The 136,287-nt window shown below is 50.7% G+C and overlaps 7 protein-coding genes across 8 annotated transcripts; 4 read left to right on the top strand and 3 right to left on the bottom strand.

Moving 5' to 3' along the window:
• Positions 1 to 8,397: 8,397 nt before the first annotated feature.
• Positions 8,398 to 27,547, bottom strand: RBPJL (recombination signal binding protein for immunoglobulin kappa J region like; the record flags this gene model as incomplete). Its single annotated transcript, XM_084217995.1, has 12 exons — positions 8,398 to 8,671; positions 9,084 to 9,187; positions 9,372 to 9,527; positions 9,826 to 9,966; positions 10,314 to 10,423; positions 10,864 to 11,001; positions 11,721 to 11,895; positions 12,750 to 12,865; positions 13,107 to 13,177; positions 14,984 to 15,109; positions 21,056 to 21,131; positions 27,520 to 27,547. The coding sequence occupies 12 exons, from the start codon at positions 27,545 to 27,547 to the stop codon at positions 8,398 to 8,400; spliced, it is 1,515 nt and encodes a 504-aa protein (XP_084074121.1).
• On the top strand, positions 20,432 to 36,873 carry MATN4 (matrilin 4). Its single transcript, XM_084217994.1, has 12 exons — positions 20,432 to 21,099; positions 30,077 to 30,193; positions 31,062 to 31,204; positions 32,224 to 32,650; positions 32,950 to 33,072; positions 33,649 to 33,771; positions 33,872 to 33,994; positions 34,130 to 34,252; positions 34,700 to 35,113; positions 35,455 to 35,607; positions 36,365 to 36,469; positions 36,618 to 36,873. Exons 2-12 carry the CDS (start codon positions 30,121 to 30,123, stop codon positions 36,674 to 36,676), a joined length of 1,866 nt encoding a protein of 621 aa, XP_084074120.1. The 5' UTR covers positions 20,432 to 21,099; positions 30,077 to 30,120; the 3' UTR covers positions 36,677 to 36,873.
• Positions 36,874 to 42,172: 5,299 nt separating this feature from the next.
• LOC311160717 (waprin-Enh1-like) lies at positions 42,173 to 42,938 on the top strand. Its single transcript, XM_084217752.1, has 3 exons — positions 42,173 to 42,297; positions 42,458 to 42,619; positions 42,770 to 42,938. Exons 1-3 carry the CDS (start codon positions 42,183 to 42,185, stop codon positions 42,772 to 42,774), a joined length of 282 nt encoding a protein of 93 aa, XP_084073878.1. The 5' UTR covers positions 42,173 to 42,182; the 3' UTR covers positions 42,775 to 42,938.
• Positions 42,939 to 54,892: 11,954 nt separating this feature from the next.
• Positions 54,893 to 65,014, top strand: KCNS1 (potassium voltage-gated channel modifier subfamily S member 1; the record flags this gene model as incomplete). The annotated part of the gene is made up of 3 exons (XM_084217890.1): positions 54,893 to 54,925; positions 58,950 to 59,942; positions 64,559 to 65,014. The coding sequence occupies 3 exons, from the start codon at positions 54,893 to 54,895 to the stop codon at positions 65,012 to 65,014; spliced, it is 1,482 nt and encodes a 493-aa protein (XP_084074016.1).
• Positions 65,015 to 70,336: 5,322 nt separating this feature from the next.
• On the bottom strand, positions 70,337 to 114,599 carry STK4 (serine/threonine kinase 4). Of its 2 annotated transcripts, XM_084218141.1 has the most exons (12): positions 114,521 to 114,599; positions 111,911 to 111,991; positions 110,937 to 111,065; positions 109,003 to 109,117; positions 108,330 to 108,494; positions 107,764 to 107,931; positions 107,395 to 107,532; positions 106,591 to 106,719; positions 106,111 to 106,164; positions 104,137 to 104,323; positions 91,945 to 92,102; positions 70,337 to 73,434 (listed from the first exon to the last, which is right to left on the bottom strand). In XM_084218141.1, exons 1-12 carry the CDS (start codon positions 114,550 to 114,552, stop codon positions 73,276 to 73,278), a joined length of 1,515 nt encoding a protein of 504 aa, XP_084074267.1. In that variant the 5' UTR covers positions 114,553 to 114,599; the 3' UTR covers positions 70,337 to 73,275. The 2 variants fall into 2 exon arrangements, with proteins under 2 accessions (XP_084074267.1, XP_084074268.1); XM_084218142.1 differs by lacking the exon at positions 106,111 to 106,164.
• Positions 114,600 to 114,679: 80 nt separating this feature from the next.
• On the top strand, positions 114,680 to 119,412 carry TOMM34 (translocase of outer mitochondrial membrane 34). The gene is made up of 7 exons (XM_084218011.1): positions 114,680 to 114,825; positions 114,919 to 115,018; positions 115,159 to 115,311; positions 115,917 to 116,077; positions 116,339 to 116,483; positions 117,041 to 117,167; positions 118,357 to 119,412. The coding sequence occupies exons 1-7, from the start codon at positions 114,702 to 114,704 to the stop codon at positions 118,453 to 118,455; spliced, it is 909 nt and encodes a 302-aa protein (XP_084074137.1). The 5' UTR covers positions 114,680 to 114,701; the 3' UTR covers positions 118,456 to 119,412.
• A 3,534-nt stretch (positions 119,413 to 122,946) lies between these two features.
• Positions 122,947 to 132,747, bottom strand: PABPC1L (poly(A) binding protein cytoplasmic 1 like; the record flags this gene model as incomplete). Its single annotated transcript, XM_084218092.1, has 14 exons — positions 122,947 to 123,030; positions 123,846 to 123,976; positions 124,745 to 124,838; positions 125,123 to 125,262; positions 126,286 to 126,414; positions 126,698 to 126,788; positions 127,251 to 127,517; positions 128,358 to 128,453; positions 128,913 to 129,050; positions 129,298 to 129,392; positions 130,180 to 130,319; positions 131,083 to 131,198; positions 131,653 to 131,846; positions 132,555 to 132,747. 14 exons carry the CDS (start codon positions 132,745 to 132,747, stop codon positions 122,947 to 122,949), a joined length of 1,908 nt encoding a protein of 635 aa, XP_084074218.1.
• Between the last annotated feature and the right edge of the window lie 3,540 nt (positions 132,748 to 136,287).

Below are 136,287 nucleotides of genomic sequence, written 5' to 3'. Positions count from 1 at the left end.
AGCTGATCAGCTGCATGGCCACAGTGGCTTGATGCTGTTTGGGATTAAGCAGCTGTGCTTTCAGGCAAGCTTTGGAAGAAGCTGCTGTTTGTCCAAGCCCCCCTGCTCTGTCAGCTTGGTGCTCCAGGTGGGAGAGCAGGGGCTGTTCACTGGGAGCAGTGCTGAGGCTCCTCACAAGTGCTGTATTTAAATGGATTAACATCCTGGAGAAAATCTAATTCCCTTCTCCCTGCTGGGAATTCCTGCTCCAGGTGCTTTGGATTAGCACGGACGGACGGAGGGAACAAATTGGGACTAGCACACAGGCTCCCTCAGGGTGAGGGAGCAGCACGTGCTCTTTGCTCCTTGTTGCCTGCTCTGTGCCAGGTGTGCTCTCACAGCTCCTCTGGGAGTCTCCTGCAGTGCTAAGAAAAGCAGAGCCCTGTGCTCCCAGGGCCCTCCCGTGCCCATGGGAGCTGCTCTTTGTCAGCACACTGCTGACGTACCCTGCCAGCTCCGTGTTCTCTGACAGCTTCTGGGAAGTGCTGCTTGGAGCAACCTATGTTTGTCACTTTTTTTTTTTTTTTTGCTTTTCCCTTTCTTTCTCTCCTGGGCTTCGTCTCTTGGTTGCAAGAATGCTGTGTACTTTCCAAAACTGCCCTCACTCAGCGTAGAAGTGCCTTGTTTTTGCAAAGCAATCTGGACGGGTAGCCTGCAAATCCCCAGAGCACAAGCCTGGCTGCCTGCCTGTCCTTGCAGAGCCCCAGCTCCTGAGATGGATTTGTCACCATTCCCTCCATCTGCCTTTCTGCCCTTTCTAGCTAGCCTGCCTGTACCTGGTTGTGTGCTGAGAGGCACCAATACCTTGAGAATTCCTGGTCTTCACCTCTGACCTCACAGATGGCACTTTTTGTTTTTCTTAATGCTGCTCTGGTTTTAAAACCAGAAAGCTGAGGATCTGCTTTATCTGGCTTGAAAATAGCTGGAACCCTCCAGGTACTGATGTGATCGAGCAGCCAGGGAAGGTCTGTCATTCCCAAATGCTCCTTGAACAAGGGACATGGAGGAGCTGGAAACACAGGCGTAACCTTGCTGACCCCCTTTGCTTTATAGCTTCCAGGGGGTTTTTGAGGTGATGTTTGTGGGTGTTTGGGTCCTTGGTTTGGCAGTGTGAGCTTTGTTTTGCAGTGAGGCACTGGGCTGTGAACAGTGATGTCAGAGTCTGGGAGGGCACAATTCCTGCGCCCTGGAGATGTGGTGTTTGCCACGAGCATCCCGTGAGCCTCCCCCAACCCCTGGGTGCTGTCAGGTGCACAGCTGGGCTCCCTGTGGCTGCAGGCAGAGTCAGGGTGAGCCCAGGGGATGGAGTCCTGGGTACAGCCCTGCTCTGCCCACTGGGGCTGGAGTGGGGCATTACTGGGCTCCCAGCTAGCTGGATAAGCTGGGACTGTGTGGGAGGTAACAGAGCAGGGTGTCCTTGGGGCTGGGGTCTGCCAGGTGAAAACCTTCCTTCCACTGGTATCACTGGGTGCAGGTGATCTTTGCTGTAAGGATGTTCTGATACCTGGGACTAAAACCTGTCAGTTCCTCCTCCCCTGTCCTCTGTCCCATCTCGCTAGGTGCCAGTCCCGGTCCAGGTGGTGATGCCCAAAATTCTGGTCCCTTTGGGGGTCCAAGCCTGTTATGACTTGCTTTGAGAGGGACCTCAAAGTCTGATCCTCCACTGCCCCTGCCAGGGGCAGGACCACGTCCACTAGACCAGGTTGCTTATGGCCCCATTCAACTCGGTTCTGAACACTTCCAGGATTGGGACAACCGTAATTTCCTGGCAGAACACCGTGACATCCCTCACGCCATCCTCCCCCATCCCCACTTATCCCAGTTCTCCCCCTTATCCCGGTTCCCCACCGTTATCCCGGCTCCCCCCGTTACCCCAGCTCCTCCCCATTATCTCGGTTTCCCCTCCTCGTTATCTCTGCTCTGCCCCCGTTTTCCCGGTTCCCCCTGTTCCCCCTGTTCCCGCTCCCCCCGTTATCCCGGCTCCCCCTGTTATCCTGCTCCCCGCGTTATCCCGGTTCCCCCGTTATCCCGGTTATCCCGGTTCCGCCCCGCCCCGTTATCCCGGTTCCCCCGTTATCCCGGTTCCGCCACCCCCCCGTTATCCCGGTTCCCTCCCCGCCCGTCCCGCTCTCCGCGTGTCTGCTGCCCCCTTCTGGACACGCCCGGTACTGCAGGGCCCCGCTGCCCCCGGCTCTGCCGCGCTTCCCGCCGGCTCCCACCGCCGAGGGGATCTTTGGGGGGCTTCCCGCCGGCTCCCACCGCCGAGGACATCCTTGGGGGGCTTCCCGCCGGCTCCCACCGCCGAGGGCATCTTTTAGGGGCCGTCCCCGCTGGTTACAGGCTGCTCGACCGGCCCTGCTGCGGGTGGGAATTCTGCTATCTCAGTAATGGTAGCTAATCCTGCTGGATGTGGAGTTTGTCTTTTTTCCTTTTCTTTTTTCCCCTTTCCCCCCTTCTTCCCCCCTTTTTTTCCATCCCCCTGTCTTCCCCCCCTTCTCTGTTCCGCCCGTGGGGTTGGCCATGGGCAGGGTCCCATGGATGTCCCCATGATGTCCCCATGGCTCTGGGAAGGTCCTGGTGCAGGGGGTGTCCCCAGTGCCAAAGGCACCTCCTGACCTGCGGGCCCTGCTCTTGCTGCCACAGCGTCGCCCTGCCAGCCCTGGGTAGGGCGGTGGCTTGGCACATTTTGCCCAGTATTGGAGGGAAAAGACCTGGTTTTCACTCCCAGGCTGGTTATTTTGGGGAAGCGGGGGGTGCAGGAGCTGGTCTGGCTGCTCAAGGCACATGGAGGGGAACAATGGAGCCACTGTGCAGCCGAACGCCCCGGCTCCGTCAGAAAGGTCCAGCGAGGGGTTTTCAGCACGTTCCTATTCCGCTGCTCAGGTATAATTACACGGGGGAACAAAGAGCCCTTCAAACCCACCCGCTCCCCCGCACAGCCCGGGGCTGTGGGCACACACACACGTGTCAGTGCTCAGCGGGGTGCGAGGGGACAGCACACCCACAAAAACAGCCCAGCGGGGCTGGTGACACTGGGCAGGGGCTTGGGAACAAGCCCCGGGGGCATCCCCAGCATCCTTGGGAGCCTCAGCTGCAGTGGGGAGGCTCCTCTCCCAGAGCCACGCTCCTGGTGAGCACCCCAAGGCAGAAAGCAAAGGACAAATCTCACCCTGCCTCTTGGCACCCACCCTCCTCTTGCGATTCATTTATGAAGTGCCTTTCTCTCTGCCTCTGGCCAAATCTGCTGCAGAGGTGGGGGCACCAGTGGGGCAGCTGGGGCTTCACCCCTAAGCTGTCCCAGCCCAAACCAGCCAGGGCAGGAGCCTTGATTTAGCAGGACGTGGGGCAGGGGTCCTTGCAGGCAGCACCACCACGCAGCTGGGTGCCAGTGTGCTCCATGCATGGCACTGCACGGTCCTGCCCGCTCCTCACAGTGCTCTGGGCAAAGCCATGCCAGGCTCCTGCCAAGCCCCACAGCCTCGGGCTGTGCATGAGCACCCATGGGTGCTGCTCTGCTCGTCCATTGGCAGCTCCACCGATGGCAAACCCCCCTGGGCTCATGGGGAGGGAGCTGTGAGCAGTCCTTTCCTTCTCAGTGCTGATCTGTTACTGCCTGCCTGGTCTGCACCCTAATTACTGCAGCAGTGCATGGAAATCAGGGCCGTGTTTTCAAGCCCAGTTGTTTATTTAAGCTGTTTAAAAAGCTACTTTCCTTCCCTAGTGAATCCTGAGAAAACTATGCATGTGTTTCTTTGGAGAGCAGAATGAAAGGAGATTGCCAGTGCCCTCCCTCCCTCAGTGGGTCCCCAAAGGCCCCAGCAGTGCTGCAGCGTGGGGCTGACCACAGGGAGCTGTGCCCAGCACTGACCCCCACCCCTGCTCGGCCATCAAACCCCACCTTCAGCCTTGGGGGACACTGCTGGCCCCTGGGCTTGGTCCTTCCCTGAGCTGCAGGGAGTCCAGAGCTGGACAGGAATTAGCTTGTTTTCAGCTTGCTTTTAGGAAAAATACCCAAAACCACTGACAAAAAGGAAGCCTAATTTTCCACAGGCTTTTTGGCTGCATGGGCAGGGCTGAGTGCCCAGGGCTGTGGGCACAGAAGCGTGGCAGTCTCTGCCCCTGAACCACCCATCTCAGAGCTAATAACACTCACTCCTGGCACTGCTGGTGCCACGTGCACCCATGGGTGCCTCACTCTGTTCTTGCTGCTGTTTGGGTTTATTTCAGAGCCTGGCCAGCAGTTCCCGATGCACTTGAAGCCTCTTGAGCAGGTAATTGTAATTCCTCAGCAACCCAGCTTGGCTTATTTTGGCCCCAGCATAGTTTTGCATCCTGAGGCCCAGCTGGGTAATTTATTGCTCTGTCAGAAAAAGGATAAAATCAGCACAGGGTTTCTGGGCACTGTGCAGATCTATGGCCCTGTGTGCCGGGGCTGGGAGTGCCCTTGGTGGGATGCTCAGGGACCCCACTGGGGTGTGTGGGTAGTGCTGGGACCAGGCTTGGTAGGAGAGGGATTTTATGGCTTGTGATGCAGTGACTGGCCCCTTGGCTCAGTCTGGCTGGCTGAGTCCCTTTTGTGCACTGCATCAGCCCTGGCCATCAACACCTTGGGGGCAGCTTTCAAGAAAAGGTTTCTCCCTGCTCCTTTCCCCTGGCTGATGGGCAGAGCAGCACCCCCACATCCCCAGCTCCTGAGGGCCAGGGTTGCAGATATTCACTCTGAGCCTGCTGGAGGCTGTGCCTGGGGCTGTGGGGCAGGGACAGCCCCAGGCAAAGGGCTCAGAGCAGGGCAGGCAGGCTGCTCTCAGCGGTGTCTGCTGCTCATCCCGGTGCACATTCCCTGGTGATGCTGGCCTACACTCTGTGCTTCGGCACAGGGGATGGACAGGCAGGGAGAATTGCCACACTCTGTCAGGGAGGTCACCAAGTCACAGCACAGCAGAGGGACCTGCCCTGGGGCTGTCCTTGCCGAGGCAAACACCTCACTGGTACAGGACAGCCCCACCTTTTACATCCCCTGACCGGCTCCCCCTTTACCCACCCCTTGCACCCAGGGGTTGCAAACCCCCTGCTTTAACAGAGTTTGTCTGGTTTTCCTGCGGGTGTTGTTACAAATTGCCCTACAAGACAGCCAGCCCCTCTGTCACCTCAGTGCCAGGGCACTGTCACCAGCTGGGCTGGGTGAGCAGGGAAGGGACAGTGCCCACCCTCCACGTGCTCCACAGCTGCCCTCCCCTTTCTGAAAAACACTCAGCCAACACATGGGGAAACCTGCTGTGGGATGTGGGGCAAAATGCAGCGCAGTGGCTGTTTAGAAAGCTGCCAAACCCTTTGATTTGGGCAGAAGATGTGCCCCGGCGGTGGTCAGAGGTGCCCAGCGCGTGTCCCGGGCTGTCCTGAGCCCCGGGCACGATGGGCAGCCGCTGTGATCACCGGTCTGGGGCTGGGCTGGCTTCACTAGATGGCAGCAGCTTCTTCCAAACAGCACAGTGACACAGCCCAGGCAGGGAGGAGACACCCAAAACGCGCCGAGTGCTCCTCCGCGATGCTGTGTCACGGCGGGAAAGCCAGGATTTCATTTTCTCCTTGATGTTTTTAAAGGTAATGCTCTCCTCTGGGACCCGAAGTGGCTGCTTGATGTGGTGGGGCTGCTGGCACCCTGGACAGTGGCAGCAGGGCATCCCCATCGCCTTCAGGCCTCACCAGCACCTGGAGATGCTCGTGCCACACCGCATCCTACACATGGATTTTATCCCGTGCATCCCTAAAGCATTCGATGCTTTTCCTAAATCCCCAGCTCCTGGAGCCATGTAAAGGCTTTTCCATGCCCGATTTTCTGCCCAGCCGTGTTTCGGGCTGCCCGGGGGACAGGCAGGAGCTGCAGGCAGAGCGCGGAGCAGAGCTGTCAGACGGGCAGCGCAGAGCCAGGGCCGGCGGGACGGGCCGTGTTCCCTCCCCGGACACACGCTGGGTTATTGTGGGATCCGGCACAGACATTGCCGGCTCCCGAGCGAGAACATGCAACTGGCTGGCTGGCGCCTGTCCGAGACATTTGTGTTAATCAGCGATTATGCAAATAAACAGCTCTGCCACGCTCCCGGCTCGCCGCGCGGCGTGGAGCATATGTTCCTCCGGCAGGCAAGTGTCCCCTCCAGGAGCTCACAGCCCCTCGTTCCCAGCGTGGGACCTGCTGAGAAAAGCAGATTAAAGGCAGCCCGTGGCCGGTGGGGGAAGGCAGGAGCCCCGGGAGGCTCCCCCAGCCCGCCGCTGCCACCTCTCCCCTTTCCCCATGTGGCTTGAATTACTGCGGCTGTTTGCTCAATCCATCAGGCGGCAAGAATGAGCCGCTCAGTGCTTTCTTGGCCTCTCCATCCAGCAAAGTGCTGTAAACATAACAAGGCAGGCTTGTTCCAAGCCCCTGAAGTCAAGAAGCAATGCTCCTCTTGCCCTTTGGTGCTAAATATAACCCAGGGTGCTTTCCATTCATAAAATGTGAATTATGCCCTGGCCTCTGAGGGAGGAGAGCGGGTTGAGGAGCTGAGGGCTCCAGACACGCCTGATGCAGGCAGCAAAAGGCTTCAGCCCATCCTCTCACAGCCCTCCAGCTCTTCACTGAGTAGATGGGGAGGAAATGCTTTCGGGGGAAATGTGGGGGATCCTCTGTTTGGGTTGATTAAAGTATTTTCTTGTATCTCTCCCTCAGGTGCATTAGGGCTGGGGTGGATTTGCTGGGGAGGTGAGTGCAGGGCATGGTGAGTGTGGGCTGATGGGGGGGCCCAGCAGCAGCAGCACAGGGGGAGCCCCCACTGCCCCCAGAGCTGTGTAAGATATTTGAGCATTTTTCAGAAATGGGAGCAGTAGAGTCTTGTACCGCTGCTCCCAACACCTAATGAGCACATTAGGACTTTGCCACCTGCTGGAGGAATTGCTTTTGGATCCCTTGTGGATCTCCATGTGATCACCCTTCTCTCCCCCAGCCTTCTCCTCCACCAGCCCTTGGCTGTTGGCACATGCTGTAATGTTCTCCCAGTTTTTCCACAGCAGCTCCAGATGCAGAGATGTGTCTGCCTACAGCTTTTTACCCTCAGTGAGGTTCCTGTTTTGGGGAAGAAGGAATCCTATCTCCTGGTGGAGCTTAGGGAGGTGCTGTTCCCTGGGAAGCCCTGGGTGAGGATGCTGGGGACCCAAGCTCTTGTGTTCCCATGGGAGCCAGGGACAGGTACAAGCTGCAGAGGGAGCAGGCCAAGACTGCAGGCATGCCTGAGCATCTCCCTGCTGGGTGGTGTGAGGCTGTAAGTCCTCTGCAGCCCCAAATTCAGCACCTGGAGCCACAGTGAGGCATGGAGTGCACATAACAAAGCTGAGGATGGACTGCACACAGGGCAGTGCTGCATCTGAAACATTGCAGACCACAGAGAACACGGAGGTAACCCAGGTGCTGCTCCAGGGATGCCCATGTGTGCATCCTGGGGTGCTGCAGGCATGGGGAGCTGTGCTTCCCCTGCTCTCCTGCCCACTGCCCTGAGGTCAGGGTGGGTTGACTGCCACTGTAGTCTGGCTGCTGGGTTGTTTCAAACCTCAGCTCAGGACTGCCAAACCAGAAGGTTTCCAGGTACACCATGGGCCTTTGGATGCCACAGAGATCTAAATAAAGCCTTGAACGCCCACTCTGCAAAATGCTCGTGTCCAGCTCCAGGAAAGCTGGCTGCTTTTTATGGCATCTAAATCAGCAGTTTGCTGCTGATGCCAGCAGTGTGTCTAATTGTGTAAAACAACAGAGCTTGGCAGAGCCACGCCAGCTAGGGAGGAGCTGGGTTTCACACTGAAGTTTTTTCTCTCTTTTTCCCTTTTCCTTCTTAAATAACCCCATTTGGGCCTCCAATAAAAAACCAAAACATCTGGTGCTGGGTATTTGGCTGCTGGGAAGCAGCTCCTGCTGAGCTGAAAAGCACAGCAGCGATGCAGGGATTCCTGGTATGGATCAGTAACACTTAAGGTCGCATTTGGGCATTATCCCTCCTGGACGTTGAATACATGGCCTGAGGACACTGAGGGAGCTGTGGTGCCCTATGCCAGCATGCAGGTAAGTCATGCAAGTCAGTAAAAAGGCAATTGAATCAGTGAAGAGTCCTTCAAGCCTGATTTATTGATGCTCTTATGTGAGATCTCAGCAGTGTGAGATGCTGCTGTGAGAAAGAGATAAATCAGTAGATCACAGGAGCATGGTGTGCGTTCAGTGAGTGGGGAGGGCCCTTTAGCAGGGCCACCCCAAGCCCTGGATGAGCCCCCCAGCATGGCTCAGGGCTGTTCCCCTTCCCTAGGCCGGCAGTGGGGCCAAGCCTGTTCCTGCCCAGCCTGCTAGGTCTGCATGAAGAGGTGGAAGTTGGTCCTGGTAAACTCCTGGTGGATGCTGTCGAGTAATTTGTCCGAGTCCTGGGGAACATCTGAGAGGACCTGCTGCCCTGGGATGCAGCTCTGCTCTGGGGTGTAGGTAAATGTGAAGGAGCTGGAGTAGATGAGGCCATCATCCCTGATCAGCAGGAGCGGGACCGTGATGGGATAGCGCAGCCACCTCCAGTCGCTGCCGAAGGCAGAGACATCAGGGACCACACACACAAGGGACTTGGGGCTCCTGGCAACAGTGCAGGAGAGGAAAACGTGCATTAACCAGGGAAGGGCCCATGCAGGAGCAGCCAGCAGTGAGGGACTGCACTTCTCCTCCATCCTGGAGCTCAGTGTGAAGCCTCCAGCTGGCTCCCTCTCTCCTCCCAGTCTTTCACCCCTCTGCCACGGCTGCTTGGTAGTTTGCAGTTCCCTGAAATCCCTGTTGTCCCCCACGCATGGCTATGCCCAGACTGCAGCCAGGGCAGAGAGCAGGCACCAGACTCATTCCTGCCTTTGCTTGCAGTGCTCGTGCTTGCTCCTGCAGGATGGGCAGTGCAAGTGTCCTTGTCCCCAAGCTCTGCAGCCACATCCTTCCCAGATCCACCCAGCACAGCCCACACCTGGCTCTTCCCTGCCTTCAGCTCCCCTATCCACGTTACCTGTACATGGTCTCTGCTTCCACATCTCCAAACCAGACCTTGAGGTGTGCATGGAAATACTCCCCCTGCACCTCCAGCATGGCCACGTCCCCACCACCTGTGAGCTGTGACAGTCAGAGGGCATGGCAGGGCTGGGTGGGTTATGAAGCCAGACTTCTCCCACGGGCTGCTCTGCCTGTGCATCTCATTCCCACCTGAGAATGGGAGGTGCCAGGGGGGCGCGAGGGCTCAGGAGGAGGAGGCACGAGGCAGGCAGGTGGCAGGGGGACAGCTCGAGGCTGTGCCTACCTGCAGGGCAGCGATCAGCGGCACGGGGCTGACGGGCTCGCGCACGCACGGCAGGCTCTCGCTGAAGGTGTACTCCACCGTCTCCGTGCTGATGATGGTCCAGCACGAGCCGTCGTTCAGCAGCTCCCTGTTGGCTTCCTTCGGGCAGGGAGATGCCTGTGGAGAGTGTCAGAGCTCCAAACACGCTGCAGGGGAGGCGGTGGGGAATGGGGCTGGGATGCCTGGCTTCTGCCCTCAGTGTCTCGGTTCCAGCAAGTGACTGTTTTGCTCGTGGGGAAATGGGGATCAAGATTCCTTTCCAAACACCTCACTTCCAGTGTCCCCGCTAAAGCTTTGCCATGATTCTGACCTTAGTTTGGATGCAAGACCCCTCCCAGTGACATGCTCCCCAGCTTGATGCAACACAGGAGCTTGGAGAGAGGACAGCAAGCACCCTGCTCCTGCACTGCCATACCTGGAACTGGATCACCTTGTCTGTGGAGAGACACAGGTACATGCGGTCACTGCCCTGGAGCTGGAAGGCACACTTGTGGAGCTGGGAGATGGGCTCATCCACGTCCAGCATGGCATACTGCTTCATCACCTTCCGGATGATCTGTGGGCAGCAGCATCCTCAGCATGGATCCCGGTGTGGATCCCAGCATGGATCCCGGCATGGATGTCTAGCATGGATCCCCTGCATGGATCCCCTGCATGGATCCCTGGCACGGATCCCCGGCAGGATCCCTGGCATGGCTCTCCAGCATTGATCCCCAGCACGGATCCCTACCATGGATCCCTGGCATGGATCCCAGCATGGATCTCCAGCACTGATCCCCAGCACAGATCCCCACCATGGATCCCCAGCCTGCATGCCCACCATGGATCCCCAGCACGGATGCCCGGCACGGCCCCGCCGCTCGGAGCCGTGGGGCGGCGGGTGTGTGCGGGCACGGAGCTTACCAGGGGCGGCAGGGTGACGCCGGTGGCCGTGCAGACCAGCTGGACCACGGAGCCGTAGCGGATGTACCCTTCCCGCAGGGGGAACTCGCTGTGGCTGCAGCGCTCGTCGGCTGCCCGGGAGGGAGAGAGGCAGAGTCAGCCTGGGGAGATGGTTAACCCAGCTAGGCACAGGTCTGGCCCTGCTCCCGCTGCTGTTTTACTGCTTTCACTGCTTGCAGAGAGCATCATTCCCTAAGGAGCCCAGCCCGGGAGAGCAGGATGCGGATGCAGTACCTTGCAGGGAAGGAATACTGTTGGGCTCTGGCCTCTTCTAGACAATCCCTTGCTTGGATTTGTAAATCTCCAGACCAGTACAGCCCTGGTCAAGCCCCCGTGCCCTCAAAGCCAGTGGGAAACGTCCAGAGACACACCAGGAATGCCGGACAGAGGTGAGACTGAGCCAGATTCCTGCACCCCCAGGCTAATTCCCATGCCTTTTGCCACCAGGAACTGGCTTTGCAGGGCGGGAGAGCCAGGGCTGGAGGCATCAATGCCCCTCGAGCGTCCTTACCCAGGTGGAGGGTGAAGGCTGCCCACTGCCGGGCGCTGGCGATGAAGGCTCCTCCCTCCACAGACAGGTACCGGGTGCTGACGGTCTGGGAGCGCAGGCGGTTGAAGAGGGACACTTTGGAGCCCGAGGAGATGCAGACTGTGGGGAGAGGTGGCTGGGTTAGTGCTTGCCAGGACTGAATGATGTCAAGCCCAGGGAGGACAAGCCCTGGTTCCTGAGTACCCAGCAGCCAAGACCCCCCCCACTGCCTTCCCCTCTGTGTGAGTGGGGTGAGGCCCATGGTGTGGGGACCACACTGGCATCAGGGCATTACACCTCATGCTGGGAGAACCATTTGGAAGTGAGACATCACTGTGGCAGATACATCCTCTTTTGGGAGTTCCCATGGGCTTTGGGCGTAGCCACATTTCTCCTCACAGAGAAAAGCAAGGCACAATTCTTCCCGAGAATATTTCTGGGGTTCACATTCTCTGAACCTCAAAGATGGGAAGGACAATTCTTACCATTTGCTGTGCCTGTGTTTGTGCCAAAGTAGAATGCAACATGGAGATTGTTTACCCAAAGTGATGGTGTTTTGTTTCCTTGGCCTATCAAATTCTGGGCAGTGTGAGCAGTTGTGTGCAGGGTTGAGTGCTTGGCAGATTCAGTTTTAGATGTACAGAATAACACAGTATGATAAGGTAATTAATTAGCCTTCTGATATCCACGGAGTCAGATGCATCATTCTCTCCCCTCGGCAGGACCCCCACAGCATTGCAATATTTGGGTCCTGCCTGGACCACTGCAGAGCCAAGCTGTGAGCAGAGAGCATCCCACGCCGGGCTGGCACCCACCTCCCTCCCCACAGAGCCACTCACGGTCTGTGTTCTTCAGGGACTGCTTCTTCTGCGAGGGTTTGGAGATAACCTTGATGAGTTTGCTGTGGAAGGTGCCGATCTCCTGCCCGTTGCTGAAGAAGAGCTTCAGGACCAGGCGGAAATGCTTGCGCTTGTCCGTGTCCGAGATGTACAGGGCCTTGGCACAGCTGAACCCCTGCCAGGGGCACAGAGGGGCTCCCAGCAGCTCCAGCCCAGCCCTTCTCACCCTCCTCACCCTCCTCACCACCCCACAAGGACATAATAGCGCCCTTTCAACGAGCCCCAGGTTCATTTAAAGGGAGAAACGACCAGAGATGTTATTACAGGTGGAATGAAGAGCTGGGGATCAGCAGAGGCTTTATTTACACTGGGGGCAGAGTATTCCTTATGGAAATGAATGTTCATGTGTGATTTATCCCACATAACATGAGAAATCACCCTGGGTTTATGGTTTCCCTCATCCTGGCCGATATGCTGTGCCTTAGCAGCAAGGCAAGCACTGTGGACAAAGGCTCTTTCTGTGAGGTTCCTGGCCTGCCTCAGACCCCGTGCTCTTCAGGGACCCCAGATAATGCTTCTTCTCCTTTTTTTCCTCTCCAATCAAAAGATGACAGACCTCTGCTGAAGGATTTGAACTTTGGGATCAACTGGGGCATTTTTTTAAAGCTATTTATCTATAAATGAAGGACCAGGCTTTCATTTTGTGACAAGTAGCAGCGCTGCTCATCAGGAAAAGGAACCAGGAAGAGGGAGCTGTGCAGATTTTGACAGCCACAGGGCTGTCGACCTGAAAAGATGGTTCCAGAGAAAGACAGGGATCTTTGGGCTGCCTGGATTGCTGCACATGCCACAACAGGCTGGCAGAGTGGGAGTGGGGAGTTATGGCTAGGAAGAAAGAAGTTATGGAAGGAAGAAAGGCATCCTGAGGATGGGGAGGGTGTGACATCCCAGGGTGTGGGGTGATGCTGGTGACAGCCCAGCCCCTGCACGAGAGGGATCCCCACAGCCCCAGGGAGCCACAGGCTTTACCTTTGCATCGGGCTGCTCCTCAAAGCTCAGCTTCTGGGTCTCCATCAGGCTGCTGCCCATGCTGTCCAGCCCCATGTACCCACACACCCGAAATCCAGCCTCTCCCAGGTCCCTGGCTGGAAGACACAAGGAGAAGAACCTTCCAGCCCCCTGCACAGGCTCAGCCTCTCCAGGAGCAGAGCATGACCAAGCCCCAGCCCTCCCTGGGTCGGGATTTCAGGGGGCTCAGGCTTGACCAGGAAAGGAGTTTGGGGGCCAAAACCAACATAAACAGACTCACTGTCCCCTTTGCAGAGGCAGAGGGCAGCTGTCCACGGTGCAGGAAGGGAGGGAGGAGAGGTCCAGGGCTCTGCTCACCTTTTATCTGCTCCTGCTTTAACTTCCATCCCGGCCCGCTCAGGTAAACACAAGGTGGGGGGCAGAAAAACCTGCAGAGACCAGAGGGCGTTTTCTCACCACCCTTCAGAGAAGGTGCTCAGGAGGGGCTGCATGGCTGTGCTGAGAGCAGAGACCTTCACTGGGGGCACCCCTGCACCCCGGGAGGCACGTGGAGCTCAGCCAGGGGCTGGGGACCCTCTGCCCTGCACCTCCTCCAGTGCCACCGGTGGCCACGATCCCACCAGTGACAGGATGGCCCTGGGATGGAGCACAGGGAGCCTGGCACCCCCAGCTCCCCCAGCGACAGGGAGCCATCAGAACCTGCCCCTGCCTGACTGCCATGTGGGAGTTTCAGCAGGCTGGGAACAGAGTTTGCATTCACAATCAGTTCTGGAGCCCAGTGCAAATAAATCTATAGCCAGGAGTTTGGAAGCCCATTTTCCTGTGTTTTATTTGGGTTTCCACTGTCTTTGCACTTGTGTGAATGGTGTAAATTCATCCTCCATGGAAGTAAAGCACTAGCAAAGAGAACACCAGTGCAGGGGGGCTGGATATTTTGGAGCCCTGGAGGTACAAGTTTATTTAAACAACTCATCCACAGCACAGACCCCTGACTCTCATTATTAAGGAAAATGCCAGCAGCACCTTCAAACTTTAACCTGGGAGTTCTGTGTAGGTTTTCTCTCCCTTTTCAGACCTGGCATCTGATTTTCACACTCATCCCTTGCACAGGATCAGGAGCAGAGACTGATGAGAGGTCTCCCTCCTGACTGGAAGATTCAGTCCTGAAATAACTTTTCTACCTGTGGACCAGCAGTCCCTGGCAGGAGAGTGGATGTGGTGAGAACTTTGTAGGCACAGCCAGCCCATCCCAGAGCTGTCTCCTGGGATCTGGGTGGCTCCACCTTGGAGGCTGAGCTGGTTGCCTTACAGCTGTTCCATGCTGGGTAATAACGGAGCAGTATTTATATCCCAAGCATTAATGGAGGGTTAATTACATTGCAGTGCCGCAGTCTGACGTCACTGCCAGGGAGTGGCAATTCTGGAGATTCAAGCCAGAACCTCAAGGTGTTCAGTGTGGGAAGGATTTTCAAAAATAGCAGCTTTTTTGGAGACCACTAGCATTGATGGAAACGGCCCAGTCCCTGCTGTGGCCATGCTGATTTTAAGACCAGAGTTAGAGTTAAAACACCAGCCTTTCCTTCTTGGAGGGTGAGATTTGAACAGAATATTGACTTCTTTTACTTGGTCTTTCTTTACTGCTGCATGGAAAGAACCTACCCACTGGGAATGTCTAATTGGGATGGGTGCAGGGTGGAGCTAATATCTTTCTTGTGTTATTAAATTAATAGAGACTAAATGATGGCTTTGGATGCAAAGATGTCGTGAGTGAATGCATAGGGGATAATTTGCTTCATCAGCTTAGATCAGTGAAATCCAGCAAGGCTGAAATCAAGCTTTAGGTAGCTGGGTTTAGAAGTGGCTATCAGGGAAGCTGGGACCATCTCCTGTGGCAGGAGCTCTCTGGCCACAGAGAGAAACACACAACTTTACCAGGCATCATTCTGGGAAAGGCTGTGAGAGGATCACAGAAAAGAATGAGAAACATTTTTTATCTTCACTTGCTGCACCATGGGATGTTGAACATGTGGAATGTGTTATGGAGATTTGTTTACCAAAGGGTGGTTTCTTAATTAGCCCATGGTGATGGTGTTTGGATTGGAGGGCCAGTTAGGTCAACCTGTAGTGAACTATGGTATAAAAGCATGGGTTTCTTAATAAATAACAATCAGTGATAGATGGAGATTGTGTAACTTATTGCTTGGTCCTGGCCCCTTGTGCTGCCAATCTCCCACCTTTTTTCGTTGCCATAGGACTTCTGTGCCACCTTGGCATGCAGGATCAGCACTGTCTGGTCTGCTGGCAGCTGCAGGTACCTCCTCACGCTGTCCTGGAGCAGGCTGCCTTGGCACGGCTTGGGTCTGCAAGACACAATTTCCCTGGCACTGGGGCACCAGAGCCAGCTCCTGCCCAGCCCTGCAGGGAGCAAGGAGCTCCCTCCATGCCCAGCCTGACGGGGTGGGGAAGGTGGAAAGGCATCAGAAGGAACTGCAGTTCAGATGCTCTGAGAGTGGGGATGGCATTGAAAAATAGAAAGCTTGGGCAATGGAGTAACTGCTTCATCAGTTTGCCACCAAACACACACAGAGCATTTCTAAGACTTCCAGCCCCATGCAATGGTGGCTGTGCTCTAGCTGATTATTAATTGTTTTTTCAGCCTGATGTGCTTGTTGCTGTATGGCTTTTGGGTGAGCTGGGCAGTGATGCTGCTGAGCTGTGAGTGCAGCTGGGAGCTGCCATGCAAGGTGGAGCAACTCACTGGCTTCTGCAAGGGATGTTGGGTGAAAATAGCTGCATTTTTCTCTGACACCTAGGGAGCAGGTGGTTCTGCTGATTGTTTCTGCTCTATTAACTAGAAGGAGTTTCCAGACACCTGGCATTTAACTCTGCTAACTCGGGAGGCTGGGTGTTAACCAGCTGGGGAGAGATGAGGTGGGTCTGAGATGCCCTGCTCTGCCACCTGGGACACGTGTGCAAGGGGGGAGAGCTCTGGGATGGCAGCTGTGGAGGCCTTCTGTGGTGCACCACTCACTGAACAACACCAGCTCCTGCCCTGCTGAAAGCCCCTAAACCCCCTGAGTCTGGGCCAGGAGCATTCCCCGAGTTTGGAATATTTGACTGGATAAGATGAAACCAGAGGAGAAGGAAGAGGAGATGCCTGTGCAGGAGTCCCTCCTTGGCACACCTGTCAATGTGGTCACTGGGAACAGTGCTGCTACTGAGGGGACACAGCCTGGTCAATGACTCTCCTACCAGAGACAGGCAAAGCAGTGCCCAGAGAAGGCTGGGAAGCCCCAGCCACGATGGAAAACAGAGCAGAGTAACTGTGAGAGAGCATCTAGGGGCTGAGGGCAGCACTGGGGGCAAAGGGGTGACACTAGGGCCATCAGCCACGGCCACCCAAGGAGGAACTTGCAAGAGATGTGCAGGGGAGCATTCCCTTTAAACACAGTCTCTCTTCCTCTCAAATGGGGTAGAAATGGAGAAAAGTTGAGAGCATAAATGATCAGACTTGTGAAGAGAGGTAGGTGTGATCCTGCCATCACCCCAAGGCAGGCTCCTCATGCTGAGCTCCTCTGGGCTCAGAGGCCAGAGCAGGCTCCCAGGGAGGGAAGCTGCACACAGTCACCCCAGGCAACCGGCCAGAAGAGTCTGCCTGCCAGCTCTGCCCTTCCCAGTGCGATACTTTAAAAAGGCTGTGCCCCTTACAGCTTTTAGCACCATGCTGCAATTCACTTTAAACACATTTCAGTTCCAGTTTTCCCACCTTTGGATGGAGCTGATGCCCTGCTGTTGTATGAGGAAGAAAAAACACATGTCCCATATAAACAAACACACACAGTGTCTTCTCTGGGCAGTGCCATGGGGACTGACACTTTGCACTGTGCAGATGTGCTCTGCAAGGTTACTACAGGGGCAACATAATCCTTGCCCTCCTTGTTCCCAGTTCCTTATCCTAGATGTGTTAGCTGGATCACAAGTAAACATAAATCACCAGAGCCCTGCCAGAATCAGATTTACAGGCAGGGCCAGTGTCAGTGTCACCCACAGCATTAACTGCTACTCTGTGCCTGGAAAATGAACGTTTTATGGCCATTCCTGACTGCAGAGCACAGGCTGCCACCAGCCTCTGCTCTTGTGGCAGCCCCAGAGGTGCTGCCAGCACAGGGCTCTGGGCTCAGCCCACAGCACTCATGGCAAGGCAGGAGCAGCTCCTTTGCCAAGGCTGTACCTGTTCCCTCCATCCAGGTGCTGGGAGTCTCCTGCTCCAGCACCCCAGCACACTGAAGCAGAGCTTTAGCAACCACTCCAGGGTGGGTCACTTAGTCTTGCTGAAGTTTCTCTCCCCTTTCTAGCCAATGAATAGTTTATATCTTTGCACAGCCAAAGAGATCCCATAAGAAAGTTATTTAATCTTTTTCCATAGTGGCAATCTGCAGCTGTTTCACTCCTCTGCTGCCAAGCAATGCTGTGATTTCAGCTTTGATCTGCCTTTGCTATTTTTCCTTTCATATAAAAGCACTATTTGGGAATCTCTCAGCAAAACTCTGGGTTTGGTTTTGGGTTTTTACTTTTTTTGTTGGGTGGTGTTTTTTTCCTGTTTTTTTGTTTTGTTTTGTTTTTTTTGGTTTTTTTTTTTGTTGTTGTTTGTTTGTTGTTTTTATTGGTTCCAGAACAACTGATTATGATTGGGATAACTGTGAAAATGTATCAAGGAAATTGGCCTGACCCTGGATACCCTTTTACACTAATGCAGTGTTAAATTAACTAACACAGTGTTAAATGAGTACTGAACCTTGCTGGCTCCATCCAGTAGCATTTCACCCTCAGTTTGTCAGAGACAACGGGCACACAGCAGGGAAGAACCAGGCTGGGTGTGTGAATTTTTTCCTGGTGAGTCTCATCGTTCAGTGTGCTGTGTAAAATTGGGAGTATAGCTCTGGGTCCTTGTGTCTCAGCTGCAGAGTCACATGCTCCATCCCTGTCAGTGCCACCAATGCAGCCACCAGTGCCCATCCATGCAGCGTGGGGTCTCCCTGTGGGGCTCCTCTGCCATTAACCCCTTGGCAAAGTGTGGAACAGCCTGGCACAGAGGCCAGGCAGTGGCAGGGAGTGTTCAGGAGCAAACTGCCAAAAGCTGTGGATTGAGACGTGTGCTGACAGCGTGGGCAGCAGCACTGCCTGCTCTGCAGAGCCTCCTGCAGCACTGGCCCAGGGCAGGGCCAGGCTTGTGCAGGTATCACTGCTCCCTGCCACCCCTACATAATTCCAGAGGCACGTGGGTCACTGCCTGGAGCTTATTAAAGAACCTTCTGGAACAATTACCCACATGCCACTTACTGCTTGGAGGGGGAATGTGCATGCCAAGGGCAGGTAAACAGATGGGAGCTCTTCAGATTTGATGTCCAGCTGGAGGAACAACTACCTAGAAGCTTGGCTTTCTTTTCTTTGTCCCTCTCTGCAGCCCTTGCCTTCCAAATTTTGGGGCTAGATTGTGTCAGTGACGCACTCCTGAACAGTGCTTGCCATTCTGCCCACGGAGGCGACCACCCAGCATCCATCATCTGCTATAAATTGCTCTTCAGAGAGTCAAAGGGCTATTGCTAAAGCAGCTCAGTATGCCCACTTGGCTCCTTCTGGCACCTACAGCCTCCTCAGGGTTACAGAGAATTATTCACTCCTTCTGACATTTATTATATTAAATTATTAAAATGCTTAGGTTGTAGTGCAGTGTTAGTTCAGTGTCATGTTAGCAGCACCACATGGGCTGGGCTCTCACAGCTCTCACTAAAAGCTGCCTTTTCAGAGCCTGAGGTCTTGGCTGGGGCTCAGCTGCTCTCCACACAGTTGGGCATTATGTAGAAAAAGGGAGGGGGAGCAAGGGGGAATCCACCACCTTTCTCCTACACTGGTTTCTGTAAGCCTTTCCCCTTCCCTGCTCAGCCTGGCACCGCTGACCAAGGCTTTTCCTTTGCTTTAGGTCAGGCTGTGCCTCAGGAGAGGGTGTGAGTGCATTTGTGGTGCATCTCTAGGGTGGCTCTGCCCTGCTGCTCGAGGTGGGAGAGACCCAGGGCTCCCCGGGGGATTTGCAAGCCCTGGCGGGGTTGCTGCGCCCTCTCCCATGGGGAATGAGGCAGAAAAGGAGGAGTGCTCTGTGTGCTTTCCACAGGAGACACACAGCTGGACCACCTTGCACAGAGCTGTTTCATGTGGGCACACAGGGAGCCCAGGCAGGCGCCGAGAGGCTTTGGTAGGGTTGGACCCCACAGTTCCACTGCTGATTTTAGGAGAACTGATGTTTAACACCACAGCTGAAATTTATCCCTCTCCCTTCCCAGCAGCAAGTGTTTAGGGGCATCACTCAGGGCTTTGTCCTGCCTCCAGCTGGGGAATGCTGCTGGCTGTGTGGGACATGCCCTGCTCCACACATCACCTTCTGTGCGCACACCCTCGGGCAACCGCAGCAGAGAAAAAAGCGCTTTACAGGCACTGGGAGAAGCAAACTGCCCTCTGCCCTGCTGCCTTTCAGTTCAGGGAGCTCCACCAGCTCAGTCTGCTGAGGAAGGGATCTGATATATTTGGTCCCCTGGGAACGAAAGTACCCAACTCTGGAGACCAAAATACAATCCCAGCAGCTATTGTTTAAAAACTGGGTCTTCAAATCACTTCTTTATACAAGAACTGTAACTCACAGTAACAGAGTCCCCAAGTGCAGGTAGCACTGAATTGAAGTGCAGAGACCTAATTTGCTGCTTTTGCCCCCCAAAAAAGGAGCTGTGGTTTGCCTTGCTCAGGACACAGCTGCCCTGAAGCTTGCTGGGGACTTGCTGCCACAGAGGGCAACTGTTCTTCCCTCAGTTTGGGGAAACCAAACATCCTAATAAAAAATATCCATTTTAGAGGTCTGGGTTATATTTTGTGCAGATGAGGGGAGAAAACGCCTGCAGTGCTCTTGGGTATGGAGTCAAGGCAATGTTTATGCAAAAGGAAAAGCCATTAGAAATCACAGAAATGAGAAGCCTGCAGTTTCTGGCTTCCCTCATTTTTCAATACCTCCTTTAATCCAGACCAACCCAACCCACAGCCCTTGTATATGCATGGGTATTTATAAATCCTGTATTTTCCTCACTGCACACACAAGTGAAATTCAGCCTTTTCTAGGCCTGGGGGATTCATCAACCACACCAAGGGCAAACAGTGGCCAAGAGCAGGAAGCAGGAACAGCCTGTGGCAGTGAGCTCTGCAGGGAGCAGGGGCCAGCTGGGGTGGGCACCCCAGCAGCACCAACACCCCCAAAACACTCCAGTTTGATAAAACAGTATTGGCACATCTGCTAGAAAATTCAGACAGTGGGAGTGATTTACTGGAGTCCCCTTTCTCTGTTCCTCGTGGGCAAGGAGGAAAGGAAATGCTGTTAAAGCACCACTACACAGTCCTATAAAGCGCTAAAGGTGGTTCCTGCCACCACCAGATTGATCTAAGTGCTGGGAGAGGTGGGGGACTGGGAAGATCTATTCTAGGGTTTCCAAGAGGCCTCTGCTGAAGATCTCCAATGCACATCAGTTGACCTTCTTGATGGAAGCTTAACCTGAGGCTCTACAGCCCTCCAAGCTCTGCTTTGCAGTTTCCAGGCTCAAAGTCACCTCCCCACACTGCAGCCACTACCTGCTGATGTTCCTGAACTCCCAGGACACTGTAGGTCAAATGGATATTAAGCTTAGACTCTCCTTTTTCCATGAACTTTTGAGTTTATGGGGCTCCCAGGGGCATTCCCCCAACAGGAGAAGAGACAACAAAAGGGTAAAAAAAAAAAACCTTAAAAGGAGAAAACAAAAAAACAAAAAAAAACAAAAAAAAACAAAAAAAAAACAAAGAAAAAAGCAAAAGGAGAAGAAATAGATAAAAAAATAAAAAAAATAGAGAAAAAAATTAAAAATTAAGAAGTGAAAAAAAAATTAAAAAGAGAAATAAAGGGGTAAAAAAGGAAAAACAGAGAAAAACGAAGAAAAAAATTAAAATAAACCTGCTAAAAGCAGCCGGGCCCTCCGCGCCGGCGACCCCCCGGCAGTCCCGGGCCGCGCACCCTCCGGTGCCGGCTCCACCTGCGCGCAGCTCCCGCGGGGCCGCGCTCGGCGGGCCGGGGGCGGATGGGAGCCCCCGGGTCCCCCCTCCCGGCACAGGCGGCCGGACCCCCCCGCTCCCAGCGCTGCCCCGGGGCCGGGCCGTGCCCGCCCCGCCGCCCCCCCGCTCCCCCGCCCCGTTAAAGCCGGCGGGCCCCGGCGCTGCCGCCGCCCCGCACCGCGTACCTGAGCCAGCAGCGCGGCGGGGAGCGGCTCCGCGGCCGGCACGGGTGAGTCAGGGGCTCCGCGGGCACCGCCGCTCCTGCGGGGAGGACAGGAGAGGAGGAGGGTGAGGAGGGTGCGGGTGAGTCCCGTCCCGGTGCCGGTGCCGGCCCGGCGGGGCCGTGCGCGGCGCCGAGCGCTGCCGCGGAGATCGGCACCCTCCGAGGGGGCTTTTCCTTGGAGCGGGGCTGGCAGGAAGGGGAGCGGCGATCCTGGGCGCCAGGAGCAGAAAGCAAAGCCGGGAGGAGGGGAAGAGCATATCCTTCGCCCCGAAGGGTTTTTCCTCCCGTCCGGGGCTGGAGCCTTCCCGACCCCCGGCCGTACGGGCTTGGCCCCGCGGCGGTGCCGGGGGACGTTCGGTGGGGCAGCCGGGGCACGGGATCCGCTCGGTCCCGCGGCGCTGTGTGAGCGATGTGAGCTCTTCCCGCTGCCGGGATGGCTCAGGCTGCCTGCCCCGCTCGCCTTTTGCCTACCTGTCGGGCAGGTCCCTGCTTATACAGCCGAGGATCTCTTAGCAGAGAGTAATAAGGTCTGGTACACCTGGGCAAGGCGTACTGAGCAGCAGGAAATCGAGATCCTGCAGAAAGATAAGCTCAGAAGTGTACCCTAAGTTTGTTTCTGCACGACTGGAAAATTGCATCTGTGCATACTCGTTTGCACAAGCAATCACCCACCTTCGGCTTATCATTCCAACTGTTTCACAGGATAAAATTAGCTTTGGGCACTTCTGTTCCAAGCAATTACGTGGGAAAACTTGTTTGGAAAATCAGATTATTCTGCACTCATCGTGTTTGTGTGGACATGCACTCGAGTGAGCTGAGCAGAGCTGAGCAGATAGACGCTGTGGTGGTATGTGCTCTGCTGGGGTTTCACAGGGACAGCCTTTGCTGTGGAGCAGAGCTGCTGAATGCATTCAGGAGGCAGGCTGCAGAGTGGTGAAGGAGGCTGGCAGGGAAACGGGACAGTCCTGTGTCAATGGAAGCCACCCTGAGTGCAGTGGGACTGAGGGGAGCAGGGGGCCAGGAGAGGGACCTGTTCTCAGCCCCAACTCTGAGACAAAGCCTGGGGTTTGGCCTCTTTTGCTTAATCACACTGGATTTTTGCTTCACTTGAACCCACATTATTTATAAACTTATTATGAAGTTCTCCCTTTGGGACCCCTCCCTGTGGGACCCTCTGTAGCATCTCTTGATAGTAAAGATTTTTATTTTTTCAAGGACAGGAGCAATTAATCCCAGGCTGTGAATGTGCAGGTTCTCAATAACAAGTAGAAACTGCATTTCACAAGCATATTCTTGCAATCTCTGCAGGAATTCATTAGATTGCTGTTGATATCAGCAAAAAGCTATTGGTGGGCAAATCTCTCAGGTCTCAGCCCTGATCTTTGCCACCAGAATATGGATAAATTCAGCCTCATCCAAAATGCAAACTTCCCTCTTGAAACCAGGCGACAGATCTTGGTGTTTGCAGTAAAACAACGCTGTTCATCAAAGCAGGCAGGCATTGCTGCGTCCAATGGGAAAAAGCTGTTGCTGATTTTTGTGGAAGTTGTAACTTTCATTTGTTGTTGAAGAATTAAAGAAACCATATGTGCTCAGTACAAGATGGGCTCAGGGGCTGCCCTGGTTGGTGGCTGTAGCAAACAGAGGAGCTGTGGCCAACAAGGCAGCCTGTTGTAGGAAATCTGTGGTCACAGAAGATGTTTGTGCTCCCATTGCTCATAGCATAGCGTTTCCCTTGAGGTTGGCATTAGGGGTTAAAGGTTTTCAAGAGAAGTCTTTGTTTAAACATCTTTAAAGTTTCCAATAGGGGCCCCTTTGTTCGCTCTGGAGCAGCGTGCCTGCCTTGTTAAAAACTCAGCACTCATAAAATGCCATTTACAAATGTCTGATGAATAGGGCTGAAATATGGAGGGGAGATAAATAGAGTTTGTACCTACACACACACACGGGACTTACAGACAAGCCCTACTGTGAGGGAATAAATGGGACCTAGAAAAAACACAGAAAAAAAAAATAGATGGAGTGGTGCTTATAAAGAAACTTATAAAAGTCAGCTACTCCCCCTGCACCACTTGGGCCCTTTCGTGCCAGATGTCTCCTCCAGCCGAGCCAGGAGGCTGAGTGGCTCCTGACACTTGTCATTGCCTCTCAGCAATCCTGTTTTCTCCACTTTGGGCCCAAACAGTAGCAGATTGAGCACCTGGGCTCCATCAGGAGCTCATGGAGCTGCCATAAGGGCTCTGCTGATCTGCTGGCCATGGGGATCCTGACTCAGTGCTGTCCATTGCCTGCTGTGGGCTGGTGAGCATCATCCCCTTGTAGGTACTCACAGCACAGATGTACCTTTGGGTGCCAGGTATTGTTTTCAGCTCTTAGAAGGCTTTGGTTCTTTCCTGCCTTGGATTAATAAAAAGGGTTTTAAACCAGCTCTGCTAAAGCAGGAGAGGGTAGAGGTGTGTGCTCAGGAGACTCCAGAGACTGGTTCACAGCGCTGGCAGCGTTTCCATGTGGGGTGCTCCAGACTGAGTCTTATCCTGTGCCTGAATCTCTCTTGGTTCTCACACAGCTTGTCCTTCCTGGCGTTTCTTACTGGAGTCAGAATCCATCTTCCCCACCAATATTCTGTCTTGCCTGTCTGTCTGCAAACTTCTGATCCTCTCAGTTGCCTGCTTGCACACGAGTTCATCCCTAGCCTGGTCCCTCTGGTGCCCCTCAGGGAAATCCACAGGGCTCAGCTGCTGTCCCTTGCAGAGAGGTGGCAGTACCTTGGTTTCTCTCCAGACTTCAGCTTTTCTGTCTCTGGGCTGTGTTGTGCTTTCCCAGTGTGTAAATTCAGGGTCTTTGAGTGCAGTGTGTGGACCCATAGGAGTGCATGCTCTATGGCAGGAGCCAGTGGGAGCAGAGATGACCCCCTGCACAAGAGTCCCTGTCTGGGCTGGAAAATCAGGCAAGCTCCACACATGGGAAGACACTGCCTTTGGGCATTCACAGCTCACACACCTGCAGCTGGACTTGGATGGCTTCCCCAAAGTGTCACCTGCTCTTCAGCAGGGACAGAAGGGAGGCCACAGCCGCTGTGCTGCTGGTGAAGCTCTCCTCTGGTGCATCTCCTGAGAGGTCCCAGGACAGCAGATCTCCTGCTGCCAGAGGGATGTGGAAGCTGTGAATTTGGGTGTGAGACAGTTCCTGTGCTACCTTTGAGGTTCTCCTTGTGAAAAGTATCTACACAAATTTGCTTTTCTGTTCTGAGCAGGGATAAAAAGTTCCCGTGTGCCTTTCTGCAGCTGCCAAACGCTCCTCACTTTCTGCTTTTTCAATTAAACACATAGCAGGATGGGTAGGATAAAGGGGAGAGGCACAAGAATATTCTCCTGGCGTGTTTTCTTATGCCAACACATTGAGTCACATCTCTGCAGTGAGAAATATGATATAAAGACTTCGAGAAGGAGGTCAGGCAATGAATCTATGATTGCTGGGCTGGAATAGCAGGCGGTCTCTGTGGTTGTCTGTGCCATGTAAACTTCCTGGAGGTCAGCTGGGGATAGTGGTCCTAGCAGATTTGGGAGACAGATGTCCTGCTAGTAACTATCAGTCTCATACCAGCTCTGCTGCATCAGGAGCTTAGCTGACAAACTCTGCACCAGCCCACTGGCTGATCTGGGCCATGACTTTTCCTTTGTGGTTGAACATGCATATTTCTGGGGGAAAAAAATGCTAACACCTTCCTCCCAAAACAAGAACTTGGGCAGTGGGTTGCTGCGTCAGCTTCTGGATGGCCAGGACATCCTTCTCTCCAAGGTTTGAAGTCTCTTGGCGCAGCTCAGCTCTCCTCCAAGGACCTGTTTGCAGAAGAGCATTTGCCTTTTAAAGAGAGTCAGTAAGGTGGATCTGTCCCCTGTTGATCACTCTTCAGCAAAATCGGAGTACTCCAGTTTTGTTGAAAATAGCAGTTGGGAGATGGGCTGAGTTTGCCTGTTGTGCAGCTCAGGGGTCAAGTGTAGCTTAAAGGTTTTGAGTGGGACAGAGAGGAACAGAGAAATGGCACCAGCAGTCCTGAAACAGGAGCCATCTCTGACATGATTAGTTGAACAAGGAGATTTGGCAGATGTGTTTTCCTCTTGGCTAGATCTTTAACATTTTAATTTGCAAGTGAATGTGGCTTTTATCTGTGGCAGCTGTTGCTGAAGCAGCCCAGGTACAGCTTGCTTCAGTGCAGGGCTGTCTGGGCAAGAGGCTTTCCTCTTGAAAGAGTGGCAGAGCACTGGGAGGTCTTTTAGAGATAGACTGAGGCAGAGAAAAACCCCGTGTGCTGTTGTGGAGATCACCCAGAAGGGGATGCTCTGTTCATTGCTACACCCAGCATTTCCTTCCCAAAGGGATTTCAAATGTCATGCCACAGTATAAACCTGCCAGGACTTGAGCCCATGAGCTGTGAGTCAAAGACATCTCTCACTGCTAAAGGATCTGGTCAAGAAATATCTTCCTCCTGCCCTCCCTGTGAATATACAGGAGTGAGTCCCATAAAATGGGGAAAAGGCTTTTGTGGGGAGCAAGCAGAGCAAAAGAGACGTTCCTTCTGCATCCAGCAAGGCTTTCCTGTTACAGCACTCCTGCTGATTTGCTCCTGTTGGGTTTGGAGCCTTGATGTGCTGTTGGAGAAATACAGCCTTGTTTTTCAAACAACGTGTCCTTCCAGGTGGCACTTGGCCCAGTAAAGCTGCCGTGGAGTTGTAACCAGAGAGCTCTGTGATGTCCTGGAAAGAGTCTGCTCTGCTTCTCCCACATGTGTTTGGGAAAAACCAAGGACACATCCGTCCTTAAATGGGGGGAGAAACCCCTTTTGGGCTGGAAATTCTTGCCATTTTCATGCTCTGGATGTGCTTGTGGTCCCTGAGTCTTCCTTGCTGTAAAACTGCATTGCTGTCCTCTCTGATTTGCCTTTTGTCACCCAGCTGCTGTTAGGAGCTGTGATTGAGTGTAAGGTCACTGCTGCCTGTGAAATGGTCCTGAGGGTGGATTTGGAGCTTGTGAGCAGCAGAGGTGGCACTGAGAGCTGGGCATCTGCAAGCAGAGAGCACCTTGAGGCTGGGGATTATGCTGGGAGAAACCAACCTTTGGGCAGCTCTCCAGGGGAGGGTGGATCCAGCTCCAGGCTGTCCCAGGCCTCGTTCTTTCACACTGCTTGCAGGTCTTGCAAATACAACATGCCAGCAATTCATTCATGTTTCTACAACAAATTTTGGCATCAAGAGGTGCCTCCAGGAAGATATAAGTTGCCTGCATCTCTCCAAGTAGCTCTGGTTGCTTCATTGTCCCCTGGGGCAAAGCACACTTCAGTCTTCCTCCCTTGGTCCCACATGCATTTTTGTGCAGCCTTTCTCTCAGGCATGGGCCAGAAGGATGATGGCTTGCTGTCTTGCTGAGGACATCACAATTTTTTCCCCCATCCTCCAGCTCAAGGGTGCTCTTGCTGTCTTTGTGCTGTTGTCCTGGCAGAACTCAGGTGTCCTAAGTGAAAGGACTCAGGGCTGACACTCCTGGGATTTTGATTGGGTTTTTTGAAACTTTCATCAAATAAAACTGATGGAATTGAATTTCTCAAAACTGCCTGGTTGGGTGTCTGCAAAGAAAAGCTCTGCAGAGCAAAGGAGGGTCATGGAGAGGCAGATGAGGAGGGTGAATTTCAGCAATGTCATGTCTAGGGCTGCTCTACCATTGGCCAAGGCTTCCAGCACAGAAATAGGTGCTGTTAGCGTGGGTGGCATCAGTGCCCTGCACCCTGCCATGTGTGCCTGGACCTGTGGTGTGTGCCTCCTCCTTGCATAGCCCTGCTGTATGGGACAGCCCTCTGGCTTGGCTGGTGCTTCTCAGAGGCTCCCAGCTCTTCCCCACTCCTTGCAACTCATGGTGAGCCCTTGTCTTGGCTTCTTGCAGGGGCTGGAGCCAGCATGACTCCATTGCTTTGGTCCACAACCTGCCTTCCTCCTTGGGACACTACAGTCAGGGCTTTTCCTGGGCTGGGAATGCACTGCCACCTCTCCTTTCCCATCTGCTTCATCCCCTCTGCAGCTCAGCACAGAGAGCCCCCGTCCCTGTAACAGAAGGAGGGCAGGGAGCTGGCAGCATTCCTCACCCTGCTCCCTGCTGTGCCCTGTCCTGTGGCCTTGCCCAAGGCAGGGTGCACCCAGGTCCAACCTGCCACCATCTGGGTGAAGCAGAAGAGGAATATTCAGAGTATTTCTGTTAACCTGTAGCCAGGAGAGAGCTGCCAAGGAGGCCACGCTGAAACCTGAGGCGGCTGTTTTTCCTGAGACTCAGCATTTGGCAGGGAGAGCAGACGGACAAGTGGTGGAGCAGGGAGGGATGCAATTGCCCTGGGGAGCAGCATTGCCAGTGGAGGTGCCCAGGGAAGGTGTGCTGGCTTACCTGTTTGTCTCTGGGGATCCATCTCCATGTCCTCCTTGGCTGAGATCACGTGTAGAGTGAAGAGGAGGTGACCCTTCTGTCCTTACACGTGGCTCTCCCCTCGGTCACCCTCCTTGTATCACACACTGACCATCTCCTTCAGCAGTGAAGAGCAATAACTGTTTCTCCCACTGAGAAGTGGGAGAATTTGCCCAGAAATGTCAGGAACGGTCCAAACACCCTCTCAGCTCGTCTGCAGGGTTTGGCTGAGCCAGCCCAGGCAGCAGCACTCACCTTGCCTGGATCTTTTTGCCTTTATAGCTCGCTGTTATCTCAAGGTCTCTGGCGGTGCAGGTGGTGTTTGCCTTGCCCTGCAGCACCTGCCTGCCAGCCGCTGCCTTCCCACCACGGCCCTCCCACTGCTGCAGGGCATGGAGGGGGTGCTGTGACCCTCAGGTGGGAGCAGTGCCTCTGCAGGGATGCAGGGCAGCCCAGGGAAGTGAGGGTGGAGGGGAGTTCCCAAGTGCAGGATGGTGGGAGAGATACTGGGGGGCTTTTGTCCTATCACCTTTGCTTCCCCATCCCTTTGCTGCTGGGGCAGGACTGGGCATTAAATTGAATCAGGGACCAGGACTCTGTCCCAGCCTGGTCTCTGCTGCCAGGCAGAATATGACTGAGCTGCCATGCCCTGCCCTGTCCAGGCAGCATCAGCCCTTCCAGCTGTGGGGAGAGCCAAGAATTAATCCTGAGATGAGTTAAAAATAGATCAGTTGTGAACTGGTTTTCTCCTTCTTGGTTCCTGGCCCGACAGCTCATTCCTCCCTCTGGGCTGTCTTTGAAACTCTCTGGATGCTGTGAGACACAGGCTCCATAGCAGCCTGCCACTGCAGGGAGGTGTGGAGAGAAGGGAGCTGCAGAAATGTTCTAGGTGGCACAGCTGTCCCAAAAATATTTAGTGTTTTGTGAGTGCTTTCTCCCAGGAAAGAAGCAGTGCTGGAAGAAGAATCTGCTAAATAAATGGGGAAACAAAGCTGGGGGAGGAGAACTGTTTGCCCCTTTGCTTGCATATGGTGAGGGGCACAGGTGTCTGAGCCATCCTGGCCACAAAGCTCATCTCTGCCCCCTGGGAAAGACCTGCCAGGCTGCTGTCCCTGCTCATCCCCTCAGCCAGAGCGATCCCACTGGTCCTGCACGGCTCTGCAGGAGCTCCTGGCGCTGCTGCAGATTCACCGTGTCCCGTGGTGGGCTCTCCCCTCCAGGGAAAGGCCATGTCTCTCACTTGGAGAAGGGTGTTCTGGATCCCAGTATCCTCCAGTACCCCTTTTCTGCCCTCCTAATTCTCTAATGTAGTTTTCCAGGTGTGAACACTGAGTCTCGAGACAGTTTTAAGATGCAGCTGTGAAACCTATTATCAGTGTCCCTGCTATCAAAGACATGGTGTTCAGGGCTGCACGTAACCACTGAGCAATTAAACAGCAACCCTGGTGATGAATTACAGCTGAGACCTCCTGGGGCTAAATAAATACCGGCTGATAACTACCGATAAAATGAATTTTTCTGTGTTTTTTCTTAAAAGCGCCCTTTATCCAAGCCCAGTCCTGGCACTGCACATGTCCTGGGGAGAGTCACATTATCTGTGGCATTTCCATCCTTAGCACCTTGGGTTTCCAACCAGAGCTGGAATAGAAATAAACTAAATAAATCCATGTCCCTGCAGGAGCCAGGAAAGGCAAGGCAAGACAACACAGACGTGGGCAGGGAGGGAGAGAAGTGAGAAGCTGAGGTTTTGGGTAACAAGTTTAAATATCTTTTCCCCCACTGATTCCACCCTAAAGACATGAAAAAACTGTTGAGGTGCAGAGTATCCCTTGGAAAAACCTTTAGGAGAGGGAGAGGTGCAGAGTGCTGGTGGCAGAGTGGTGGGGACCCTGAGGGGATTGAAGGAAGCAGCAGCTGGCAGTGCTTCACCCAGTTCCTGCCTGGGGGAGAGGGGTGAGCCCCCCTGCACAGGCACCCTCACACCCTCTGCCTGCAGAGCCTTCTGCTCTCCCAAGGGGGTTTGGAAACAGGCAGGGAATGGAACTTCTTGGAAAAATGATCTTTGCCTGTGACTTTGAGAGGCTTCTGAGCAGGTGTTGTCTGTGCTGGTGTTTCATCTGGGGGCTTCCAGGAGTGTCAGGAGGGCTGGTGCCCTGCATCCCTGCGTGCGGCTTTCCCACTCTCCACTGGCTGCAGAGAACAGCCACACAGTCAGGGAAAAAGCATTTGGCTGAACATCCCATCTGCCTGGTTTGCAAGTGAAAATAAGGCTTGTCCAATGGCCAGCTCCACCCAGAGCAGAAAATCAGACCCTTTGGCAGAGGGTTGCTACTGTAATGAAATTGAGATGTGCTGAGACTGCCAGTCCTTGGAACAGGAAAGATTCCATGTGGATTCAGAGAAGCTTGGGGATGGATCTGTCAAAACTGCTGCTCTTTAGGGTTTTTGGCACTGCCTGGGGACACCCACCTCAGGACAACGTTGCCCTGTTGGCTGAGCTCACCCTCAGCACTGGTTGCACCTTGTCTTCTCTCTGCAGCACATCCTTCCAGCACTGGAACTGTGTGCTCTCCCAGAGCCATCATGAAGCTCCTGCCTGCTGCCCCTCTCCTCCTGCTTCTCCTGACAACACTGGAAGCCAGACCAAAACCTGCAGGTGAGCCCTGGCTGGTGGGGAGTGCATGGAGGGGAGAGAAGTGAGGACATAGGGCACTGGAGCCCTCAGAGGACAGTTTGCTGTGTGATGTGGGGGGACATGATGCCTCTTCCTTGGGAGCATCCCCAGGAGGATGGAGGATCCTCCCAGTAGTGGGACACAAACTTCCTGGTCCCAACATGGTGGCTTTGGTGCTGCTTGCTCTGGGCACCTCCTCAGCTGTGACGCAGCCCTGCCCAGGGCTTGTCACCCTCTAGGCCATGGGCTGTGACCTTGGCAGGAGACAGCTCTAAGGAGAAGCCTCGTTCTTGCTTGACTCACCAGCTGCAGGAGGCAAAGCAAACACAGAGGTTCCAGCCACGCTCCTCCCAGGACAGAGAGATCTAAATCAATTTTAGTTTAAAAACTGTGAAGGCACCAAATGGAGAAAGGAGCAGGTATGTCTCAGAGACCTTCAGAGCAGCTGAGATTGGTATAATTTCAAAGGCACTGAAAGCATTTCCTTATGATTAGGGCCCAATTCTCCTGGCATTTCACATGCTGAACACTCTCTCAGTTTGCCCTGGAGGTGGCATCCTTATGTGCAAGAGAAGCTCTTTGACTCAATCTCCACCAAGTGTGAGCCCTTAGCTTTACTTTTGTCTCATTTTTTGCCCTTAGAAAAACCACAACCACATGAACCCCCAGCCAGTGCAGTTTTCCCCAGCCTGTTGGCCCTGCTTCCTGTTTGCCACCACCTTCTGTAGATTCACTGGGCAGTGAATTCCGGTGTTTGGTGGCTGCCCAAACCTCATCAGCAGTAGGCAGAGCCCTCTGTGCTCCCGGCAGACAGCCACAGGACTGAGCCTTCTCTTTGCCTTCCCCTCAGCCCTGAAGTGCAGGACGGGTCCCCTGGACATCGTGTTCGTGATCGACAGCTCGCGCAGCGTGCGCCCCTTCGAGTTCGAGACCATGCGGCGCTTCATGATGGACATCATCAGCAACCTGGACGTGGGCCCCAACGCCACGCGGGTGGGTGAGCTGCTCCTCTGGGGGACCCCCGGGGCATCCCCAGGTAACAGATCCCAGTCTGTTCACTGGCAGCACCAGGCTGGCAAGGAGTCTCCACACAGCTGCTGAGGGTGCTGATTAGATGGGGGTTTACTGGGGGTCCCACCCCCGGGAGCTGCATGGTTTCTGAGTGTGAAAAACGCCAATCACTTGTTTTTAAAATTTTAAAAGTTTAATAGTGATAAAATGGTTATAAAAATAAATAGTAATACAATTAGAGTAATAATAATGTGGACAATTTGAATTAGGACAATATGAGACAATAGAAACAAAGAGTTACAGGTGTCCGGGTACCTTTTCTGGGCAGCATAAACCCAAAAAAGGACACCGTTAACAGAGGACTAACCCTTAAAAACAACAGCCTGTTGCATATTCATACACCTCATCCATGATGCATAAATTCCATTCAAACACAGGATTCTGTCTGGTCATCATCAAGTTCTTCCTTGTAATCCCAATGGCATCATCCTGCCCAAGTGAGGCAGAAAGAAGTTCGTTTCTCCTGATAATGGAGCAATAAATTCTCTTTCTCTGAAAGATTTAGGTGTCCTGTGACTGCTATCTTGGTGCAAGTCCTTTCTTTAGAAAAAAGTATCCTACATAGCATAGTTTCTATTTTAATATTTTGTTATAACTATATTTAACACACTACTTACGAGAATTAACACAGCATTACTTTCTAACATAGAACATTCATTTAAATATTTGCGAAAAACCAGTCATAAAATACGCATTTTTCACATGAGGGAGAAGAGGGAGAGCCTAGGGAGCAAAGGGGCCAAGAGAGAGGAAAGGGCGAAGAGGCTTCTCGTGTCCCTCGCACAGCTTAACAGGGAGATTCAGGGTGGGTGCAGAATAAGCCTTGGGCCAGTGGGATTACAGATCCGTGATACTTCAGGGGAGGATCACAGGCTTGGAACAAACTGTACATTTTCAAGGGGTGAGACAGAGCATTTAACTGAAATGTAACCCCACGACAGGTTGGGGTGATCCAGTACTCCAGCCAGGTGCAGAACATCTTCTCCCTCAAGACCTTCTTCACGCGGGCAGACATGGAGAGGGCCATCAACAGCATCGTCCCGCTGGCCCAGGGCACCATGACGGGGCTGGCCATCCAGTACGCCATGAACGTGGCCTTCAGCACGCAGGAGGGCGCGCGCCCCCCGCACAAGAGGGTCCCCCGCATCGCCATCATCGTCACCGACGGGCGGCCCCAGGACCGCGTCACCGAGGTGGCCACGCAGGCCCGCGGCGCTGGCATCGAGATCTACGCCGTGGGCATCCAGCGGGCTGACATGAACTCCCTGCGGGCCATGGCCTCCCCGCCGCTGGAGGAGCACGTCTTCCTGGTGGAGTCCTTCGAGCTCATCCAGCAGTTTGCCAAGCAGTTCCAGGACAAGCTTTGTGGTGGGTGAGAGCTGCTGCTGCTGCTGAGTGGCAAGGGGGGCCCTGGTGTCTGCTCCTCACCCAGGCCAGACCTTCAGAGGGGTGTTTGGGGTGGCTGCCCCTGCCAGAAGCAGGGTGGATGGGGGAGCAACCTCCCCAGTGAGGTGCCAGGACAGGGCACTGCACAGTGTCTGTGTCTGTGCCCTGGAAATCAGTGGGTGAGCACTGGGGCTGTGTCACACTGGCTTCTGCTGCAGGAACAGGGTCCCCATGTGTCTGGCATGCCTGTGGGCCACTCTGATGCCTGTTCTGTCTTGCAGGGGTGGACATGTGCGTGGAGCGGGAGCACGGCTGCCAGCACAGCTGCGTCAGCACCCCTGGCTCCTTCTACTGCGAGTGCAACCCAGGCTACAGGCTCAATGTGGATGGAAAGACCTGTTCCCGTAAAAACTCTTTTTATTTTCTGAACTTTCATAGGCAGCTTGTAGTTATGGGTCCCACGGGGGGAAGCTGGCACACAGCAGAGGATTCAGGGAGGCCAGCAGCAGCCTGGGTGCTCTGTTCAGTGGGCCCACTGCCTCCCAGGTCTGTAATGCCTGCAGACATTCAGCACTGCTAAATCCTGCCCACCTCTCTGAGATGGGACACTCGTGACTTCTGTGGGCACAACCAGCTGCCTGTCAGCTGAGGGGGTCCAGGCAGTGAGTACCAGAGGGTTTCACACCCCATCACCAAAGCGCGCAGTGCTTTTCCCCTGGATTTTAGTGCAAAGCCATGTTAGTTGGTCTGACCACCACACCAGATTCTTCTTGTTTCACGGTGCTGAGGGCTGCTTGGAAGGCCTGGAGCAGCCCTGCCCTGCTGCCCCAGGGAGGCTGGGACAGGAGGGTGATGGGTGTCCCGTTGGAGGCTGGGTCAGGAGAGTGATGGGTGTCCCCTTGGAGGCTGGCTCAGGAGGGTGATGGGTGTCCCCTTGGAGGCTGGCTCAGGAGGGTGATGGGTGTCCCGTTGCCCCACAGCCATCGATGCCTGTGCAGATGGGAGGCACGGCTGCCAGCACCACTGCGTCAGCCTGCGGGGCTCCTACTCCTGCCGCTGCCGGCCGGGTTACTACCTCAGCCACAACAAGAGGAGCTGCACGAGTAAGTGGCTGTCACCCTCCCTGTCCCTTCTTTGTTTGCTTCCCCTTCTCTGTCTCTTCTTGCCTTTTCCCTTCTGCCGTCGCTCTCCTTGTCTCCGCAGTGATTGATTACTGCAGCTTTGGGAACCACAGCTGCCAGCATGAGTGTGTGAGCATCCCCAACGGGCACTACTGCCGCTGCCGCAGCGGCTTCACGCTCCAGCCCGACAGCAAGTCCTGCAGGGGTAGGTCCCTGTGTGCTGCACAGCCCAGGCTGTGTCTATAGCACGTGCCTTTATGTCCTGCTGAGCCTCCAGGGAAGGGCTGTTCCCAGACCACCCTGAATGGGGATAACCCCATGCCCTCGGCTTGTCTTCCAGCCACTGACCTCTGCAACGGGGTGGATCACGGCTGTGAGTTCAAGTGTGTGAGCACAGAGGGCTCCTACCACTGCGTGTGCCCTGAGGGCCAGCAGCTCCAGGCTGACGGCAAGACATGCAGCAGTGAGTACTGGCACACAGCCCTTGACATTCCCTTTATCTGGGCTCTGTGCTCCTGGAGAGAGCTCACCTGAAACTGGGCTGGGGGGCTCTGTCACCACTTGGGACTCTAAGCTAGGCTGGAAGAAGGTGGAGAGCTGGCTGTGGCTGGGGGAACAGCCTGGCTGCTGTGGGGATGGATGCCTGTGTCCCCAGAGACATGGCCCAGAAGATGCAACAGCTTTAAGGAAAACTTTGGGAAAAGAGAAACCTAGGAAAGACTTTCATGGGGTGTTGGGATATCAGTGGAAGTTTTTGGGCTGAGTCAGTCGGGCATAGTCTGCTCTCCTTCCCAGCTGCAGTTCCAGGGTGTTCCCACAGTGTCCTGACGCCCCAGAGCTCAGCCCCAGCCCGTCACTGTGACAGTGGCCATGGCCAGGCTGCTCCTGTCACCCTCCCCTGTGCCTGCAGAGTGTGGAGCTGGGCACGTCGACCTGGTGATGGTGATCGACGGTTCCAAGAGTGTGCGGCCCCAGAACTTTGAGCTGGTGAAGCAGTTTGTGAACCGTGTTGTGGACCTGCTGGAGGTGTCCCCCCAGGGCACCCGGGTGGGGCTGGTGCAGTACTCCAGCCGCGTGCGCACCGAGTTCCCCCTCAACAAGTACCACAGCGCCGATGAGATCAAGAAGGCGGTGATGGATGTGGAGTACATGGAGAAAGGCACCATGACAGGCCTGGCCCTCAAGCACATGGTGGAGCACAGCTTCTCTGAGCTGGAAGGTGCCAGGCCTCTCTCCCACAACATCCCCAGAATCGGGCTGGTCTTCACAGATGGACGCTCCCAGGATGACATCACTGAATGGGCCAAGAGAGCAAAGGAATCAGGTGAAGGGGGGGTTGGGAACCCCAAATTTCAGTGTTTTGGGCATCCTGGGGTGGTGTCTTGGTGTGGCTGTCTCAGTGAAAAGCTGCAGCATCCAGCCTTTTGTATTAACCCCTCCATCCCATGGCAGATGTGCTCTGTTGTGGCCACAGGGTGCTCTGAGCAGCATCCTTCATGCAGCAGCCTCCACCACCACAGCGCTGCCATGCTCCTGCCTGTCCTTCCCAAATTCCTGCTGTGTATTTGGGAAGCCCAGAGAAAATCCTGCCTCCTTGCCTTTGCTCCCACTGGGCTTGCTGCAGGGTGGCCAGCACAGTGCTCAGGATTTGTCCTTGTCACGCAGGGATTGTCATGTTTGCTGTGGGTGTTGGAAAAGCTGTGGAAGAAGAGCTGAGAGCCATCGCCTCTGAGCCAGTGGAGCAGCACTTCTCCTATTCAGCAGACTTCACCACCATGACCCACCTTGTGGAGAATTTCTCCCTGAACATGTGCCCAGGTGGGTGCTCCTGGCCCCAGCAGGGGACGTAACCCCAAGCTGGGGAAAACCCTTTTGTCCCCACAGAGCCAGCGGGGTGGTTGGTGTGTCTGTCACCCTGTGTCAAGCACCCCAAGGCTGAGCTGAGCTGGTGTGAGCCCAGACTGTCACAGGATCTCTCCAGGCTGTTGTGGGTGTAGATGTGGGTCTCTGGAGGGGATTTGGAAGAGAAGGTGGAGCTGGGGGAATTAATTAAAAAGCAGGAGGGGTTAATACAAAAGTGTTAATGTCATCAACCACCCCAGTGCCATTGCATGGGCAGAAGTTGGGAGTGGCACCCTGCCTTGTGGGATGCTCTGAAGGTGGCCTGTGCACCTTGTTCAGACCTGTGCTCCTGCTGCTGCCAGGTTACTGTGAGGGTCTCCCTGCCCTGGGACAGGCTGGGGCTCCCCAGTGCCCTTGAGACCCCCACAGGGCTGCAGAAACAGAGCCAATGTGCCCTCTGCCACTCCAGCTTGAAGACAAAGTGATGCCAGCACTAGCTGTCCTCGGCACACTGTGCCCACATGTGTGATAGCTCTGTGGGATGCCTGGCAGAGAGATTGCTGGGTCACCAGGGCAGCCTGACAGAAAGCAGAGAGGCTGAAAGAAGGAGGCAAAACGGTGGGGAGACCCTGAGCCCCAGTGGGTGGCTGCAGGGACAAGGGACCTGTCTGGGAGCAAGGGAGAGCAGGCACTGTGGGGCCATGGTGTGACAGCAGCCAAACCCCTGTGACAGAGGAGGGCAAAGGGGAGACGGAGATCCGCAGCCCGTGCGAGTGCGAGGCACTGGTGCAGTTCCAGACCAACACCGTGGCCATCCTGCAGAGCCTGACCGAGAAAAATATCCTTTGGGGTGATGCCTGGGCTTGTCAGGGGGCTGAGGACACAGCACACATGGGGAGGGAGGGATAGCTAAATGGGAGAGGGGAAATTTTAAGCCCTTTGCCCAGCAGACTGCCTGGCTCACGCTGTTTCCTTAGCACGTTCACTTGCTCAGATGACAGCCAGACTTGAAGACCTGGAAAAGCAGATTGCCAACAAGAAGTGATCCTGGCAGAGGGCTGCAGTGCTCAGCAGGGCACAGGATGGATGTACAGTAGCTACATGACATTGTTATTGCTAGGTTATTGTAAAGCATCAGTGTTTGTTCTTGTGTTGCAAAATCCCCAGGGGGCTGTATTTAAAAATCCCAAAAATCCTAAAAGCACACAAAAAGGAGCTTGAAAAAAGCCCCTGCAACAAAGCTGAGGGATTCAGTTGTCTTTCCTTGGCTGGTCAGGGATGAGGGGGAGCAACGATGTGTGCAGGCTGGTCACTGGACAGACATGACACCTGGTGTCCCCCCGAGTGACTGGGATGGCACAGTCCCCCTGGACCCTGGCAGACTGCTTTGCAAGAGGAAAAACCTGCAGTGGTGTCGCCCTGAGAGCCTCTGATATCTCAGCATCTGCTGCCAAGTGGTGGGACAAGGACAGCTGGGTGGTGCAGGCAGCACAGGGGATGCCTGATGCCCAGCTGGCTCCCAGCGTGGTGCCCAGGAGAGATCCCATGGGAAAATGGGTGGCAGGAATTCTTAGATCCCCTTGCCCCTGTTTGGCAGAATAGTTTGGAAATTGGTATTAATCTTGTTTGGTTTTGTAATCACATAGCAAATGGTAATTATTCTTTCTATCAGTATCTATGTGTGTGTGTATATATATATGTATATTTAATTCTGAGAGCAGGGTAGTGATATTTTTAAACTTTTGTTTTATATAAAGGAGGTTCTATCCTGACAATAAACACCCTGAATATTTGTATGACATGTCCTTCTCCTTTCAGCTGGGTTGCAGGATGGCAGATGTACCTCTGGGTCAGAAGTGGAGTCTCTGACTTTTGCATCAGCTCCTGTCCCCAGGATCCAGAAATCCTTTGGGGAAATCTTTGTTCTGTGGCACCCCAGGGTGCTGCAGGCTCGGCCCCAGGTGGAGGGAGCCAGTGTGGCACAGACACTGTGTCCCCATGGGCAGGGCTTGCCCTGGAGCCTCTGCTTGTAGGAGCACAGGGAGCTGAGAGCTGAGCTGGGCATGGAGCCACAGCTTGGCCAAGGTGCCCATCGAGCTGCTCTGAGGTGGGTGCTGAGGCAAAGGGACACCCAGGATCTGCTCCTGATGGATCCCTGCAGACTCACAGAGAACCACCCCTGACAGCAGGACTCTGCTCGGGGCAGGCTCCCTTCTCTTGATTTTATCCTCATTAGTGCATTTAGCTCCTTTCAGGGGGTAACACAAAATTCCCCTCTGCTCCCCATGAAGCTGCAGCCCCCCCAGAACCCATCCCTGCCTCCAGCTCTGGGGTCCTGAGCACAGGAAGCAGCTGGAGCTGTCGGAGTGAGCGCAGAGGAGGCCATGGGGGGGCTGCAAGGGCTGGAGCCCCTCTGCCCTGAGGAAAGGCTGAAGCAGTTGGGGATGCTCAGCCTGGAGAGGAGAGGGCCATGGAGGGGCCACACTGCAGCCATGAAGGACTTGAAGGGAAAGATGGGGACAGAGTGGTCAACAGGGTCTGTGCTGGGAGGAGAAGGGGGGATGGCTTTCAACGGCAAGAGGTTGATTTGGGTTAAAATGGTGTTTTTTTACACTGAGGATGTGTACAGGCTGTGCACAGAAGCTGTGTGTGCTCCAGCCCTGGGAACATCCATGGCCAGGGGGACAGGACTCTGTCTGGTCTGGTGGGAAGTAGCTCAGGTTGGAATAAGATGGTATCTTCTGGATGCATTCCAAGGCAAGTCATTCATGGACACAGAGTGAGTGAATTCTTTTCCTGCTGGCACTGCACAGGAGGAAACTGGAGTCTGAAACAGGAAATCAGAATCTTACCAGTCACTTACCAGAGTAAGTCATTTACCAGAGTAAGTCACTTACCAGAGTAAGTCACTTACCAGAGTGACTGACTTTTCGTGGTAGAACACGTGCCATATTTGCCCCAGGTGTCGCCCCACCCTCCCTGCCAATCAGCTCCCCTGCATCCCCATCACCCTGCTTGGGTGCAGTTCAGTCCCTGACCCTGTCGGAGGTCCTGAACCGTCCCTGCTGCCTGGATCCTGTCACCCATCCCTGCAGGATGCTCACTTTTGTCCCAGTGAAGGTACAGTGCCATTCTATGGAGGGGGAAACCCCCGAACTGCCTGGGTGGGCTGGAGCTCTGTGGGGTTGGTGTGGGACAGGGACCCCACTCTGAGGTTGTGCTCCCTATGCAGGCTGTCACTGACACTGAGGAGGAGATGGAAATCGATATGAAGGTTGATAGAGAAGAGAGTATGGCTAGAGATGTTGAAGAGAATAGAGATGAAGAAATGGAGGTGGATGTGGAGGAGATGGAGGAAGAGATGGAGGTGGATGTGGAGGAGGAGATGGAGGAAGAGATGGAGGTGGAAATGGAGGATTATGTTGAAGACATGGAAGTTGATGAGAAAGGTGAGGAGGAGGACATGTTCTTGGGATGAAGATGGGGCCCAGCAGCAGCACAGGCAGGCACTGGCCATGCCCTGTCCACAGGCAGGGTGAGTCCCCTGCTGCCAGGCTGGGCTGGGTGGCCCCACTCAGGGACACGGTGCCCAGGGGGCTCCCTGGGTTCTGGTGGCACAAGCACCACCCTGCCTGCCCTGTGCTTGCTTTGGGGTATGATTTGGGTCCCTCTGCCTGGGGCCCTGCCCTCAGCCCCAGCCAGGCTCCTGCTGGCAGCAGTCCTGCTCTGGCAGCGTGTCCCAGCCTGGGGACACAGGGAACAGCCCTGTGTGCCTGACTGGGGTGACTTTATCACTTGCTTTTCTTCCAGGACTGCTGGAGATGCCGGGCAGGGATGCCATCCTTCTGGATATGTACAGAGTGCTCTTCATTAGTCTTCTGTATATATGTTTTAGAGAGTGTTGTTCTCTTTTGTAAATATGTTTCCATACATAATTGTTGTACAGGTTCTTATGTAAATATGTTTTAAAGTTTGCTGTTTTTATATGGATTATTACAATATAAATACATGTTACATGTGTAACTTGTGGCTTTTCTAGGACAAAACCCACATATTTTTGGTTTGCGTTGGTCACAGGCTGATTGTCAATTCGTGGTTTCCTCTTCTCCAGGTTCCCCGGGGTGGAGGTGCCTGGTTGAGCTGGGCTGGGGGTACCTGTGCTCAGAGCAGGTCCCACACATTTGTATTCCTCTACACATACAGAGTCTGTACACGCTTTGTATGTGCAGAGGCAGCTCCCACAGGGCCCTTCCGGTGGTAATTCATCTGAGAGCAGGGACGAACCATCTGAGAACAGGCGCTGCCATCTTCCCACGATTCAGTAGATGGCACCAGACACCAGCGCTGGGAGGGTGAGGCTGGGCTGGGCTGCGGGCACCCCGAGCCGGCCCGGGGCTGAGGGGAGCTCCCTGAGCCGGGGAGGGATGGAGGGAGGGATGGAGGGAGGGAGGGAGGGAGGGAGGGAGGGAGGGAGGGATGGAGCTCATCATCAGGCTGAAAGCTTTGCATCACCTGGTGGGGCACAAGCTGTTCCTGGGGTGCTCATCCCCTTGGATTAGCTGGGGGATCAGGTCTGCTCTCCCTCCTTTCCCTTCCCAGGGAATACAGACTGCAGAGCCTTGCTCTGGCTGGGAGAAAGCAGCATCAGCCACAACACCCTCAAGCACTGCACAACTGGGGCATTGCACCTTCAGAAGGAGAGACACTAAGAGCATGAGCCATGTGGGATGGGGACTGCTCTGAGGGTGCTGGGGCAATGGGTGCTGCACAGGTAACAGAATGCAGCATGAGGACTGCAGGAAATCCTGTGTCCAGAAATGCTGGGTGCTGGTTATTTCCTGTGAGTTTGTAACAAAAAGAGCTCACACTTCCCCCCTGTTTTGAATAAAGCACTATTGAATGTTCTTCAGGTGAATTTGTTTCCCTCCCTTGTCCTTTCCATCTTCTCTGCAGCTTAATCCAAGCCTTGGTCCTTGGTATTTTCTCCTCTCTTGTAGGTAGAGGTCCAAGCACAACCTCAGCCAGATTCTGGCACCAGCTAGGAGCACAGCAATGCCCACCTCTCCAGCCCCAACAGCAGCTGAATGGCAATGGATTGCTCAAAAATTATTCCAGTGCTTGTATTCCTCATTAAAAGTGCTACATTGCTGGGGCACAGGCCAGAAAATCTTTTTGGGTTGGCTATATCATCTGCACGTTATTTAATAAATGACTTCACAAAGAGCTAAATGCAGCCACAGAGTCAACAGGGAAATTGGACAAAAATTAACAGTTACCAGGTTAGTTGAGGTCACATTAATGGGGCCTGTTGTGAGTTGGGAATGGAAGTCTGAGCAGGAGAGGGCAGAGTGAGACACCCACCATGCCCTGGATGGAAAGTGGCAGCTCCAGGGGCTGGATCAGTGCAGTTCTGGGGGGCTCAGGAGCTGCACAGAGCAGTAGAGGTGATACTGGGCTTTTGCTGCTCTTTGTCCTGGCCTGGTAAGATCAGGGCTGCCCTTTGCAGGACTGGGGGAGGTTGGCTGTGGGAGCCTTTCCCTACCCAGGCATTCCCAGAGCATGTTTCCAGGACAGCTTAGGCTCCTGCCAGCCACAGAAGTCCCACAGAAATATTTCAGGAACCTCTTACACAAGCTGAGTGGGACATTGACCAATTGGTGGGAAATGGAGTAACTTCCCATTGCCCAAGGGCACCTAAAGAAAACAGATTTACCTGGAGGCCAGGGCAGGGTTACAATTTCCTTGGAGGGAGGAATGGGTGGTGGGACCTTTGCCATCCAAACAAGGAATTCAGCCCCTAATCCCCACAGCCATCAAGAGTCAGGGCTCAGCCAAGCTGTCCTTGTGCTGCATCGTGGCTGATGACAGCTCTGTCAGGAGTGGGTTATCCTACCCCAGAGGGATCAGCCACCTCCTTCCAGCACCTACCAGCTTCCTATATGGCAGAAGCCACCAAAGAAGATACTGGGGTACAGGTGATCCCCCCCAGAGATTGAGAAAGGCTCACCTTGGGCTGAGCCAAAGCTGTGTTCCCTACACCAACTCATACTCCCAGTGGGGCAGGAGCAAGGAGGATTTGGGGCTGGGGCCAGGTACCTCTGGGAAAAAAACTGGAAGGATCATCACTGGGAAGGCACAGGCAGCCTCATGCTGGTTTGGATGATGCTGTAAGGTTTGGTTTGCAAGCAAAGTACAGAGGAAAACCCATTTAACAGAATCCCAGAGGAGAACACAGGCACCACAAGGGTTTCTCCTGAAAGAGGATACCTGGAGAAGATACCTGCCCAGGAGAAAGCAGCTCCACTGCCTGTCAGGGTGGACAATGCCCTGGCACATGTCCCCTTGGCTTGTCTCTCAGCCCCAGGTATGGCTGCAGGGGGCAGTTGTGCAATACAAAAGCTGCTTTTTGAGCAAACAATCACGTCTGAACCTTGTGCAAGAGGCTTTTCTGGAAAACACAACGCAACAGGCAGAGGGAAGGGGCACAAACCCCGGTCCGTGCCCAGCCCCGTTCCCCACCCCGTCCTCCCCAGGGTTTAAATGCGGGTTAAATGCGGGTGTCCCCCACCTCTCACGCTCGCACCTCTCGGGGACACGGCAGCATGAAGGCGGTGGCCGCCCTGCTCCTGGTGGGGATGCTCATCCTCTGGGCAGAGCTGCCAACAGGTAGGAGATGTCCGAGGGTAAGGCAGGGGAGGAAACGCTCAGGGGCTGCGGAGGAGCCAAGTTTATGTGGATCCTGTGGGAGGGGAGAGGGGTGTCTGCCGGGCAGCATCTCCCCAGTGCCCCTCGCTGCCCTGGAGCCAACCAGTGCCTCCTCCTGCAGGCAGCGCCTGGTCCTGCCCTCCCGTCCGCTTCACCTGCGCCCTGCACAACCCGCGGAACCAGTGCCTGATCGACCGGCACTGCCCCCGCGGCAAGAAGTGCTGCCGCTCCTTCTGCGGGAGGAAATGCCTCTCCAAGCCGCCCGACATCCCCATCTCCTACGGTAGGAGCTGCGGAGCCCCGGCTGCAGAGCGGGGTGTGCTGCTCGGGGGCTGTGCCCAGCTGCCAGAGCCCCCGGCAGGCCCTGGGGTGACCGGGGGGCAAACGTGGGCTGGGGTGAGCACCAACATCTTCCTTTCTCTCCCTTTCCCAGTGTGAGCTCTGGCTTCCAGGACAGACTGAGGGTCGCCTCAGCATTGCCATCCCAGCTCAGCTCCAGGATCACTCTGTCACAGCTGCTGCACTGTGCTCTGTGCCACCCCTTCCCCTCTCCTTCTGCTCCCCCACCGCTCTTTTAACAAATAAAAGAGGCTTTTCCCAAGGGTGTTTGTGATGTGTGACTCCTTTCATCACCTCCTCTCTCCATCCTGGCACACAGTCCCACTGCTGCTTTCACCCCAGAATTTCTTCTTCTGGGGAAAGAGGATGAAAACAGCCTGGCTCCACACCTGCAGTGTGGTTAGGGGCTGGCCTGGGGGAGAAAATCCATCCAGAGACACACAGCCTCCAGGAGGAGAGAGCAATGGGACTGGAACAAAACATGCCAGGCTGCTTTAGGAAGGCTGCAAGGGGCCCTGGAGAGAGCAGTGTGTTCTCCAGGCCCTCCTGCTGGACAGGGCTGAGGAAGGGCACTGACCCTGCCTGCCCAGGGGGACACAGAAGGCACAGGCTCCCCATGAACACCCTACTTGGGGCTCATCTGGAGAGCAGAGCAGGGGTTACACAGACCCAAACCCCAAATGGTGCTGAACTCCTCACTGAACCTGAGCTGGTGGGGAAAATTCAGCTGAAAAATCTTGCCTGGGAAAGCCTCAAGCCAGGGCAATACAATCATGGCTCCAAGGGGTTCCTGTAATTTTTGTACAGCTGAGTGCTGGGGACAAAAATTCAGGAACTGCCAAGAAACATCAGCAGAAGAGACTGTGCACAGCCTGAGGGAGCTGCTGGCCTCTGTGCATGGCAGAACCAGGCACTGCCACCATCCCCTGCAGGGCAGAGCATCACCCAGCCTAATGCCCAAAGGGGGCCTGCCAGCCCTGCCCAGCCCCTGCTGATGCCAGGCTGGCTGAGAACGTCCCATTCTCACAACCAGTCCAGCCCAGACTGGAGGAGGAGGCTGGTCTGCCTGCACACACCGAGGGAGCAGGGAGGAGCTGCTGCTGCTGTGAGAGCTGGGCTGACGATCCCCATGGGCAGGCAGGAGCAGAGCAATCTGCAGAGCAGCACCAGGTGGGCAGGTTTTAAAAACAGCACGGTGAAGGCTCTGGCGTGGGACTGACACTTTGCATGGTCCATGGGAGGTGCTGGGAGTTTCCTGGCCGAGACTGCAGGAGAGTCCTTCTATGGTCATATCTGTGTAGGTGGCCTCTTCTCTGTGGAGCAGCTAGAAGGCGGCAAGACTCAGAAGTTACTCGGACAGAAGGAAGAAGTCCTGTGATGAAAAAAAAACCTCAACTCTTTGCTTAGCCTGGCCACGGGAGGGCAGAGAGAGGCAGAGAGCTCATGCGGCGCTGGGGAGGCTGAGAACGCCCGGTGATCCGGCAGGGCAGGCAAAACAAGAACTGGGAGCTCATCAGCCAAACTCAGTGCAAAATCAGACATTGCTTCTGCCCAGTGCAGGGTCCTTGCAGGGAAAAACTCTCCCTGACAGCAGGCCAGCCCTCTGCGCAGGGAGAGCCGTGCCACACAAGCCGTGGGCTGGGAGAGGCTGAGCCCCAGCGCTCCCGCATCCATCCCCCGCATCCTGCATCCATCCCCCGCATCCCGCACGGGGCTGGGGCAGCCAGGGCAGAGCAGCCAGACTGCGCCTCCCGCGGCCATTAGTCACAGATCACAGCCCTCCTCCACCATCAGCACCAGCTATTATCAGCTATTAAGCAGGCATTTCCATACAGCTGGCTAATTTGATAATACCGCAATTATCTTGGTTTGTTAACAAGATTAAATTGCTAATTGGTTTGATTAAGCACAGAGCTCCAGGCGTGGGGTGCCTCTCAGCTGGCCCGGCATAACCTTATGGATGCCGTGCCCAGGGCAGCAGCTCCTCTGCAGACACGAGGAAATGGCAGGAAGGGTTCATCCTCCCAAAACCAGCTGCCTGAGGCCTCCAGATCTCCCTGTGAGAGGTGCCTCTACCTGCTCTGAGACAGCCTTGCTCATGTCATCACTGTCACCCAGCTGCCGGCCCAGAAAGGCAGGAGGAGGTGCTTTGGGCCAGGGGATGCTCTGGGGACATCAAGTCTGTCTCAGTCCTGCTGCTTTCTGTTTTGGAGCCCTGCAAGTCAGGAATCCCAGAGGCAATGCACCAACTGTGCCTCCACCTGCAGCTGTGTCAACAAATCCTCTGCCTTTCTCTTCCCAGGCACAGGTCCCTGCCTCCTGGGCACAGCATTTCCAGCTATCACCAGCTCTGCTGGGGAGCCTGGGGAGCTTCCAGCACCGGATCAGGCTCACCTGTACCCCCTCCATGCAGCAGCACCCACCAGGGAGGGGCTGGGCAGTGCACCAGAACACACACAGGTCAGGATCACGCATTGTGGCAAGTTCTGGCCGTGTGCATTGGCTGAAATCCTTTGATTCAGCTCTGGGGAGGAAGGAAATTTCCCTTTTTGCCCTAGGTATGTGCCAGCAAGACAAGGGGAAAAGCAGTGAGTGCTGTGCCAGAGACTTCTCCCACATCACCTGTTTGCCCAGGGCCAGGGCAGCCTGGGGAGGAAGGTAAGTGTTCATTTTCTCTGCCTGGGGGCTCAGGGCTCACTAATTCTCCTGGGACAGGCCCACCAGGTCTGCTGCTGGGAATGTGACAAAGGCTGCACTCAAGGGCCCAGCTTGGAGTCAGAAACATCCACCATGGCACAGCACAGCAGCACTGCAGGGCAGGCTGCAGGTCTGGCTTACTCCACCCTCTCTCAAAGCAAAGGTTTTCAGGCCAGTCACTTTTGGCCAGTTCCCAAAGGAAACATCCAACACTGCCCAGCATCCCAGGGGATGGAATCCAGAGTGTCCCCAGGGATCCATCAGCACCACAGAGCATCCTTGCTCCATGCAAAGTCCTTTGCTCCACTCTGAAATGTGCACAGGACAGAGGATGGAGAAGTCAAGTTTCACCCAGAGCACTGCAGAACATCTTCAATATTTCCTTGGAGCCTCCCCCTGCATATATTATGGTCTGGCTCAGAAGACTGGGTGGCTGGGGTCTGAATACAGAACAGTTTGGCGCTCAGTGGTGATGTGAGACCTTTTCAAGAGATGATTCAAACCAGCCTAATAAGAATTACTACAGCTTTGACAGCCTTTGAAAGGGGAGGGTTATTTAGCGAGCCTGGCCTAGGAGTGGGAATCTGTAGTCCCAGCAGGATCTCAGCAATCACATTAGTTCCAGAGGAGAAAATACCCTGGGCAGAGCAGATCCACTCAGCAGCAGCTCTGCCCGTGGTCAGGAGCTGTGCACAGCCTTCATCATTCCTGCTGAGGGGCACCAATATTCCAGGAGGGGAAAGGAGTCAATAGCACCCTGCTCCCCGCCATAAAATAAATAGATACACACCTCTGCAGGAAAACAAACTATGCTCACAGTTAAAGGACAACAAATGTATGAATTCACTCTGTGCTTTTCTCTGGGATGGTTTATTCAAACTCAGCTCTCACCTGGACCTAGGCCCTCTGCAGGGGCAGGGAGAGAGGGGACTGGGGCAGAGCTGTCTCACACCAGCTGCTGCCCTCCAGCATTCTCTTTCTGAAGGCACGGGGCTGCTTTGTCTGACACGGCCAGGACACACCAGGAACCCTTCCCAGCGCCCTCCCACCCTCACCAGGGAGCAGCAGCAGCTCCCACCGTGCTGGCAGGGCAGAGGGGAACCCTGGAAGTGTGTAGTGGAGGGAGGCAGTGTCTGCCAGCAGGGCAGGTGTGAGAGCAGGGCTGGAAGCTGTCCCTCCCGCCTGGCTCTGGCACATCACCCCAGCTGTGCACTGCCCCAGCCCCTGCAGGGTGGGAACCCCACGGGGGTGGGGGCTGGCAGGGCATGGAGCCAGGGCTGAGGGATGCCAGAGCAGCCCTCTGTTGTGATTTCTCTCCTGCCTGAAGCGCTGCCAAAGCTCACAAGCTGCTTGTGACAAAGGCCTTCAGTCTGGCAGGGAGCAGCTCTGCCTGCCCCAGCCAAGAGGCAGCAGAGCTGTGCTGAGCTGCTTGGCTCCATCCCCTTCCATCCCACCAGGAATCCTCAGCAGGCTGCTCTTTGCTGCAGCTGCACGAGGCTGTGCACACCCAGGAAGCCTTTCAGATGCTGGCAGGACTTCCCTGAGCCAGGGAGCCAAAAGGAAGGCAGAAAAAGTGAGGCACTGACAGCACCCTGTAGCTGAGGGAGATCCCTACGTGCCAGCAATCCTTTTCCCCATGCTGAAAGAGAGGAAAGGAGACATCTCCTTCCTCTGCAGCAAGCCACACTGCATGAAGACACATGGGAGAGCTCAGCAGGAGGCTGGCAGTGGCACAGGCAGGGCAGCTGGGCCTCCTTGTGTCCCATGGCAGGCAGGGCAGCTGGGCTCCATCACCCCTGCCCTCTCTGTAGCCCCATCTCTCAGCAGGGCACCCCCTCCACAGCCCCTCGGAGAGGCTGATGTCTGTGTTCAGCCAAGCAGCTGGGATGTTCCACAAATAACAGCTCTGGCAAAGGCTGGTGAGGCACTCTGAAACTCACATGAAGCAGTTTGCAGGGAGGAAAGCAGCTCCCACAGATGCCAGCCCTGCACCAGCCCCTGCTCACGCATCAAACTGCAGCACACATCCCACCTTGTGGGCCACACACGGCCAGAAACTCCCCATCACTCCCAAATCCACCAGCACAGGAAAAAAAGTACCTGCACACCCCTCCCAAACGGGGATGCTCACCTCCCAGAGCCCCTCCCAGCTGGAACCAGTGCCTCCCTGCAGCCAAGGGCTCAGGAAGAGGAGGGTGGGTGATTTATGCTGTAGGAAAACCCAGCGAGCTTCTCTCTCTCCCCAGCTCCAGCCACGGAGGGGAATCCATCTCCCAGCTCCTTCAGGTCCCACCAGCAGCGTTGCAAGGGGGAATTCCTGTCTCTTCAGGCCTGCCTGTGCCAAGGCACACACAGATGCTCCTTTCCCTGACACTATGTAGGTTAATAACATGCAATGTGATGGCAAGACGCAGGGAGCTGCAATGCAATGTCAATATTTAGCTTTTACACATTTGGTTAATTAGGAGGCAACCTGCGATTCCCTGAGAAGGAGGCAGGGCTGCTTCAGCCCCTCCCTCTCCATCCCTCCCTCCCCTGCTGTGCCTTCCCCGTTCGGATGGGATCAACGTCAGCTCCCTATTTCTGGAAAAAAGAAACGGTCGCAAACGGTCTGTCCCAAAATGCTGTTCCCAGGCAGTGGATGTCAGAAACCATTATACTAAATAAAGCTTCATGAATGATTCATGAGGCTGGATTTCACATTAATCAGGGAGAGATGGGCAGAGCAGCCGAGCATCGCAGCCCGCCCTGTCGCCTCCCTGCACAGCCAGGGGAACGGGAGGCTTCGGACCTCCGAGGCACAGATCGGAGCTGTGGTGCCAATCAGAGGAGCAGCCTGGCCCAGCACGATCAGAGCCTGACCCAGCAGAGGCTGAAAGAGGCAGCAGACTGCTGCCCAAATGCCCAAATTCCTTTCTGCTCCAGGAGCTGCAGTGACTGGATCGTGTTAATGAGCCCCAGGGCTGCTGCTCCGAGCATCCCGAGATGCACGGCTGCTTTCCGCAAGAGCTTGGGAATCCTGTCCCGACTCCCTGGCTCTGTGCACCATGGCCTCTAAAAATAGAAAAAAAGCTTTCCTGAAATGTCATCAGGAGGCTCTTTCCAGGGCTCAGGCAAATGGGGCTTCTGCCTGGATGCCATGGTGCATCCCAGCAAACCAACTGGCATCTTCTTGGGGCTCAAGTGCTACTTCCACTGCTCCAAGAGTTTGGAAAGAAGGTAGATGTGTTCTCTCCTGGTACCTGAATCTGCCTAAAGAGGCAAGCCCTGAACTCTGTCAGGATCAATGAAAGAATGAGGGGTGCCCTCAGCATTGCAGCTGGTGGAAGAAGGTAATGAAAGGTGGAATCCTGTGTGCACATTGCAGGAGCAAGTGCCCGTGTCTCCCCCAGCCATCCAGACACAGCCAGCAAGCTCTCCTCCACCTGCATCCTTGGCTTCTCCTCTGCTGCTTGCTCAAATATTCCTGGTAAAAAACCCTCAAAACTACAAAAATCCAGTGCCAAGCAGCCAGGATGGCTGTACAGCAGGGAAAAATCCATAGCCAGCATAGCAAACCTGGGCTCAGACGTGGAGACAGCAGTGATTCTCCGTGCAGCAGCAGAGGAATATCTATCAGGAGACTCAGGAGCTGTCAGACACCCTGCTCCCCCCTGCCGTGGCTCTGCAGCCTTCGAGGGCTGGCAGTGAGTCACCAGCCCTGAACCACAGAACCACAGAACCATGGCATGGCTGATCCACTGCCAAGGGCACCTGGGGGGCTTGGGAGGGTTCCCCTGCCAGTCTGGCCCCCCAGAGGCACCCTGCAGCCCTGGGTGTCACATCACCCCACTCCCCAGGGCTCCAGCATCTCCAGCCCCACATCCTCCTCCTTGGACTGAGGGTCCTGCCCATGCTGGGATGATGTCTAAAGGAGGGAGAGGCAGAGATGGGATGGAGGGAACCAGTAAATCCCTGGCATCCTTCAGAGCCTCAAGACCTGAGGACACTCTGGCAGCCCAGCTCTCTCACCACCCCAGCACTGCCTGAACCTTCTGCAGAGAGCCCAAAGACAGCGTCCTTGCAGAGACAGGAGAGCACACCCTTCCCTGCACCCAGCATCTCCAGCTGTAGTTGGCCCTGTGTGTTCATCCCTGTCAGCACAGAGGCAGCTGGAGGCAGAGCTGGAATGGGAGCAGGGCACACAAACCACGAGGACACTTCCACCTGCAAACTACCATAGTGATAATCCACCAGCAATTTATAGCTTTGAGTCTCAGCTGTGTCATCACAGCTGGGCAGAGACTGTAGAGCCCCAAACCCAGTGGCCACTCTCTGTCTCCTGCTCTGGAGTGGCCCCTGGCAGAGCCTCAGGGCAGGTCTGCTGTCCCTACTTCCACCAGTGCAAGGCCCTCACTGGGTTTGCTGCAGGTTGAAATCATCCACAGGATCAGATAAATCTCAGGGAAATCGCCCTTTAATTGACCCCCTTATTGCATGAAAAGTCTGATTTCCAATTTGCCCAAATACCAATTTATGGGATATTTCCATGTGCAGTGCAGCACAGGGGCAGGTGGAGACCTCCTTGCTCCACCCAGCCTGGCCTTGCTGGCAGGAATCAGAGGCCACCCCTGGCTCCCTCCATGGCCATGGCCTTGGCTGTGCACAGCCATCAAAAGGAAAATGCAGGGCAAGTGTCCTCACTGCACGAGCCTGTAGAGAGTCAGAGCTCTTGGTTACTTGCATCATTTGACCTGCACTATTGTAAGATTTAATTGCAGTTAAAGTTCTGCTTCCATCTTCACCTGTCTCTCTCCTGGCAGAGAACCCAAGAAGTGAGCTCATGCTGCCTGTGCAAGCATGGCCATGATGACTGGGTTTTGTGGCTTTTCTGTACTGGTAAATGAAGTGTGACCAGACTGACCCTGACACCAAAGATGGGTGTCAGGGAATAGAGCAAGTCCTGTCCTTAACCTCTCCTCTGACACTGTGCTGCCCTTCTGCCAGCATCCCTACCTGTGGCAGCTCTAGCCCTGCTGAGAATGCTCTGCAGAGGGCTTGGCCCATGGGAAGCCTTGGCCTGAGATGCTTCAGGTTAATGATGAGCCTGGGCATAGCCTTTGTTTTTGATGAATTCAGTTTTGGTAATGTGTCCTGAGTGTTGGAGGATGGAGAGACAACCTGGAGCAGAGATGCTGCACATGGAGATTGCAGGTTGCTGTAAGATGGAGGCAATCCATATACTCAAGGCATGTGGGAACTTGCCAGATAGTAAATCAGTGCTCTGAAATGCCTGACCTTACACTGCAGCATCTCCCTGCTCCCTCACCAGAGGCTCTCCATCTCTATAAAAAATAGCCACTGCATTGGTACAACTCTCCAGATTTTCTCACGTTTCCTGTTAGAGTTTCAGAGTCCAAATGCAAGTCAAGGTCTCCAGCAAGTTCAGTGAATGTCCATTAATCTTTTCTGGCTCAGGCACCCAGTCAGCTCAGTAAAACCCAAGTCCAGAAGAGTTCCAGGCTGTCAGAGGGATGGCTGTTGCAGGCCATGTCTATCCCAAGCCTGCTGTAGATCGATTCCAACAAATCACCTTTCTGCAGGGGGCTGGATAGGCAGGTGTGTCCAAGGGCTTCAGAGACTGAATGAAGCTGGTTAATTAATTTCCAGCATGGAGCAGGCTGATATCACTCTGTCAGCAGCATCTACAGACACCCTGTGGCTCTGGGAGGAAGATAGGATGGAATCCCCTGGAGTTTGTGTCCCCACTTTTATCCTCCTGCTCAGAGGATGCTGCCATCGCAGCCCTCTTTCTCTCCTGCCCCCCCATGAACTGGCTCCAGGGAGAGGCATGGAAACTGGGACAGCTGACAGCACAAGAATGGGAACAGCCAATGGCATGGGAAGGAAAAGCCCAAGCCCCTCTGGCTAGAGCAACCCCCTCCCATAGCTCGGGGAACAAACGCACCAGCGAGCACAGAAACCACCAGGAAATAACAGCATTAAGGAAAACCCATGTATTTAGTATTAAATCTTTGCCACTGAGAAACACAAGACCAGGCTTTAGCGTCTGCCCTAATTTAGCTCTTTCCCTCTGGAAAGGACTATTTGTGAAATGCTTTGTGCTCATGTCCCTGGCATTAATCAGCCCCTGTCAGCCGCCGGCTCCGCGGATCCCCCTGCACTCGCAGGTGCGCTGCTCTATCCCACCCTCCCACGTGGCAGGTACCCAGCGGCTCCAGCCTTTCACAACAGATATCCAAGGGGCTCAAAAGTGCCAGAAGATTTTTATTTTAATTAGAGGAGCTCTGGAGACATGATATATTCATATGTATTTCCTGCTATTTTTTAAAATTTATTGCTACATCAGCTATTAAAAAAAAAAAAAAGGCATAAAGAAGAAAGGAAGGGAGCTGCCACATGCTGAGCGCCTTTTGGGATGACTCACTGCACACTGAAATGGCTGCTGGCTTCAGACTCACCCTGCCTCTGCGATTTGCTTCCAGACTGCAGAAGAGATCATGGCAAGAGGTTTTGCCCCCCGTGCCCGTGTGGAGGATTTGCCGTGTGGTTATCGACACAATCCACCCCGGCCTGCGGCGGGTGGAGACTCGCCTTCCTCAAGAGAGGAAGATGGGGGAGACATGAAAGGAAGGGGTGGCATTTCCAGCTGACCTGATTTTCTGCTTGTTCCCATCTCCACATCACTGCTGGTTAGCTCAGGAGGGGCAGCGGGGGCATGGGGCCGGCCCGTGCCATGGAGAGCTGTGCTTTACCAGGGCCATCGCAAACACAGCTGTGCCAAGGAACAGCCCTTACACCTCAATTCACTGGAAAACAGCCTTAAAGTGGGAGTCTCCCTTTCCTGCCACAGCTTGCCAATGTCAGTGTGAAGGCAGGCCAACAGGCTCTGGCTGGCTCGTGGCAGAATCAGGACTTTTGCCTCTGAATTTGGGGGGAAAAGGGAAAATTCACCTCAGGTGCCATTGATGCAGCAGCCAAGTCCCCTCTGAAAGATGCTGTGAAGCCAGCACAAACCTGCACGGGGCCTCTGCAGCCTGGGAAGTGAACTTCCCTCCTCTGCAGTTGCTTCCAGCCAGAGCCTTGAGCTGCAGCAGGAGACATGGAGGTATCTCCTCTCCGTGTCTCTCCAGCTCCTTCCCAGGGGGATCCCTCCAGTCTGGGAGCAGTAAGGACAGAGCCCTGTCAACTCTTCTCCCACTCATGATTCAGCTCCTCCACACGGCCCAGGAACACTCACCAAGTACCTCCTTGAACTGGGAGAGCTGATTTTGGAGGGGACAGGGCTGAGGTCTACTCTGTAGTAGAGCATAAACAGGGCTCTGGTGAAGACACAAAGTGCCAGATGGAGTGGATGCCCTTGCAGCGCCAGGCACAGCTCCTTCCCTGAAAAATGGCTGGATGAGAACTATTTTCAGAAGGGAAAAGAAAATTCACCCTGATCACCATATGTCAGTGACAGGCAGAGAAAACCCCACGTGGGAGCCAGCCCTCCTCCTCCCCTGTGGGCTGCACCCCGCAGGGGCTCAGCACCCACCATCAGCCAGGCTCGCAGCTCCCTGGAGCAGACAAAGATGGGCATGTTTATCTTGCAGCTTCCAGGGATGCTCAGCCATCTCTAATTGCCATAAAAATAAATGCTTTTTGCTTCATATCGCAGAACAGAGGAATTTCCCTCGGTTTTTTTTTTTTCTTTTTTTCCTCTTTTCTGAGGCCTCCCTCAAAGTCATCCCTTCCCCCTCCCTCCGCTGCCTCCTTGCCATGTAAACAAGCTCAGGCACACACAGTCTGACACATCACACACATGGAGACACGCTGATGGCCCTGCAGCGGCCAGCTCTGCCTGGCACAGGGACAGGACTGGCAGCACACGCGGGAGGCGGGCGTGCGGGCAGGGGGAAGGATGCTCGCCACCAAAAGGAGCTCTCAGTCCTCCTCGTGCAAGCCTGGAGAAGGCTGAGAGCCCTCAGGCTCCAGCCCCTCGGACTATAATCAGCAAGCCGATGGAAGGGATGCTGCGAAGTCTCGCCCCGTGCGAGCCGCCTGTGTGACACAGCTGCTCTGTGCCGGCTGCCGGAGCAATGAGCCATCGCTGCGGGGACATGCAGCCCCGGCCGTCACCCTGGAAAGGTCCCTTTCCCGTCCTGTCCTTCCCACCCCTCTGCTCCAGCAGCTGATTTCCGGGGCACTTGGTGCGCTTGCAGTGCTCCCCGGGCTGTCTGGGGATGGCCCCGGGCGGCGGCGGCAGCTCGCTGACCTGAAACCAGCGTGTGCCATGCCCGGGGCTCGCTGCCTTCACCCACCTCCCAGGGAGCCTTTGAAGGGACACCGAGGAGCTCAGCCGCTTCCCCGCGGGGCTGCCCCGGTGCCCCGCGCACTCCCACTTCCAAGGAGCAAGACGGAGATGGATCGCACGGAGGGCGACTGCGAGGGCAGGGGGGCATCGTGTGCCCGGCGCAGGGCGGCAGCGCTGCCCGGGCCCTGCTCGGCCTGAACGGGCACGGCCCGGGACCGCCCGGCCCTGCCGGCTGCGGGGGCTCAGCCCCAAGGGCAGCGCTCGCCACGCGGGCAGCTCCGCAAAAACCTGGGGTAGTCCAGGGCCGGGTGAGACGGGCACCCCCAGCGCGGCTGCCACAGCCATCCTGTGAGCTCTCCCGCCTTCCAAGGCACTTCCAGCAGGTAAGACTTCAGGAAAGCCAGGGGTACCCTCGCCTGGTCCAGATTCCCGGCTCGGTTCCGTGTGACGGCTGTGGTGGTGCCTTGGCAGGGGACACCTCCAGCCTCTCACGGAGCTGTGCCGACTTGCCAGCCGGTTTCGCCAAATTCAGCTCGCTGGTCTTGTCCGGTGGGTTCTGCCCGAGCATCCTCAGCCCTGTCCCCTATACAGAGCTCGGGAGGGGCTGGCGGGAGGCAGAGGCAGCCACGAACCGAGCACGGGCGGTGTGGAACCGGGGACTGGGAACCGGGAATCGGGAGCCGGGCTCTCCCCGACTGCTCCCGCGCCGCGGCGCCGGCGGGCGGGCGGAGGGCGGCACCGGGAAGGGCGGCGGGCGGGACCCCGGCCCCGCGGAGCTCCTGCCGCCGCCGGCCCCGCAGGGCTCGCGGCTCCGCGCCGGGCGCGCTCGCTGCGGCGGGGGCGGCGCCGAGGCAGGTGAGCGGCGGCGCGGGGCCGGGCTCGCCAGCGGGGTGCTGCGGGCTCCTCCAGAGCGGGGACCGCGGCACCGGCACCCGGGGCGGGCGGGGACGAGGGCAGCGGCATCCCGGGGCGGGGTGGGGACCCGCGGCATCGGCATCCCGGGGAGCTGCAGGCACCGACATCCCGGGGACCCGCGGCGCTGGCATCCCGGGGCGCGGCGAGGACCCTAAGATCGGTAACACAGGGACCGGGGCACCAGCAACCCGGGTACCGGGGGTACCAGAACCTCCGGGCATTGCAGGGGTCAGCAGCCTGGGGCGCGTCGGGGACTCGGGGCATCGGCATCCCGGGGTGAGAGGGCAACCGGAGCAGCGGCATGCAGGGATGAGCGGGGAAGCGAGGCACCGACATCCCGGGGTAAGCGGGGAGCCGCCGTGCCAGCATCCACACCCCGGGATGCTGCTGGGTGCCGGGGCGCAGGGACACTCCTCCCCGTCCCTCTGCGGCCGGGTGTAGGGGAGTCCCTGGCCCCGGAGCCTGCCTTCCCCGGGGGCTGCATTCCCCCTCCCCGGGGAACGGAGCACGGAGGTCCCTCTGGAGAGCTGTACACGCTCAGCGTGAGACCGGGGAGTGGAGGCTGGCACAGCGCTGGGCTGTTGGTAATCACCCTCTCCTGCACCCGAGGCGAGCAGGGAGTCCCCCGTCATCTCCATCTCTAGTCCTGAGCATTTTGGTGGCCTCTCAGCATACAGCAGCAGCTTGTGCTCTGCCTGCAGGGAGCAGCCAGTAGTGGGAATCCCCCTTCCATTCTCCCCTCTGCCCGCCTGGCAAACCCCCGCACCGCCCAAGGCAGGGCTTGGTCCGGAGCATCTTCAAGCCGATGAGCACAGAGACGCTCAGCAATGGGGATGGGGCTCTGCAGGGGCAATTTTGCATGACCAGAGAGCAGATGTGTCCCCAGTCCTGTCCCAGCATATGGGGACACCACCCTGCAGGAGCTGGGACGCCACCCAGCGCCACGGGCCCCCTCAGGTGCTCAGCAGGGGACCCCCAGTCCCACCCCAGTCTCACGGATGTCTTGCACAGGATCTCCTCAGTGGTCTGCAGCCACCACCCCTGCACACCTGGGACATGCACGGCCACAAGCCTCGGGTGACAGGGCATTCAGGGTAGGCTACAGGCAAAGGATAAGAGGTTCTTCCTCCTCTACGAATTTCTAATGGCTCCTTTGAGACAAGCCACACGACTCCCTGCTGGGAAGCCTCGCTGAGCTGTAAGTACAGGGTTTTTTATTTGGACTGTTAATCTAAATCCATTGTACCTGGTTGGAAAAGACCCTGTGTGCAATGCTCCCTGCACTTGCTGCATCCTCACTTGAATGTCTATTAGCACCTTCCTTCCCACTCCCCTGAGTTCCCTCTGCCAGGTAGAATAAATATACATAACTTCCATTTGAAAGCCTTTGAGAAAAAAAAAATGTTGTCAAGGGAAACTCTTCTTAGCATTTCTTATAGACATGCTTGATGTGTTTTATATTTTATTTTTACTGTCATAAATGCATATAGCAGGGATTTTTTTCTCCAGAAGATAGATATTAATTTGAACGCCCAACACCCAGCTCACACTGGGCTTGTGTAATTCTGACGGTTGTCTCAAAATAGCTTACAATATATTTCAACATCTATCAGAAAGAGACTGGCTTGATCTGTTCCTTTTTCCCAATCATTCATGGAAATTTTGGGTCAACTAAAGGAAAATTTTGCAAATTCACTTTCTCCCAGACAGACACATTTGTATTCTCTGTCTGTTGTGCTTTTAAATAAAAATCACCCAAGCTTCCAAAGTGAGCTTCTGTTTCCCAGCTGGTTCCCCTGCAAATGTGAATGGGGTGCACGCTTTGATGGTCCAACAGGGGAGATCACACTGGGTCCCAGTTCAAAGCCCAGTTCTATTCTAAAGCTGAGCTGAGCTGTTCCTGAAACAAATAGGCAAGAGAGTTATAAAACTATTAATTGCTGCTTTAGATTCCTAGATGAAGGCTGTATGTAGGCAGAAATAATTTGGTCTATTCACAAGTGAACATCATAAAGGAACATCCCTGGCAATTCGTGACCCTTCTCCTCAGTCTGCTTCCAGTGCAGCAGGGATGGAAGGATTTCCCTGGGGTACAAAGCTGGCAGGGTCCTGACACCCACCTTTTAATTTTGAGCTGGGAGAGAGGAAGGAGCCGTCCCCTTCTGGCTGTCTGGGTTTGGCACGTCTCACCCAGAGCCACAGCTGTGCACTGGGGATGGTCTGGCTGAGCTGAAGCAATGCTTCAGGCTTGTCCTGCCATCCTGGGCTGTCCTGTGCCCCAGCCCAGCCCCCAAGCCACCTTGCCTTTGATTTTGGTGGCCTGACCTTTCAGAGAGGCTGCTCTATAGGAAGGGTGCAGAGAGAGTCTGAGGCTGGTTTTGGGATAAGCTGGATCCCACAGATGCACCTCCAGGCCCCCCCCTCTGTGTGTGTGTGCTTATAGCCTGAATGCATGAGCATCCTTCTGGAAGGAACCTGGATTACTCATCCCTACCCCACAGATGGGCTGTGTGATGTCTTCTCTGGAAAAGCTAATCTGACACTGAAATTCCAATTTATCCCTGAAAGAAGGGTTTACACCCCTTCTTCTGCCTTGCTTTTGGCTTAAGCATTAAAAGCAGATCCTTCTCCTTCTTCCCTCCCGTTTGAAAGGCAAGACATGGCAGTCCATTAAGCTCTGAGGTTTATCACCAGCTGGTTGCCTCCTCCAGACGTGGTGTGATGGAAGTGCTGGTTGTGGTGCAAAGCTGTGTCTTTAAGGAGCCCCGGGCCGGGAGATGCAGTGGAGTTCACAGATGCCTTTGCCAGGCTGTTTCACACAAATCTGGCATTTCCTGCCCCCACAGCCATGCTCAGTTTAAAAAACACCTCCGGGGCTTAACCGTGGCTCCATTACCCCTGTTCCTCTGCAGTTCTGCCCTACAGATTTAGAGGTGACCGTGTCCCCCAGGTCCCTCCCAGTCTGACAGACCTTTTACACCGAGTTTCTCAGACTGGAAAGCAGGCAGAGCCCTCGTGTTTGCCCCATAAATCCTGGGAGATGGCTGGTGAGGAAGAACTCTCAGGAGTCCCCTGGGTGTTGTGACCCACCTCGTGTCCCTGACCTGGTCTTGGCCCCTGGTGGCTGCTGTGGGACCAGGCTGTTCTCTGGGGGTCTGCTGGCACCTCAGCATCACTGCAGGTGCTGCAGCCTTTTTTCCCTCAGCTCCTGCTGCCTGTTTGTGCCCTCTGTCCCTGCAGCCCCTAAAAGCTTGGAAAATTCTGTGGGTGACATAAGACAGGAAAAAATGTAATTCCTCCACCAAGAGGGCAAAGCAGTGTCCCTCAAACCCCACGACTCTGTGCCAGGAGCAGGGAGATCCCATGAGTACAGGGCTGCTCCGTGTTCCCTGGTTGTTTTGATGAATAAGGTAGGTGGAAAAATCTAATTTCAAGGTGGTGCATAAAGATCACAATACTTTTTATTTGCCTTTTTGCTCTAAATTTCTGGTCAAGACAGGTAAATGCATCTGCATCTGGGAATGCTTCTCTTTCTTTGATGCTTTAACTGTTTCTCATTAGAAAATAGAATTTCTGCTGCACAAAAAAGCCCAGCTCCCTGAAACTTATAAATCCCTAAAATGAAATAGAAATCAAAACTCTGGGTTTTTATTTCCCCATCGACATACAGATTTTATTCAGTCATCAATGATTCTGAATCATGTTTTTGTTATGTTTCAACATAATCAAAATAATCGTAATATTTTACATGGCAGAACACACAAGAGGAAACAAAACAGGCAGATGAATTGTTTTGACACTTCTTCCTCTCAAATTCTCCCTAAAATCGACACCTTCTGTGACAATACTTTGATTTTGGCAAAACTGCCTGTGCTGCTGGAAAGATTGCACCATCTAAGGACTTTTTGACCAGGTCTAATTAGTAGCGTGGGTAGCGGGGCTACAAAGCACTTTGGCAGAATCACAGCAGCGGTGATTTGACAAGATCTAATTTTGCCTCCGGGAGACTCTTTGGGGAATAAATCTTCTCTTCAGTGACTAATTACCTGTTTGAAGAAGGAGAGCCCCATGGGCGAGGTGCTGGAGGTGAATTAAACTGCCTTCCTTAGGCCATTAACAACCTGCAAAGGGAGAAACTTTAGCAGGTAAAAAAGCAAGGAAAAGTTTCACATGGAAAAATCATTGGCTTTTCTTTTTTGTAGCTTCCATACCGCAGGAGAACAACAGTCTAAAGCTGGTTTTCTGCCCTTCTCTCTCCTTGGTCCTCACTTCTCAAAATGCAAACATCCCTCCTCCTTCCCCAGGGTGCTTCTGCCCCCCACTCCCAGCTCGGAGCACCCCTCCAGCCCCGCTGTCTCATCCACAGGTGGAACCCGCTCCTGCTCTGCTGATCATGGTCAACAAGACCTTAAACTACTGGGGTCCCAGTTTTGAGGAGGACGTTATCAACATCAACGTGGGCGGCCTGAGGCGGCGGCTCAGCTCCAGCGCGCTCTCCAAGTTCCCCGACACGCGCCTGGGCCGGCTGCTCTCCTGCGACTCGGAGGAGTCCATCCTGCAGCTCTGCGATGACTACGACGTGAGCGCCAGGGAGTTCTACTTCGACAGAAACCCCGGCTTCTTCCTCTACGTCCTCCACTTCTACCAGACGGGCAAGCTGCACGTCATGGAGGAGCTGTGCGTCTTCTCCTTCTGCCAGGAGATCGAGTACTGGGGCATCAACGAATTCTTCCTGGACTCCTGCTGCAGCTACCGCTACCACGAGCGCAAGCTGGAGAGCCGGCACCACAACTGGGATGAGGAGAGCGAGGTGAGCAGCGTGGACACGTCCCCTGATGAGATCTCCGACATCAACCACGACCTGCTGCGCTACAGCACCCTGCGCTGCGGCAACCTGCGCAAGCGCCTCTGGCTCACCATGGAGAACCCCGGCTACTCCATCCCCAGCAAGCTCTTCAGCTTCGTGTCCATCAGCGTGGTGCTGGTGTCCATAGCCACCATGTGCATCCACAGCATGCCCGAGTACCAGGAGGTGGATGAGAACGGCAATGTGCTCGATGAACCCATCCTGCACAAGCTGGAGTATTTCTGCATCTCCTGGTTCACCTTTGAAGTATCCTCCCGCCTCCTGCTCTCACCCAACCCCAGGAAGTTCTTCAAGCACCCACTGAACCTGATTGACATTGTGTCAGTGTTGCCCTTCTACTTCACCCTCCTGGTGGACGTGACCATGGGCAGTGACTCGGAGCTGGGCAACCTGGGCAAGGTGGTGCAGGTGTTTCGGCTCATGAGGATATTCCGGGTGCTGAAGCTGGCTCGGCACTCCACTGGACTGAGGTCACTTGGGGCCACCTTGAAGGTAAACTGGCTCTCTATCTCCTCACCTACTCCTTTAGTCTAGAGCCTAGTGGGGCTGAGTGACCTGCTGAGCAGGTAGCAGCCAGCAGCTGCTGGGTCTGCCAGCCCCAGTGTGTGTGGCTCAGGGCTGCTCCTGTCCCCATTCTGGGAAATGGGGAACCCTCCTAAGGGCATGTTGCCAGCTGACCAGAGGCCAGTGTCCCTCCCCTAGTGTCTGCTCATTTAGGGAAACAGAAATTCTGGTCCAGCTGAGTTGATACTTGAATGCTTCAGGATACAGTGAGGTTGGGACTGGCACAAAGCAGCAACAGAAAAGCAATGGATGAGTTGCATGGTTTGGGACAACCAGCCCCAGGCAGGGTCTATGCCCTCAGCAGAGCCTGGGTTTCCAGCAGCTGCCCCTCAGTGTGATGGAAAACTTGGCATGCAGAGCTGGGGGAAGCTGGTCCCAGGACCATGCGGTCCTCAGGAGGAAGGTCTGGAGGAAATGCTGACCAGGGGACCAGGACTCAGGTATACCTACAAGTGGCATCCCTGCAGGTCTGGTGAGAGGGTCCACATCCCCCATAACATGCCCCAAGACTGTGTTTCTCCAGACCCCCACCCACAGCACTCCCGGTGTCTTCAGACAGACCCAAGGGCAACTTGAAATCTGTCATGCAATTGTCACTGTCCTGGTGACAGTGACCTTCACCACTGCAGCCCAGTGGTGAAGCAGGAGAGCTTCCAGTGTGGTTCTGCTCACCCCCACCATCTCTCCCCTCCATCCTCCTTCTGCTGAGGGCCATGTTCCTGAATCTGGGGAGAAGGAAACTCACCTCCTGTGCTTACACAGAAAATCCAGCCTGGTGCAGAGGCCAATTAAACTCAGCCTTTAGTTGTCCCTGGTTCTTGGTGATTGCATCAATACGAATCCTAAAGCTCATCCCTGAGCCTGTTTAGACTCAGAGTGACACATGCTCCCAATGCCCCACCACACACAGAGCTGGTGCTGGGCACAGGGGGATGATCACCAGGGCAAACATTGCTTCTTCTTGGGTCAATTGCACAAATATCCCTGTGCTTTACCCCCTTCAAACAACTGGTGTACCACACAAATGGCCAAGGAAGCAATCTTTGTAACAGAGCCTGAAATTCAACAAAAGGGCCACTCTCCTCCCGCTCAGTGCCTGGCATGAGACAGAGCTGCAGCTCCTGGTGCTGCTCCCTCTGAAGGGCCATGTCAGGGATGAGTAGCTGGGGACACCCTGTTTTTGCTGCTGCAGCAGTGACAGGGCTGGCATGGGGTGTACTGGCACTGGCTGCTGGGGTTGGACCCGTTCCCATGGCTGAGTCATGGAGGAAAGCAACCATTGAGTGGGAATGGGAGTGAGGATGGGCAGCAGGAAAGGTCCTCTGCCAGCTTCTGCTCTGACGCAGGATCAGCCCTGCCCAGAGCTAATCTCACAGAGCCCACAGAGCGTCAAAATATTCCTGGCATCCTCAAAACCTGCTGAGAACAGGGTCCAGGGTGGGTTGCTTGAAGTGAAGATGCCTGAAGTCCTTCCTGCATCGTACTTGCTTCTGAACACTCACCTTGAAAGGGCACTGACAAGCGACAGACCCAGGTAAAACTGCTGGTGAAATTTAAGTAAACTTGCACAGGTGGAAAGGATTCCCTAAGTCCTGCTGGTGCTCCATCCAAGCATGAACACCACCTTTGAGCAGAGCAGGCACTGATGGACTCATGTGCATATTACTAAGCAGCAGACGAGGTCTGGGGAGCCGGCAGCATCGCGGCTCCGGCTTCTGACGAGCAGCTGATTCACCCAGTGACGTGCTGGAAAGTGCCCCTTCCTGGGGACTCCGTGGCCAGCTCTAAATGGGGATGAGCAAAGACACAAATCTGATGCAGCAGCTTGGCATTGTGATTTAGTGGGCACATAAATTACAACGTCTTGTTAATCATCATTTACTTCCTATTGCGAGAGCAGAAAGCAGGAGCAGAGCAGTGGAGGCTGTTAACAGCCAGGAAGCGGGAGCGATGGCTCTGGCAAGCTGAGTGATTGTTCCCCTGCCACGAGAGTGCTAGCAGAGGGAATTCTGCCATTTGTGCATTGTAAACCCTGAACAGCCCTCAGATTGCTTGGGGCCTGATCCACAGCATGTTTAATTTGAGGAGAGGCTTCCTACACGTCTCTGCTCTTCCTCCCCGCCATGCCCGACATCCATTACCGCTACTGCAGCTCTGTGGTGGGGGTTTGGAGCCCCTCTCCCGCTGGCTGTTGATAGATGTTGGTCCCTGGGTAATTACAGCACATACAGGGATCCTCAGGAGTTGCTGTCTGTCCCCTCAGGGGCCTAAATACACAAGGAGGCTGGAACTCTGCACATCCCTGCTGTCACTACCATGGGCCGTCTTTGCTCGGTCTCCACTCTGCTGTTTCTGGCAAGACTCAAAGTGGGCTCTTCCATTCCGATTGTCTTCTGCTGTGCTGGAGGAAAGATGTGCATTTGGCAGGAACCTGGAGAGACTGCTGTTTGGAGGGCTTTTTGCTGGAGCCTTTTATTACCTAGCATTGCCTCCCCCAAGGCTGGCTGTTTGCTAAACCTGCAACCCACCCTGACCCTGCTTAAAACTGCATCCCACCCAAACCCTATCCAAGCCTGCATCCCACCCGACCCTTGGCTAAACCTGCATTCCATCTGAACCCTGGCTAAGCCTGCATCCCACTCAAACCATGGCTAAAACTGCATCCCAGCCAAGCCCCAGCTGCAGCTGCCTTCCCCCTCAATCAATGAGCAAACCAGAAGTTTTGCAGATGAAGGGCTACAAATAGATGGCAGCCAGTGCCTGAGAATCAGCTGGGAGGTTTCAGGAGCCTTCCCTGTGCTGCAAACCCTGACCCTGCATGTAAATTGAAGCAGCAGGAGCCATGGAGCTGCCTGACTTCCCCTTTGCCTTCCCCCTCCAACACATCCCAGGGCCAGAACTGATACTCTTTAAAAATGCATGAGGTTATTCGGTGCTGCTGGTCCCCAGCTGGGATGTACAGACCTGCTGTTAACTTCCAGCCAGGAGCAGGTCATTCTTGGCCAAGTGATACACCCTTGGCTCTGAGCTGTTTGTCCTCCTCAAGTGCTCCTTGGCACTGCTATAGGGCATTGCAGCCCCAGGTGAGGGAGGAGAAAGGGAGGAGAAGGAGGAGGAAGAGGAGGTTATTTGGTATTACTGGCATTATCTGAGGAATTTTTGCCAGCTGTCTAAGCAAAGTCTCCTCATTCCCTGCCATGAATCCACCTCCTTTTAAGTCTCATCCTGACCACAGAATCCTTTTCCCACATCTGCTGCTGTTTGCTTTGCTCAGATGTTGTTTCCTTTAGCCGTTATGTGGTCTCCAATAAAGCATTCTCTGCTTGTTAGGAGACTGGGAAAAAATCCCCACAATCAGAGCTCTGCTTTCTTTTTCCCAAAAAATGAAGAGCAAGCTGGCAGGCCAGTGGGCAGAAACATCCAAAAAATTCACTTATGGCAGTCAAGAAGAAATTGGACAAAGCCATGCTGGGAGGATGGTGGTGGCAGCCTGTCCCCTGGCAGTCCCTTCCTGGCATGATTTGCTGCCTGGTCCTCCAACTGCCCACTGCCTTTTCCCCCTGGACTTCTTGCACAGGCTTATACTTTGTTCAAATGTTAAGAATGTAAAAAGAAAGATTGCAGCACGAAGGTTTTAGGTTGAAACCAGAGAAATGATGTCTTCAAGGAGCATTGCATACCACTGCCATCAGAGCTGGGTGTCCCATGGCTCTGTTCCCACCAAGTCTCCCAGACCCCTTGGGCAGTACCTCATCAAGCTGGGGCTTGCAGCACCACACTGACACTGGATGGGTCCCTGGTCTGCCCTGATCACCAGGGATGTTTGGTTTCATGTCAGCTCTGATGTGATGTTTCTATGTGCGTGTAACAAAGGCTTTCATGAATGCTGAGGCTCAGTGGTGTTGGGGTACAGCAGGGACCCTGGGGCTCAGGGTCCCCTGGGCTGAGACCTGGGTAAGAGCTGAGCTGAGCCTGCAGCAGAGACCACGTCCTCCCTGCAAGCAGTGCCAGCGACTCAGGAAGGTACAAATTGCTTCTTTTAGTGGCTGCCTATTAGGTGGTTTCTGGGGACCTGCCAAGATAAAAGGAAAATGTGCTAAATATTGTTAGCTGAGATCAGGCCAGAGTGAGTGCTGGAGGCAGGGGAGCAGCTTCTGACGGGGATCCCTGGCTGGGGAGCCCAGATCTGTCTTCCCTCCCAGCACTCACAGGTTGGTGGAGTGCAGAGAGGCAGCTGTGGGTGCCAGGAATGATTCCTGGCTGCACCACTTGCTCCAGATGTGAGTCACTCCTGCCCCATTCCAGCCCACCCCTGGAGCAGGACATCCCACAGCAGAGGTGGAGGAAGGCACTGGGATCCCTGTGGAGGAGTGCAGGGAGTCTGTGCAGGGCTGTGTTTGCACCGTGGGATCCCTGTGTCCTGATCAGTGGCAGGATGCTTGTGGAGGAGTGCAGGGAGTCTGTGCAGGGCTGTGTTTGCACCGTGGGATCCCTGTGTCCTGATCAGTGGGCCCCACTGACCAAGGCTCTGCTTTGCCTTCCAGCACAGCTACAGGGAGGTGGGCATCCTGCTGCTCTACCTGGCTGTGGGGGTCTCTGTCTTCTCTGGCGTGGCCTACACTGCTGAGAAGGAGGAAGACGTCGGCTTCGACACCATCCCCGCGTGCTGGTGGTGGGGCACGGTCAGCATGACCACCGTGGGCTACGGGGACGTGGTGCCCGTCACCGTGGCAGGGAAGCTGGCGGCCTCGGGCTGCATCCTGGGGGGCATCCTGGTGGTGGCACTGCCCATCACCATCATCTTCAACAAGTTCTCCCACTTCTACCGCAAGCAGAAGGCGCTGGAGGCGGCCGTGAGGAACAGCGGCAAGAAGGAGCCCGAGGAGGGCGGGAGCACCTCCAGCCGCGACCGCGACTCCGAGGCCCTGAGCGAGACCTCCCTGGACAGGGGCAGCCCCGACCGCCGTGGTCTGACCCCCGGTGCCCACCCCAGCCCCTGAGCCCTTGCACTGCAGCCCTGGGACCTGCTGGGACCCACCTGGGGCACGTGGGACCTGCTGACGGTGAGCACGGCGCCGGGACACGGCGGAGGAGCCACCGCGGCGGCAGCATCATCCTGCCAAGGACTGGAGGGGTTGGAGGAGATGCCCAGTGGGTGCTGGCTGCTTCCAGACCCTGTGCCTGCCTGGATGTGTCTCAGCCTTCACCTTGCTCACCTGCAAAGGGAGGCTGTGGTGCTGGATATACCCCTGCCAGAAAGGGAGGCAGAAAATAAGAAATACAAGTGACCCCTGATCAGGCACTGCCCCAGGTGTATGGAGAGGGATTTTCCTCTGCCCTAACGTTTTGTGTTGTCCAGGGTGAGGTTAAATAGCTCAAGGATGAGGCAGCCCTCACCAGGCTGGCAGCCCTTACAGATCCTGTGCCGTGTCAACTCCAGCCCCAGCCTTGTCCCACCCCCAGCAGGAAACAGGCTCAAAAGGCTCAACTGCCCCTGCAGCCATAAAGGGGCCTTGGAATGAGCCTGTATGGGAGGAGAGGCAGTGTCCAGCTCAGGGTGAGCCCCATGGGAGTGGGACTGACTGAACTCCACCTTTCCATTGCTGGGGTTTATCTGCTCTCCTGCACTGCCACTGTGGGGACCCACAGGGATCTGGGGCTGTGTTGGGAGTGTGGCACAGCTGGGAGCACTGCCCACACACCTGGGGATGGCCAGGATGGCAGAAGGAGCACTGTCCTTTCAGGCAGCAGCAAAGGGGTCAGGCTGGGGGAACTGAGGAGCCAATCCCAGTGGGGCTGTCGCCCAAGCCCTGGTCTCCCCCACTACAGCCCCTAGCCTGGCTTTATCCTGCCCCTTCCCTCCCTGTCTCAGGGCCAGGAGGGCTGTAAGGAGGGGGTCACACTGTCCCAGGTGTCCTCACAGGGAGCTGAGCTCCCCGAGTGCTGCTGCACTCACCTTCCCCCTGCAGGGAGAGCTGGGGCAGAGGGGACCTTGCACTGCTTTTGTCACCGCAGCCTCTGAGCACCTCACAGCCGGGCAGGGAGGCCGGCCTGGAACACAAACCCTTTGCTGCCCGGACCCCAGCCCACCTGAGCACTTTCAGGGCACTGCATTAATTCCCTACAGAGCTTTTCCTCGTCCTCCCACCCTGTTCTCTGTCTGGAAATTGTGCAGCTCTGCTGCACGTAGAGGAGTGCACTCAGCAATGCCTGTTCTGAGCAGGAGAAACGTGCATCCCACAATCCCAAACCACCTCACACACACTTCAAAGGCTGCAGGATGACCCCAGGTACCTGGATCGTGGCTTTGCTGCTGCTTGTCCTGGCTGGGTTTCAGCACAGCTGTAGTTGCTGGTGCTGGCTCTGCCTGCAGCCATCTGCTGGTGACAGGCAAGGAAAGCCAACACTGGGGCAGGTCCAGCCTTTCCAAGGCCAGTGGGACTCAGGGAGGGTTCCCAAGGAGTGGTGGTGTGGGATGGGAGGGTGCTCATGCTTCTGGCATCATCAAGTCTTCCAGTACCAACTCCATGGTCAGCTCTGTGCTTATTCCTGCTGGGAGCTGGGACTGGAGAGCAGCACCCTCTGCTCCAACCAGCTCCTGCTGCACTGTTACTTGAATACAGGAAGGAGTTTCCCCTTCTCAACATAAATATTCCAGTAGCAAAATGTATTCAAATGTGAAGAGTAAATTATATCTATTAATGAAAAAGCATTATGCAAATAATTAGGAGCATGTAAATTAATTTTCTATCTATGCATGGGATGCATACTGTATATTTTATTAAAGACCTCAATGACCTGCTGTGGATGCTGGTTTCTGTTTTGTGGCAGCTGGATGTGCCCATGCAGCCCAGGGGCTGAGCCAGGGCTGGGTCAGGGTGAGCAGGAGCAGCCAAGCTGCTGCAGGTCCCTGTCAGCCAGCCCCAGCCCCACCCTGGAGCCCAGCAGAGTTCCCAGCTCAGCCCTGCTCTGGATGGTGGGATGCTGTGGGATGCTGTGGGATGCTGTGGGATGCTGTGGGATGCTGGATGCTCTCTAGCTGGCAGCTGTCCTCATGCCTGGACCACTGCTGTCGTCCTGGCTGGAGCAGTGGGAATAACCCACCTTCCTGAGGCTCAGTGAACGAGGCATTCCTGGGCTATGAGGGAATGTCCTGGAGCTGGTGGGCTCTGGGAAAAGCCCCTCAGGGAGCCAGGCATCACAGCTGGGAGGGAGGAGATCCTGGTGCTGTCTGTGCCTCTCTGATGCTCTGAAATGAGGAGGGGTCTCTAGGCTGTCACTCTGCAGGGGCTGGCTGGGGAGCTCTCCCTGTGTCAGGTGCATTACTCTGCTGGGCATGATGGGCTAAAAACAGTTCAATCTTTATTCTTTCGAGAGATTTCCCATTAAAAAAATTAAAAATCCACATTCTGCCAATCATTCCAAGGCAAAAGCTGCCCTACCTTGGGGGCTACAAGCAAGGCAGGATCTGTGAGCCCCTCTGGCACATGGCAAAGGCACATCAGAGGGGGCTGGGGCACGAGAGCTCCGAGCTCGGCTTTGGGAAAGCCACGAAAGATGTTTTCTTTTTTTAGCCTCCTGCTCTCTGTGAAGACATTAGGATTTGTATGGCTCTGAGTAAGTGCACTAGGAAAATCCTCCCACTGCTGTGCAGGCAGATCTGGCAGAGCTGGAGCTGTGCAGAGCAGGAAGGTGCCCAGCAGCAGAGTGGGTGAGCACAGCCCACGCTCCCAGTGAGGCTGTGCAGCACTGGGCTGCAAGGACAGGCCTCGCTTCCCAGTGCTAAGGCAAGAAGGAAACTCTTGTTCTTTTGCTAATCCCTCATCAGTTTTCCTGAGTGGCTGCATTTTCATTTGATACAGTGGGTAAATCAATTACACACTTTATCAGGTTATTCCTACAAAGCTGCTTTCCACATTCACCAAATGATTGACTAAAGCATGACTCTCTTGCCTCCAGGGAATGGTGATTAAGCAGTGACCTTATTAAGCTATTTAATGCAGCTGAGAATTAGACAACTCTGCTCAAAGAGACAAAGTAAACTTCATTACCTTTGTTTAAAACTTCTTTTCCTTTGCCAACTTTCAGATCCATGACTATCCTGAGCATGGTCTGTGCACTTGGTTGGTAATTAGAAAACCAGGAGATTTTAAAGGGCTTCATCTGTAAGGAGGAAAGACTCCTCACTGGGAGTGTTTCTGGGATCGCTCCTGCTCACAGATTCTTACAGCCCTGCTGACCTCAGCAAAAATCAGTTCTCACTGCTAGAGCACCCTGCTTGACACGTTAAATCAGTGTTACTGCTATTTGCTGAACTATGCAAGGAGATCAGTAAAAACAAACAGGGCAGTCATTCCATTTTTCTTTGTTTTTTTTTTACAAAATAATGCCAAACCACTTTTGCCTAGCAGTGAGACAGCCCCGAGGTTTGCATATACTTGTGGGTTCACTTTAGCCTTTACCTGAACCCAAGTGCTAACTCAGTTGTAGGAAAAACACAAAATCAAGACTTCTATTCTATCCATCTGAGAGAGCCAAATGAGCAGCCTTGAAGGCATGGAATTAAATTAACCAAAAGTGCCTAGACAGGTGACACCATTTCAGGGAATAAAACCCAGAGGTCAGGCATGCAGGGAGGCACAGCACCAGAGGTGCATCTTCACATCCAGACCTCGAGTCTGCTGAGAGCAGCACAGTGGGAAAACTGCCCCACATTCCTTTCAGGATCATGCTCTCTGTAGTGAAGGAATATTGGTCCAGAGCTTGTGAGCCCCTTGGGCTGAGGAAAATGCACCCTACAGCTCAGCTGTCTGCTGGCTGTGCACAGACAGGACTGCAAGAGGCTGCTGTCACCACGCAGGATGGGACTCAGGGACTCTGGGCTCCCTCCTTGTCCAGCACTCTGTTGATTTGGACAGCAACACCCTAGAGGGGAGCAGGACAGTCCTTCATAGATGGAATTGAATTGTTTTAAACTTTTTAAACACATTGGCTTTTGTCCTGGGCTCTTAAATTAAAGAGCAATTAACTTTCGGTCTAGAAAGAGCTGATGGGTATTTCCTGGTTTGACTCGTCAAAATTTTGCCAAAATGATTAGTGAAATGAAAAATTGTCAACTCTCGAGGCAGGGCTGCCAGCCAACACTCAAAGCATTTATCCAGGCTCAGACTCTTTTGGCCTGTGGACAGCAGGAAATGGTACAAAATGAAGGTGTAGGAAATGAGTAGCTGGGCAAAAAGGACACTGGCACAGCAGCTCCTGTAGCTTAATGCTTATAATTAATACAAACTGCTGGTGCTATGGGCTTAGTGGAGAGCTGACCTTTTCCCTTCTGGGGGAGAAAACCAAGGCTAACCATCAGCCCCAGCTCCTGGGGACCTGTTGTTGCTGGGTTTGTTAGCCACATGCAGGAGTTTGTGCAGCAGGTGCAGTGCTGCCAGCACGGGGGGAGCGCACACAAACACTCCCTGGTATGGCTGCACAACCTTCCCTTTGCTCTGGGGCTCCACCACATCCTGGTAATGCTGCTGAGAAGATGTGAGAGCTGCAGGCTTCCCCAGTTACTAGAAAAGCCTGCAGCCTCCCTCCCTTTGATTTCCAAGCTCCTTCCCAACACTTAAAAGCTCAGATCTATTTTGTTTCTTCCGGAATTGCTAACCAAAGCTGACTCCTGAATGAATTCTGTCTCTGCTCCAGTTAGTCATCCCTCCAGGACAGATTTAGTAACTGCTCAGGGAAACCACATCGAAGCCAACAGTTCACCATTGGAAGGCAGCACCCACTCACTGTCAGCTTCATCTTTTCCTGAGCTAGAAAGCTCAAAGTGCAGCAAGCGAGCCAGAATTAGGAGTGAGCCTCTAGCCTCACCTGTTGTGTAGGAAGGTGGATAAATTGGTATGTACCTAGCCCCAAATGTGCCTGCAGGCTCAGGGAAGCTGCTGCAGAGACAGCAAGGACCTAGAGCAGAGCTCAGCATCCCCATCTGCCAAAGCACCCCGTGGGCAATCATCCCTCCTGCAAGGCTGGAGCTCCAGGCAGGGCTGCTGTGTTCCCTGTTGGAACTGCCTGAGCATCACCTCCTGAACCCCACAGAGCTGCCAGCACATGCAGCTGCCCCTCTGCTCCAGCAATCTCACCTCAAGCTGCAGAATCAGTAGTTTTGAAACACTGCCCATGTTCTGAAAGCTTGTGCTCTCCTCCAGAACGTTGCATAACATTGGCTGAGTAGAGGTGCCTCATGTCAAAACTTGTCCTGGGAAACAGCAACACCCCCAAGTACTGCAATGCATAAACATGAGACACAACACTGATGCTTTCAGGTAGGGACAGTTTATTTGCCCCTTTGAACAAATAAGGCAAGATATTTGAGAAAGATCAAACAAAATTTCCTGTATCAAACTGAGAGGAATGCAATAAAAGTTACTGTTCCATACATATACAAACTAAAGACCCAACACTATTATATACAAACAGCCAGATCTTACAAAACAGCATTTCAAGTCAGCAGTTTATGCCAGTGTTGCTTATTTCTTTGTTACAAAAAAAGTTAAAGCTACAAACTTCACATTTGTAAGTCTCACATGACTGACACCATCAGAATCTCTGGGTTTTAGAAGCAAAGAGAATGGTTTGTCCAGAACCCTTTCCAAATGCAGATGGGCCCAAGGAGCACTTGAATGCAGCTTCTCAATTATGCAAGTCTTTTTTTTCTTAAAACTTTGTCAAAGCATCCTTCCCTTATGGTACCAGCCTTGGTCATAGCTTGGAGGACTCTAAGGAATGAACAGGTTCTGTGCTCCCAGACAATCTACAAAGAGACCAAAAAGGGAAATATTTTCTCCAACAAACTGAAAATCAGCAAAGGAGAAAATAATTCCTCTGCACTACAGCTCCAAATGCAAGAAACATCATTAAGTCTCACCCACTGCAAGCATTTTAGAAAGGTTCAAAGACAGTTAAGCCATTGGACCAGTTTTAGTTATTTTGGTTCATTTGCTATATTTTAAGACAATCACGTCAGCAAAGCAGAGTATTTCAAGAGTGCTTACATTCAGTTACAGCAGTCACAGGTTGCATATTCTGTAAATAGACACCACCTCGTGGTGTTTCACCTTAAAGTTGGGGTTTCTAATGCCCTCTGATCTCTACAGAGTTATCTATACAGTGCAGAGGAAAAAATCCTTCCAGCAGAACAGGCTTGACCCACGCCACACAGGCAGTGCACAATTCACCACGTCACAGACCTCTGTGCCTGTCACACCAGAGGTGCCGGGCCAGATCCACCCAAGTGACTTCTACAAGATCCAACACTGACCAGAGAACTCCCTGCTAAGTTGGAGGAGTTTCTTTGATGCAAAGGATGCTCATGAAAATTGCTCATCATAAAGACTTGGTTAGGGCAAAGCCTATTGCACAGATCCCAGATGAGCACAGCAGGAGCCCTGATGTTCCTCAGCACCTGGGGCTGTCAGATTGCTGGCTATGCCAGGATGTACTCCTCCTGCAGCACCCTCCATACACTGCTCACTGCCTCCCTTTTCCTCAGGGACAGCTGTGATCCCACTGCATTGGCAAACAGAGACAAACCCATGCAACCAGGGTAAGGATGGCTTGGTTCCTTTCACAGCTGTGGAGCAGAACTGTGAGCAGCAGCCAAGAGCCTGCTCCAGTGGGGAAACAAGACCCTACAGAAACATGAAACAAACACATCACCTCTGTAGCAGCATTTGATTCAGGAGACACTGCTGTTTAATCATCTGGGTGATGTACCAAAGCCTAGTTCAGAAGCACGACGTGGAAACTGTTCCCTCTATCAGAACAAAATTAAAAAAACCAACATTGGTAGAAACACTTGCTTTGCCCAGACATTCCATCCTATGCTAGGCACACCTAGAACTGCACAGCTGTGCTGTTAGAGCCCGGGGGGCAGAGGCACTGCTCAGTCCTGCCCTGCAAACAGGCTTTGTTTCACTCTCCACTCTGATGTGAGCTGATTGCACCGTCCTCACGGCGATTGTACGTGCTTGGGGCACTGCGGCTGATTGAGCTATGCTGGGCAGGGATAACAGGGAAATGAAAAAAAACAAACCACAAGAGCATCCAGAGGAGCTGGAAGAGGTTCAGTCTCTTCCATTCCAGCACATTGGTAATTGTCTTCTCATCCAGATCAACTCTGCCTTTGCTCCACCACCACAGATGCACATCTTTGTTAACTTAACAGTCTTTACTTTCAGTTTGACTCTCCTGAAGTGCTAAAACCTTGCAGAAATGTGAAGGATTGTGAAATCAAGTTTTTATTCAAGCATCCAAAGATGTAAATTTGCAATGAAGCCTATAAAATATTTCACAAGCAGTGGAGATTTTAAAGTCCTCTTAGACACAGCTGAAGTACCTAATTCCTGAGAGAGGTTCACACAACTTCCACCCATTCAAACGCTGTTTCCTTTTCCCAGCACTCCATTCTCAGCAGGGTCTCCCTGAAGGACATTTCCAAACAGACAGACAAAAGGGTATCAGATCACTGACTGGCTTTTGGTTTTAAGTGGGTGTGGATTTTAAATTACAGAACGTAATTTCTTATGGAGGCACAACATGCTTTATCTACTCGTATAAATTCATGAAGTACACAAAACAAGGACAAAACTGAGGTCTTGAGGAAATCACACTTGCTTAAAGCACACAGTGTAAGGCATGGGGCTTATTACAGGCTCTTTAAAAACTGAGATTTAAGTTTCTTTCAAAAGGCTGGAACAGTTTGTACATGTTCTCACCTGCTCTCTTCAGTGACCTAAAACTTATCAGTACCTTAACAGTAGAAACAGTTAACAGCTTGAAATTGAGTTTGTGCATTCACAAAGGGAAACAAAAACAAAAAACCCACAAAAGAATCAGCTGTTACAGACAACCATCTGTATTAACTTAAACCAAAATAGACTCCTGAAAGTTCAGTTGAAAAGAGAGTGAGCCAACTTTCATTAGCCAATTTCTATCTGGTTCCTCTGGTTTAAAAACAACCCTCCTAAAAACAGTAACAGAACTCTTTTGGAATCATGTTTTAAATACATGTCTAACGTTAAAACATACAATCAGGATTTTCCACATGACGGCATTCCTGAGTTCACAAAAGGTGCTATGGAAAAATAAACGAGCAGAAGTATTGCCCTCTATTTTGCTAGCATATTTCAATAGAAATCAATCTGTTCAGTAGTCGTAAGAGCAAGGGGCTGATTGTTTGAGGGTGGCAGAAGGATCCCCCCGTGGCTCAGAAGTTCTGCTGCCGCCGCTTCTTGGCTTCGATGGCGTCGAGGATGGGCTGCCGCTTGGACTGGTACTTCTGGCGAATCTCCTCGATCTCCTGCTCCATCATGGGGTCCAGGGCAGAGAGCCTCTTCTGAAGCTCATCCACGCTCCAAGTCTTCAGCTAGCAGGGAGACACAAAAGAGGAACAGACACTGGCACCAGCGCAAGCACCGCGCGCACACCTGCGGGGATCCTGCTGCTCCTCTGAGCACAGAGATCCTCCAGCAGGGAAAGGCACCGAGGGCTCTGCTCCAGGCTGCTGGCCTCAGTGAGGGTGTGTGAGCCTCAGGGTGCTGCTGCTGCTCATTTCACAGGTACATTACATGCTCTGGTTGCTGGCAGTGTGGGCTCACAAGCAAACAGTGAAATGTTTCCCCCATGGAGCTGCTTTTCTAATGCTTCGTTTTGGAGGCTTAGGAGAGAAATGCTGCACTGAGAAGGAAGGAAAACAAAGTTCTCCCCTTTCCTTGCAACTAAACCTCCTCATGCTAAATGACTAAAGGAGACATAGGGAACAGGAAGAAAATAATATCATTGACAAAAGCTGCATGTGACAAAAAAAAAAAGGCAATTATGTACAATGAGGCTGAATCTCAGTCATGGTGAGGAATTCAGAGTCTGCTACACCAGAAATCCCAGAGCACAAACACAGACCAGGTCACTTTGGGTCACCTTTGTACTGATAAAATATGCAAGTACAATTTGTATTTTCCTCTACACGTGAAGATGTCAGGCTCATCTGGACAAGCTCCCTCTCCCTGAATTCTCTCTCTCTCTGCCTGACCTTTGTTTAATTGGCTCTCTTTTGCTTTGTGGCAATTTGCCAAGTGAAAGTTTTGCTATGTGAGTACAGATGCCAACTGTGGCCTGGGACAGCCTAGATTGTCCACAGCTACAGCCTTTCTGTAATGTTATAATATTATAACTGGTGCAACAGACAGGATTTTAGTATAATGTTAAAAAATATGGACACTGGAAGTGCTTCAAATGTTTACTTAAGCACCAGTCCTTTCCCCATCCAAGACCAAGTGATCAGAGGAGAGGCTGTTTTACAGGCACTCCAGCAGGACAGAAATGACTGTGCAACACCTGCTATCACTAAGCACCTGCTGTGGATGCTAAGAATATGCAAAATAATGTGGGTTCTCTCTTGTGCACAAAAAACTGTCAAATTTTTTTTTTGTTTTCAACAAATGTCATAATTAAGTGACTTATCTTTATTTTTCTGCAAGTGGGGCTGTCCTAGTTTAGCTGTTAATTAATCAGCTGTCATGATTATTCTTCAAGCCATTTCTGAACCAAAACACGAAGTGAAATGTTTGCTGCCTACTAAAAAGAAACAAATGAATGTTTAATGGCAGTTTGCATCACTCCTTAAAACTAAGGTATGGAACTCCTGATGCCTTTTCCTGAGGTGGAAGAGATACCAGACCCTAAATCACAAAGTCACCTGCTACTTAATTTCTCACAATGTCTTTTGAAGTTCTTTAGCATATTTTGCTATACAAGATCTTTTCTAGTTGCTGTTTCAAGATCACAAATCCATTTTAATAATCCAGGCACACGTAAAACAACCTTTCTGCCCAGGATACACAGTATTTCAGCCTTTCCAATCAGGCAACTGTTCATTAGAAAGACAAAGCACTTCCTCCACAAAGATATATATTATTTATACACATTAATGCAACTTTAACAGGCAGCAGTTTAAGTTGATGCATGGCACCAGTTGCCTTTTCAAACTAATTTATTAAGGAGCAGGTAATTATTCAACATTCCACTTCCTCGCAGTCTAGGGAATTGAAAAGTCAAATAAAAATGCAAAACAGAAGAAAATATTAATACAACTACTGAATACATATACTAAGCAGCTACACCTCTCCCTGTGCTGCACTGCTTAAAGAGAGTATTGGAACAAATCTAAACCGCCTTGCTCAAGGTGTGAGCCAACTGTTAGATGTGAGGAATTGCCCTAGGGCTGCAATCTTCCAGGGATGCCCTTTGAGCCTTCTCTGCCATCCTCCTGAAGTGCCTGGGTGCTGCTCAGAGCCAGAAACAAGTGCCTGAGCTGGCAGAGCAGATGCACAGCGATGGGCTCTCCAGGAGACCTGGCTGTAAGAAAACACTGCCCTCCAGCTGTCCTTGAACAGGATGGAGCACCAGGAGACATCATCCACTGACACACCAAGCCTTCCTGCAAAGTGTAAGAGCTGCTTGCCAAGGGACACAACAGCTTTGACAATTCCAGGGACTGTGTTTGCCAGGACAGATGGTTGAACAGTGTGGAAGATGCTGGAGCACAGCTAAGTCTGGAGTGGGCAAAGCCCGCAGATTTATGTGAATATGAGCCAACTGGAAGTGGATTTACCTGCATGATGCAGAGCACAGTGGAGCTTACAGAGCTGATCACGGCTCAAACACGACAGGGAGGCTGGGGGAAGGAAGGGAGGCACGTCCATGTGCCCAGGAACCTGGGAGCACAGGAACAGTGCTGTGTCAGTGAGCATGAACAACTCCCAAAGCTTTCATCTGGAATAATGGAGCACTGTCTGTGAATGGCACACTACTCCTGGAAGGGCTGGAGAAGCCAAAGGGCAACGTTGGTGCAAGGTGCAGGAGGTGACTGCTCAGCCCAGATGGGAGACTGGCAGGTCCCCAGTGGGTCATGAGAGCCACGAGAGCCTCACAGAGCAGGGGCCACCCAGCCCTCTGCTCCCGCTGTGACAGCAAGAGCCCGGGGACCTGGCCTGGGCAATCACTCAGCCTGTCCTTCCACTCACACACACATCTTCAGAAGGAAAAAAAACTCCAACAAACTGTTCAAAATGTGGTGGCCTCCATTTCACTTTGCTGCCTGGCATTGCACTGTAAGGCAATGCCACAGAAATGAAGTTTGAGACTCCAGTATATCTGTTTCTGCACTCCTGGGACACTGACATTATTCTCTTAGAGAAATGCCAGGAGCAAAATAAGACAAGAAGGACAAGGACAGCATCTCATGACAGACTGTTACTCTGGGTAAAGCCTCAGCACTGAGCAGCTGCAATTAGAGCTGGTTTTAGCCACGGGCTCAGTCCCATTCCTCTCCTCACTTCCCAGCATTTCCTCTGCTCTAAGAAGTCTCTGTAAAAGCTATCTATTTTTGTCCATGCTGATCAAATACCTAAGACAAACTTCTAAAGGAAGGAATCTCATTTCAAATGTAAAGCTGGATAAAAAATCCTTGTTGTAAGGTTGGCCAAACAAATCTATCAAAATGGTGAGGAGGCAGCACATGAAACTCTTCCAGCAAGCCTGTATGTTAAGAAAGCTAATTTTTAACTGTTTGATTAACAGTTGTATTTTTACTTGAGGTTTTGAGAATGATGTAAAGATGCCCAACTGAAGACATATGCCAGAAGTGGAAGTGCTCATCTGAAAGCCTCTCACCCACAGCCGTTGGATGCTGTTTGTTTTCTTCAGACACCACTGACAGCAACATCTTGTTTTAACACGCTGATGATTTCTACTGTATAATTCAGAAGGACATACATAATTATATCCTTTGGAAGGACATAACCTACAGCCTTTCCATGCCTACGCAGTAGTGATGGACAAATCAGGAACAGATCATTTGAAATACAATTTGTTCCTCAAGGAGAAGGTTTGTAAGCTATTCATGACATTCCTTTGTCAGCATTTCTGACAGATTTGCAGACAACTACCCCACTGAATAATGTTCAACTCAGCAAACTGCTTCTGAGTTGCAGTTCTTTCAAATCAGCATTTTAAAAACAGGGGGAAAAAAACCCCACTTGCATTTCCTACAGTCAGGTAAAGTGTCACAGCAACATGATATTCTACTGAATGTAAATGAGCATAAGCAGCAAAAGGAGAATAAGTCTAAGCTCTCTGCAGACACAGCCACAGGTTTGGTGTTCAAGGGCACCATGGTCTGAGCTTTACACCTCTGCTGTTCTGTCCCAAGCAGGACACAGCCCAAAACCCTGCCACATGCCAGATTTCTGTTTCACATAAAACAAATAAATCTGTTGTAAAACACCACGCCTAGAGAATCAACTCAGCCTCTGCCCTGTCCCCATGAAAACCAACCAAAAACCCCAAATGGTGAAGGCTTTTTGAATTAGAAGCTGATGCAAATAATTTATCACAGTCCTTTTAGTACCCACAGCCCTCATGGCGAGGAGCAGCCGTGCTGGTTTGCTACAGCAACGTCTGCAGCTTGCCCAGTCTGGGACTCAGCACATTCTCTGGTCCCTCAAGAGCCCTTGAGCAGCACAAGGTCACCACTGCCTGCACTACTGACATAAATACAGCCATCCAGTGACCCCTGAGTCACTTCAAACATCATTTTTATCTGCTCCTCTGGCAAAACCGCTGCCAGCCAAAGCTCCTTGCTGCATGAATTACAAGCATCAAACAGAACTGAGCTGTTTCCCAGCAGCTTTCACTCATTTCTCTCCCAACAAAGAGTTTTGGCCAAGCTCTAGTTCACTGACTGCACAGGAATCAAACAATATTATCTTGGGGCAAGTAGAAAACACGCTCCTCCTGAAACTTTCTTTTTACTCACTGACACTGAATTTGACCCCTGCATTCAGCACAAAGCCTTTTCTTTGCATGTCTGCAAGGTTTCAAGCGATCTGGGCTTTGCTTTTAAATACTGCCTTTGAAATCCTGAGGCTTGTGCCAAACAGGAACCCTCCATCCCCTGGGTGGGGATGCAGTTTTTCTACCATCACTTTTCAAATGTGCAGATGGACTCTGGAGCTAAAACTGGAGTAAGTATGACACTGGTGAGATGAAGTTACTTTCCTCCTGCTGAAAGCATTTGAACAGCTTTTCAGAAAGAGAATATTTTCAAGCCTCGGTACTACAACCAAGCCTACAAATAAAATTGGGAAGTTGTTTTCTTCCTTAGCCCTCTAGACATATTCCTCTACCATAATTCCTGTGAGTTTGAACACTTGTCTTCCACATGCCCAGGGTGTTTTCTGAATATCCTCCCACTGTTACCAAGAGCCTGTGGCTTTTTAGAAAGAAAACACCCAGCTGTAGCAATTGCTCTGCCTGCCTTTCACCCAGAGATTCCAGGTGGCATTTACTGCTCAACATAACTTGATGTCAAACTTTTAAGTTTTATATAGCCTTTAGAAAAACTGGCTTTGGCAATTATCACTTCATAAGGGGCAGTGGGAGTTTGAAGACTAAAATACAGAAGTAATAAAATTGCAGCTTCCCACGCTACACAGGGAAATAAATTCTTAGTAGAAAAGATACAAGCTAGATGGGAGCCAAGGAAAAACAAATTAATTGTCTATTTAGCACAGCTTTTATTGTTATAGTTTCCTTTTAAGCCTAGTTTTATGCTGCAATCTAACAGTTCTTGACTGCATACCCAGTAATCAAAGCCCCCCATAAAACTCATCAATCCCATCAGCAGGGAGACAACACATCCATTTTTTGTGTGTATTTAGACAGGCAAACTCCAAGTGTGGCTTGAGAAGGGGTTTTACCCAAATCAAGCCACCCAAGCCATGCTAAACATTAAATGCCAAACAGGAATTTGCTGTTAGAGATAATAAAAGCATTAGCACAGTAATACAGCACCAACAGTCTGCTTTGGAAAAACCAAACCAGAAACAACCAACTGGGACTCCAAAGGTGTGGAAGCCCCTCAGGGGAGGCTGTTGATGATCACACTCACAGCAGAAGTGGCTACATATGAGACAAGAATAAAACAATTCCTACAAGCTCAATTAAATGTTCAGGTGTCCCTTAGGAAGGGAGGCTCTTCACAGAAGAGAACAATTAAACTCTTGCTTCACTTGACCTTGGCCATCACCAAGGCTATCAAGATGCTTCCCTGCTGATAAAACCAAGGGCACACCGACACTTCCTTCTCCAGAACCTTGCAGATCAGTTTGATGTGAACCCACCTCAACTCCTGAACCCACCTGCTATCACCTCCTCAAGCAGTTTTATTTTTGGGAGGAGCTCTCCCATGCCAGCCACTTGCTGAGCTTGGGGCAGAGCTCAGCCTGCAGATGCAGTGGTGCTTCAGAGAGCCAGGGAGGGCTGGCAGAACCCAGGGATTCATCAGTGGGAGCTCTGACAAGTCTAAGAGCTGAGATTATCCTGGAATTAGCTTCCTGCAACTTGAAAGACTGGTTAAACAAGGTATCCATTAAATGCTCATATCAAATATACTCTGAGGACACAGATTGCTCAAAAGTATTATGCACTTTTTTTAAACCAGAAAAAAAAAAAAAAAGCCCTCAATTTCTCCAGCCAAAATTAAATTGTAGTAAGGTAATTTCTCAGGCTCAGCAGTGCTCCAGACTTTAGATCTTGAAGATGGTGATATAAATTGGTGTTGGAATAGCATGCCATTTTTTTCCCATAGCATTTTTCCTGAAATGCTGCCTCAATATCACTTGGCATACTTTCAATCACTGCTCTAAAAATTAAGTGCCTCGTTCTCGTTTACGTTTCCAGCACGAGAAAGCCTTGATGTAATGTATGAGCAGGCATTAACTATTTATTCACTTCAGGTTGTCAAATGCAAAGGACACAAGGACCTGCTGGCACTTTCTGACCATTTCTCCTCATCCATCAGGTCCCTACAACTTCACAGATCTGTCAAGCAGCCATGCTACAGAGGGGATGCAGTAAATCAGAACGAGCCCCTGTGCCTACACAAGCACTAATTATCTTGCTTTTCCTCCCTTTTAGCATCAGCATGTCAGTGAAGTTCCTCACTGTTATGAAAGCAGTGGATGAAATGCACTCATTGTGGGATTTCATGCAAGATTAAAAATACAGATATTAATCTTTCAAAAGATTTGAAAAATAAGTCTCAGCAGCACAAGCTTCTGCTTTTAAAGCATCTTAATTATTTAGGCAATATACTGGAAAAACACATCATGGGCTGCAGCATCCAGCACCAGCCAAAAGAGCACTGCAGCTACAACTGCCCCAAGATGGAGAACAGGAGCTGTGATCAGTGCACATCTGGAGACTCTCCTCAGGCCCCCTCACCTGAACAGCAGGTGGCTTTCCACAAAGAAACACCACTTTCAATGAGACCAGGTGACCAAGAGGTCAAGTCAGCTTCAGCCAGTCAAATATTTAAATGTAATCACAGCATCACTTTTGTGGAAGAAAAGATGGACACTATCACACAGTCAGCTTTTGATCCCCAGCTGAACTGGAAAAGTGCATCTCAACAGAGAGTTATACCAGAGGGGACCCAGGGGCTCTCAAGTGCAGTGTTTGGGATGGCTCTGCCTCACTGGCACAGATGTGGAGCTACTGAAAGTGAAGCACCTTGTTGTTATGAATGCCAGTAAGGATTCCAGGGAATTTTCCATGTAGCTCTGCTTACTTGACTAACATAAAGGTTCATGACACCAGACCTGCACTACCCCTGCAGAACTCCTGGAGGGCCATGTGTGCCATCCTTCTCCTTGCCAGACACACTGGGGAGATCATGTCTTAACTGGGAGCTGCCTCTGCAGGGATGACAGCTGCCAAGACCCCTCTCCCCAGCCGGGCAGCCTGAGCAAGGCATCTCCCCAGCAGGCACAGGATCCCAGCTCCAGGGACAGCTGTCCCTCTGTCCCAGCACTGCCCCACTGCTGGGGCCTCCCCAGTGCCTGCTGAGGACACTGCTCTTCTCTAGCAAGAACTGCCACAGCTTTGCTACTCCACTGTACCTTATTTCAGGCTACATTCACACCAAGAATGTTTGATCCTGCTGGTTCAGCAATTTCTCAACCCCACCTTGAGCAGCCCCTTCCTGTGGCCACTCTGGAAGAGACACACATGCCTGGACACACAACTGCTCCTCCCCAGCTCAGAGACACCTCTGCCTTCCCACCCTCCCCACACTTTGGACATTTTCCCCTATTCCTCAAAAGCCTTTGGGAGCCAGGGAGCAGCTTTGCTGTTGGGAAGTGTCCTGGACTGCAGGGCAATGTGTATTTTATTTGCCATCTATTAGAGGTGGGGCAGTTATCTTCTGTTAATTGGGCACTTTTCCTTATCTCTTCCACAAACCCATCCTCCCTCCAGGAGATCTCTTCTGTTCATGGGCCATTAATTATTCATTATCTTATGTTCATGGGCCAGTGAGTGTCCCTGCATGGCTGATAAAATTCCACCATCCCACAGAGAGATGCTCTGCCCAGGGGAGAAGCCCAGCATTCCTACCTGGATACAATCCGAGATCCTGGGACAGCACAGCAGCTTCTCCACTGGATTTCCCAGAGGAACAGCTGCCTCTTCCACTGGATCTTCAGAGGAACCCTACACCTTTTCTCCAGGATCCCTGCTCCAGCAGAACCACCCCTGGCACTGCAGGAGGGCAGCAGCCACAATTCCAATGGGACTGCTACCAGCACCCTGACCCACAGGGTGTCAGGTTGAGTTCTGGCTCTGTCAGTGTTGGTTTGATTTACTGCATTGTTTATTTTATTTTTTTATTTTCTTCCCTAATAGAGGGCCTGAGAGCCCCTTAATTTCAAATTTATAACAATTTGGAGGGAGGGTGTTTACATTTTCCATTTCAGGGGAGGCTCCTGCCTTCCTTACCTGTTTTTCCAAACTGAGACAGCAAGGTATCAGGAAATTCCCAACTTCAGAGGATCACAGCAAACACCCCATTCCCCCTGGCCACCCTGACAGGATTGTGGGAACACCACAGCCTGGATCAGCAGCACTGGCACCCCTGGGCTGCTCTTAGCCAAGCACTGCACTTCACTACTCCCTCCTGTAATCCTTACAGGGCTCAGGGAAGTTTTGGAAGCCCAACCATAGAACATCTGCAAGCTGCTACTACCCTCAGCATTGTCCTGAAGTATTAAGGAAGAAAACCCATCCAAAAGTCTACTTGCTGATATGAGTGCTGAGTGATCATTGAAAAAATAAAGCTTTTTTTAAAAAAGAGCAATTCATTTTAATCTTCTAAACTCCAAGATTAAATTTCCTATTTTAGCCTTAGTGTCAATTATGAGTGTGAATAGCCCCATTCACTTCCAACATCATCCCATGTCCTGTGCACACTTAGTGTAAACAAAGGGAATGACAAATGGTCATGACAGTGTTATTCTGCAGCACTGAACTTCAAGAAGTCCAAACCTTGAAATCCTTTAGGAACTTAGAAAGTGGCTGACTAATCTTATAACCACAAAGACAAGTTATCTCAATGCTATTCTTTTTTCAGTAATTGAATTACAAACCAAGCTAAAAGGTCAGCCTGTCTGGACAAGCAAGCAAAAAAAAAAAAAAAAAAAGAAAAAGAAAAAAAAAAAAGAAAAAGAAAAAAGCACCATTTGCTTTTAGAAAGCACTTGCTTGCCAGAGGTTTGATTAAATAAAAACGGCAGGGTTTTTTTCGTTCTCTAAGTGATTATGATTTAATTTTCTTAAGTAAGAGTACAAAAATACCTCTGAACATGCTAAAATAAATCATGTCATTAGGCCATGAGGATCTGGCTAGCTGCACAACTCAGCTATAAAGTACAGAGCTGACCAAGGTGGGCTTTTTCTCCTTTTTTTTTTTTTTTAAGAAGAGCAATCTGTCAGAAAATGCTGATTCCTTTAAATCAAACAAAAACTTTTTACAAATCTGAAAAGTTTAACAAAGCCCTTCTAGGAAGGGCAGATATGTCCATAAAGGAGCTCCCTTTCAATTCCAGGTACCCCTCACCCCTCTCTCCCTTGCTCCTAAGGGCCCTACCTGCTGAAGGATTAACAATTAATTTCTTCATTCAGGATCACTTATCCTGAATAAAGCAGAACAACTGAAGAAGTAAGAATACCTGAACTCAGAGTGATTAATTCATACAACATTTCTCAGTATGAAGCACAACTGTAACTGAAGTGGTAACCAATTAATTAACACTAAATCAGTACTTGAATACAGCCTTTATTAATGATGTGGAGCAAGAAGCATCATTAACATATCTGAAGACTTCACACACTCAAATCTGCAAGGCACAGTGAAGGCTTAAAACACACAGTTTCAATTTCAAAGGCTACAGACTGCATCATCCATGGCAAGCAGCCACTATAGCTTTAAATAACTTGGGCCTATTTATCTTAAGAGTATTAAACTTTATTCAACAAACATTGTTGAGTCTTAGTCTCCCAGTTTAGTTCCAGATCCAGGAGAGCTGCTGAAAGGGGTTTGCTTTCAGGAAGACTCCACATTGTCTACCCAAAAGTGAGGCTTATTACAAAACCTTGGTCCAATTCAGGGAAAGGAGGAAACAGCTGCAACTTGAAGGCAAAGAAGACGGGAAGGAGAACTAAAAGTTTTCTGAGGAAAGACTGAATTACAGAGATTTCCAGGGCATTCTGGAAAAATGAATAGCTACATGTCCATGCAGCTGTCTGTAAAACCAGGGGCATGTGTTTAATATTTCAGAGGCAAATATTTTTTGGGACAGTCTCCAAGTGAATGCTCTCCACAAAATCTGCCTTGAATTAACCTGCACAATTCACTATGAAAGTTTCCCCAGTTGTTCACTATTATTTGGGTATCCATTTATACCAATCCTGCATGATGGCAGGACACAAAACAAGAAGGAATTAAACACTTCATTCCTGAATAATATTCCTTTCAGACTGTATCAGTCTATATGTATTAAGCTGCTCTTTTTCTCCCTCTTCCTGAAGGTGAAACCTTTGACTTTGAATCATAAAATGTTTTGGGTGGGAAGGGACCTGAAAGCTCATCCATGGGCAGGGACACCTCCCACTGTCCCAGGTGCTCCCAGCCCTGTCCAGCCTGGCCTTGGGCACTTCCAGGGATCCAGGGGCAGCCCCAGCTGCTCTGGGCACCCTGTGCCAGGGCCTCACACCCTGCCAGGGAAGGATTTCACCCCAGTGTCTGATCCAAGACAGCCCAAGGTTACACCCACACACCAGTGTGCGGCAATGAGCAATGCCTCGATGTTCCTGCAGGTTTTGAACTGACACAAGAGAGGCTGCACAAGGTCAAATGCACCAGGTCCAGCAGGCAGAGCTGAGCTAACTTCGCTCCTCTCACAGTTCATGAGACCCTGCCCGCTGGAAAGGGCTCACAGGGGCCTGATGGAGGCTTCATCCCCTGACTTCTCCAGATGGTCCAGACTCCATCCCCCAAAGGCAACCCAGAGCAGCTATAATAGACTCTCCATGCAAAGAGTCTCCAAAAGGAGCCCTTTTTGGTACAGATGAGAAAAACCTGGACAAGCTTGTCTTTTTAAGCTACATTACCCTCTGCAAACATTTGCACTGACAGATGAGCTGGAAGAAGATTTCAGAAGCATTTCAAATAGATCTTGTTTCAGCAGCAGTGTTCTTCCTTTAAGGGAGATGCCGTGCCAAGAACACATCCAGCCCTGAAAACAGATCTCAAGGCACAACAAGGCTCAAACAGGTTTTCTAAAGAATTCAGTGTGGTCAGAGAGCATTTTTCCAGCATCACACCTTCAGCTCCCAATTCCTCTCCCCTTTCTCCCAAAGCAGAAATTCATGTCGCAGCCTGACCTTAACCATGCAGCAGCAGTGGAACAAACCCAATAATCACAGACCCAGGATGAAATTCTTTTAGTTACTTACCTCATCTGAAAAACTTTCAGTCAATGTCTTTGCAGATTAAATCTACAGTAGGCAAGGGGCCTCCAAGATAGTCCAGGATGTTGAATTTACAAGTCTGAGTACTCTGATATGAAGTCGATTTCAGGTTGCATTATTTCAGTCTCCATTAAGGGCTATGACCTAAGCACCAAACTACAGCAACTCATTTTGCTTCCCACTCACTGCAGGTTTCATCTAAAAGCCTCATGTCACAGAAGGCCTGCTATATACAAAAATATAGCAAAAAATGAAAATTTGACAGCAAGTTGTGGCAGTAAGTGCTTGGCAATCAATGTCAGTTTGCACCAAAGTGAAAGCAGGTGGTGAGCAATGACCCTGTTACCAAATGGGAGAGAGCAGGAATCTATTCTCTTCCCCAGCAGAGACAAGAGTCATGTCTCTGAAGTACCTTTTCCAATTTTAAATATTGCTAACAAATTTTTAAAACAAATGTGGTATATTCTTCTTCTGTTGTTGTTATAAAGGGAATTTGGAAAGGTTTATCAAACCTACGTACACAGAACTTGCTGTGAATCACATTGGTGCTTGACACAGCCACAAATCCAATGAGGTTTGCAGTGAGGTTCACAGTGTCCTCCTCATGCAAATGTAACAGAACATTCAAGACTACTTAAACAATAAAACAGAGAAGCCAGCTGCTCCTGGGCTTATTTTTAAAAAGATTGTTTGACTACAAGGTGACAGAATGAACCATTTGTCCTTAATAAAGATGTCACAAGTTAAAAGTATTTGCTGGGAAGAACATACTAAATATGCTGGAAAGGTAATGCTTAAAAGAGAAATAAACAATTAACAGAGCTTTAAAAATTCTTGGCAGATGGCTGAAGAGAGAAAAAAAAAAGGAAATCCATTCAAGGAATGTCAGTGTTATGAATCAAGACAGGTGACATTTAAAACCAATGAATAAAACATCAGGAAAACCTGTCTCTTTTTATAAATCATACTTCACAGTGAAACTACATCTAAGCAATACACTTCAAGATCCTTCTCAATAAGGAGGAGATACCATGGGGGAACAATTCAGATTTGAAAGTTAATAATTGTCTAGCCTGGACTGCCTCCTGTTGTCAGAAAAAAAGTCCTTTTGTTTCCCTCCCAAATAAAAAGTAGCCTTAATGCTCTCCCACAGAAAGAAATCTTTATTTTAGATCCAGCAGAGCAGAAACCAGTGCCTCAAGTTTTCTTGCTTCCCAAGCAGGAACCTGCCCTAGTTGCACAGTGCCTAGACAGAGATATCAATCAGCCATCCCAGATCTGGCTTTATCTCTCAAACTGATAAATGCCCCAGCAAATAAGTTCACTTTATGTTCAAAGTAAGACTATTGGAAGAAGTCAGTGCCTGAGAAGTAATTTTTATTCCAGTCACCACTGGGAAAAAGGAGAGTTCATGATAGATGAAGGGAAGAAACACTTGGACAGAGAAATCCCTGAAGATTCACTCAAAGTGTTTGGTTTAGTCTTCGAAAAATGTTATTGAAAAATGCTTACTTTAACCAAACTTTTTTATTCTTCTACACAAAACTGCATGTATTCAGATGAATTTTTGGAACAATCAATCAATCTTCATTCATCACACAAGGGTCAGAGAAACTTGCTCTCTTAGACAATAAAGAATATAATCTAAATTTCATAATAATTCAATAGAAGTCACAAGATTATTTGATTTTCAGTGATGCTGTTTGAATGACCTACAAATGTGCACACAGCACAGCTTTTTTTGCTGCTGCCCAAGCAGACAGACTTTCTGGTGTCTCAGTAACCAACTCAAATTACTCACTTGAGTAATTTGTCTGGGAGAGAGGAGAAACAGAAAGATTAGTGCAGAGGCCTGCATCTGACACCTTTACCAAAGTGCTTAAAAGGCAGAAGTAAAAAGAAGATAAACCTAAGAGGATCACAGCAAAGTCAGGAAACACCATAAAATGATAAATTATACAAAGTCACACACCAGCAGCTTTCCCATATAATGCAAGTATTCCTAGCATCTGCCTCAACCCTGCATCCTCAGCATGCCTTCTTCCTACTGCCAGCAAAGTCCCAAAGACCAATTCCAACAAAATAAGAGCCAATTATTCAGTCTGCCATCATTTTCATAGCTGGCAACTGCACAGAAAATACTCTCAAGTTTTTAATCGATTGAACTTTTAAAAGGACAAAAGGTAGTAAAGCTATAAAGCATCAATACTAGATTGCTAACAAATGCTATCCAAATGGATGTTCAGAGAAACCAAAGCTGTTGGATGTTCCAGGTACTGGCAGACAACGAGCTGTTCACAAGACAAATGACACCTCCACAGACAGAATGCAATAAATTAGAGACTCTGGTCATTGTAAAGCAGCGTGTGTTTACTGTTATTGATAAGCAATAAATCACCTGCCCTCCAACAGTTCCTCCCCATAAATCACTTGCAGTGAAAGAAACAGATGGTTCCAGTGTGCAGCCATTCCTCAGCAGAGCTGGGAGAGGGACTGGGCTGTGCTGAGCCATGGCCACGGTCACTGCAGTTACTGCACAGGGGGAGCAGCAGGTCCCTGCATTTGGGGTTCCAGCTGGGACTGGGGCTGGTGGTGCCAGGCTGAGCAGCACCTGGTGCTCCAGAGAGCATCCTCACTGCTCCAGAGAGCATCCTCCCTGCCCCAGAGAGCATCCTCACTGCTCCAGAGGGCATCCTCACTGCACCTTCCTGGCCTGGACTCCAGCCCACTGCCATCCCCCCTGCCTGGACCACACCTGACACGCACAAGCAGACTCTTCTGTGTGTCAACAGGCTGCTGTGTACCCTAAAATATAGAATGAAATGCATATAAACAAGATACCGTGGTGCTAGTGCTCTGACAGCCTTGCCCTGAAAGAATTCAGCTTTCTATACACTTCAATTTCTTGCTATCACACCAATACCTAACTTGTCTAAGCAGAAGGAAACAGATTCATGTTTTCACTGCAAGTGCCTGTAGCTGAGGTTCCAGCTGGGACTGGCTGGTGGTGCCAGGCTGAGGACCTGTGAATGCAGATCCTCTCCATTAAGCCAAGGAGAGAGAAGGATGGACCCATATCAGGGCTGTTGATAATTGCAGCAATGGGAAAGGTCTGACTCACCAAGAGCTTGCAGATGCAAGCAAATCAGGGTTTTCCCAAAAGAAGCAGCACACTTCTTAGGAAAGAGACATAAACCTTGATTCTGGTTGTTATCTTCCTTCCCAGCAGGATGGAGATTGCCAGTGCAGAAAAGCAGGAGTTCCTGGAGGGGAATGGCACTGCCTCCCTTCCACAGCCCAGCTCCTGCTGCTGCTCTGCAGGGCAGCACAGAGAGCAGCTGCAGACCCAGGGAAGTGTCTGCACCAATCCAGCTCTCAACAGGCACCTCACGAGGCAAGGAATGGTTGGCAGATCCACAGGGGCTGGAATCAAAGAAAGCCTTGGAGCAAGCAGCTCCAATTCCATCAAGACTCGATGTCCTGCCGTACTCTTGCCCTAATCTCTGTTAAAAGTTCATGTCCTCCTTGACTTCACATCCAAAACAAGCCCCCAGGACAGCAAAAATTCACTGATAAATGAAAAGAATATGACTTAGAATTACAGCAAAACCCAAGCTCAACACTACAGGTATTTTAAAAAACCCACAGCCACATCATGATGGCAAAATGTGAGACAGACTGGGGCCCAAGTGCCACTGATTTCTGCCTGTGGAACCACACTCATGGAATAAAACTGAAAAGGTCTCAGTGTTGTCAAAGGTCCCATAAGCCAGGAGAGGCTGGCATGTGCTAATTTGCTAACAAAACAGGCTTTCAATAAAAGGATTACTGATGTAATACCAAACATTCATGACTGGCTGATCCACAAATATGTGCTACAATGGGTTTGGCAACACTGAGGGCTTTTCAAGCAGGACCAGAATAAAAACAAGTGATTCTACTTTAACCACAAGTGATATTAGAATACTGATGTGCTCAGAGCAGTTAAAAGGCTTTTAAAATAGGAGTAAGTAAAGGATTTGTTGTGTCTAAGGGCAGGAAACACTACACAGCTAATTTTCCTGTATGTTATAGTACTACTGAAAGATTAAAGTGAAAAAACGTAGGACATTGTCTAAACAAATCTTCTAGCATTATTAAGTCTGTGCAACAGCATGTGACTAATGTTCACTGGCAAAATGAAATGCAACTACAAAAATTTTGAGATCTGATTATGGCAATTAGGAATTATCCATACAATGCAGCCTGCCTATTATCAGCCTACCCCTGCAGCAATCTCCTGCTAGAGTTTGTTATGTTCTTCCTAAAAGCAAGAATTTTTGCCCATAATTAGTATTTTTCTCCTCATGTTAAATAAATCATAATGTTGTTGAAAATATTGTTCACAGTCAAGCAGGGCTTAAAAGATCCTTGTTCAAACATGAGAGGGGATAAACATTAACAGCATCAGGCACTGACTAATCATTTAATAACAACTTCCACCTCAGAAATCCAAGGCTGGAAATACTTTTCTGGATTGATGCCATCTCTGACCACCACCAGAACACAACCAGAGCATCTCAGTCAGGAGGAATGGAGTTCATCACCTTTCAGAAGAGGATCTCTGGGTTTTCAGCTCTGCAGTGGATGGGGTTGACTCAATCTAACCCTCATCTAATGTGACATTGCCATTGTGATATAAATAGTGTCTTATTTGCCTGCTTCAGAACAACAATGTTAGTCAAGAAAAGGTCAAATGGTTTTGCCACAGGCAAAAAAAGAGCAAAAATCTTTTGTAATTTAATATTGGGGTTTTTTTGTTTTGTTTTGGAAGGCAGGAGACTCCAGGTGCTACTCACACAGGAGGGAGAGGAATACAGAAAAGGAGAGAAGGCAAATTTATCTAGTCTGCAGCAGCAGAAAGCAATAATATTTCAATCATTTCTTAAGGCCCAGAGGAACAAAGATTTACCTGGCATCTCACTGATCTCATCTCTACTTGGAATGCTGCAAACTGTAGAAAAAGGCTGCTCAAACCTGCCTACTTTGGCAATGCAGAAATTATAGCTGCAGGCAGGTCTAGGACAGAGGTACTGGATACAACTGATTAATGCCTTTTTTCCCTTATTCCACTGTGCTTATTACATTGATGCTTTCAATTAATAAATCATTAATAAACATGACTTTTACCCCATAGAGTGTCATCAAATCAATCAATTTTTAGCCAAATGGGAAAAATACATGATTTTAAGTCTTTGACTACATTATACAACGTGAGCTTGTACTAACCCTCAGATAAGGGCAATAAAAACACCCACGTTATTTATTAAGGCTGCTTTCAAGCAATTTTCTCATCCTACAGGAAAAAAAAAAGCATATAAATTCCAAATTTTATATGCAAGGCAGGCTGGTACATTCACACACAACTGAACTAGAGAAACACACAGAGCTGGGAAAGTGCAATTTCTACAAATTCCTTCACAAAGGTGACCCAAAGGCCGATTTATTGCTCACTTTTATTGCTTCCAGCACAGTGGGAATCTCTGCACATGGCAATACTGCAGTCCTAATGGAAATCAGTAAACAGGGTCACACACGTCACAGGAGTTGCTTTTCATGTTCTAAAAATATTTGTGGGTGCTGCTTGCAGGAAAGGCAGCGACCTTTGCTTGTGCTGGGCTGGCTGGGTGATCCCTGCACCTCCAGCTCCCAGGGGAGAGCATCCCACTCAGAGGAAACACACTGCTAAACTTGTTACCAACCAAATGAGAAGGCAAAATAATTACAGCAAATTTCCCCCTGCAGACTACAAAAGAGTCTGAAGATCCTCCCAAGCAGCCTCCCGTGCCTCCTGGGAAATGCCACTCATTAAAAACCAATTGTTTATCATTCAATTAAGGTACAGCATGAGGTGAATGAGATAAATGAAGTATCTGACTCGACTGGAATCGTGTGTTTGGCCCAGGCCCTGTGAGACACAGGCAGCTTGAGGGTTATTTTTGCACAAAACACATTTATGCAGTGGCTTTATGCCTTGAGAGCAAAGATAACAAAGATAAGAGTGCAAAGGGCTAAGAGGGAGGGAATGCAGGAGGTCCCCTCAGCCATTCTTTGCAGCCTGAACAAGAAAATAAGAAAAGCAGGAGCAAAGACAACAAAATAACAGCAGTAAATCTGTACAATCTACAGGAAGAGAAAGAAAAGCTCCAGCTATTATTCCAGCCTTGAAGGGAGGCATCTCCTCGAGTTGTGAACAGCAGAGGGAATTTGCTTTGCACAATTTGGGGAGTGAATGTCACCAGCTACTGCCAGAGTGACAGCCTGAACCACGGGCAGGCACTGAAAGGGCACACAGAGGAAAAGTGCTCACAGTGAAAGATCACTGCAGAAAAATGAGGAGGGAGTGATGCCCAGGATCTTCTGGCTTTTTGAAATCAAACATGAAATTTTACATCCTCACACACAAAAATTTAAATCAAATTTATGAATAACAGGTCTTTCTTTGAACTTCTGAAAAGTTCCTGAAACTTCTGAGCATGTCAGCCTTAGGAAGGAAGGATGAAAATTAGGATTTGAAAAGAGAAATGAAGACAAGCTTGATGTTTGAATATTAAAACAAAATCCAGTGCCAAAGCTTGAGAACAACAAGGAAATTTAATAGTTCTAACACTATTGTCAAACACTAGACACTGAGGATTTGCATTTTCCAACTGCCATCTGGAATTATTTTTTTTTAATTTTAAATGCATAATGGGGAAGTAAAGCAAGACAGCTTATACCTTCATGTCCTCAGGCTTTTTTGTTCCTTTGTTTGCTTTTAAACAAGGAACATTTACAGATAATGACTGGCTGTGATTACTGAGAAATACATAAAGAAAACCAGTTTTTCAAAATGCCCCATCCAAATGCATTAGCAATTAGAACCTCCTCAAGTTTCCATTAGTCTGTCAAAACAAGAAAAAAATCTCATGGCAGCTGACTAAAATTCTTAAAGATTGTCACACTGATTGAATTTCAAAGTATAGACTTACAAATTCGTAGTCTCCATCCTGTGGTACTTTCCAATCAGATGAATTTTTTGTCTGGCCAGAAACATTCTTCCCAAAGCTATTGATTTGATTCTCCTTCTCCTTCTGTTCAAAGTATTCCAGGAATGATGGTCTGGCTGGCTGCATTGTTTCATCCCTCCCTGGAAATATGAAAAATAAGAAAAAAATAGTTGTTTTGAAAAATACAATTTTGGTTATACAGCCCTCCATCATACCCAGAAGTGATTTTATTTTTTTAGCACACACTAAATCACACAGTACTGCTAAAGTACTTGCTAAAATACTATTTTTCAGCAGCTTTTCCATCATAAGACTGCCGGCAGAGAGAGAGAAAAGTGGAGAAGGAAAGCTGAAAGCCCAGCACAGAAGTGATTACACTGCTGGAGGCCTTGGCCTCTAGACCTGCAATCCATCCCTGCCAGCACTCTCCAGGTAACCAACTCCATGCCCTGAATGCCAGAACTGAACAGCTGCTGGCCAGACAGGCTGGGCTCCTCCATCCCAGCCAGGATGCGCTGCAAAAGGAGCAAGCTTCAAAAACAAACAGTGCTGCTCTGCAAGAAACTCACCTTTGCATTTGTGAACAGGAGAAAAATGAGGCTTTCAAAGACCACAAACACCTTATAAATACCACAAAATTTGCCTTGGGTAGAGGCAGTCAACTTTTCTATATTGTTTGGGTAAAAAAGCTTATTAAGCTTGCAAAACTTGTTTTTTTTCCTTTTTATAAATAGTCAGTAGCTGTTCAAGTTTACTGCCCTAGTTTTCTCTTTGTAAATTAGCTCTTCTGAACCAACTTTCTTAGTTGAAGAAAGGCTTAGACTTGGACTCAAACAAGGCAGCTTTACAGTTTAACCATTCAATTTTAGACTGTAATTAAGAAACTTGGGGTAATAAGAAATAGGAGGGCAGCTTCATTTCTAGGGTGATGACAGCACAATAAGGAAGGAAGTGATGAAATGTGAGAGGATGGAAATGCTAATTCCCAACACAGACAGCAACAAAAAAAGCCAGAACAGGAAGAAAACATGAAATTTAACTTCACAGCAAGTCAAAGTTACAAAGCTTCCAGCATCTCCAAGGGAAGATTTCTCCATTAGTGCAACCAGCCCAGCACCAGATGCTGCCCAGGCTGTGCACACCAAAACTGGGCTGTCCTGAGGTTCAGCACAGCTAATTCCCAAAGAGTCTCAGCCCAAACTAAGAGGCAGGCTTGCACAGCAAAGACTCATTAACAGGGCTGCAGCACAGGAGCAGGAGAGCTGCAGGCACAGCTAAAGGCTGCTCACAGCTCAGAGCCACTGCCCTGCTCCTGGGGATGAAATCACCAAAACCTGCCAGCAGCACGGAAGCAGGCACTGTGACCCACTAAATGGCTCTGTTCTGTAACACAAGGCTCTCCAGAATAAGTTACTCATACTTGAAACATATGTTTTAGGTGATGCAGAAACCATAATTTTCAGAAAGCAGGATCAGGACTGGAGTTAGCAGAAAATGGCATCAGAACAGCCTAAAGTCTGGAGTGCAGAAATAAGTTCAGAGCTGAATGCCATACGTTTGAAATAAATATAATCTGTCAGGCAGGCAACCAACCAAGAGTTTAGAGCTTCAAACAGGCACACAGGGGATGTCCTGTGATGGGTTGGCAAGGTCTGTGTAATGCAGAGACTCTCCCACAAGAGTCTGTGCAGAAGGCAGGCTGTCACACAACAGTCCTCTCTAAGGACATTCAGCAGCACTTTCCTCCTGAAAAAATATTAGCTGCTCTGGAAACTCATTAAGATTTAATCTCAGAATATTATTCTTGCATATAAAATTGCCACCCAGTGATCCAGAACTTCCCTGGCAGACTCTGTCTGAACCTCAGAGAAGTGGATGAAGTCCTTGGTCAGCTACAAGATACTCTAGGAAATTATTTGTCTATAGACACGTTAAATACAGAACAAATTTCTACATAGTGTGAGAAATCTTGGCAGGATATTTGGGTTGTGATACTGAGAGAAGCGTGGTTCTGCACAGCCCTAAATGTCAGGATGCATTTTGAAAAAGCCCTGCATCTTTCTGCCTCTCCAGGGCCAGCTAAAAGCTCAAGCATGAACTGAAGTGCTGATACTTTTGCACCATGACAACTGGAGCAAAGACAAATTATTATACCCCTGGCAGCAGTTCCCCTTTTTTAAAAAACAAAACTAAAAAACTCATCATACATAATTAGATCAAGAAAGACACCTTCAGACCAGCAGCGTGAAGGTCAGGCAGAGAACACGTCTGCAAAGTGGAGAACAGCTTTGCTGTTGGGAATAATTACTGAAATACAATCACAATCCAATTACTGCTGAGTGATAAAACATTTATTTAGAATGAAGTAAACACACCCCTTGTACCCTGCTGCAGCTCAGCCTGCTTGAAGCAGGAGGTAAGTTATTATGGACAATCATGGCAATGCTTAACACCAACTAATTTTGTAGAAAGAGAGGAATTCATAACTAGTCAGGCTAATCTGTACACAGCTCACTGACAGCCACCCTGGGTCTCAATAATTCAGACTTCCTAGGAGAAGAAAAAGAGAAAATCTAAATCATGTTTGTGTTCTGTCTTGAAGATTACTGTTTGCAGCAGAAGAGACTGTGAAAGCAAATGTTTCACTCCAGTGACATTGGCTTATTCAGTTCTTGTCTATTTACTTCCTAAAAAACTGTTCACTCAAAACAGAGCTTAATTCAGAGTGCCAGTTAAAATAACCACGCTCATTTCCACACATTTTGTGTTTTACCAAGAACTGCAGCACTTGCACTGGGCAGAAGAGATGTGCAGAGTCCCACTGGAGAGCATCCCTTCCCTCCAGCATGCCAACTGCACCACACAGCTCAGGGCTGTCACTGACAAAAGGAAGAACAGGGAAAATTATGGACCTATAGAAGATTTTCCTGCTGCCCCTGATGTCCCTGGCCATAGTTAATTCTATCAGGGTTTCAGCTTTCCTAACCTGATCCCTGGCTGCTCAGACAGTTTCTGTGAATTTCTCCCATGCTCCCTGTCCTTGCTTTTACCCTCTGTAGGCTTCCTTTTTGTGGCTGAGTTTGTCCAGGAGATCCCTGTTCATCCATGCAGGCCTTATGGCATTTTTGCCTGACTTCCCAGTTGTCAGGATGCATTGCTCCTGAGTTTGGAGGAAGTTAGCCTTGGATATGAACCAGCTTTTTGGGCCCCTTTTCCCTCTATGACTTTATCCCATGATATTCTACCAAGCTTATTCCTTAAGAGGCCAAAATCTGCTCTCCTGAAGTGCAGGGCAATGAACTTTCTGTGAGATCTCCCAGTGAGAGGATGAGGGGAAATGAACTGCTGCAAAGGGTAACTTGGCTGAACAAAAGGAAGGAAGTTTCACAGCAAGGATGGTTGTGCAACAGAATGGGACTGGAGTGACTTTGCAAGGCCTGGAGCAATCAGATCTGACTTTGCACTTGTCCCATTCCAGGGACAACTGCACACAGGGAATCAGCCTGATGAGCACCAGAGCTCCCTGCCCTCCCAAGTGCTTCTGTGGCACATGCTCTTCACACCCACCATCAGACACCTCTCACCCTGAAGCCACCTTAGGCATTGCAAACACAAGCAACATTTAGTCACCAATTTAAGTACATTTAGTCACCAATTTAAGTACATTTAGTCACCAATTTAAGTACTTTTCCACACATCAACACGTAACACTGCATCTTAGTGCTGCTTGGTTTTTTAACTGATAGAAAGCAGGGACTGCTGACTGACAAAAAAATGGGGGGGAAAAAAAAAGAGATGGCAATATAAAAGGAGAAATAGCTGTAATGCAGATGTAAGATATCTGAAATTTTAGTTGCTGCTGTGATCTCTGTAGGGGTGTGGATGCAGCAAGATGGACAGAAACGTTCCCAGAGACAGAAAGACATTGCACCAAATCAATTATCATCCCAGCACAACTGAACTTCTCTTCGTCAATCTTAGCACTTAACAGCAATGTCATCTTTCCAAAGATGACCTGCTATTAATTCAACACAAGAGTCACACCACTACATCTTTAAAATTTTGATAACAGGCAGCCAAAGACCAAAATCGATCCCTGCTATTTGCAGAAGCAGATGCTGCTGAAAGATGACACCGCACCAAATGTGTCTGTGCCAAAAAGCATTTAACTTCCTAATTTTATAGGGTTAGGCTAAAATATGAACATTTGACAGAAAGTGAGATCACAACTGTGGTGGAGAAGAGCCTTTTATGAGAAGGTCACCCCGTGGTGACAAGAAAGGCTTCACTGTTGCATCTATTTTGGAATCTAAAGAGTTGCTCATGAGGATGAGCCGTGAGAGCTCCCTGGAGCCATTAAAGGTCTATCATTTAGATATGCAGTCATCTTTTAGGAGCTATATTAATTACACAAATGGAACACCACAGCTCTGCTGGGGCTGGTCCAACTGACTGCAGAATTGCAGGTTCAGAGTGGCTGTGCAGAGCAGGGAGGGCTGCTCAGAGCTCAGCCTGCATTCTGTGAAGAGCAGAAGCCCTCCACAGAAAACTCACAGGTGTGGGGTGGTTTTAAAGTCATGCTTAAAAAGTATAAAAACATCAGTACTGTTGTGTATGAGCACAGAAAAAGGTGTGAAACTAGTGGGTCCAAAGGTAGAGAATGCTCTAAGTTGTGCACAACAAATATCCCTGTAAACGTCAATTTCTGTGTTGTCTTTCAGCACTGGAAAGCAATGTCCAACTGCACGTGGCAGTGTGCAGGCTGGGACAGTCCCTGTCCAAGCACAAACAGCCCAAACACCACTGACAGGTACAGGCAGGGCTCTGCAAGAAGCCAGCACTTGGATCCTCTCCTCTCCTCTGCCAGGCTACAGCACGGGCAACTTGTAAGCAAAAAACTGAACAACATTCCACTCCCTTCCAAAACTGTCACCTGTCTGAATAGTTGAGGGAATGGAATAGGTCAGTCTTAGAGGCTGACTGCAGATCACAAACCACCTCACATGAAGCAAAAGATGACAAAGAAAGTGTGGAGAGCCTCCAAGTCATTTGCATTTCCATATGATGCTGCTGCAGAGAAAGCAGAATGATAAAGAAGAAACAGCCCAGTCAATCAAACCAGCAAGAGATTTACTTTTCACACCCAGCAGTAAAGAATATCCATGAACCAGATCACTTGCTATCATCTAACCCCAGAAATCAAAAGACTCATTTAGTTGATTTTGCCAAATCAGCTCTCACAATTGAAAATTTTCAGAAGCTTATGAGTTTCAAAGGATGCTTTCAAAAAGAAAGGGAGATTTACAAAGGCCTTCTATCTATCTGAACAAGCTTGCTGAGCAATGAAACTAAAATTTCTGCTTTTTGCTAAAATTATTCTTCTCTACTCAAACTTGACATCAGAAGAATCCTTGTTTTATTATTCTTTCCTCTTGAAAGGGATTGCTAAGGTCTACCTGGGGTGAATATTCTGGAGTTACAAAGCTTGTCATGAGAGGGAGAGTAAGAGAACCTCAGGAACACATTTTGTGTGCACTTCACTGAAGGCAGTTTATACAGTTAATACTCAAATACCTGTTCTTGAAGTCACAATGATTGGATTTCCTCCCTGTACCACAAAAATTGGAGCTGGAGTTATGGCTGGGCACAGTCAGGAGATAATGCTACAAATTAATTTACAATGAAGCTGACATAAATCAAGAAAAATTAATTGATCAACTCCTACATTAGTGATTTCCAACTAAGACATGATCCTTGGTATAAGTATGTGCATTTGTCAAAAATTCAGAGGCTGCAACCTCTACTAAGCCTTAGTCCTCACTAGTCTCAGTAAGCTGCTGCTTTATATTCAATTATGTAACTTCAAGACTGAAAATACATACTTAGGATGCACAAAAAAGTGCCTGATGGTCATGTGTAAGCAACACTTCATTAATATTAAATTCCAAGTGGAACTGCAGTTTTCTTTGCTTTGGGCTATTTTTTAGAGATCACAGATGAACTTTAGCAGCTGGACAGCATAATTTGTACAGTCTGAAGAGGACTGAGTCATTTTAAGCAGCAGAGCAGAGAGATGTCAAATTATTCAACCAGAGCAAAAATTGCTCCATCGTTAATAAGTTCATCCCATGGCAAAAGGAGCTGAAATTTCCTCACATTAAAAGCAGAGCATGTAACACTTTTTATCTCTTTATGAGGACAAGTCTCCCCATAATTATGGCCTATCTCAAATTAAATCAAACCAAAACACTCCCAACAGGTTCTGCTATTAATAAGAAACTCCTAAATGAACATAAAAATCAACCTATGAATGAATAAGGTGTGAAAGACATCTAAGGAGAATGGCACCAACACTTACCCCAAGCTGTAACATCCACAGTGAGAACCCTTCCAAAAATAGGGGAGGAAATCCTCACAGTAATTGAATGTGCTTAAGGTCAGGTGACCTCCTTTTAGATCTCCTCTGCTTTAAATCTCAGAAATGATTATAAATGTAGAGCAGCTTTCTTCCTCCATCACGGATTTTCAGGGACCACCTCATGTCTTTCACCTCATGCTAATTTAGTCCAGCAGCCACTGCACGTGACAGGCAGTGAGATGTGAAGGTGCATCCAGAAAGAAGTGAACATTTCCTACTCTGCATCCTCTGGCTCAGCTCCTCATCAATCTCAATGAGAAACAACCTCATCAGCAGGGATGTAGGCTTCACACCCAGCACCTGTGGGTAACAGCTCAGGCTCCCCACATGGCACAGAACCAAGCAAGCACTTCCTAACTCCCTTTCTATTCATAAGCCAGAAACTCATTTGCTTATCTAGAGAGAACAGAAAACAACATTGCAATGAACATTTTTTTTCCCCCCCTGAAGCTTGAAAATCTGCTGGTAGAAACAAATTTGGTTTTGAACTTCTGCAATGAAGGAATTTAAGAGTTTACACTTTTTCTTATTCCTGCTTAGGAGCAAGGTTTTCTCCAGGATTTATTTTGATCCAGTAGGGAGTGAGTTTATTCTTAGAAGAGACAGGTAGGCTCCAGCTTGCCTGCATGTGCAAATGCATGAATGTGCATGGGACAGAGATGTCCTCATTAAGTGATTTACTGCCACTCTGTCTCTTGGCTGAGTCTCCTGAAGCACACTGCCTCCTGCACAGTGCTCAGGACCCTGTTAATCACATCTCCCATCTTCTCCAAGAAAAATGCTTCTGTCCAGAAAAAAAAATAAAATTCCCCCACTTTCTAACTAAATACAGGAGTGCTCAATAATAAACTGTTAAAACCAGCAAAAGTAGCTCTGTTAAACACATACATCCTTTCTTCAATTTCAGGATCTCTGACAAGATAAACAGATAATTACTTTGTCTTAGCAATGAAGCTTTGTCAAATGTGCAGGACAAGCAAAGGTGGACAAGCATCCTCCTTAGATCCTGGATTAACTTCCCCTCATTCTCCAGCCTGCTCAGAGCCAGTATTTCAATTACCAGGGCCAGTGTTCAAAAAAAAAACCAAAACACACCACAAAAAACCCACCAAAAAATGACAGCACACACAACACCTTCCATTCCTCAGAAATGTTGTCTGCATGCTCACACAGCTTAATACTCTTAAACAAATTTTGCTGGCCACTGCTTATGTCAAGCTTGCCAGAGAGGCTGTTATTAAAAGTCAAAAAGCAACAGGAACATTCCTCTGTGCAGATTTGTATTCTCCACACCCCAAGAGTGGCAGGAGGATGATTCTTACAGCTCGAGAACAATTTAATCAATGTAGGAGTTGGTATAAGCAGCATGTTATTTAAATGCATTATAATGCTGGGAGTGTTTTATGGTTCAATTATGACTAAATGGACCAATTTGCTTTAAACACAGAACTGCACCACTGGACATTAATAACACTAAGTAGTGGGAAGCTGCTGCAAAGAGCTGTTGTTGTCCATGGAAAAAAGCAGAGGCAAAAGAAGAACTTTTGGTCAGTATCTTTGACACACACACAATTGAAATCCTGACAAGATGTGGAGTTATTCTCTATGGTAGCTGCATGAGCAATTTGGATAAAGTGCCACTGCACTTTCCTGGACAACTAATGATATTATAGCTACCTCAGCTATACACCAGGAACACTTCAGTCAATTACAATATTAATGCAATCACATAATCCTTCTGCCACCCATTCTCATTCTGCTGCTCACACTGCAGGTTTTACAGCCGTTGCTTTATGTGAAAAATCTCAGGTTAATTCACGGGGAAAAAATGTTTCCTGAGTCTTGGCAGAAACATTTCTCTGGCTCAGGTTTAAGTGTCACCCACTGGATGTCTCACACAGCCACCAAGATGACAAGCTTACTCTGAATCATTTTTCAAATAGGAAATTACCAAGTTTGCATCTTAGCTCATTTAATTTGCTAATGAAGCCCAATTCCCCCTCAAAAGGGGAAATACTTCTTTAAAATGACACAACCATGCCTAGCAGTGTGGGCATGGTAAAAGCACAACAAAACCCAAACCACCTCAAACTGTGTAAGAATGAAGCCTGTTTTTTTTTTTGTTATTGTTTGTTTTGAACATTTACAAACTCTAAAGAATTTTTACCAGCACATTACATTAACAAGGTAGAGACAACTGTGTTATTAAAGCTTCTGGTCTATTTCTGCACCAGACCCTGCAGTGAATGTGTGCCACATGAACAAAAACCCCACAGCCACAATCCATCCCCTGTCTCCAGATTCCTCACTCCTCTCAACCCAAACACCAGACAGCCCAGCTCACGCTGCTGCTGGCAGTTCTGCATCCTCCAATGTAATTCACCAATTATTTGATGCTTAAGCAAGCAAGATGTACTTTAACAGAGAAAATAGGGCAGACTATAGTACTAGACAAACTAGATCCAATTTCACTTGGATCTGATTGTATTGCAGTGTTCAAGGAAGGCAACATTATTACAAAATTATGTTCCCCTCTTTAAATCAAAGAGACAAATTCATGCCAAGATTCTACTATCTAAACAAGTACAGCAAGTAAAGCAGAAAAGAGTAAAAGCATGAAGAGTAAAAAATGCTTCACTGTTTACTAGCACTATATATTCTCTCATAGAAAAATTTAAAAAGGACATTTCCAGATATATTAACAGCTCAAAAGTTATTCCAGCTCTCAAGCACAATGGAAATGTCTGTTATTACAAATCATTGCTCATCTACAGCTCTCCAGCTACATTTAAAGTTTTCCTGGAATAGTTTAACTGCAATCCATAAGTAATCTTTCAGCAATCGATTTCGAAGTAAAATGTGTCACAGCACAATTCAGTATCTGCAGTCTCAGGCAATCACTTGAGTGCTTTCAGAATGTCATAGTGACATTTGTAATGATGCCTGACTATTTATATTGAGTGCCCAGAATAAAGCCAAGCAAATGAAAGAATTTAAGCAAACACAATCACAGCTCAATTGACTGAAAAACAAAACTTCCTCTACAATATAAAATACTGGAATTCAAGATTCCTCTGAGCTAAGAAGTCACAAACTGATTTATGTAGGAATCACCTTCAAGTCTACTGGAAGTTGTTTGCACTTTCAAGGCTATTGGAAATTGCTTGCTAGGGATTTCTAAGACAATCCTATCTATAAAACACTGAAATGCAACACTTTACACGCTTTTTACATTAAAAAGAAATACAACCAAACAAAAAACTCGTTAAGACACAGATTTATATTTTTTAATTAGAAAGAAGGGCTAGAACACAACTTCAGAAGCCTACAGTTAAAAAGCCCAGGACACCTAGGAAAGCTATAATGCTGTGGAAAAAAACAAACCAGAAATTTTTTTATTGACTTAAAAATAGGTTCTATTGTGAGTCATAAGACAAACTGCCAAAAAAAATTATAGGTGTCTTTAAAAATATGATTCAACGAAGCTCCTTAAAACTCAGTTGTTCTCAAACAGCATTATTATATTTATATGTAAGATTACAAAAAAGCACTTTCTCCAGAGGGTTCTGCAGCAGGCTGATGAGCTTTAGGGCTAAATGCATTGAACTGAGTGTTATGAATGTTATGAATATGTAAATGGCAAGCTGAAAAATGGAGCTGCAGGGAATCCTCACAAAGGGCAAGCTGCTCAGAGACACTGCCTTGCCTCCCCAAAACAAACTGGGAAGTGCTCTGTGCAGCAGCCAGCATTTCAGAGTGACACCACCACAGGAGGAGAAAAGGGTGTTAAGATAAACCTATCATTCTCATTAACATCAGATTTGCTGGAATGAAGCTACAAGCAGGAAAATGCAGAAGAGGTGGGCTGACTGGGCATCACTGTGGGCATGGAAGCGGTGCCAGTGCCAGCCACCACCTCCAGGGCTGCTGCAGCACCTCTGCCACACACCTGGCTGTGAACACCTGGCACAGCAGCAGCTGAGGAGCTGGGAGTTTTTTAAGGAGCCTGAAGTCTAAGGAGGGTTTAGAATAAAACTCCACTTTCCAGTCACGGAGCTCTGGAGGTGCCAGAGCTTGTGGTGGAGCTCCCTCTTGAGGGTAGAGGGTGTGCTCAAGGCAACTCACTGCTCAAAACCTGAGCAGTCCTTGCTAAAGAGATACTATCAAAGGCATCTCCTCAAGCCTCTGAACACCACCTCACACACAGCACCAGGTGCTTCTGAGTTACAAGCACTGCAGCCTTTCAAAGACAGCCAGAAGATAAGCAAGCACATGTCAAACACCGAAGATAAACTCTGGAGGTGCTTTAGTTCCACAGTGCTGGCAGTGCAGGAGCACCAGACAGCAAAACCTCTGCTACTGTGAGCCATGAAATGGAACAACACACACTGAGGATGAGAAACTATCAGTGCTGGCTGTTAGTAAAGAAACTGCAGCTTCACCAGGTTCATTTAGTACTGTTGAAATGTCCCTTTGGATGACATTTTTGCTGCTCTCAGCCTCCATCCATCTCCTTGCTAGACCAACCTCGTTCCACCACATCATTGTCTTTGCTGCCCCAAGCTGCTACATGGACTGACACCTCTGGGTTTTAATGTGCTGAATCATGTTTATCTAAGTTTGGAAAAATCTTGAAAGGGATTCTGCTGAAATCTCCCTCTCAAACCCAACATTGAAGCCTGTGAAACAAAGCGTCTTGACAGGGAAGAAGCTTTCAGCACAGATATTCCTGAGGAAAGGAAACTCCTGTGAAGAACAGCTAAAGGCTCAATACCAGATGGCCAAGGAAGTCTTTGGAAGCAGTGCCAGAGCCAAAAGAACAAGCCTTGCATGTGGTGATCATACTTGAGTACTGCTAAGCCCTCAGTCAGCACTTTCTCCAGTCCTTGAGCAAACAAACATCCAGGCTGGCCACTGAGTCATCCCTGACTACCTCTGCCCCAGGACTGGGAGGTTAACAAATCAGTGGGAATGGATTTCTACGAGAACCCACAATTCAGAAAAGATTCCTTTTCTTGTAGTCATACTTTTCTAGGAAGGCTCTCCCTGCTATTTCTTTAATCAAAGAAATATTTTCAACCCTTTTCCAGCTCAAGCTGTAAGACTACCAGTCACATAATTGTAAATCTTACATCCTCTGACAAGGCTTGGGGCTTTAGTAAGCTCTCCTGTTTTAGGGCAGCATGGATTTCAACCCAAATGTCTGGAACAGCAGCACAGCTCACTGGGTTGACCTCAGTGACTGCAGTAACACAAAGGAAGAGCACCACTCCAGAGAAGTGCCAACTGTCCTGATGTGATGAAGCCTGCAATATATCTGTCATTTCATAAATCTGTCTCTCCATTGCATGCATCACTCCTACAACAGACTCACAGCTTTCAGAGGCCAGGTTACAGCCAGATCATCGTCTAAAGCAACACACATTTTGTGATTAACCCCTTGCTAGAGTCCCCCTCTACATCCTGTGAAAAATACAAAACCAGCAAAATGGAACTGACAAAAAACCACCCCAAATTACTAGCTAGAATCAGATCTTATTTGACTAACACAAAAGCTTGTGGAAGTTGTGCACTTCAGCATGGCTTGAAACTCGGACCTAGAAAGGTTTCTCACAGAGCACTGACCTAAGAGTTTTGGCTCCCTACATCCAAAAGACACAATAATCAACCAAAAATATCAAAGTAGGTTGGGAATACATATCATAGCCCACATGAAGCTTTAAGCAACATTCCAGAAGTCAGAGATGTTTCCTTACTTTTCATGGTGCCCTCCTCCTCCTCCTCCTCGGAGTTGATGACCATTGTGCCCAGCTGGGACTCCAGGGTGCCATCATGTTCTATCATGGTGTTGGCTCCATCACTCATGGTGTTCACAGCTCTGATTGTGCCAGTTTCATCTCCACTCGCCCTCACCATGGTGCCTGAATCCGTCTCATCCTCCTCCTGTTCAAACACGCCACAAATACAGATTTTACTGATGAAGGGCCATGGAGAATGTCTGTGTTTAAGGACACTGGCAAGTCACACTGATTCAGAGGTTTTTACAGACACACACAGAAGCTACATTTGGTTTATGCACTCTGTTCTCTCCCTGTCATCTCCAAACAGGTAATGAAAACTAATGAACACTTTTCTGCCAGCATGATAAGTAAGAGAACAGATAAATAGTCAGCAGAAACTTCTCAGTGCAAGTTGTATCTCATTTCTGAGGCTGCTGAAGCATCTGTAAGAGTAGATTAGAGCACTCAATCAGTGCTTCTATTCATGCAGGCAGTCCTGAGGGCTGACCCTAACCCACTGTCTCCAGTGGTACAGCTCACTGAGGAGTCACCAGGTCTAAGTCTGGAGAGTATGTGGTACATGGAAAGAAAAGCCCCTCATCCTGTTTTTTTTTTCTATTTCTAACATTTATGTAGTTTTACTCATTATAAACTTCAGGGGCACTGAAAAAAAAAAAGAACTACATTTGAAAATCTTTAAAAAGGATTCAAAGAAATTATCAAAGTTTGGTAACTTTAAAATGAAAATTACTTTTTATCTTTCCATTTGCTTAAAGGGACTAATAACAAAAATTGGAATTACTGCTGCCAAGGCTTAGGAGACTGATTCTGTAGGAAAACACAACCTCTTCAAAGCAATTCTGGCAGAACAACTTCCTAGCAGAATTATGTTAGCCAAAGGTGGCAGCTCCATCAGGTGCTGTGTGCTTCACTAAATGTGTATTGTGACTAGCACTTCATGAAGAGCTGGGTCAAGATTTCCACAATCCATGTGGTTTCTTCGATATGTGGACCAGCTATCCAACTGCAGGAACAGAAGTCCCTTTCTAGGTTTACACAAGAGTTTCTAGGCATCTCCCCTTAGCTGAGATGCTCCTGTTTTGTTCTCAGGATGAAGTTCAGATTCTTTATGTGACCATGGCCATACTGATCTGTGTTAGTGTTAGAAGGAAAACACACAGGTGTTGCACATCAAGCTGTAATGCTCCATCTCAGTGTCATGGAAACAAAGAAGTCACCTCACCATGTTCTGACATTCCCAGCATTTTACCTGTTGTGCCAAGAGTGTCTATAAAATTTACTTCCCAACCTCAAAACCAATAGCAAGAGAGGAGAAAACTACACAAGATGTTAATAGAGGAGAATTAATTTTGTGTGGAGGTGAGTGAGTGAGAGGAAGTAATAAATTTATCAGCTACACACCATTTAACAAAGGACTGCATCAGAAGTTTTCACATCCCTTGGGAAGTGTTTGGGAAGCTTTTCTGTTAGCAGACAGGGAGTAGAGAAGCTTCAGGAAAACACACACACCAACAGAGAGGACTCAACTCCACCACACAGACACCACCTCTCAGCACTGTGACCCCAGATCAGTCAGAAATGAGGAAGGGACAGCAGAGACAAAACTCAGGGTAGGGACAGTACTCGTAGAATTGACATCATGGCAATGTGACCAGAAAAGTCACTTCCACACTGAATAAAGATCCAGTCCTAGGCTGCAACACCAGATGCACAACGTGTTCAGCACAGATACCAGGGACCATGCTGCTCAAGTGTCACTCCTGAGCCGGGCTGGCACACAATGCCTTGTGCTGCCCATTTCATTTGCTCAGGCTGAAGCAGGCAGAGGCTCAAAAACCAGCTTTGATCATGCTTCCCAAATCCACATGCTGTAACCACTGAAACAAACTGAAGTTCACAGCAAGCCCTGAACACTTCCCATGCCCTCACCTCAGGCTTCTGTCGGTTGCTCTTGTGTAGAAGAAAGTTTCTATAAGGGATGTTCTAAAGCACAACAGTAAAACAACACAACAGGCTTATATCACAGTGCATCAGAGATGATATTATTATTCTGTACAAGGAGAGCAGTCTAAGACCTCAATCTACAATGAAAACATTCTCACTACTGCATAAATAATATAATCCAACTGGGAAAATGAATCAAGTCTTCTGCATACAGCACTTTGTAGCCCAGCCTCAAGCTACACTGTAAGGTGAACAGGACCCCACATATGCTGCCTGTCCCACTCAAATACAGCCTGAGCAGGGACCAAGCATCAGGTTACACAGTCATAAAGTAGAAAACTCCAGAACTAAGTCAAATCCACTGGCAATTGGGCAAAATGTTGCAAAAACAAAACCTGAAGCAGTTAAGCCCTGTGAAAGGAGCGAGAGTTTGGACTTTGCACACTGCTGCTATTAAATACTCACTGAATTTTCTTCATCCTCCTGATCCAGCTCACGCTGCTGTGCCTCTTGGCGTTTCAGCTTGATGTCCATTGCTTCATTAATCAGGTCTCTCAGAATTGATACTCCTTTGGCACTTTTAACAAATGGATGCTGAGAAATATTTTAAAAACAAATAAGCACTGCATCCAAAGCAGGACAGAACAGTAAAACACTCTGACTATGGCCTACTTCAAATCAAATTAAGGTTTAACTCAAAACATTTGTAAAATAATTACCCAGTTCTCCTGTTTGGCACAGGAGGGAGACCTTCCACCCTCCAAACAAGATCAAGCTCCAAGGGCACAACTGATGTGAGACCTTGGGCTCATTCACCACCCACAGCTCTACTTACCTCTTTCCTTAGCTTAGCTGTCAAGAACCAATTACACAGACCATTACCAGGCCTGGAACATTCTGAGCAACCACTTACACTTAGCCTGCCCTGTTTTGTGTTTTAAGAGACACTTTCTTGGCAGTGCTGGTGGGAATTTGAAAGTAAAACAACTAATCCAAACCAAACCAAACCAGCAAAACAACAACAAACTCTGAAAGCCAAAACAACAAAAACACCCCAGAGAAGACAAAGGAAGTTGCAGTCAGACTGGTTCTTAGAGGAGAACTGAGAAGTTGAAGTTGTGTGAAATTTTTAAAATGAGTTACTAAAAAGTAAAATCTGTAGTGAGCAGGAGCAGCAAGAAACGAAACCAACATCTCAAGAGCCACACAGCACAGCCTACCCTGGACAAGCCTCCCCCAGAATTTCTGCTCCCCAAAGAAAAGGCAGACCTGCAGCAGCTGTGTTGCAGTGGCTCTCTGCTCCGGGCTCTTGACAAGACACTGCTTCACAAAGTCTGTGAAACTGTCTGACCACAGCTCCGGCTTCCGGAATGTTGGAGGAGGATTGGTAGGAATCATGAAAATTGCCTGAAAGCAGAATATTTCAGATTTCCACAACAAAGCTTAAAACCAACAATTCAACATAAATCCACATTCTTCTGACAAAGACCTGTTTTTAATTTAATCAACAGTACAGAGAACTGAAAGAAAACAACTTGTTCTATACATTAAAAACAAGACTGCATGCTGATATGATTGAGTTAGCTATGATATCAAACCTTTTCCATAGAGCAGTACATTTAAGGCCACAGTCCTTACCCTCATGGGATGAATGTCAGCGTATGGTGGCTTTCCTTCAGCCATTTCTATTGCAGTGATTCCCAGGGACCAGATGTCTGCCACACAATTATACCCAATTTCCTGAATCACTTCTGGAGCCATCCAAAATGGGGTCCCTATGACTGTGTTCCGCTTTGCCATGGTGTCCTGAGGAGAAGAGGATAAAGATCCAGACAACAGCAACTGTATTAGCCACAAACAGGCATTAATGATTAATCATCATTAATTATCACCCTAATTATCTTGCACGCATGCAGATTATGGGACTCAGCAAGACTAGAATACAGAATGCAAAGATCAATTAAAATGTGCTCACAGAACTTGAAAGTATCCTAAAAAAAGCAGCAAATGCTATTGCAAACCATTATTTAGTTGTAACAGCTTCCACAGAGGAAGATCTGCTCTAATCTGCTGCTGGTTTAGCATGTCATGGTGCAAAGGGCTAAAAACCAGCTATGAACAATTTGTCCAGCTCCACAACCCCATCACACACACAGGTTAAAAAGAGAAACTGAAATGAACACAGCCACCCTGGTTTTACTTACTGTAAGCTGTCCTGCCACTCCAAAATCAGCAAGTTTAGCATGTCCCTCTGTATTTAGCAATATATTTCCAGCTTTGATGTCCCTGTGTATTTTCCTCATAAAATGCAGGTACTCGAGTCCTTTCAGTGTCGATTGCACTATTGTAGCAATTTCCTCCTCTGTGAGCTGAAGAAGGGAAGAGTTACTGCCAACATACCAGTGGATGAGACACAGCACTATTGTGCTTTGGTCTGTGATTTTACTGAGACTCACTAATTGCCACTTAATTGCCTTCACTAAAGGTTGTCATACCAATGGGGAATCAGTTATTGACTTACAGCATTATGTAGCATAATTAGATCACAGCCAGCATACATAAACACAAAATCACATTTCATATGCCATACCCCTTTCTCAGCTAGTAATTCTTATCCTGAAATAACCAAAGTAAGGCAAAGTAGAGTCTTACTTGGAATCAGTCTGGGTTTTCAAGAAAACCAACACACCAATTGAATTGTCCAGAGAACCAAAACTCAATGTAATCAGTTTTTCAAAGGACCTGCATCTCAAATTATGGCCAATGGTTGTGTCAGGCACTGAACACTCAGAATTCTGCCCTAACTACTCAGCTTCCTGGAGCTGCTGGACATCCACAGTCCCACCCATGCACTCAAAGGAGAAAGGACACACGTACAGTTTTATTTCGTAACCGAATTATGTCAGAGACAGATCCAGCACCACAGTATTCCATGACTATCCACAGGTCTGTGTTCTTAAAATAGCTGCCGTAGTATTTCACCACATGAGGACTAGGAAAGAAGAAGGATAAAACAAAGGGTCAAACAGCAGGAGCCAGCATCACTGAATAAGCACAATACACTGCAGAGACCCTAAGTACATTTTAGAAACTCAGTGCTGGGGTGCCACTGAAACGCAGAGCAGAAGTATTCCAGAGCACCCTGAATTCTGCACAGGGCTCCCCAGTCCTGCCAAGCCTGTTCCCACAGCAGGACTCATATGACCTGCCAGTAAGTCACTCCAGGGAGCTAAACTGTCCCACAAATCCCAGGGAAACAAGGGGTGATTAGCCTTCAGTGTGGTTCAGCTCTCTGCACCAGGTTACAGCAGGGTCAGTGCTGGGGCAGGACAAGGAATGGGAAACAGGCCACAGCAGCCCCTGAAAAAGGTGCTGCAGAACATTTGCAAACAAACAGAAACAATAAATAAAGCCCAAAATTTGCTGGAAAATAGGTATCATGCTCATTAAGACAAATGTTCCCCCACTACCACGTGAACCTACTTGTCGCTTTGATTTAGTCCAGGATATATTTTTAGGATCTCAGCACAACCTAAGACTGTCTCAGTCAGCTGCCCAAAAAGCAAACCCAGTAAAATACACTGCTCAGAAAAACCATGTGTCCTCTGCAAAAGGCAAAGCAAAAACTAACAGAAAGACTGTCCCTGATTTGATGGGAATGGAGCTAAGGAACAAAAGCATGTTTAATCTATTCTCTGCTGAACATTTTCTAATGAAAAAGCTTTAAAACTAGCAAGTCAGTCACACTGCACAGTGTCCCTTAATGCTTGCACAGAAAATGTGATGCTCCAGTGATTCACTCCCTCTGCTGTTCACAACTCTAAGGTCTCACTTTAGGCCTTACAATACAAATATTTAATTTAAGAGAAAGTAGTAATGCATTTCAAGTTACACAGTAAGATTTTTCAGGAACAATTTCTTTTCAAGATACACTCTGCTGCCTGCCCCTAAGTCATCTTCATTTAACTACAGCGAGAATGGAATGCAATTCAGTAGGTGACTGGGACCACAGTTTTATACTGCTCATGTAATTTATTTCAAATGGCTTTCCATGCAGGAAGTTCTTCAAAGTAGTGTTTCCTAAGGCCAGGTTCATAACACCAGAAGAAATGAGTGAATTAAAAACCTTCAGCCTTGGACTTTGAGAGGGTCTTCCCTACCCGCAAACTCTTCACTGGCTAAGTCACTGCAGCATCTCTTCCTATAAAAACATGCACAAAGGAGAACAACAACCATCAGCCCACAGAGCTGGCAGCAGGGCATTCAGGGGATGCTCAGATCAGCAGCCAGCTCGCACTGCAGCAGAGCCTGCAGAGGCAGGGCAGGACCAGGAAGGACAGCCCTGCCACACGAGCAGGTGACAGCACAGAGGTTGTGCACACGCAAGAGCAGTCACGCATTAGCGGCTCTCATCCACGTGCCCTTTGAAAAAGAAACAAAAAACCTCCTTCTGACAGTTTTCTAAGCCTTGCTGGGAAGCCACCACCACCCCTGTGGGCAGGGCAGCTGCTGTGCAGCACAATCAAGGTCCCACTGCCCAAGAAGTGACAGGGCAGGAGGCAGCGACTGCTCACAGGGCTGGCAGCCAGCGCAGGGCTCTGCACTCAGCTCAGTGCCCTCTCCTGCTGCAAGCTACACCTCAGCTGTCTTACCTCTGCACTACCCAAATGCTCAGCTAAGGTACCTCAGATATGAGGTAACTTGATTGTACAAGTCCAGTCTTTTAAAAAACATGTAAGGCAACGTCATGGCTCTAATTTGATTAAATGCCAGGTCACAGGTGATGCTTTTCCTTTGCAGCACACCCTTACCTGTCACATTGTTGCATTATGGAAATTTCCTTGATGATTTCTTGCAGGTCAGATTCCACAGGAACTTGTTTAATTGCAACAACTTGACCCGTTTCTTTATGGATGGCTTTGAACACACTGCCATAAGAACTAGAAAACAAAACATTAAACAAACACTAAATACAGTCATGTTTTAAAAATGTAAATGTTATGGTTTTGCTTTTTGCTAGTGTAACCATCAGGTAAAACATTAACTATCCTTTTATTAAAAATATTTTGCATTTTAATGTAAATAATCAGCCCACTAACTTTTAAGCACTGTAATACAAATAAGTCAGCACACTGTGGCAGTGAGGAAAGAGCACACCATCATTACACTGACCACAGCTTTGGAATGGCCTTTTACAGAAATTCGACACCTAAAAATTCTCTTTTTCCAGCACAGAGTACAAGCTGAGCATCAGTAAGAACTACAACCCTGGTCAGAGAGGTTTGCTTGTTCCTGTCAGATATTATCACTCTTATTTCCAGCCTCTTTACTTACAGCAGCCAGGCAGATTTACAAGTCAGTCTTTTCAAACTGCTCAAGGCAGTGAACATATCATTCCAGGAGTGTTCCCATGCTGCTCTGCCTCACCAAAGGGCACAGCATCACACGTTCACTTCCACCAGGCAGATCTGCCTCAAGAGGTACCGGGGATGAACTACAAAATCTCTCGAGTTCCCACAGGGCTCTACCAACTCCAGGCTGGGATTTTTCACAAACTTTTAAACTCCCCACTACTGAGCTGCTATTTGAATTAGGCTATTGCATTCTTGGGACACATATTCTTTATTCTGTTATTAACCAAACAATGTCACTATGTCAGTAGCTACCTTTCAGAAAGAGGACCATGACAAAAGTGAAACATCAGAGTCCACTGAGCACATCTCCATTACACAGATGTGCTTTCCTAGAGAAATGTACACTGGGCCCACTGGAACACAACACATACCCTTCTCCAAGCTTCTCCAGGACATCAAATACTTCTTCAGGCTGTTTGGTTAAACTGTCTTCATCTAACTTCTTCAGCTGCCTGTATGGGTAAGAAGGCAGAAATTATTATATTTAATTTTATGGCAGTTTGGGCTCTGCTGAAACAGAAGAATAAATAGCACCACTTAAACATACAAAAGGTTTGGGATGAAGCAAATTCATTATGAAGTAAGTTTATTTCACCTGATGAGGAGACTGAATATTATTAGCATCCAATAGCAAAAAAGGACTGGGAATTACTAAGAAGAGAATGTGAGCAGGCACAGCTCCTCTTGGCAGAAAACAGTTTCAGGATCTATATGCTGGTGGTCACATCTCAGTGTGGCACAGTCTTGAAGCCATTGAACCTATCTGCTGAATTTCAATATCTGGAATGGAAGGATACCTACCAAAAAAGGCAACATTATCTTCCTTGATCATTAAAGTATGTGTGGAATACATTTGTTGGGAGGCAGGAGGCAACACTGCTCTCACCTGCACATTTTTAACATCAAAACTTCAGATCTTAACTTCATGGGCCTGGACATTTACTAGGAAGACTGGAAAAGGGAAACTGTATCTGGCTATCAGCATCTTAAGAGCCATCCCTCTTAAAGTATTGCTAATAAGAGGCAGCTGAAATAATTTCTAGGAATAAAAACCTGCCATGTGCTGTGATTCTTCACGTTGCCCCCCTTTCCCCCAGTACAGCTTTTAGGGAGCAACAAGAAGCTCAATCATATTTGTTTGAGTCTACACTGGAAAGCTGTTCACCAAACCTCCTGAAACAGCTAAGGACTACATAACAAAAAGGTCTGAAAACAGTATTTTATTGTCACTGGTAAGAGTATCCAACAGCCCACAAACAAGTGCTCTTTCATTTTCATGTGAACTAAAAAAAATCTGAAACAACAATAGACAAGAACAAAAATGAGCCAACAAAACCCCCTCCAAACTCCCTAAACTCCAAACTCCAGCTCATTCGAGTTTTTTAAACACAGAAACTTAAAAGAGTCTCAGAGTTTCTAGCACTGACTGGTGTTTAAAGTAAAACACGTGTGGTTGCCCGCAACTGCGAATTACTCCTGAAAGCTCTTACAGCTGTTGCTAAAGATCAGGACTCCAGTCACAGGAATACTAATTTTTATACTAAATATATAACTTTTTAACCCAATTTCTTCAGAAATAGAATGAAAAACCATTCACTGACCCCTGGCTATTATGTTTATGTACAAAAGCCACACGGGAGGAGCAGCTCACACATGGAGCACATACAATGGCTTCCTGAAACAGAGGAAACACTATATAGAAGCAGAGTCAGGAAGTGGTGAAATACTGAAAGTAGCTGCTAGCTTCCCTGCTCAGATAAGCATTAAACAGAATTTACTTGTCCCTGTGAAAACGGAGAGGGAAGAAGGTGTGGGAAAAGGGGAAAAGCAAGTAATACATGCACCAGAAAACACATAAGCCACCATTTCCAAGGAGCCCAAAATGTGGTGATGCGAGAGGCAAATCCTTCTTGTTTAAGTTGAGGCCTAAATTCTACTAGCATAAAAGGAAAAAAAAAAAAAAGACTTTTCACATACCCAAACACAATAACCAGACAACTAATGTGTTTGCAGCAAACAGCCTAATTTCTACTGGAGACCAGCAGCCCAATTACTTTGCATTGTCCTGTGCACTCACTGCTGACACACTCTGCCGTTCTCCTGGATGTTTATACCACACAGATGTAACAGCAACACAAACCCAATCTCACCTCTGCTGTTATTCAGATCTAATCTTAATCACCTGCCCCGTAAACACCAGCATAAGCAATTATAGAATAAAACCAAGCTTATTTTGTTTTTTAACAGAATATACATCACTGTTTAACCAAAGGGGCTAACGCCACTAGGGACCAGCGCCAGCAGCTTCCTTTGTTCGCTGCCGAAGCGTTCCCGGGCCCCAGCTGCGAAGCACTGATAGGATTCTGACACCGACACTTCATTCCAGCTGCCGCCGACCTCCGGCTCTGCCCCGCAGCCCCGGCCCGGCCTGGCAGCCCGAGATAGGGGACTCACGGCTTCGTGCGGGGGTCGCCCCGAAACCCCCGAGGGTCGGGACTCGGTGTGCTCGGTGTGCTCGGTGTGCCCGGGCACGGCGGGAAGGCGGCAGTGCCAGGGCTGGGCAAGGCGCCCGGACACGGCACCGGGGGCACAGAACCGCACAAAACTCACTCAAGGAGAGACACGACAGGAGAACAAGTGACCAAGGCTGTGTCACCCCACGGGCACGGGCCAGCACACCTGGTACAGCCGCGGGAGCCGGCGGGAGCTCCCGCAGCAGCGCGGGCAGCGCCTTCTCCCCAGCGTTCCGGTTTCAGCCGTTTTCCCGCACCTGAGCGCGGGGCTGTCCCAGCACGGACCTGCCCGGTGCCACGGGCTGCTGCCCACGGCCCCGCGGCTCCGGGCAGCGGCAGCGCCCCGGAGAACCGAGGGGGCCGGAGCTCGGCGCGCCCGCAGCCCCGCTCCCGGCCCCGCGCCGACAGCAAGGGGGTGACACGGGCCGGAGCATCCCCGGTCCCGGCAGGGACACACCCCGCGCTTACCGGCGCGGGTTCCGCAGCTGCACCGTCTCCATGGCGGTCTGTCGGCGAGCCGGTCCGTCCCTCACTGCTCCATGGCACCGCTCCGCCGCCGCTTCCGCCCGCCGCCGGATGCCAGCGGGGAGCGCCCGCCCCGGCTCCGGCGGGAGGGGCGCGGCTTCCCGGGCGCGGCGGCAGCGGCGCGATGGCCGCGTCCCCCGGTTCCCCCGGTGCGCTGCGCCGGGCTGGCAACGAGGAGTTCCGCCGCGGGCAGTACGGCCCGGCCGCCGAGCTCTACTCCCGGGCGCTGGCGCAGCTGGAAGCCGCAGGTAGGGCACGACCCGGGGCGGGCGGGCGGGCGGGCGGGGGCACCCCTCTGAATCGCGGCTGAATCGCGGCCGTCCCGCGTGTGCCCCGCGCAGGGGATGCCAGCGCCGAGGAGCGCAGCGTGCTGCTGGCCAACCGCGCCGCCTGCCACCTCAAGGACGGCGCCTGCAGCCTCTGCGTGGCCGACTGCACCAGGTGAGCGGGGGTCACCCGGCGGGGCCGGAGGGAGCGCTCAGCCGCTGGCCCCGGCGCGGTCGGGGCGGGCGGAGCGCGGCGGCGGCCCCGGGGCGCGCTGGCTCACGGCGCTCTCCCCGGGGCTCTCCGCTCCGCCGCAGCGCCCTCGAGCTGGTCCCGTTCGGGATCAAGCCCCTCCTGCGGCGGGCAGCGGCGTACGAGGCTCTGGAGAGGTACTCGCTGGCCTATGTGGACTACAAGACGGCGCTGCAGGTGGACTGCTCCGTGCAGGCGGCACACGATGGAGTCAACAGGTGAGGAGCTGCCCGGTGAGCGCGGCAGGGAGCGCCGGAAGGCTCGGGATGCGGCAGCTGGGTGCTGCTGCTCGAACCGTGCTCACTCCTGGCAGGACCAAGCTGGCTCCCAGGCACACGGGTCCCTGGCTGCGCTCCCTCTGCCTGCTAGTGCCTATAGTTCCTTCCAGGGTGCTGGTCGAGGTCTGGGAATGATTGCTGTGGGACTGCTTTTGCTTTGCTCAGTGCCTGGTTTAAACGAAATAACGAACTAAAGTTCTGTACCCTATCCTTTAAGCCTCTCTATGTTTACAGGCTGCTGTAGTCCTGTTCTTTTTCTGGTGCCCTCTGCTTGCCAGACCAAGGAGTGAAATGCATGTCTCATGCTAACCTGAGTAGTCACAGCCCCAGCCCGTGTCCTGTTGTAATTTTAGCCCTGCTGGTGTGAAGATAATCTTTTTGCAAATGTCCTGTCTGTAGAATAAACCTAGCTGAGATGCACGTAAAGAAATTAGCAAACAGAGAGATGCTGTTCTTCATACACAAGCCAGGTTACAAGTGACCTGGCTGGTACTGCGTGGCCCAGCCAGCCAGCAGCCAGGGTGACTGGGAGCTGTCTCTTCCAGGATGACTAAAGCCCTGCTGGAGAAGGATGGTGTGAACTGGCGTCAGAAGCTGCCACCAATCCCCACAGTGCCTGTTTCTGCCCAGACGAGGTGGAGCGTTCCTTCTGCCCAGGCCCCTGGGGCAAATACTCCTCCTGCAACTGCACCACAGGGAGAAGGAGGTGGGAATGTGCCCTTGAGCTGGGCAGAGAGCTCCCAAGGGTGATGAACAAGACAGCTGCCACACCTGCTTGGTGTGTCTGCAGCCAGGGCTGAGGCCTGGAGAAACCCAGGCCTGGTTCTGCCACAGCCTTTTTGGTTGATTCTGGTTTCTTTGATGTCTCTCTGTGTCTTGCCTCTGGTATGGGGATATTTGTTTTCTGTGAGGCTGTGATATTCTTGTTGGTTTTATAGAGTTCTGTATCCTTTCACACCATTTCCAGGCAAGACTGCTGCTGGCATGGAGAGAGCTAGAATGCTTAAGGAAGAAGGAAATGAATTAGTAAAGAAAGGAAACCATAAAAAAGCAGTCGAGAAATACAGTGAGAGTTTAAAGCTCAACAAGGAATGTGCTACTTACACCAACAGGTACTGTTCAGCTCTTTGCCCAACTATTTCTTGGCCCTGTATAAAAACCACCATGGTACTTCCTGGCAGAACTGTTTAATGTTTGCTCCCAAATGAATCAAAACCGCTCCCCCAGGCTCACACAGAACCCCTTGGAGACACTTCCCTCTGGGCTGCCAGGGGATTTCTCCCCTGACTGCTTTGTCTGACAGGACTAGGGTATGTTGAGTGGTCTCTGCTCTCCTACAAACCTCAGACTGCAAAGTACTTGTAAGGCAGTTGCAGCCAGCAGAGCAGGTGCTGCACTGGCAGAGGCAGGAGCCTGCATCCTCCACGTGCAAATGCAGGTTCTTTGTCTTTAGGGCAGGTTGTTCTAAATATCTTCTTTTTCTTTCTTTGAAAAACCATTTCCTTTTTTTCCCTCCCTGTAAATGAAACAAACTTGAGCTCCAGAGTAAGATGACACAACACACGGGGATGGTTTTGCAGCCCATCCTGTGCTGCCCTGCCAGCTGCTCTGTTGTGGCACTGGATGCTGCTTCCAGCCAGAGGTCTCTGAGCAGGTGTGTGTGTTGCAGAGCTCTCTGTTACCTGACCCTGAAGCAATACAAGGAAGCAGCACAGGACTGCACTGAAGCTCTGAAGTTGGATCCTAAGAATGTCAAGGCACTCTACAGGCGTGCTCAAGCACTTAAAGAACTGAAGGTAAGTCAGGAGTTTCTGAAGGGCTTTAGGCTAGGACTAGATGGCTGTTGATGCATGATCAGAGCCAGGGATACCCTTTAGGGCTCGTTTCTGTGCTAGGCAACCTCTGCCATCAGACTTTTAAGGACTAAGAGTCAGACATCACACTTTGCTGTTTGAATCTCATGAGTTTGTCAGCGTTAGGTCCTATTTCTAGAGATGCTGAAGGCAGCTGCTTTTCACAGAATCACAGACTATGCTGAGTTAGAAAGGGCCCACAGGAACTTTGAGTCCAGCTCCTCACCCTGCACAGCACCCCAGCAATGATCCCTGAGTGTTGTGCAAACACTTCTTGGGCTCTCTCAGGCTTGGGGCGTGACCACTGCCCACCCACCCTCTGGGTGAAAACCTTTTCCTAATACCCAAACCTCCCCTGACACAACTGCAGGCCATTCCCACAGATCCTGTCCCTGGTCACCACAGAGACCAGGGTTGTGTTGAGCTTTATCTTTTTGTCTCCTGAGGAATGCTGGAGTCAGTACTGGAGTACATATTGCATTAGTGTTGGACTCAGAACGCACTTGAGTGGTGAAATGATCTTCTCAGCCCTAGCTGGAACATGTTTTAGAACAGCTACATCAGTGCCAGTGCTTGAGCAGTTCCAGAGAGGAGTCACAGGCTTGACTGTGCTGTCTTTGCCTCTGTTGCTGGGTAGTAGTTCTGCCTTTACTGCTTTTTTAATGCACTACCATTTCTGTCATGGACATATTTTATGAAAAATGATTTTGTCAGGATTTTTCTCCTGAGAAGCTGAGAGGCCTCAGAAATGAAATGTAAAGAATAATTATCTGCTGCTGTGGAATGCAGCAGGTGCATCTTTGATTGGTCTCATGTGGCTCAGACTCTCTGGTCAGTCACAAGATTTTATTATCATTCCATTCCTTTCTATTCCTTGCTAGCCTTCTGATGAAATCCTTTTTTCTATTCTTTTAGTAGAGTTTTAATATATCATTTTCTTTTAATATAATATATATAATGAAATAATAAATCAGCCTTCTGGAACATGCAGTCAAGGTTCTCCTCTCTTCCCATGTCAGAGTTGCCTGCATATTCAACACCCCTTCACTTTCTAGGATTTCATATTAATGAAATAAAATATATATGAAATAAATGATTAATGAAGTAAAAATATAAAATATTCTCTTTCTAGGATTACAAATCAAGTATTGCTGACATCAAGAGCTTGTTGAAAACTGAACCAAAGAACACAGCTGCACTGAGATTACTGCAGGAACTGAACAGAGCCTAGGGTAACCAAGCAACAAGGAAAGCTTTCTTTTCCACTGCAGAGAGCAGCTTTCTCCATTCTGCTGTTGATACAGGGACCAGTCAATGCAGGATTGGTGTTGAAATCTATCTTCCAGTGCTGCTGAGATCTAAGAGGTTCTGTACCAGCACAGTAATTGTTAAGACATAATCTGTATCAAACTCTATCCAGCTGGCTCTATGATCATGCATGGTTTTAGTGCTCCTCTCAGGAGGCATTTAGGTTAAATTTTCCTGGTTGAAGTCAACTTGCCTCTAACTGTTGGCCTCAGGGACTCTTTACATGTTGGCTGAGATGCTCAGAAGTGGCTGTTCCTGTCTGAAGAGCTACAAGCAGAGGGGTTTTAGTCCTTATTCAGGTGACAGTTTTGCTGCATTTGTGCTGCTATTACTGAAGGAAAGTTGCTGCAAGAACTGCTGTAGTTGCCAGAGCACCACATACCCTTCTTGTGGCAGGGGCACAGCTATTGCACAGGGCTAAGCTTGTTCCCTCTGCCCCTTGCTGCCTGCTGGCCCTCAGCTGGGTTCTGCTGCTTAGCGTGGCTGGGCAGATGTTTACAGTAGCAGCTTTCTTTAATTATTCTGCACATTTAAAAAAACAGCAGCAAGTTCAGCCTGCCTTGTTACACTGTGCACTATTCTTTCACATTCTGGGTGCTTGGGAATTTTGCAATGGTTTTTTTGTCTTGTGTTTTTTGTTAAAAAAAAAGAAACCACTTTAGCTCCTCTGTGCCTTTTGGAGCAGTTGCTATGGGGTGTTACAGGGAGGAAAATAGACAGTAACACCCCAGCTGAGGTCTGGCTTACTACTTCAATGCATGTTTAAATTTCTCCTGATCTGATATTGATGGCACTGATTTTAAATGGTAGATAAAGAGATACTTGGAGTTACTTTGTGAACTGTTCAAACCTGTTCTCATTAAAGCCATGTTTATTTTCACTCTAGGACTGTGTTTTTTGTGATGGATGGAATAGGGGAAGGGAAACACTTGTTTAACCCTTTCAGACTGTCCCCTCTGTTTGTCAGAGGACTTCAGGCACTATACAGGGCTTTGCTCTTTCAGACAGTCACCTCAGCTCAGAGTTGCCAATAAAGTTAAGAGTTCAGAGAACCAGAAAGCCTGCAGCTCCAGGGACACTGGGGCTGGGAAAGGCATGCCAAGGAGAGCACAGCACTCCATCATGGTTTCCAGCCATTGCTCAGCCTTGCCCTCTGCCTCAGCTAGTAAGATGCTGGGCAATGCTGACCTGATCCAACTCATAATGCAGAATAATGAAATAATAAGGAGCTAGCCCTTGGTCAGGGTTCAAAAATATTTGTTTCCCACCTTGCATCTCCCAGCAGTGTTTCAGGCAGGTACCCCACTGAACTGAATTTTGAGAGCAATTGAATAGAGAACAATCCCTCTAATACCATTGAAGACAAAGACCTCTTAACTTATCCTGACATTAAACAGCTTTTTGTAGCTCCCAGGGCTGTACTTCATCAGCTGTAATGTGCCAGGTCTTGGAACAAGTCCTCCCTGAGGGGCACAAATTGCTCCATTCACTCCATTCCTGCTTCTAAGAGTGGCAGCTCCATTGATCCCACAGGCAGCCCTTGGCCAGGCTCTTAGGGCAGGTGTGAAGGATTCCAGGGTGGGGAGGACACAGCAGTACACAGCTCTGCAGAAAAGGAGTAGGAGTCCAGGAGCAGGACTGGCTTCACTCAGTGCAGAGCTCTGCTTTTGGCAGCCCTGCTGTTAGCTGAGTGGCAGACACCTGCACTGTTCAGCAGCAGCTCACTGCAGCACCCCTAAGCAGCAGCAGCCATCATTTCCTTCCCCTCAGAACAGCAGCTTTGTTTGTGCCTGATACCAAAGACTTCCCCAGCAACAGCAGCAGGTGGACAAAGGCCATGCACAGCAGTGAGACACTCCTGCAAGCTCAGGGTCACTTCTGCTCCTGCTGAGGGGCTGCTGGCTGTGCTGGACACTTCCCAGCTGGGCACAGGGCAGCAGAGGGGGTTTGTGACAGGGACACACCTTCATGTGCCCCACTCAGACAGCAGCTGCTCAATGCTCCAGCATTGCTGCCTCAGCTCCCTAAAGCCTCAGCCTGCAGCCAGGGAGCTGCTCTGAATCATTTCCAGGATCATCAGGGATGCAAGGACCAGCTTCACCTTTTCTGATCATTATTTTAAAACTTCTTGTCCTTGTTCACATCCTTTCAGAGGCTATTCTGCCATCCCTGTGTTCCTGGGCCCCATTGGCATTCCCTCTGGTTTTAAAGAAGGCTCACTCAGCACAGCAGCTGGCACTGTAGGTGGTGTCACAGGCACACCTGAAGTGCCCTGTTACACCTGAAAAAGGGCTGCAGCCAAGCTAAACAACAGCAGAATGGAGTTTACCTGTACAGCTCCATTCCAGCCCTCCTCATGTGCATTACACTCCTGAAAATACATGTTTTTCCTCTAGAGACCAAGCAGAAAAGCTTCCAGCCCATGACACTTAGAGAGAAATAACAAATCAGGGTCCTGTATGTTAAATGAATTACAGTCCTTTATAAGGATCTCACTGAGGAGATGATATCTAAACAGTGAACAGCTCAGGCTGAGGCATCCACTAAAAGGAAAATAAATATTTAAGGATGTCAGAGGAAGAACTGGTGAAATGAAGGTGAGAAAAAGAAATGATAAAAAGCCCCAGTGAAGAATCCCAGTGGAGCAGAGCAGACACCGTGCAGGAGCAAATGTGTAAGTGGTTCTATTAAAATGCTGGAAGGAAAACAAGAGGTAGGAGGGGTGACTCAGCAGGGAGCTGAAGTGAGAGTATGATACAGCACAGAAGGAAGATTGAGACAGCAAAATCACAGAAGCTGCACAGAAAGAAGGCGGGTGGTGCTGGTGGAGGTGTGCAGTCAAGTGAGGTCAGTGCAGCTCCAGCCTCAAGCACTGAGGAGTCTCCAGGGACTGAGATTCCTTTCCTAACTAAGAAGGGCAGAGCATTAAGGCCAGGGTGGTGACAGCACCACAGCGAGCACAAGACAGCAGCAGCAGGTCCCAGCTCCCCCTGCAAGCAGGAGTGTCCTTGTAGAGTCACGAATGCTTGCAGGCTCTCCAGTGACCCCAGGAACCTCTGCCAGGGACACACATGGGAAACACAGCTTTTGATTTACAGCTGCTCCACAACACCTCAAAAAGTGGATCTTGTGCACCACAGACACATGGACAGCCCCTGTGGTGAGCAGCAGGAGACACTCGAGACCATCGCTGCACGTCTACAAGGTTCATTACTAGAGGAGAACAGCAGCAATCAATCCTGTTTTGCTTAAATCCATCCTCCTAGGGAGTCAGAAAGGATTAGAGGAGCCTGTTGGTTGGCAGTTTGTTAATGTAATGCTGTATGTCCCTTCTGTCAGCTCTCCAGACTGACACCCCACCAGCACCACAAACTTCAACCACTAATTACTGCAGCCTGAGCCCATCCTTGCACCTGTGAGGAGCAAAGCCCTTGGCTGTCTTCCTGCCAAGGGAGCTATAACCCATCTGTGGGGGTGGAAGTATCAGTTCTTTATTAGTGTAAGCTACATGGACAAATAAAACTACAGAACCCAATAAATTCACTACAATGATGATTCACCAGCACTCATCATTTTCTGGGCAGCTGCCCCAGGCTGGGTTCCACACTACATTTCACAAGGTGCTTTCAGTGGTGAGAAGAGCTTTAATGTGAGGGTTTATACAGGTGCAGGAGGAGGCAATTCTACAGGGTTACAACACACACAGACAATAGGATGGGGCATGTGAAGACAAGCCAGGGTCACTCTATGGGCATGATTCCAACAGCATCGTGGGGTTCCTGCTCCTGTTCTTCAACAGCAACATTCTCAGGGCTTGCTCTCAGTGCCATAGTCTGCAAGAAACAGAGAACCCACACTTGTAATTTTCAACTGCTAAAGGAAGAGTTTCATTCAGAAAACATGAAATTCACCTGAACTTGGATCAACAGAGTTACTTTGATATCATAAGTCAAGAAGATATCTGAAATATCATCAAAGGGATACATGCAGTCTGAATTGCTTTGTTAGTGTGCCTATCCCAGCCTCAGCAGCAGGGCCAGCTCCCTCATCAAGCACACAAAGGATGTTTTATAGGGTATCTACTGTCAAGGTTCTGCAAAAAAACCACTGGGAATTCCCAGGAAAGATTGTGCTGATCTTCACTAGACCTACAGAAAAGCAAGGATCTTTCCTATATTCCTTTCTGGTAGCAGAGTCATTACCCTCATCAACATAGAAAGAGGCTACACAGGTCTCTGTGGTACAACTAAGTCCAGAAAATAGAGGATGCAATTTAAGAAATGGAATATTACAGTAAAGACACTGATACTGCTCATTAAACCTTGCTTGGCCTGGATGAGAAGCCCAATCCCCAATTGCAGAGTAAGAACCCAGAGGCTCTGAGCACAGCAGGGCTCTCAGCACCCACCTGGAGTCAGGGCAGGAAGGCCCCAGCAGTGCCCTTGTGGGGTGTCTCGGAGCTCTGGTGTGCCTGGAGAACAGTCACGGCTTCCTCGATCTGACAACAGAGCACAAGGGGCAGGAGTGGAGTTACTCCAGTGTAAAACTGCACCAGGAAGTCAACATTTCAGGTCCCAATGCTGCCTCCACACAGAGCTGCTCTCAAAAGGAATAATTACAAAATCCAAGCCTGCTGCTTCTGCAGGAGGCTGATCAGCCCAAAGACACTTCCTGTCTCTTACCAAGGAAAATAAAGGAGAGATGCCCCAGAATTATCAAGTCAGAACTTGCTAGACAGAAGTCAGATTTCACAGGTGAAGCTACCTGACACCACCCAGCAGAGACCAGGCTCCTCAAAAAAACCAGCAGTGGAAGGGTGAAAGCAGCTCCTGTCTCCAAGGAGCAACAAAAAGATGCAGTCAATTCACTCCAACTACTTTGATGGGAACCAAAGCTAAATATTTACCAGATTTAAGAAGGAAACTGCAGAAATACTGCAGAGAGGCAGCAGTTTGTCTGGTTTTTATTCTGAGCAAATAGCATCTTCCTGGCTGCTTCCATGTAGAGATACCACCCTGCTTTTCCCCTCTTGCTTCCCAGCCACCTCCAAACCAGCCTCAAGCTCGGCCTGTGCTTTCAGGGAGCTGCTTCCAGCTTCTCCTTTTGCTGAAGGCAGGCAGACTTCCAGGCACTGGGTGTGGTGACATCAACCCGGGGCTCCTTTTTCACTTGAAAATAAAACCAGCAGCTACTTGCTTTTCCTACAGTGATCCCAGTGATCCTGGGCTGTGCTCCCCTTCCCTTGCAGGGGCAGGAAATGCAGGAAATCAGCCCTTTGGAAGGGGATTTGTCTTGGCACCGGGTCTGTCCTACCTTGGAGCGCAGGGAGTCTGGGGACTCCAGGAGCAGCAGCAGCTCGGAGTTGTCAATCTCCAGCAGCATCCCAGTGATCTTGCCAGCCAGTGAGGGATGCAGCGCGTGGATCAGAGGGTAGAGGCGTTCACCTGCTCCAAACAGCAGCCAGGACATGAGCACTATGCCAGCCCTCAGCACTTTCAATCCCACTGCAAGCCCTCCTGCCCGCTCAACTGAGCTGGGATACAAGGGGGGTGATGGTGGTGGAAAAGCCGCTGCTCACAGGCAAAGCTGCTCCAGCACACCTCAGCCACAGGAGGCTGCTGGGTGAAGTCAGCAGCAGGCACCTGCAGTGGGCACAGGGCAGTGGAGCTGTGCCCACCCTGCCCACCCATGCACAGTTTCTGCAGGAGCAGTTTCCTCTGGGAACAAAGAGCTGGTCTGTGACTGCTGTGCTTTGGCCAGGCCCAGCAATGCTGTCCCACACCAGGACACTGCCTGCTCCACCTGAAAGCCAAGGGCTGTGTGGCACAGCTGACCCTCACCCCTATGGCCACCAAGCTGTTTATCAGTGCCCAGGAGCAGCAGGGCAGGATGGTTCAGAGCTCAGGGGAATTGCAAATGTCCTGGCAGCATAGGCAGGCTGGATGGAGCTCTGCCTCTCTGCAAAGCTTCACCAGACACTTCTTACTGTCAGGCAGCTCATGCAGACAGGGAGTGGCTTTATTGCTCCCATCCAGTTCCAGCATAGACTGAATTTAATTTTTTTTTTTTTTTTTAAGCAGCATAATATCAGAGCAATCCCACAAAGCCTTACAGCTTCTCCCAGCAGTAAATTTTACCCTGGTGCATGCAAGCCCATATGTCCCCAGGGCCCTGCAGCTGGACCTGCTCCAGCAGAGCAGCCTGGCACCCACCAATCATTTGCTTCTGCTCCTGAGGGGGTGCTGCTGCAAGCAAGGATGCTGTCAGTGGCTCCTGCCCCTGGATATGCACAGCAGGTTCTCCCACCTGGGGGAAAAACAGGGAAGAACAGCAATCAAAGGCAGGAAGGGATGTGAGTTACCTGACTTGCAGGAATGGTGCTCAGTACCAACCACAACGGGGCATTTCAGCCTTCCAAGATGCATTGTCTGCTTGTGCTCAAACACCAGCCAGCAGAAAAGCTGGAGTCAAGCATTAGAGCCGTGTGGCTACTGGATCCACAGAGCCACTCTCAAAGCCTGGGGTCAGCAGTCACATTACCCCAGAACAAGACCAGGAATGCCACATTTTGGTGGCTGCAGAGCACTTACCTGTGGAGCTACCACGGGTGGCAGGTGCCCCATGGGCTGCATGTTCCTGGCAGATGAGGAGTACTTGTACTGCTGGGCACCCCGTGGCAGGGCAGATGAGGAGGGCACCCGGGCACTGACTGTCTGTGTCCCGATGTTGGCTGCAGTGGGGACAAGAACATTTGTGAGGAGGAGTCCTTAAATGCATGCCTGTGCCAAGGAGGCTGAAGCCACGAGGACAGTGTGATTGTTTGGAGGGCCTGAAGAGTCTACATGGGCTCAAAGCAGCCCCCAGGTGACAGGCAGCTTCCCCAGGACAGGCAGGCACTGCTGCCCTTGGGTGGGGGGGTCTGATGCTGTGCAGAGAGCAGGAGAGCTGGCAAAGGCACCCACAGCTGTCAGCTCTCCTCCAGAAACCCATCTGCATCAGCAGCCAGAAAAGGGGAGCAGCACTGGGCAGGGTGGGCTGCGAGACCCTTGTCTGCCAGCTCATCCTGAAGGGAGGTGAAGGCAGAGAAAGGAGAGGACAATGACAAAAGGAGAAGGGACAAGTCACAGACAGCCCTCCTGGTCCCACAGCTCACTTCAGCAATTAGACAAAGTGACAAAGATAACTTTGGGCAAAATCCCATGAAGATGGGAAGGCAGTCACTGCCCCAGATGGCCATGTGTGGAGGGGACAAGGTCCCATGTCATAGGACCCCAAGACCCAGGGCCAGCCTCAGCACAGCCAGGCACTGGGGATGCCAGCAAGGTCTGGTTCTCAGCTCCAAACCCCTCTAACATGAGGCTTGGCATTGGCAGCAGTTCAGCCAGAGCCTGTAAGAGCCCCTTCCTGCTCCCCAAAGATCCTTTCCCACCCTCTGCCTTTGTCCAAGCACTAAGCCCAGGTGCTGTGGCTGCATCACCATCTGCTTTAAAGATCATATTCAAGGCCTAGCTACCAACAAGACCAATCTACACATCAGAAACCTGTCCCATCACCTGAAAGATCCCAATCTTCCCCAGAAGTTACATACTCAGTTCCTACAGACATTGCTCCAACTCCATCACACCATCAGGCTCCTCCATGAGCAATCCCACAAACCAACCCATCCTGATTGGAGACCTCAGCTCACAGTAAGCACCCTTGCCACTACGGTGACATCCCACAGTGACACCATGGGGGTCCTTCTGCCACTCACCCACTCTCTGGGCCTGGGGGGGCACACGGGGCACCTGGGTGGAGGCTTGTCTGGTGGTGCTGATGTTGGACAGCAGGCGCCGGGGCGGCACGGCAGCCCTCAGGATGGGGGTGGCTTCAGGATACACTGCTGCAGAGAGAGAGACAACACACACAATGAAGCTGCTGGGTAGCAGAGGCGTGGAAGGAGATGTGGGGAGAGTGACCGTGGCTGGGGACATTTCAGGAGCACCTCACCTCTGGTGTCACTGCCAACATCTCACCTCCCAGTGCCCATCACCACGACCCTGCACCGAACCCTTGCACACTTTTCCAAGACAAACCCCCATGGTTACACACTCCCTGCTGCTTTTAAGTCACAGGCTGAGCCCAGCTCATGCCAAGAGCCCCCAGGGAGAGACAGGCAGACTCACAGGGAGGCCGGGAGGGCTGCGCACTCCAGCGAGTGGCAGGGCGGACGGGGACAACAGGGCTGGGGCCGTAGAAGGCAGCTCTGGTTTGTGGCTGGGGAAGAAGAACACATCCAACGTGACTGGGGAGCTGAGCTGAGCCAGAACTAACCCAGAGCCTCTTGGTGGCTGCTGCACACAGACAGACAAGCCAAAACCATGCTCTGCAGGGTGCCAGAGCGCTTTAAACACCGACCTCCAGCCCTGCTGTCAGCATGTCCGCCAGCAGCTCTACTTCATGGCTCCTCAGGAGCTTCTGCACCTCTGTAGCCCTTCTCCCTTGTTCTCCATGCTTCCCTCCCACCAAACTCCTCCTGCCTTCCTTCCATAGCAGTACCTATGAAACCCCCAGCCCATCTCCTGGAGCACCTGCAGCCCACCCAGGCAGACCCTGCTGGCTCCACAGGGTGTGCCCAGATCTGCACAAGCCAAGCTCTGCTTCTCAGCCCGACTGCCGCCCCGCTCCAGGGCGGACTTGGGTCCCTGGGCAAGGCTGCCACTGGGGAGCAGGACTCACCTGAGGCATGGGGGGTAGGAAGTACCCTGGGGGGGTCTGGAAGGAGCCCAGGAGAGGGCCAGGCAGGGCCCTCATGGTGGCCAGCCTCTGCATGTACTGGTTGGTGAGGATGGCTTTCCGCTCCTCTTTCCTCTGCGCGAGCGCGACGTAGAGAGGCTTGGTGCTGACAATGCGCCCGTTCATTTCTGTCACGGCCTTGGTGGCCTCCTCTGGGGAGGAAAAACATACAAACCCAAACCCTTTGCTGCGGCCACCCTCTGTCATCACCTAAAACGGGATTAGAACAAGACAGCTAAGTCCAGAGATCGCTGCAGCATCCACAGAACACAGTGTGGGGTTGTGCGTGTGTGATCCAGCCACGGGCACCCCATTTCAGCCCCCACACCCAGGGTGGGATGGATGGGACTGCACCTCTCCCACAAAAAGGTTTCTCTGGGGAAGGGCTGGATTTGCTCAGGCAGTAGGGTTTGGGAAATGAAGATGGCAGAGTCTGGACCAGCCCGAGACTGGGAGCCTGTGATTGTCCAGGGGGAAATCTGTGCCTCAGTCTCACAGGGGCCATGGGCCAGAAATGCTCTGGTGCTGAATCTGCAGGAGCCAGCAAGGGATGGGGATCAGTGGGACTCTGTGCCCTGACAAGGGCCAGGCAGCATCTGTTTCTGGCAGGCTACAGGTAACTGACCTTAAAGCCAGACCATCCCTTACATGTTGCCTTCCAGAGAACCCTGACACCAGTGCCAGTGAAAAGAGTGACACGTCCATGGTGTTCCAAAAGGCCAAACACCAGCCTGTCACCCCACTGTCCCGAGAGAGGTGACTTGTGGGTCATTTTCATTTGTACCAGTGTCACAGAGCAGCTGGGCAATACTCAGAATGTTGCAGCTTTAAGGTCCCATAACTGGCACCTCACCAGGGCTGGGGTAACTCAACAAAGCTATCAAATCTTTGCTCCTCAGGAGAGTGTGGGGTGAAGCAGCATGTCCCTTACACCTGGCTTGAGGTACAAGCCATCAGCAGGGAAGGGTAATTCAACAGGATGATAATCCCTATCCATCCCCAAGGGCTGAGTACACTGGTTTACTGACCCCAGGAGCTCCAGACCCTCACCTTGGCACTGGTGATGGTGCCATAGGGGGAGAACTCCTTCCTCAGCCTCTCGTCATCTATTCCATCATCCAAGTTCTTCACATACAGGTTGACCCCCTGCACACAGGTGAAAAAAAGTAGCCTGGGATCCCAAAGTTTACAGCAGTTTGTCACCCTGGATGCACATTTCACCAGCAGCTCAGCTGGAGGGTGGGACATCCCCTGCAGAAGCAGTGACATGGAGAGGGGCCAGGACCGTGCATAAACACTCAAGTGCATAAACACTTCACCCCAAGTGAAGAGGGCACCCACACCATCACTGGGAACCTGCTGAACCTCATGAAGCTGTCTCATTTCCAGATAGTAGCAGACCCATGTGTTCACCCCCCAACATCATCCTGGGTTTAAATCTCTCTCCCCTTTCCTGATATTGCTTCCCAGGACATTCCCAGGCAGTGACCCCAATTGCAGGAGATACCCCACCATGCTGATCTGCCCTGGAGAGCTCTGTGCTGTCCCAAGCTGAGAGCATCCCTGTCGCAGACCCGCAGGATGGAGCCTCCTGCTCTCCCTTACCTGGTACCTGCTCACCCTCTCTTGCTTCATCTGCTCAAATTTCCTCTTGAGCTCGCTCTGGCGCTCCAGCCGCTTCTGGGCGCGGCCCACATACAGCACCCGCCCGTTGATCTCCTTCCCGTTCATGTCAGCCACCGCCTGCCGGGGAGGGAAGGGCTCTCAGCTCAGCAGGAGCCCGTGGCCACAGCTCTGCTCTTCACCCACCACCCCAGGGCAGGCCCAGCACAAGCAGAGAGCTGCTCCCCCTTGCCAGGTCCTGCCCATCCAGGTACCCAGCGCCAGCTCCCAGACAGGCACAAAGCTGGCGAGGTTCCCCCTGAAGAGAGGTGGGGACATCACCAGGTGACAGTCTCAGGAGAGAGATGGGCAGTGAGGAGGCTCTTGCCTTCTGGGCTTCCTCGTGCTTCTCAAAGTTGACGAATCCAAAGCCCTTTGAGCGGCCACTGTTGTCCATCATGACCTTGACACTCAAGGTCTTTCCTGCAGCAGGGAAGGAAAGCACAGTGTGAGGGGTGCCCAGGGAGGGGGCGCTGCCAGCGTGCCCCACTGTGCCGGGAGCCACCAGGGAGACCAGCCCAGCGAGGACACTGGACAGCCAGGGCGGCTGGAAGAGCCCAGCAGGAGGACAGACAATGGGATCCCCAAGAGGCAGGGACAGGAGGGTGTGAGGTTTGGCGAGGCTGATCCCTCCAACCTGGGCTGCTGCTCTCATTGCCCTGGACTCTTCATCCTCCCCAGCCAGTGCAGTGAGTTCCTTCAGCTAGAAAATCTCACCTCCTTTATATATGAACACAGATTGGGTTCATATGAAGGATAACCACAAATTACTTGGGATGACACTGACCAAGTTTGGCCCATGGATTGGCACAACACTAAAACCCATCACAGGACGCATCCTCCAGTAGTGGACCAAACTGAAAAGCCTGTTTTCCTTACATTCAGCCTCAACAATTCTTATTCCCAGGTTCCTGTAACCCCACGGCATGCTGGTAACAAGACAATTAAAAAAAAAAACTATCCACGAAAAAAACATACTTTTTTCCAAGACAGCATCAAGTACAAATTATCCTCTGTCACAGCAGGAAAGCATGTGTAACATCCTGACAAATGAAGTGACTGCAGTCCTTTATGTGGGGGATGTTTAAACAAGTCACATCTCACTAAGAAAAGGGGCTTGCTATTTCAGCCAAGCATGCCCCCCACTTCCTTTTAGGCCGCCCCAACTCCAGTTTATCAGGCACGAGGATATTTCAACAACTGCACTCACCAAACTTGGAGAATATTTCCCTCAGTCTGTCATCATCCATGTCATCCCCAAAGTTTTTGATGTAGACATTGGTGAATTCTATTGCCCTAGCCCCAACCTCTGCCTCGCGCTCTTTGCGGGATTTGAAGTGACCAACAAACCTGTGGGAAGGAAGGAATAGGCTTCAAACCCCTCATGTCCCTGCAGAGGGAAGATGGACTCAGGCACACCTGTCTCAGCACAGGCCAAGAGAGATCACATCACCTCAGGCCATGCTTTGCTCACCCACAGACTCACCACGAGTTTCACATACAGCACCTTCAGCACATCCCACTCTGGTGTACATATACCCAAACTCCCCATTGTCACTGCCAAAAGTAGGGATTTGTCCCCCCAGGAGACATCAAGAGAATTCAAAGGAGGCCACCACAACAAAAGACCCCAAAGGATACCACCAAGTGCCAGCTCTCTTCCTCCAAAGTGTTCTCCAACACTCTGGGCAGCCCTGGCCTCTGTGGGATGTGGAGTGAGGTGAGGCAATGCCAACAGAGAGAGGAACAACAACAAAACCTCTTCCTGCCCAGGTTATCTGATGGCAACAGCCAAGATCAAGGAGCAGCTCCACTTTGTGGGCACTCATTACACCTCCTCGGCAATAAAACCCAGCCTGGGGCTGGACTCCTTCCCCACCATCTGGGAGCAGCTCCAAACCACTATCACACTTCCCCCAGCACCCACCACAAGTGACTCACTGTCCCAGAGAGCAGCAGAGCTGCTGTGCCCAGCAGGGATGGAAAAGGGAAGGACACAGAGCAGCAGGAAGGGGATGCCTGAGCAGGGCATGCTTTTACTGCCAACAGTGGACCAAGGCAAGGGAGGAGCAGAGACAAGTGCAGAGCCCAGACTCCTCTCTCTGGCACTTACACCTTCCTGTCATTGAGCAACATCCCATTCATGGTCTCAATGGCCCGAGTTGCTGCCTCGTGCGTCTCAAAGTGGACAAAGCCATAGCCACGGGATCCATTTTCATCACAAACCACCTACAAACACAGCAGGAGGGGCAAAGGAAAGAGACACACACTGCTTTTCTCCATGTTTGTACATGAGCACATCACAGGAAAACCCAGCCCCATTTTCTCTCCCTGACATCCTGCTCCCACTGCAGCTGAGCTTTGTCAGGGAGGTGGGCAATCCCAGGACCAGATCCATGCTGCTTTATGTGATATCCAGGAACTTAGGGCTCCCCAAGACCCACATGCCACTGGTGCACTGAGCTGGGACAGGATGACACATAACATCCCCGTGCAGGGACTGGGGGAAAAGCCCCCATTCTGAGGGAAAACATAGCAAGGCCTTTTGGCTTCAAAGCAGCTGGGAATTTAAAGGAGATGTTGTGGGAAGTGAAATGAGAAAGGGAATTCCAGCTGGCTGAAGCAGCTTCCATGAGCAAGCTCTGCAGCAAGTCCCCTCCTGCAGGGCTCTGGGCACACCTACCTTGCATGACAGGATGTTTCCAAAGGTAGAGAATGTGTCATACAGGGCTTTGTTATCGATGGAGTCATCCAGGTTCTTGATGAAGACGTTTCCAACCCCTGATTTCCTGAGCCCGGGGTCCCGTTGGGACCACATGATGCGGATGGGTCGGCCTTTGATCACCTCGAAGTTCATGGTGTCCAGGGCTCGCTCAGCTGGCAAAGGCGGGGGAGGAGAGGGGAGGAACAGACACAGATCTGCCCCACATTCTGCAGCAGCTGAGAGGGGCACAGGAACTGGGGACAGGGGCTTGTTAAGCTAAATGGCATAGGCAGCTCTGCCTCCCCACCCCTCCAGCCACACCACTCTTTGGTTAATTACTTTTATTCTTTCCAAAGCATGCTTGACTCCCAAGGATCAACCATTTCACAACAAGCTCCAGTCTGGCACATGCCCAGCTAATTTACCCAGTAAGGATTTTGGTCTCTAGGGCAACTAAATCAACACCTTCCCATCACTACAGCCTCACTTCAGCATAGAACAACTTCCAATTACAGAACTGTGTCATGGCAATGCCTGCCAGGGGAGTGGCCTCACTTTACACTGTGAGCCAGTGGGCAGCTGGGTACCCCAGGGGAAGGGCAAGAAGGGGTTTTGGTGCCCTTCTCTGGTAGAGAAGGAGGAGGGAAGCAACTCTTGTAAGTCACCTTCAACCCCTCACCAGAGCCCAGCAGCTGCATCCTTTCCCAGATGCTAAGAAGAGATGGAAGCAGGATGGGTCACCACCAGAGAGCAGACTGGGATTAGTTAGAACCAAGTCCCAACAGCGATGCAGCCATTCAGACAACTGCTCCCCGCTCTCCCAAGGCCCACCCAAGTCCCTGCTGTGAGGCAGTTCCTCAGAGCTGGTATGAGGAACCTACCATCCACAGGCTGCTGGAAGTTGATGTAGGCGTAGCCCAGTGAGCGGCGCGTGGCCACGTCCCGGCACACTCGGATGGACATGATGGGCCCAGCAGGGGAGAACTTCTCGTAGAGCATGGCTTCGGTCACATCTGGGTGCAGGTCTCCCACATAGAGAGAGGCTAAGGGATAGCCAGGGCCACTGGCATTCATGGTCACCCACAGAGCTCAGCTGCAGAAGGAGACAGACCCGAGGCTGCAGGGGACGGGTTTCAGATTGCCTGTGCAATCACAGACCCACACTGGGGCTGGCCCCACTGCAGCAACACAAGCCAAAGCAATGCCCTTCCCTTCCCACCAGCAGTACTAGGATCAGGAATGCCCCAAGGAAGCTGCAATATAAAAACTTTCCAGGATGTAACAATTTTGATGCAGAAGTTGAGCTGGAGTGGTCTGCACCTTACAGCCCTTGCACACCCTGGAAGGATGCAGAGGAACACACTAAACACACAGAGATTTGCTCCTTAAAACACACAAACCCCAAGAAAAATAAAATGTAGTTTAATTTCTCAGAATATAAACAGCCCTTCTCCACCAGAGACTTCCATTTTAACTCCTTAATGGCTCCCTCCAGCCAGAGCAGAGCCAAGGAATGGGGGTTTGTACTGATGGTGAGGGAGCAGAACTGCAGCCCACGTGCTCCCCGCAAACAACTCCAACAAGGCAGACACAGGGTTTTAGCCACCCCTTCCCAGTTTCTCGGCTTGGTGACTACTGTTCCCAGAGGAGGCAAATTGATGCTCAGTCTCCGCCTGGTTTCAGCTGAGTACACAGTTCTGTGTGAAGACAACAGTCAGTGCTTGAGACCCCCGGGCTACTGCCTAGGAACACAGAAATGCAGGTCTTGCCCCAAAAGCGTATAAATACATCTTTGGGGCTCTTACCTTAAAGCTCAAAAGTCCGGAGACACTTGTTTAGACACCTATAGATACCCAAAATTAATACACATATATAGAAGAGGCGCATCGAGCAATCCCCCAGCCAAAGGGGGGTCCCTACGGCGGAGCGCGCACCGGCTCCGTGACACAGCCCCGCTTCTCGCACCGCCCTGAGTCCCCCCAAAAAACCAAACACAGGGTAACAGAGCAGCCCCAGCGCCCCTTCAGAGCCAGCGGGGCACGGAGGGGAGGGAGTTCAAACGGGGAGGAGGCGCCCGGGGCGACGATGCGGGGACCGGCCGGGCAGAGGCGGCACAGCCCCACCGGGGAGCCCCGGGCAGCGCACAGCGCCGGGCACGGGCCGGGGCTGCGGAGGAGCGCGGCTGACCCTGCCCGAGCCCGCCCGCCCCGGAGAAACAGCCCCGGCCGCCGGAGCTGGGCGCTGGGAGCCGGCCCCGCACTCACACCGAGCGCTCGCCGTGGCAGCACCGCTCCACTGCGGCTGCCGGCACCGGCCGCCTCTTCCGCGGCGGCCCCGGGGGCGGGACGGGACCCCCGCCCACCGCCCCACCCCGGCCAGGTGCGGCCCTGCCCCGCCCCGTGCGGAGCGGAGCGGACACCCCGCGGGCAGGGCAGGGCAGGGCCGGGCCGGGCCGGGCCGGGCCGGGCCGGGCCGGGCAGGGGCGGCCCCCGCCGAGCTGAGGGCTCAGGGGCTCAGCAGGTGCAACGCAGTTCCTCACCTTTGCGAATCGCAGCTTCTGCGCGTCTCCTGCCTTCCCAAAGGAAGGGCCGGGCCATTGCGCTGCGTGTCCCACCCACGCGCTTTTAGGAAATCGCATTCACCTTCTGACATGTAATTCTCTGAAGTTAAGGAGTTCAAGCAGGAGCCGTACGCAGCTGGGTTACAAATCCCTCATCACCAGGCACTCATGCATTTCCGAACTCCACAGCAATCTCCCTCAGGACCCAACAGAGAGCCAGGGAATATGGCCTCTGCTATCATCACCTCTTGTCTGTATGGCCCAGTAGTTCTGTAAGCTCACTTTCACCCACTTAGATCGCACCCCAGCTGTTCTGCACGTGATTGTGCTGCTGAAACGCGGGATGAAAGCACACAGGAACCTCGAGCCGCAGGCAGTGCAATTCCTCAGCAGCTCCCCGGCATCCGGCTCCACCCCATCCTGCACCCTCGGAAGGGTCAGCTGCGAGGCAATCAGGACAACCATCACCTTCACAAAAGCCTTCTGGTGGTTTCCCACACCAAGAAGCCTCACGCGAAGGTCAGATCAGCATCAGCACCAAGAATGAGAAGCTGCAGCAGCAACAGTTGGATGAGTCAAACATGTTGAGTGCACCTGGACTCTTTCTGTGGCTGGGCCAGCTGCAGTGCTTTTCCCCAGAAACACAGAATTAAATAAAAATGGAGACACCCCCTCAATCATCACGGCTGCAGACCAGCCTCCTCAGCTCACAATTTCTTCAAAAGAGGATGGGAGATGTTATGTGAAAGGACTAAGACAGGAGGTGGTCTCTGAACAGGAGCAGCTAGCAGATGCGGGGATATTTCTTCTCAGAGCTGACAATGCCATCAGCGTGAGTCAGACTGGGAGTTGGTGCACACTATAACATAATTTAAGATGTGTGGTATGTGCATACATTTAGGTACGTCCATGAAGGCTGAAGAAAATGACAAAGTAGCAATAATTACAGACATGGAGGGACCACGTACAAGCCATGGCACAGGTCAGAACAGCTGTCAAGCAACAGCTGGTTAGATTTTGTCCTAATGCCTTCATTGGTCAATCAAGAGCAGCCAAGTGACATTTTCCACCATGCACACTTGTGTGTTGCTACACTCTGGGAGCAGGACCTAGCTTCCGTGAAGCTTTCAGGCTGCCTGGTATCTGCTGCCATCCATCCCTTCAAGTGCTCTTATGTCCAGTGCACCTCTGCTATTTTGCACTCTTGGTGCTCCTTTAGCACAGCCCAGTGTGAGACAAGCAGAGCTGGGTGTGCAGAGGTGAGGCCAGCCCTGTGTACAGAGCGGGTATTTAAAAGATTCCCAAGAAAAATCACTAAATGTAACCAACAGGCTTTTCTCATTGACAGTGTGTTTGACCCTACAATATGCAATGACTCGTGGCAAATGAAATGGTTATTTAGAGTTGCATTTAAGCCTTGCAATGGCAATGTATTACAAGTATGCCCTTGATGAAAAAGAAGAGAACAGTGTTTTCTCCTCCAAATCTGGGAGGGTGTGTGGGAAAGTCTCTCGTTAAAGGAATGAGTAACTCAATATTTGTAAACCATGAATCAACTCACACGATCCACAAACTGAAAACTGAGTACAAGTGGTGATTTTACTACCACAGGTTTCAGCACTACTACAGCAAAGACAACAGACAACCAAATGATAAAATTTTTTTTTATTATTCACTTTTGAATTCTTTTACACTTTCCTGATTATTTTGTGTAAGGTGAAACTAGAACTGTTTAAAAGACATACACAAATCTAGTACATCAATAACCAGGTATTTCTTTTTGCTATACTATTCTCACAACCACGTGTGTGCTAGGCAATATAACCGTCACAGAAGCAAACTTTAGGCAGAATACTGGTCAGTAAAAACAAAGCGAAAAGAGCTACCAGATATACAGACAGGCTCGGTTCCACATTCACTACTGCATTTATCAAGCGCCAAGTATTAACTGCACAATTTGTTCAGCTAGGAGAGGGGAGTTTTAAAATCAGTGCATGAAATTCTCTTCAGCAGACAGATGGACAAACAGATGGATCCTATACCTAAGTGGAATG

This window comes from Fringilla coelebs (genome assembly GCF_963513975.1).
Source record: "Fringilla coelebs genome assembly, chromosome: 18".
NCBI lineage: Eukaryota > Metazoa > Chordata > Aves > Passeriformes > Fringillidae > Fringilla > Fringilla coelebs.
This window is presented reverse-complemented; position numbering and strand designations above follow the sequence as displayed.

Bases quoted from the DNA above. Each gene is read 5' to 3' on its own strand.
- MATN4 (XM_084217994.1), top strand. From the start codon at position 30,121: ATGAAGCTCCTGCCTGCTGCCCCTCTCCTCCTGCTTCTCCTGACAACA. The intron at 32,651-32,949 runs GTGGGTGAGAGC...TCTGTCTTGCAG, and splicing joins GTTCCAGGACAAGCTTTGTG to GGGTGGACATGTGCGTGGAG. The intron at 36,470-36,617 runs ATATCCTTTGGG...TAGCACGTTCAC, and splicing joins GCAGAGCCTGACCGAGAAAA to TTGCTCAGATGACAGCCAGA.
- LOC311160717 (XM_084217752.1), top strand. From the start codon at position 42,183: ATGCGGGTGTCCCCCACCTCTCACGCTCGCACCTCTCGGGGACACGGC. The intron at 42,298-42,457 runs GTAGGAGATGTC...CTCCTCCTGCAG, and splicing joins CTGGGCAGAGCTGCCAACAG to GCAGCGCCTGGTCCTGCCCT.
- STK4 (XM_084218141.1), bottom strand. From the start codon at position 114,552: ATGGAGACGGTGCAGCTGCGGAACCCGCGCCG. The intron at 106,720-107,394 runs GTCTGCCTTTTC...AATATTTCTCAG, and splicing joins CTGCAACACAGCTGCTGCAG to CATCCATTTGTTAAAAGTGC. The intron at 73,435-91,944 runs GTAAGTCTATAC...TCTCCCTGCTAG, and splicing joins AGGATGGAGACTACGAATTT to CTGAAGACTTGGAGCGTGGA.
- TOMM34 (XM_084218011.1), top strand. From the start codon at position 114,702: ATGGCCGCGTCCCCCGGTTCCCCCGGTGCGCTGCGCCGGGCTGGCAAC. The intron at 114,826-114,918 runs GTAGGGCACGAC...TGCCCCGCGCAG, and splicing joins GGCGCAGCTGGAAGCCGCAG to GGGATGCCAGCGCCGAGGAG. The intron at 116,484-117,040 runs GTACTGTTCAGC...TGTGTGTTGCAG, and splicing joins TGTGCTACTTACACCAACAG to AGCTCTCTGTTACCTGACCC.